Raw genomic sequence first — 121,896 nt, 5'->3', positions numbered from 1 at the left:
ATTAAACCTAGGTCAAGGAAGGTGAACATTCAACACATTTGTGACAAACTTGTCATTTCAATATTTTGCCAATTTTGTGAAAATGTAATCACACATTGTCCACATGTACTATCTAGACCTATTGGGAAAATCATGCATTATGGCGGAGGCATACCAGTCGCCAAAGCGACATTTCTAGTTTTTTAGTATTTCATATTCAGTGGAATACATTTTGGCTTTCAAAATGTTTGTTGTGCCGCTTAGACTGGAAAACCAGAAATAATTGCATGCTTTTTAATTTTTGTGAATTTTGCGGGACCTAAGATTTGCAAAATTAAAATGCATGAGAAAGTTCCTGTTGACACCATATGCATTGAATGCCAGTGGCAATTCACGAAAATTTCATGCTGTGAAAATATCCTACTTTATACTGTATACGCTGTTATTTTTGCGAGGGTTTAGGTTTTGTGAATCACGGCTGGACTGCGAATTTAACAACACGCAAAAATGTCGCTGTCCACTAGGCTAATAGTGCACTTACAATAGTCTGGGTGTCACATCGTGAAAACAACATCTCACGAAAATGTCCGTGACCTCCTCATTCGCGAAAATAACAGCTTTATAATTATTTTACACATGTAAGTGTACATGACTGTGTTAACAAAAATTACAGATTGTTGTTTACTCAGCCTTTCCAGGGGATCACAAATAATCATGAGGGCAGAGTGTGGCTCTTGCCACTTCATTTTGAAAGCAGTCAGGGCTTTGAACAGCTAGAGGAAAATCAATCTTGTAAAGATGATAACAGTCTCTGATTTACACATTTTAACCACAAGGCTTGTTCCTCTTTTAAAATACATGTAATCTTAAAGGGGTGGTCCAGTATTGGTGGAGGCGAGGATTTGGCTTTTAACTTTTGCAAGATACCAAGAAACCACTTATGAAATAGTACAGAGCATGCCATTCTAAGACAAATTCAAAGTATATTTGATGAAAATTGGTTTTGGAATGGCAGAGATATCCAAAAACAAAGTAAAATAAAGCAATCATAATAAAAGGTGAGTCCCACCTTTTATTAGGATTACACTGTGTTTGGTATCTCAGCCATTTCAATACCATTTTCATGAAATAGATGTTGAATTCCACTTTGAGTTACATGATCTTTCATATTTCATAGGAGGTTTCTCATTAATTCACCCGAAAATGTTAGAAATCTGGGGCCCATTTCATAAAACTTGTCATTAGTGACAACTGCCACATTTCTATGACAAATTTGCTCTCAGCCTATCAGATGCAAGGATTTCAGTAGCTTGTCACATCTATGACAACTTGTCACTTATGACAAGTTTTATGAAACGGGCCCCAGAAGTTAGGTCTCAACCAAAACTATGATCACTTTAAAATGAATTGGACAATTGTACTGAAAAGGAGAGGTAATTTCAGATAGACCAGTTCTATAAGTGTGTTTAGATTTTGTGCATGCTTTGTTCAAGAGTTTCCCGTAATAACCACAAAGCTTGCTGGAGGCTTGCCCTATGTAGCAACAACTTAGTGAATTCCTGCCTATGGAACTTTAATGGGAAGGAGCAGGTGAATTAAATGCTTCGTTACGAGGCTGTAGGAAAAAGAAACACCCATACATTGTTGATACAGTACATTGCAGAAACAGTCTAATGTGATATCTGAGAAGTCCAACTAATTAAAGAGTAGGCCCCTCCCCCCCCCTTTTTTTTGGGTTGATTTTTGCATTGATTTGCTGTCTGAGCAAAAGGTTTATCTGGCCTCATCAATTTTTGCCTTAACTCTGTAACGAATAAGTTTATACAAATAAGTAGAGTGATACCGTACATGTATGGAAAGGCTGAGCAAATTTAATGAAATCCATGTACAAACGACGAATACAGTTGTATGCAAATATGGTGCAGCAGTCTCCCTCTAGATTTTTTCCGTGTGCTCCTCTCACCCCTCGCTTCATATCTCTACATAGCTCTCTATGAAGGCTTGTGATGGTACTTACCCACTAAGAGTGCCCCAAACAATGCATGGTTTGTCTATGGGACAGGAGATTGTACAGTTTTGATTTTAAGTACATAAGAAAATATGATCTATTTATCCGCATGATGCGAATTTCATCTCGTTTGCCAAAGTGTCTCTGTTTGAATATCTTCTGTGTCAAAGTTTTACTGTTCAACAGAATAAAGTGTAAGTTGAAGCAGAATCGTGACATCAATATTTCATGTATGTGGTTGTATGAGTGAAGTATGCTTTAAGTGTGAAAGATGTATGCCGAAATATATCACATTTGATATTATTGCACTTGTGCACATGAAAAAGAAACACAATCTTCAAATGAAATAAAAAACAAACAAACAAGCAAAACCTCCAATTCATCCCAAAAGTGGCATTGATTAAACTTTGCCAAAAGGAACTAAGAACTTGTACATGAACATCATCAGGCAGGTAAAAGAAACACACACACACACACACACACACACACACACATATATATATATATATATAATGATAAATATATATATATATATATATATATATATATATATATATATATATGAAGAGTTTGTTTGCAAAAACCGATAAGTCCACAATTGCCGAATGGAGATATTTGCGATTAAAGGTCAAGAAAAATAAAGAGAAAAATAAGAATTTTTTTGCTTCTTTTGACCATAACTTCAAAAATGTACCTTTATATGTAGTGACCAATATATCATTTAAAAGGTATTATTTTGTACTTTCTGACAGAGACCGTACTTCAAAATCTTCAAAAATGGACTTATCGGTTTTTGCAAGCAAACTCTTCATATATATAATTATATATATATATATATATATATATATATATATATATATATATATATATATATATATATATGTATTGCAGCAAACAAACAGACACAGAAGTTTGAAATTAGGTGCTAGTACCATGCTACTCTCTTTCTAATATTACTGTGACTTGGAACCAACACGTGTGGCCAACAAAAACATGTACAGTCATTACATCATGTGAAGTTTGCTAACCTGTACACTTCCATGTATTTGCTTGATTCTGAAGATCAGACTTATGTTGTACATACATGATTTGGTGTGATTACATCTGCAAACAAGTTATAGGTTAAATGCATTTTATACAGGTAAATAATTAAACAACCTTGATGACAGTCTTCTCAACACGACTGAATGAACTGACAAAAGAACTTTACTATGCGGTACTGTACATAATTGATGTGTTATGTCGTTTTTTAGTGCAGATTCGAGAGACTAAAGGCACTTCAATGCACTGCCTGTAAGGTTTTAGTTGGGTTGTGTGATGGTGTGAGCAGAACCAGTAAACCATAAGAGGTTTATGAAAGAGTGATTCAAGACTCCTTCAAGTACAATATCGTCCCTGCTTCCTGACCCTTGAAATGGTGTTGGAATAGGAATTTTCCTGAAAGAGAAAACTAGTGTCTTATCTTCTAGACTTCAGGCAATTATGCCAAAGTATAATGATGGTTGGAAAATTGCTTATCGATATTAAAAAAAAAGGTTTTGGTAGTTATTAAACTCCATGATTAAAATGAGTGGTGGCTCAACGGATTTGACCGCAGACCCGTGCTCATAACGTGTCTGATAAGAGTCTCTCTACATACAAATGCATGTAAGCGGCAGTGCTTTTTATGTCAAGGCACCATATACTAATAGGCTAGTCACGAGGTTCCTTGCTTTATACACGTGCAGTGTATACTAGTAATGGACTAACCAAAAGTGAAGTCGATTACAAACTAAAAATGAATAAGAACTCTTTTGGAAGTGATTTGAATGACAAGTTCACCTTCATATCCATAATGAATAGGAGAATGCAGCAATATTAGTAGAACACATGACATCAGTGAAAGTGTGAGGAAAACCAAAGAATCCGTTCAAAAATTATGAATTTTTGAAGTGTCAATGCCGCGATCACTGGATGAGAAGACTACTGCAGTTTGTGGTATCACACGAATAAAACGGGATAAAGAAAAAGAAAATCTAACATATTTTCACTTTGCTCTCGCATAATAAAAGAGCACTTGACTTGCCTCTTTTAGAAGGCAGGGGGAATACTACTTTCCTTAACATACGCCAGTAACAAGTCGAGGGAATATGTACTTTTTTTTTCTCGAAAAAATGAAGTTTTGTGAAATTCTCTTTACATTTTCCTTATATCGTTGTACGCATGTGACATCATACACTCAAGTAGTCTTTTCATTCAGCAGCGTGACTGCACTTAAACTTTAAAAATTCATAACTTTTGAACGGTTTGTCCGATTTCCCTCAAACTTTCAGCAATGTGTTTTACTAATATTCCTGCATTCTCTCAATCCATATGCATCACATTCTTCTTCTTCTTCTTCTTCTTCTTCTTCTTCTTCTTCTTCTTCTTCTTCTTCTTCTTCTTCTTCTTCTTCTTCTTCTTCTTCTTCCTCTTCTTAACCAGAAGAAGAAGAAGATGAAGAAGGGGAGGGGAGAAGGATGGAGAAGCTAAATTGACTCCTCCCCTCTACACTTTGTTCTTTCATATTTCGCGCACAGAATTAAAACCCTATTTGGGAAAATCGGTTGTACGCTTGCGGAGATGTAGCACATTCGTGACTATTCAACCACAAAATTAGACGGTTTCCTATGATTTTGTGTGTACAATGTTTATGGGTTTAGAGTCAAAAGATATATATTTTTTCTGCCCCTTCCTGAGATAACATCGCTTTTGGCTCACATAAGATCTTCCGGATTAAACAATGACAGATAAAGATTAAGAGAATATATAAGAATTGGTAAACAAGGAGGAAGAAGAAATAAAACATTCACCTTTCTCGTTAGTGATAAATTTGCTTTGTTTTTATTTTGCATAAGCATTTTCGCACTTTTCAATTATGTATTGTCAAAACATTCATTTTTAACATCTCCTTTCTTCAGTTTACAAGTAGAAAAACGAAAGGATTGCTGACCTGACGTGGAAACCAAAATGCGAAATTTCGAGAAAAATAGCATATTGGCATAATCTGATTAGATAAATTCAGAATGATAAATAATGTGAGTTTGGATTCTTGTAAAATGCGGTATGTGACACCGACACGCCACAACCCGCCTGTACATTTTGCTATTTCAAAATGACCCGGAAAATATTTAGGGTTACATTGTTTGTGTATTTGTCTGCAAATTGTTCTTTTCTGCCTTAAAAAAGAATAAAAGATTAAAAAAGGCCCAGCAAAGAAGAGACAAAAAGTGACTTGCGCCCTCTGCTGTTCCATGAAGAATAGTCGTGTGAGAAAGTACATTGTATATTTTCTTGCAAAATGCAGGCTGTTTTCTCGGTTAGATGATGAAGATGTAATCCCTTATGAATGTATAACAATTATGATCCGCCGAAGTCAAACGTCACGAAATGACATGCCAGAGCTAAAAGGTCTTTACAAAGAGGACTTGACCTTGAATATAATCATAGGCGTCATTGGTTTTTATTCCTGTAATAAAAAGAAAATCACACTATTCCAAGCATGTCTATTATGTTTTCGAGCAACGCTAGTTTAGAATGCGACTCGTGTGCGTGATTAAATGTCGAGTGTGGTTTGGCAAGGCAGGAATATTGGAGGGGAGGGGCTCAAGATGGAGTTTTGTTTTCTAGAACGTCTCGTTTAATATCGTGATTCATACAAGAACGAACTGCCAGACAACAGCTGCTGCGGTGTTGTTGTTGGTTTTTTTATTTTTGTTCTACTATGTACTACAAAAGTCCCTTATGAGCTTGAACAATAATGAACACTTAAATGAAGGAATGAATTTAGAAATATTCTGAATTGTAATTAAAATAATACCATTACAATTTGAAAAACAAAATCACACCAACCCCGAAGAATTTTCGGGTTTGTTCTCAGACTCCCCCCCCCCCCCCCCACTACATCCCTTTTACCACTTGGCCTCTATAGGCCGCTCCTGAACAAAATACATTTCTCGATCCCGAGGCCTGCTTTATAATTATGATAGAATTGATACAAGAACGCGTTGCCGCAAGTGGATCCATCCTGGTGAGATCTATTAATCAAATGCTAACACTCTACATTCATGGGGAATTCAAATAAGTGCTTGCGAAAAGTGGCATATAGAAGCCGTCGACCCTTATACTGATTATTCTTAGAAGTGAATAAACGACAACTCGTGCTTCCGCTGAATTGCCTGAGCATTATTGATACTAATGATAGAGTAATCTCAAATGAACGCAATCGTGAAGCTTTAATGAAAGCCATTACACAGGATAAACTTTGATTTTATCTTACATACTGCATGTATCTAGATTTTACAGCTTCTCATAAAACATCGCTTATGTTATCACTTGATGAAAAGGTTTATTAACATAATAGATACGCAAAATTCACCGAGGATAAATCTCGTGTTCGAAAAAAAAAAAAAATTAAGGAAAAATTCGATTGCCAGTGAATGGCAGTAGAGATGACTTTGTAAAAGGGTCAAGTTGTTGCAGTTGCTTTCCTTCTGATAAAGAATAATTGTATTAGCATTTTATTGAAGAACTCGATCATGGGTAAGATAAGGCAGTGTCGTCGTCGCCATCTAGTGGGTTCAAACCAACAAAATGTGTCATGTAAACACAATATGTAGAAAACTTTGATGTACCATTTCTAGGCCTACGTAGTATCATTGTCATCTGGTCAGTGATGAAAACTGACCTGTTATCTTACTGTATACCCCTTGTAATCGATCAACTTGAAAATGGAGGGGAGTTACTCTTCTGATATAAAGGGAGGGAGACTTTCGGTGAAAGTTGAAAGTACATCGTATTGGTGGAAAACTTTGAAAAGCGTCACGTGACTATGCACGCTTCCCTTGGACGTACTTTAAGCATGAGTCATATAGAAGGCACCTTGCCATTAGCTACTGTATTAGTTTTTTTTTCAGTTTTTTTTTTCGTTTTTTTTTTTTTTTTCGGTTTTTTTTTTTTTTTTTTTTTTTTTTTTCCTGACGACAAAATACGTAGGGTATCCCTCTGTGGCGCATACCAGACGATCGACGTCTGCATTTACCAGTCAACCCGTGACGTGACCGGGAAGTCAACTCGACGTACCGTCTGCTAGCACTGTCCCTCTCCTTGCTGGCCCACGGAGTCCGCAATAGAAAATGTTCTCAGTCAATGCTCTGCTTATGTGAAATTTCTTAGATTTCGCAGGCTATTTTGGCGGGAAATTTCAGTCATGGCGAAGTGTGGACGGAGACGTGGCGATTTCGCGACATGTCGCGTTCGTGTCCTTCCGCTCGCGCTGTTTCTAGGGCTGATTGTAGGCGGCCGTTCGGCATGGGCTTCACCGCCCGGGGGAGGTGATGAGGAAGGTCTGCGGGCACGGGAGCTCGGGTCAGGCGAGGGGCATGTGTCCGAAAACTCTGCTACATCAGCATCTCAGGCGTCGAGACAATCAACGGGAGCGGAGGCGGACGGTGCAAGCTCAGGGTCAGGTGGTGCCCAGGGTGTTGCGGGGGAACGGAGCACGCTCTCCGGATTCACGTACAAAACCTCATGTTATGATGACGGAGGTAAGTCAAGGCGAATGGTAAAATTTAGTAGCAATCCAACGATGGAGATAGGTTTGAGTGTCCGTTCACAATTTCAAGATTGAGACCTCTTATAGGCCCAAGGATCGAGGTACTAGGCGCCTTCCTTATTGGTAGGCTATGATAAACGGATATCAATTTATGAATTATAATGTGAAGGAGCCCAAATACCGTGGCCAAACTTTCACTCCAGGTAAGATAGAAGTATGATAGTACTAGACAATGTTGATCTTACTCAAGTTAAATTGCTATTTGCTTATTCACTGAGAAATAACAGCAACACAACAAGTTCATTTTTTGTTTTGTTTAAGTAGAATGATTGATAGCGATCAATTTCTGTCAGCACTTGAGATCTATACCGACTTGTTCAATGCATCGTCATTGTTCTATTTTTGACAGCTATTAGCTTTTCTTCACGTGGGACCTACCAATGATTACAATAATTGTTGTCAGGTATGGAAGGTATCGTTTCAATATATTATAAGTTCAAGAAAATTATTGTCGACATGATGACTTCAACCGGATTGAAAAATCGGTATGTGACTGTTGTCAAATTCTGTGTTCCAACTAAAGCAGACCATCAATGAAAAATCTTTCATAGCACATCTTCCTCGGCCTGCTTTAATATTTTGCTTTCGTTTCATAATAATGATGCTGTACGACAATGAGATGTTTTCGCCATCTGATATCCGAAAGCAAGACATCAGATTTCGAGTTGGGGGAACAGAATCTGTCGGTGTCAAGATCGCGAGCTGTTTGATGATTATTGTGTATAGGAGTGGAAAGCTTGGGACTGGTGTTGAGAATAACAGCGCATGTGGCACATTTTATTAACCCTCCTGGGACCTCTTACTTTCGATCACCGTTGAGACGGGATGCAAGATAACAGCCGGTGGTAGTGACAGGGAAAGAAACCCGGGGAAAGAAATGTCCAGCGATAGCAGGCAACGGACCAGAGTGCATTATCATATATCATGGATGGCTCAAAATATTCAGAGTCAAGACCGGTTGCTATAGACAAGAGTGTAACAGGTTGATGACTGGATTCCAGCTGTTTAGTCAACGACAACGGCGACAACAACAACAAAAGACGAAAAACCTATATACAGTACGAAAAACAGTAGAGGGCTTTGTGGTGCATTTTAAAACTTAATCACAAAAGAACAAAACCAACTTCATATACACATGTGCATTGAGAGAATGCAGCAATATTAATAGAACACCTAAGTGAAAGTTTTAGGAAAATCCGATGATACCTTCAAAAGTTGTGAATTTTTGAAGTTTCAGTGCCACCATCGCTAGATGAAAAGACTACAACAGCTTGTGATGTCACATGACTGTGTAGAACGATATAGGCCCCCTAAAGAATATAAAGAAAATTAAACGTATTATTTTCACTTTTCTCGAGTAACAAAAGAGCCTTGACTTGACTCTTTCAGAAGGCAGGGGAATGGTATAATGTCAGTGACAAGTCAAAGGAATGTGTAGGTCCTATTTTATCAAAAAATGGAGATTTTGTGAAATTCCCTTTTTATTTTCGTTATCTTTCTACGTATCTTTCTACGTGCATGATATCATAAGCTGTAGTAGTCTTCTTATCCAGCTTGATTGCACAGAAACTTTAAAAATCAATAACTTTTGAACAGATTGTCTGATTTTGCAGGTGTGAAATCCCGTAAATAACCATCAGGTGGAGACCGTATAACTTGTCATGTGCTATCTAATCATGTTACCCTCAAAATCAGGCCAAGGCTAAGCTCGGGAAACGCGTATTTTATAGCTCTTATAGGGAATGGCGGAAATTAAGTCTTTCATCACTATTGATGATATATAAAGTGCTGAAGATGTCATTAGTAGTTTAAGATCGTGGTATTGAGGAGGTTAATGACTGGCAGTGGACTCCATGATGTTTATTATCTATAGAAATGCCTGTTTGAGAAAGTTATGAATCATTGTATAATCATATGCAATAAAGCAAACGCAAGGTTTTCAAGGCACAGGGTTGTGATGTTAGTGTTTTTCCATAAAGTGAACAGTACAAAATTGAGGACTGACCCTTTACCGTAACTTTCCGTGCGACAAAAAGAAAGTGTTTTTTTTTTCCCACAATGTCTTCTCTAGATCAAAGCTTTCGCTTCTCTGAAGCTATTATTATTTTAGCCCTTGGTATATTTAGTACTTTGCACTTTACCTCTAAGTGCGAAGACGTGCATTATTATGTAGGCCTACTTTTAAGTTCACAGATATTCGCTCACGCTTTGTTTATGTCTAACAGATTCAGTAGATGACATTTCTGCATTTAATAAGTGTTTGTATAACACTTAAACTGAACTTTATTGCGACGACTTAACTCAGACTAAGTTAACCACCAGAGGTAACAGAGAGGACACGAACCCTCGTGAAAGTTCAGGCAAAGCTGCGGTTCAAGCATGAAAACTTGAATAGCTAAATGGTTCAACCTGCCCCATTAGCATCTTTTCATGGCGCGATGATGGTCGGGCTAGTTTACTTTCAGTCGGTCAATATTTATAATTTTCTGTTTATTTATTATTCTGTGCGCCAGTCTACTTATACTACTAGAGTAGGGTGTGCAAGTCATGGAATGTTTGCATGTTTACGCGCAATGCTATGTTTGTCACGGTTTGAATAGGCCTAATACTCATACTTATAATCGAGTTCAGAAACGACGTGAAGAAGAATGCATGTAGGGCCTACCTTCAATGTAAAGGATTTATTAAAGTGAAGCTTAACTCAAATCTTCTGAGAACTTCAGTGCCTCATAAGAAATGCAATTACTTAAGGGTAATGTCGCGTTTTCTATCAAAAAAAAAGTTAAAGGGAAGGTAAACCCAAAAAGCAATGTGGATTGAGTGAAAGCAGCAACATTAGTAGAACACATCAGTGAAAGTTTGAGGAAAATCGGACAATCGATGCAAAAGTTATGAATTTTTAAAGTTTTGGTGTTGAAACCGCTGGATGAGGAGACTACTAGAGGTTATGACGTATGAGTGGACAACAATACAAAGAAAATATAAAGGAAATTCAAGAAAAATTCACTTTTCTAGAATTATGAAAGAGCAATGGACCAACCTCTTTCAGAAAGCAGGGGGAATAATTGCTACCCCTAACATATGTCAATATCAAGTTGATGGAATTTGTAATTTTCATGAAAAATGGATTTTTGTAGAATTTTCTTTATATTTTCTTGGTATTGTTGTCCACTCATACGTCATAACCTCTAGTAGTCTCCTCGTCCAGCGGTTCCAACACCAAAACTTTAAAAAATCATAACTTTTGCATCGATTGTCCGATTTTCTTCAAACTTTCACTGATGTGTTCTACTAATGTTGCTGCTTTCACTCAATCCACATTGCTCTTGGGGTTTATCTTCCCTTTAAGTCCTTTATACTTATGCCCGCACAGTTACTCATTAGGCCTATAATTATGTCCTTACTTTTTGAAGAGGAAAGCTTGAGTACTCCGAAAAATATAATGACATTACATAAGTCAATGAGAATTAATAAAAATCAATCCAGAGCAGATGGAGTAAGAAAGCTGAAAGCTTACAATACGTTAGAACAGAAATCTGTCACAAATATTTCTAATTTCAATTACATCAGAAGAACTTAGGCATATACTATTCGTATCCCTTCCAGACTTGTAGCTGATTCAGAATTATGAAGCTTTGAGAACAATAAAATCAAAATCACCTTTGATCAAAAAAAATTACTGGTATGATCTTTTATTGACAAACCAGTGGGAAACGGAGATAACGTTATATTCTCAGCTAAGATGTACCACAATGATAGTAATGACCGATTTTATGCTGCTTTCTTTATAAACCAGTCAAACTTGAAAGGGTTTTGAAACGTATTCTTTGTGTTTATTCAACTTTCCTCGATTTATTTAAGGGGATGGCTAGTAACTGATCAGTGGGAATCAGTGGGAATGCTGGGGATGATTGTTCCAATCCCTGTGGGATTCATTTAAGAGTACATCATATCTATTATCTATTGTTGTGTGAAAATTATTTGCTTCAGAATGGTCTCATATTCAAGTAATGTGCAGTTCAATGTTTCCAGGTTAGCATGCCTGTACAGTGTATTACGATCGCCCCGACACTGTAATACAGGCATGCTAACCTGGAAACATTGAACTGCATATTACTTGAATATGAGACCATTCTGAAGCAAATAATTTTCACACAACAATAGACATATAATGTACTCTTAAATGAATCCCACAAGGATTGGAACGATCATCCCCCAGCATTCCCACTGATCAGTTACTAGCCATCCCCCTTTTAACAACGTTTAATGTCAAGCGAAACGTAGAGAAACATTTTTCTTCATGATGTGTATTTTCGTAGAACATGAAACCGCGAAGTGAGCGTGCTTACAATATTCGCACTCACAATATTCTGGAGTTCATTTTGTCTTGTTGTAAGGTGACAAGACATGCAATGGAATGTAAGGTAGCCTGATATAGTTTAAAATCTTACGATCGTACGTGGTTAGACGTCGGTAATCAAAATTCGAAAAGCCACCTGGAAAATACATCGACTCGCACTAGACCTCTGATCCTCTACTATTACCTTGGAGGTAGAAACTCCATGGTATTACCAGGGAGGTGAGACTCACCTCCCTGGTAATACCACCTCTCCTCTGTTTTATTTTCTAGCGTCATGAAGAAAAGATAGATGTTCCCGTTGAGATAATCAGATAAAAGTGCATTGTATAATTACCTTAGTTTTCTCCTCTTCACTTTCTTGCTGCCATGAAAGACCCGCTATCTTTCATTTTTCTTGTATAATTTCTAGAAATTTCCTGTCCAATTGTGACGGACATATTAGATTTCGTCAACATTTTAGATGAAAAAGAGTAACACGTAAAGTTGATACGGCAAGAGAACAATAATATACAAATGGCATGGGAACTAAGAGAAGAATAGAATGAAACGGAAAGAATAAAACGGAGTGCACTACATCCAAACACAGAAGATGAAATAGAGCTAGGCCAACATGGAAACGAGGTGATATGATTCGATATGGTCAAATATGTTTACATCCCTTGGTTTCACCAAAGGAGGTTGTATCAGTCCTTGCATGGTTTCAGTCAGAATCTATCTGCCATGCCAAATCTGATCGAAACTGGTCCGCGGAAAAGCTGATGAAATAGTCTCCGTGCATCGGTGCATATCTTCCTATACTCTCACATATAGGATTTGACAGCTTTATGGAGTTTTTGACCGCAATTTGTATCCTCGTGAATATTTTCTCGACCATGCAGGCGCTGACAAGTGAGTTCGTGAGTCAAAATAGAGAATGAATGAGGGAAGGGGGACGGTGGGGGGGGGGGGGGGGGGGCGAGGGATACTGGTAGTTGCTATGAGGGTAAAGGTCAATCTCATCGGCGTTCCGCGCCGAGTGGATGAAACTTATTACCGCCTCGCACTATTTCATGGGTCACGAACACTTCCTCGGCCGTGAGAGGAGGGGAGATAATTAGTTGCCATGACGGCGTCAGAAATTGAAACGGCTCCAATGACACACAAACTTTGGGAATCCGTATACAAATTTTTTCTTTCCACCAAAGGAATGAGGTGGTAGCACAATCACTAGAAATCGATGAAAAGTTATGTATTAATCCTCTCGTTAACACAAGCTTAAAATCTAATTGACTTAAAAATGCGAACTGAAAGATTTCAGCGTTGATGCGCTTTGGATAGCGTTCTTTAAATACGCCGTAGTATTTTGAGTTATGAAACTATAATAATTATCGATGACCTTGACAAAAATACTGGGATGAACTGTAGACTACTCCAGCCTACGTTGTAATGAGTATATAGGCCTACATGTCACCAGGAAAAGTGCTATGACTAAGTATGAGTAAAAAGACCAATATATATGTATAAGTATGTATGTGTGTACATGTATATAGTATGTATGTATACAATATATGTATATATATATATATATATATATATATATATATATATATATTTTATTTTTTATTTTTTATTTATTTATTTTTTTTAATTCCGTAGTCCTTCTTGACCTCGGTGTAGGTCCTACTTGGCAATACTCAGGCAATCCCAATTACAAAGCCATTCAAAAGCAGCAAACAATAACAACGACCACAGCAAGAAAATCAGTGCTATACACTAACAAGGCTATACCCCGAGTAAAGGACATTATCTTTTATAAGACTTTGGGCGATTTTCAATACATTGATTTGGAAGCATTGCAAAGGAATATGGATTTTTAAAACCTCCTATTGAAATATAAAAAAAAAACAAACTGACGTATTTCAATAGTTTCTGGCCATCCGCATGATAATAGGTCTGCGGTTAGTCAAGGGGCTCCTTGGTTTAGTTGATTCTGTTCGCCTTTATACTGACGGTGGACATTTAAACATCACTAAAAACAAATTGAATAAGAAGTGACGTACCTAGTCAGAAAATTGTGTCAAGATTACCATCTGCGAGAGCACTGAGGACTGGAATAGATTGTGATGTGTCTAGACGAAAGTAGTCAGCAGTCGAATGATAATAGAGCGCAGGAGGGAGAATGGCCCTGTGGTTTCCTCCATGTGGTCTTGTCTTCCATCCAACCACGCCCATCTCGCGATGCTTTTGGAGGTACATGTATAGCGGTTTGACGGGGTCTCTGTGGGGTCATGTAACTCTCCAAGCCGCAAAACCTTCCCCCAGAACCAAGTACTCTTTGTTGTGTTTCCTTTTCCCATGTCTGTCTGCACTAGGTCTCTCACATAATCCATGCGTGGTTATGTCTGTTTGTCTGTCTGCGTGTCTGTCTACTTCAACGCTCTGATTACCTCCACTTATTCTTTCACCTTGACTTTCTACTTCTATACTTCTTCTTCTCCTCCTCTTCCTTCTCCAATTTCTTCTTGTTTTTCTGTTTTCTTATTCTGATCCGCCCTCCCTTCCTCTGTATTTTCTCTTGACTCATCTTTGTTTCTCTTGTTCACTTTACCAAAAGAATAATGCTAGTGTCATATATAGTTACTGTAGAATTACTTATATAATATCACTGTGTTTAGTGTTCGTTATTTTAACCAATGCTATACTAGTCTTATAATCACCAGAGTTAATTGAATAACATTACTGTGCTGCTTGTTCGATAATTACCAATGCTACAATTTGGATATGACTGTCCTTGAACTGTATTTCGTAAGTAAATTTCATAAATTACTTTAAGACAGACACAAAACCCATCTACATATAAAATGTGTAATGTTATTGAATATATATGTTTGTTTATCTATTCATATGTCTATTTATTCCATTTTCAAAACGAAGGAAAGGCTTTCAGTGCAGACTACCTGCTTAGGGGCAATTCCGCGGTTAGTAACGTTACATTTGAACAAATTTTGATATTTATTTTTACTACTAAATCACCATTTATTCATTTCAAGTCAAAATCATGTTAAAAACATGTTCATCCTTCCCAGGTTTATGACATAGAAAAGAATGAATACAATCCAATAAATATTAGAATTGCTATGGCAACCAAAAGGGCTGGTTCGTAACGTTACGGAAAAAGGACATGACAAAAAAATCAATGTCTCGCAACAAAAAGTGTGCAAAAATTCAAGTTACATCAAACAAAGTGTTGCATCAATTTCAACTATTGCATCATGACAAATGTTCACACAAATACTTTTAGCAGTTCAACCGATTTTATTAGCTAGACCCCCAAAAGCATTGTTAGTAACGTTACGGTTAGTAACGTTACATTTGTCCGGAGTAATTCCGCAGGTCATTTCACCCTTTTGTAATTGACAAAATGTCACAAGACTTCTGAAGTATTTAAATGTATTCATCTTTTGCCCTTTAGCAAAACTTTGAGGAAAAATTTTCAAAAGGAACCCACTGTAATTTGCGTTTTAGTGAATTTCAGCGTCCCCAGTCCCACATGTACATTTTAAATGATGGTTTTAGATCTCGCAAAACCAACAAATACGAAAAATAAAATCTACTGAATTTGAGAGACCTTAATGATTGGTGAACATCCATGGTATTAGTTGATACCTAAATTAAAGAATAAGATAAAGAGGCACATTTCTTTAATCCATGTCATGTCCACCTAACTGCGCAATTGCCCTTAGGCAAACTTTAAACCAGACAATGATTCGGTTCTTCTAGAATATGGAGACAGTAAACATCCACAGCGCTCGAGGGACATTTGTGATGATCGATGGTAAATAGCCGTGTCAAGAAACGTCCCGGGACATTGATAATGATGGAAGTGATGACTTACGTCTCTCAAGGAAGAAAAACAAAATGCGATAATAATACCATGATACTGTAGTAGTCATGTCTGTGCAGTAACTGTCATCTTCCATATAGGAAACAGATCTCTGAAAATCCATCCGTTTGAAAATCAGCAGTATGAAGGCCAAAGTCGTCGCAAATATTATTAAAAAAAAAGAGAAAAATCTCTGCGTTGGCGTCGGTATATTTGTCGCTCAATTTGACAGCACATGAACTGCATGCTCCGACCTGTTAGGTGGACAGGTTATCCCTTCCACCTCTCGGCTCTCACACTCTTCGAGAGACTTTAAGTCTAGCATGATGATTATGTGGAGGATGTTTGAAAAGTTTCGTCATGTGAATGGATGTCATGTTGCTTGTTGCAGGTCAAGGGTCATTCTTACAAAAGGGGTCCTGCACTCAGTCTGACCATTTTTGAATGGACTTCCAAAGTTTAATTTCCCATCACCGTCAAATTGACCTTGATTGACGGAGTAGAATCAGACGAACAGAATGGTAATGAAGTTACATCAGAATCGAACGTAAGCTGAGAAAGTTTTGAAATGTAGAAGTTTCACATGTTGTGAACGAATAGTGAAAACGGAGGAAATTGCAACTACACAAGCACAAATTAGAAGAGGAGATGAGATAATGTCACGACCTCATAACCCTCCCATTGAATGATTTATGCAGAGAAATATTTTGAAAATCAATCAATTTCTTTATGTACTTAGTAGCACCTGCAGCCCATTATGTGCGAGATTTTATCACAAGACTACAATATTGACGATGGCAATGAATTCTAATTCTTGTACGACCCTCTTGGGATTATGCAAAGGATGTAACTTATTCTTGTGTCTTATTTCATATCACAAAAGGACATGTAATGAAGATTCTGATTTAAAAATGTATTCATGAAAGACACCAAAGGCGCGGTGGAATTGCACTTTGATGGAAATTGACAAATTCCTGTCATGCCAGGCAGGCTGATATCAATGCAGACTATAGGTATAGACGTCAAGGTCACCCATCAAGGTTACTTTATGGGCAGGGGTTAGTGCTGTCACAATAATTTCATGTAAGAATGTAGATAATGGATGAGACGTGCGCTGAAAAAAAAATGAATAAGTATGATTAACATTAAACCCGAAATTCTGTGGGTCAGGGTCAACATTACCTTCTAATGTTACCTTGTCACATGCGGTGTATTAATCTTGTTAGATTATTTGATGGCTTTGGACAGGCTGGCTGAGAATTTGATTGATAAGCCATATGCATGATTTAAATGTTGAACATGCAGAGTATCTGATTCGTCACAGCATGACGGAAAACCTACTTGGCTATTATGCTTTGAGCTAAACCAAACTTTGGGGCTTCCTAGCTAACACTATCTAGTTTAGGTATAAATAAGAAGCATTGGCCACATGAATGGTGGTCGTAAATCTGACAATGTAGTGTGATGTGGTACGTTTTGTTTTGTTTTGGTTTTATTTTGGTTGTATGACCACTATAGTGTGATTTGGCTCTTCAAGAACAATGCACTCAAATTTACAATGAGAAGAATAGCATAATATTAACATACAAGTGCGCACGATCTCATTTGCACGGTCTGCCTGGGTAGTTATTCTCGAGTCGATGTATAAGTAAGAAATTCCATTATGCAGTACATGTAGAAAAAAAAGAATAAAATGATTATTCTAATAACTTTAAGAAAGAGAACAAAGGACTTGAATTTTATGACAAATATATGAGATCAAACAGAATTGGCAACTCATCGTCACAACTTTACCTCCCTGATATGACTATAATATTATATATCCATCTCCGGAATCCTTGTTTCAATGCACCCGTCATGTTGTAAAATTTGATAAGAGCCTCGCAGTGTTTACGGGAGCAAGCAAGCATGTTGATCTCTTACCACCCACGTATGGAACACTGAGAATAAAATAATGTAGGAAAATCATGCACGAGGAATTTGTTACCAGCAGTACCAACTCTAAACCGCCTCTAGTACCGTCACAGTCTGTGATCAAGCCTCCTTCCAAAATTTTACAGAGCCACTTTTTTATGCCGTATACAGCAACAACAACGACATGCCATCAATCAGCACTTTGAAATAGGGCCTACGGCGACTTTGGCAATCACGAACTCCTTCTGTGTCATTGACAACTATACAGTTTACAATGTCCGTGGTATTCCTGATTTAAAAAAAAAATGAAATGTCCGTGGTATACTCTAACGAATCGGTCCAGAGAGGTTTAACGAATGCCCTTTGATAGATCATTCCAAAGTAGAATAAACTAGAGTGGACAGAATTTCACCGAGAATTATGTCTTGGGCATAATTCTAGAGATTCCTCGAGGCTGGTGACGGAAAAACGCTTACCGGAATATTCTGCGCTCGGGATAGGACTCGCTTGCTTCTGAATCTGCACTCTTGGTGGAAAGACGTAAATGAAGTTTTTGTGGATTTGGAATTATAGCATTTGCCTCCCGGCGTGTAATCTTTGAAAATGATTTCAGTCGCCAGGGAAGATTATGGATTGACAGTGTAAACGAAAATGTGTTTTGAAATTCCGATTGAGTTCAGGTAGGAAACAGAAAAGAAGCTTATGATGTAAAAGTGGTTGTTGAAAAGCCGTGAGGAGTCGGGCGTAGAAAGAATGTTATAAAGAAGCTAGACGTCTTTTCACTGGTTAAGTTACTTTACAGACAAAACAGCTCCTGGAAAACTGGTACACAGTGCTGCTAGTTCATAACAAATTACTGGTATACTCTTTTGTCGAAGATGACATTACAATTCGGAGGACCTGTCTGTTACTTGCACAGAGTTTCAAGTCCAATATCATTTTTTCTGATTGGCGTAGACGGTAAGCCCATGGGGAACTCCACTTAATGTTGAGTAATGTATTGAGAAATGTATTTTATTTTCAAATTAATGAAAACATTTTAATGAAGATGTGTTGGCAAGCCAGCTGCAGATAATTTTGTCATCGAGATCATGATTTAATTTGCTTCCAATTGTGATTGTTCTTTATATCACTATTCCGAAGAAGCATATAAATCTCAAAATATTTCTATGACGTATACGTTTGTCAGGCTTTAATGAAACCTTTAATGTTCTATTTGTATGACCCCTCTCTGTAGGCTCCTATAGGTGAACTTGAAAATGGAGCCGAGTTTCACTCTTTGCCATGCTATATACAGAACATTGTGACGAACATGCAAAACACTTGCTACACACACACACACACACACATATATATATATATATATATATATATATATATATATATATATATATATATAAACACACACATACGCACAAACAGACACAAAATAACAAGAACATTCCTTTAAAATGAAACAGTTCCTCTGAGCAGAATCTCGATTTTGTTCTGTATATAAGACGGGATAAGATGTGATAATGCGAAGTATAATAGGCTATTTTACAAATGGTATATACGCTGCACGCTATTATACAGGATGACCTACTTATTGCAGTGTACTGGGTTTATCAGCTATAGCAACTCTTATGGACGTAAAATGAAACATCTGTTCTGATATCCAGTAAAAATTATTTTATCGAAATATAGAAGTAAAGCTGGCTCCACATCGAATGGACTTGTTGACGGAAAATTTGCATTTTGTTTCGTATGTCGTAAACGTCGTATTCGCTACACGTGAATGTTCGAAGTTAAGACACGCACGGACATCATGAAATTTGTTATTTTTTGTCAAGTCTTATGATGATGTTATTTCCACAGTCCTTTCCATAGGTGTGATAGAGCCACGCGTTTTTATCGACGCTGAATGCTCACTCATACATCCTAGTTCATTCATGATCTCAGTGCATGTCGCCAATTGAGTCCCGGTGCTTCGGTCACAGAAATTAGATTTCACAGCTGTCGTTTTGTGTAGGTAACATGCGTGAACGCCAGAGCGAGGGCGCGAAAACTTGGTTAAGAGCAAAGGAGAGGGGAGCGATTGTGTTTTTTTTTTTATTAGTGTAAATCTACAGTTATTTTGGGTGCTGCTCCCGTTGCTGCATACTTGTCAGATTGCTTGTTGTCAGGATTAATATAATTGCCATCATTATCGTCATGTCGTCATCATCATCATCATCACATCATCACATCATCATCACATCATCATCACATCATCGTCACATCATCGTCATCATCATCATATTATCATCATCATCATCATATCATTATCATCATCACATCATCACATCATCATCACATCATCATCACATCATCATCATCATTATCATCATCATCATCTTCATCATCATCATCATCATCATCATCATCATCATCATCATCATTACCATCATCATTCCCCTACAGTACTGAGTATCCCCATGAAGAACATTGTTTTTAACCAACATTTTGCAACTTACTCAGTCAACCTTCATCCGCTTTCCTTTTCGTCAAAATAACATCAACAACATACACAGCAGCAGTTACATAAACGTTTGTTTAATCTCAATTTTCTGGTCAAGCACCATTTTGAGGTGACAGTGATCGCAAATGATGATGAATCTTTTGCTGTAATATACATCCGAGCTTATTTTCTATGAAGATACCAATTGTTTGACCAAGGACACCTTGTTTAGGTCAGAATCAGTTGAACGTGATGCTCCAATAAAACTCGCCGATAGCCACACATGTGATTCTTCTGAAGTGATGTCCTAGCTTTCCTAACTGCGGGGTTGATGTTACAGATTCTCACTGTCAGAGTGAGGACCACTTTCATCTCCTGCCGTTCTGGTTTCGACAGGTGTGTATCAGCTGGACATAATGCTGCCGGACGATGGCGAAAGCCCTGCTGGACTGTGGTCATCCCCTCAGTCGTCTCGTACTGACCCAGATCACGGCCGTTCCCGCCGCGACACTCAACAGGCAGGCCAGCTCCAGCAACCCGCTTACAGGTCACTACGCAATCTTGCTGTTTCTTTCGTTTTCTGTAATTTCAATAACATCGAATCCCTGCATCACTTTCCTTTTCTGTCGTTCTTTACTGTTCTCACTCTCCACACCATTTTGTTCGATTCTGATGTTTTTCCTTGCATCCGCAGAAATACGCACTTTCGCAGACACGAACAAGAATACAGACACGCAGACGCAAGCATACATACATACATACATACATACATACATACACACAGGCCTACATACATACACACACACACACACACACACACACACACACACACACACACACACACACACACACACAATGCAATTCAATTCAATTTTTATTTTCCACTCATGGGTTGGAAAACCCTCGTAAGCCAAAGGCTGGTTTTTCAGAGGGGTCCACACAAACACATACACACATGTACACACACTTTTTCCTCTCTCTTTCTATGTCTTTTACTCTCTAAATTCATATAGACTAATATTAGCGATTAGAACATACCACGTGTTTTAAAAGTTCATATGGTTTCAATATCTATATAAATGATAACAACTTGAAAGGTGATGTCTAATCTAGAGTTGTGAAAAATAATTTTCTGCTTTGATTCTTTATGGTTTCAGGTCATCAGCAACAGAAATGCTCTTCGAAGTTCAAATTTAGATCTTTTACTGATTTTTGAAAGTAATTACAATACTTCTTCTGTATAACGCGATAGCCTCCCGAAATAGCATTTCAAACCCTGAGGGTGAAACGTTTGGTACATGTTCCCGACAACAAAAGTCATCATCTGTTATATTACAGTGTATATGGGTTAGTCAAATACGTCAACGTCAACCACCAGCCCAACGAACTCGATCGCGGGCTCGCGCAGAGCCAAAATTCACTGTGTGTGCGCGGGTCCTTCTGTCATTAAGTTGTTACGTGAAAATGTTTTCCCACGGGAGAACATTACAAAAATGTTCTCCCATGGGCGAACATAACCAATGTTCCTCCATCAAGTGACTGTGTTTAGCCAATCACTAACCGGTATTTGACTAACCCATTTAATATAACAGATTGGTTGCACACGCGAGGATTTTGTAAACTAGACTTTCCTCATGTGACTGTTTGATTACGATCAATTCATTTTCATAAAGACTTAATGCAATAAATACTTCATATTTCACATGCTGTCGTGGATGGTCTGCAATAAGGGGGATACCAAAACGGCTCTGCCAACTGCTATTAAACTAGTTTTCAATTTAGTTAACTTAGCTAAATACTCAGTACATTGATATTCGTAGATCAGGGTCCAGCGAAGTTCACAGGCTAATTTGGAAAGTTTCCTTATGCTTGAGCTATCGCGTTAGACTTATAACCTCCCTCAATAGCATTTCAAACCCTTCGGGTGGAACACTCGATTGTATGTTCCCTCCCCCGCCAGTCATCATCTATTTTATAATATGTAACTCATTGACAAGGTTTGCGCACTATGTACCACGTAGTCTCAGATACGCAGGTTGATGTACTCTCGTCAATGTTAAACGCTGCTTCTCCAGACTGTTTTGTCATAAGTGTGTTATAATCATTATCCCTAAATTGACAAACATTCGTGTTCCCGGTTTTACTTCTGGATCGAGGGATGCACCTGAGAAAAACACCTTGATCAAGGACGGGCGCACTAGGAAGCAGTCAAACTCAAGAACTCGTGTTTGCAGGATAAAAAAAAAAAGCACACTCCACTCCACCATTTCCAACCACGATTATGATGACACTGGCAAGTTGTAATGTGTAATTTGACGAAATTTTCGATACTTGGTTCGATGCCAAGGTCAATTAAGTTTTCATAAGTGGGTTTCCTCCTCCTCCTCCTCCCCCCCCCCCCGACCCCCAATGATGCAGGTCAAAGAGAGTCCAGTGGCTGATGATGGAAAGGGAACATCGCAGTCGAAGGCGAAGAAAAAGGAGTGTGACGAATTACGTGTACAACGTGTGGCCCGATGCCGTGATCCCTTACGAGATCGACAAAGACTTCGAGAGTAAGGCTGACGACGTCGAACGTGGGGAAAAATGTGACCTCTTTAATATTCAGTAACTATATAATCGTAAAATAGAAGTCAGCGCTTGCTACATGCGAAGACACTCTCTGACTGGGCTGTGAAAAGCTTGTGAAATGCCACTCCAATTAACCGAAACTCTTTAGCAAAAAGCTGGACAGCGCTTGCAAAGTAAAATGTACAGAATATTGTAATCGCCAACAGAAAGAGAAATAAAAATTCTCGTCTTTTTGCTTATTTTTTTTTCTTTGTGGCCTAAGATGTCGAGATCTTATTATTTATTTATTTTTTTTTTTTGCATTTTCAGGTCCTAAAGGTCGAGAAGGCCAGATATGACTACAAGTATTGGGTCTTGTCTTTTTGACCTTCTCGAACCTGAAAAAGGTCGAGAAGGTGAGAAGTTATCTCGTATTATCGATGTCACTTATAAGCTTTAGGAGATATGAAAACATTCGAGGCTTATTAAGATTTTTTTTTTTTAATTTATAAGGCTGTCACTTTCTAATGACAATGCGAGCATGGGGGGGGGGGGGGGGGCAGGTCATAAATGCAATGATTGCCAGGTGATTTTTCAGACATAGTAAAGACTCATTCTTGCTGAGTTGTATTGTTTCTCGTAGTTTTACTTGTCAACTGAAAACATCTGAAACATCTTAATTTTTCTGGTAGTTTGTGTCAAAGATAGAATGCTCTCTTTAGGCTCTCATTCTCATTCTCGGGCACTTTCCATTTAACATCACTACCTAACAGACCTTCTAGATACAAGGTTCATAACCGAGAATTTTAAGAGGTTTATATGATTCAGGGGTACTCATTATATCTGTGGTTAAATACTGATTGCACTCAAAGCAGAGATGATGAATGTATTATGTCATAAAATGCAAGCAATATCATGGCTGTACTTTACACACTTGTATTACCATTGTGATTTCATTTCCGGTCTCTGTTAAAAGACAGCACACAGGACCTGATCGTGAAGTGTATGCGGCATTGGATGGAACACACCTGTCTCCAATTCGTACCACGGACCAACCACACAGACTACGTCCGCTTCCTGCAGGGTCGCGGGTAGGTCAGTTTCGTGTCAAAACCACGCCGTATTCCCTCACGCCTGAAAACCATCTATCATAATAATAACGTAGAGAGTTTCGGAGCTATTTCATTATTGTCGGTCCTTCAAAACCTCAATAACAAAAAAAAAACAAACAAACAAACAAAAAAACCCTCCCTTATGAATGTCTTACACATCCGAGTATAGGATTTTCGCTTCTTCTCACGGGGGCTTAGAGTAGATATCATATGCACCTCCTTAATTCCACCCGTCGACCTCTTTATGGGGAAGATATCCCCAAACATAATCAAACATGGATATAGTGAATTTTTTAATGTAGCGTCTTCCTATGCATCATAATACATGTACTGAGTATTTTATCCATGCACAGGTGCTGCTCCAGTGTAGGTCGTCAAGGAGGCCCACAGAACGTCTCGCTCGGTCACAGCTGCCTGAACTTCGGCACCATCATCCACGAGATCGGCCACGTGGTCGGATTCTGGCACGAGCAGAGTCGGCCGGACCGCGACGACCACGTCACGGTGGTCGAGGAAAACATCGTCGGCATCGAGCGCCACAACTTCCATAAGCTGAGTGAGAAGACAGTAGGTAGATAAGTAGAGGAGTCTCTTCGCAGTGTATACTATGCATGACTATGCATAAAGAACAGACTATCTCACGAAAAACGTTACCGCGATATCTTACTGTTATACATTATCTCTTAATTTGGTCCCAACGCCATCGATGGACAAATAATTGCACAAAATGAGCGAATAGATAGATTCGTTTATTGATAACGCAATAGATATGAATAAAATGAAGAAAATAATTATCGCGTGTATATTATTATGTCTTAACGTTTTGCTGGTAACGCAATTGATATGAATAAATGAAGAAAATAATCAACGCGTGTATAATATCATGTCTTAACGTTTTGCTGGTAATGTTCAAAGATTGTAAATAAATACAATCAGGCAGACTTTTCAGAATCTCACAAATGGTATTACAAGCGACACGACATAGCACCTACTCCAATGGGAGCATTCTGCATTATTGGTCTCCTGTAATCAAATGAAATGACCAACTTTTCTATACTTTAAAATTTAGGTCCTTTTCTCAGGACAATAGACATGTTATAGTGTTGATTCATTTCTACTATACAGCTTTTCTCTTTAATTCCCAACACTTAAAGGGGATGGCTAGTAACTGATCAGTGTGAATGCTGGGGGATGATTGTTCCAATTCTTGTGGGATTCATTTAAAAGTACATTATATATCTATTGTCGTGTGAAAATTATTTGCTTCAGAACGGTCTCATATTCAAGTAATGTGCAGTTTAATGCCCCGTCACTGTAGAGGCATTCTAACCTGGAAACATTAAACTGCACATTACTTGAATATGAGACCATTCTTAAGCAAATAATTTTCACACAACAATAGATATATAATGTACTGTTAAATGAATCCCACAAGGATTGGAACAATCATCCCCAGCATTCCCACTGATTCCCACTGATCAGTTACTAGCCATCACCTTTAAACATGCTCACCACGTAGTTGTAAACCGGACAACTCTATCTCTTGTCCGAACGGAGATACCTTTGTAATTATTTGATGGGAGTATTAAAAATCAAAGTGGATTGAATATAAAGTGGGAGTTGAAATCCATTAAACATGAATAATGTACCTTAAAAATCACGACGTCTGTGTCACTACTCATGTTATTTTCTATATGTCAGAGATTCGCATCACATCTCATGTACAGTGCTATCTGCCGTGACATATTTCTCCGGGAAAAAAAACCCCGAATGTTTCCAAATCAAATTCTTTGAATGTAGATGAAATGGTGTACAATGATGGCCTCCATTTATTATTTTCGACATTTCGTTGTGTTACCCAAACGGTAGCAATACGTGCAAAAAAAAAAAAAAAAAAAATCAGTGAGTATAATAATTATGTTCAATATTCTACTTTATACCAGGCAAAATAAATTAGGGGGACCTGCTGCTTATTTGGCATCAAAAACCCAACTTTGTGAGTAAACACTGTCAGTAAGTTATTCTCTCAAAACGTGCACCCTCAGCACCAAGTCAGTGAAAGTCACGTGCGAGAAAGTCTACACCAAAGGCACTGTGACCCTCATGTTTTCCTTTTTCTTTTCTTTTTTCTTCTTTTTGGGTTTGCCATATTGTAGGTAGACTCCATGCACCAGCCGTATGATTACGATTCTGTGATGCACTACGGTCCCCGCTACTTCACCCTGAACAATAAAGACACCATCATCTCGAAAGGCGGCCCCATCGGGCAGCGGCTTGGGTTGAGTGCTGGCGACATACTGCAGACGAAGCTGCTGTATAAATGTTCTGACGCAGGAGGTAATAAATAACACACTCGATACACGATGGCTTTTGTCCATATTTATTGTCACCTGTTCCTCAAGTCTAGTTTCTGTCGCGTTACGATAAGGGGTAGCCCGTTCAGTAGTAGCAGTGTTCTACCTGAGCGCCCTGCCTTCATAATACTATCTAGTACACCATTACTGCCAGATACCCGTTTATACAACTGTGTCTAGAGGGACAAGCTGAAAAAAACCCCACACATCTTGTATAAAAGGATGTAAGCCGTGAGCAGGTTTCGACACTCAAAGGATCTACTGCAGCGTCCAGTGCCTTTGTACAGTGCCTTCTTTGTGCGAGAGAGTATACTATATGGTTTATTTCATTACAGAAGCACGGAGGGGAATGAACTCTAAATGTGGATCGAATAAATGCAGAAATATGACTACAGCACATCACTTGAGTTTTAAGAAAATTTGGCGATCCAAATTTGGACTTTTGGTAGAGCCCTGAACGAACTACCTCAACCGTGTCCCATTCAGATAGTAGTTGCAGAGCCAAAAAGTGTGAAATGAAAGATTTGAGCAGTTTTTGTCATTTTTCATTAACGTTCCTTTATAATTCATAGCATTTTGTATTTTATGATAACACTCAAGTTTTGTCGTTTCCCTCCTTTCTACCTTTGCAGTCTGCGGAGGCACGTTGTTTGATCCCAAAGGGTTCATCTCGTCGCCTAGCTACCCTCAGCACGTGATTCCTAACTTCACCTGCGATTGGTCCATTGCTGTTCCCAAGGGATCTGCTTTGAAATTTGAATTTCTTGACATCGACCTTGCAGGTGACCGATGATTTCGCCAAGTTATTACGTAATGTGACAAAACTATTAAGAAAAGACTAACTGGAAACAAAGACTTTGCAATAAAGCTACTACTGGAGTTCGTTAAGTTAGTGCGTGATTTGTAAAAGAAATTAACAGAAGACCAACTGAATATACCTTGCAATAAACATACTTTTAATGCAGTGATTTCATGCTTGTTTTTGTACGTTTGTTTTTCTCTCAAACTTCGCCTTCTGCTTGGATTCTCACTTTAAACATTTATTTATTTATTTAAATATTTATTATTTCATACTGAGTATTTTGTGAAAAGTGTAACAACAAAATTCTGAGAGGGTGTCCTCAAAATCAGTGAGTCCAAATGCAGTAAACAGTAGCACTGCGTAAATACCTTTGTTTCTTTCAATTATTTTTGATAATGAAATGAAGGGGTTTCTATTGTTGCAACTCGCAATGGATGCTCATCATCGCAACGACTATCATATAATTGATGTAGAACAAGGTCTGTAGTACGTCGTCGTCCTAATAGGAACTGCTATTTGTATAGGGGAAAATAGGTCACAAGAGTTGCAACGGTACTATCATAGATTATTCAAGGTGATGGATTTTTGCTGTTGTTATTGTTGTTGTTATTTTGTTTTTGTTGTTGTTGTCGTTTTCATCAACAGCATTCTCAGATTTTGACAGATGTAAACCACTCAAGACTTATAGTGATCATAATTCATCAGTTTGATTCTGTTTCCAGAACCAGACGATGGAAAGTGCGATGACTCCTACGTGGAGCTGCGCGAAGGCCTGGGCGAACTCGCCCCTCTGATGGGTCGATTTTGCGGCAACACCAAGCCTGACACCATCTTCATCGACGGGGGCGCAATTTGGGTGCGGTTTAAGTCGGGCAGGAGGCGGTACCGCGGTGCTTCTGGCTTCGCCGCGAGATATCAGTCGGTGTGTAAGTAACGTCCGAAGTTAGCCTCGTAGGAGCCAAATATAGTTGGGTCTTACTATATTGATCAGTAAAATCTCAAAAGCATCAACTCAGTCAGTAGTCAGTTTTTCTGACCAGGTTGTTCTTCACATAAAGTCGATGCTTTAATTGTCTTTTCTATTTTGATTATGAAAGACAGTTTTGAAGACGTCCAGAGGTAATCAACATTGTGGGGCAAATTCTTTGATCTTGACTCTGCCCTGTTGAATGGCCCTCGTGCCACATATTTCTCATACACTATTAACAGAAAGCTTCGAGTTATATGAATTATCTTATCATCATTATAATATATTACCTTATGAGACTTTCATTATCATTGCTCGTATTCTTGTTCCGTGATAGTTTAGATTTGACCAGAAGGCTTTTTCTTTCATTTAATGTATTGTGTTTTCTACAAATTAGGCCTACATTCATGACAATGTATACATCTGTGGATCGCACAATAGTATAACAGTAATTAATGAAGATCCAGTGAACATGATGAATTCAGAATGAACTTATTTTATAAGTTAAGTATAGTATGTCATGTTCACATTTGGAATTAAAATAATGTGTGGGGGACCTACAGAAAAGCAGATGGGGTAGGCCACCAGAAATGAAGTCATTGAACACATCTTCCAAATGTACATCCATGTCCACTACAATTGGAAAAATGTAAATTATGATCGTCACAATTTCATGTTCCTTGTTGGGAAGTTATAATGGATAAAACAGGAAATGCTTTTACAAGAGTGAAGTTAACGATATGTTCAGATAATGTTCTGCGTGTTTTGCTAGTAACACAAACACTGAACTTTGACCCTCTCTTTTTTGTTCACTCTTTAGCCTTCCACAAATTCATAACGGATACCAGCGGTACGATTAAAAGTCTGAATTACCCACTGTCTTTCCCGCCCGATGCGGACAGCGTGTGGCAAATCACCGTGAAGTACGGCTTCATAGTCACACTGCGGATCAACGAGCTGCTCATACCCTTCATCAAGCATACGGGTTGCCATGGCGACTACCTCATTCTGTACGATGGTGCCGACAGTCAATCGAAACTCATCACCAAGCTGTGTCGGTCCCAGAAGAGGGTCGGAGTGGCCTCCAAGGGACCCGCGCTGAGGATCGAGCTCCACTCGGCCAAGAGGGAGAAAGAGTCCCCCGAAAGTTGGGCCGTAACCAGATTCTACGCGAAGTACGCGGCTCGAGGCGAGTTCAACAGATGTCTGTTATCAAATTTCACATTTTTTAAGGTCACCTCAGCAAAATTACAGATCTGACCTGTACTCTGATTCTGTCTGTCTTACACTTAGTCTACCTCATTCCTTCTCTGTCTGGTTTAGGTTCGTTTACATTTATTCGTATAATATGATTATATTCGCCATAACGTATTTCAACAAGATAATATGTATATTCGTCATTGTATGCTCAATCATCTTCCTTTCTTTCTCTCGCTGTCTATCTATCTGTCTATCTATCTATCTGTCTCTCTCTCTATCTGTCTGTCTGTCTGTCTGTCTATCTGTCTATCTATCTATCTATCTATCTATCTATCTGTCTGTCTATCTATCTATTTCTCTCGCTGTCTATCTATCTTTCTAAATCTATCTATCTATCTATCTATCTGTCTGTCTGTCTACTATATCTTTCTTCCGACCTCTTTCTCTTCCTTCTCCAATAGATGTGGACGAATGCCGGACGGATAACGGCGGTTGTCAACAGGTCTGCCTGAACCTCATAGGGAACTACGTGTGTGGCTGTCAACACGGCTATAACATAGCACCCAACTACCATAACTGTACAGGTACTGACCCAAGAACCTCAAAATCTAGGTGCATTTCCCGGGTCATATTACAGCTGTACCCATTATACAAGTTGAAGCACTGTTGTAGCGTCTCATTCGTTTCTATTTTTCTCCGTTTATAATTATATCACATCTTTGATTTGTGCATTATAGCTATCTTTATCTATCTATGCCAATGAATATCATACACAGGTATGTTGATATAGATGTGAGCCACAGGTTTTACCTTTGGCAGATTGGTGCGATATATAATGTAATTGTTAATTGATATTGTGACTATTGTTATAGTATTATGATCGTGATTATGATTTTGATGATGATGATGATGATGATGATGATGATGATGATGATGATGGTGATGATGATGATGATCGTTGTCATCGTCATCGTCATCACCGTCTTCGTCATAACTCGTTGTTGGGCCCAAATGTGTCACTTGAAAAGTTCAGAACCCTTCTGATGCAACACGTTATTATCGGCATGATATTCACACACAATCTACACACTCATGAATAGACACACGTTTGATGGGATCGGGTTTCATGACTACTCTGAGCTCGCGTTATGAAGATTAGTCTTTGTCAAAGGCTGTCACGTTATTTAGACAGTTATGAATAAAGAGAGGCGTACCCTCTCGCGCCTCTTGGTGGTGGCTGTGACTCTGTCTCGCATGACGACTCTCTGCTCGCTCCCTCTCACAATTATTACAGCGAGAGGGCCGCTTGACAAAGGCTACAGGTGCAAATGATTAGAGCATGCGCTGCACGCCAGATTAATAACTATCGGCGTGTGCCGCATTACTGTTCATGCAGGTCATTACTGTGTGCGTTAAACTTTGATATGGGGCCTTTAGAAAAATGAATTAGATTATTTTACACGGGAATCACAACTTATTGATTTGACAAACTCCTCGATTATGCAGGAGGCTCCATGCTACAAAGGAGCTTTTCTTTCATGTCCTGACTAAATGCGATGTATTATGAACATGATGAAAACCTCCCTGATTTGTGGGAAACAACATCACCTATTGAGATGCATATTGTATACGGGTACCTCCTTGAACACACGCTCCTTGCAGCCTTCATGAGATCGATGTGTCGATGTTGGCAGCCATGTGATATTATATATATATATATATATATATTTTTTTTTTTTGTTTAATCATGACTTTATTCAAGTTCAAGAAAGTGTGAGAATAACAAGTATACAAAAGAACCAGGTCCACCGTTTCATTCAAAACGAATGGCAGGTTTAGACACGTACATGGGGGTACAAAACAACAATATTAGAGTTTACATTATTGCAACCCATATCACACATAAAATATCAAATATTACCGGTGATCAATACATATACTATTTCTGTGTTACAATAACAGCAGTGATGTAGTTATCATCCACAGTATTAATACAATAATCCCCATTAAAATATAATATAATGAATTATACATATATATATATATATATATATATATATATATATATATATATATATATATATATTTATGTTGATGCACCAATAAGGACCAATTCCAATGATCTCGGTGATGTATTTCTAAACGCATTTAAAGGACAAGTCCACCTTCATATACATGTGGATTGAATGAATGCAGCAATATTTGTAGAACACATCAGTGAAAATTTGGGGAAAATCGGACAATCCGTTCAAAAGTTATGAATTTTTAAATATCTGCACAGTCTTCTGGATGTCAAGACTACTAGAGTGTATAATGGTATAATGTCACATGCGTACAACGATATGAGGAAAATATAAGGAGAATTTCACAAAATTTTACTTTTTGAAAAAAGTGCACATTTCCTCGACTCGTCGCTGACGTATGTTAAGGGTAATATTATTCCCCCTTGCCTTCGGAAAGAGGAAAGTCAAGTGTTCTTTTATTATGCGAGAAAAGTGAAAATATCTTGAATTTTCCTTATACTTTCTTTATATCGTTGTACACAAGTGACATTACAAGCTGTAGTAGTCTTCTCATCCAGCAGTGACTAAGCAGAAACTTCAAAAATTCATAACTTTTGAGCGGATTGTCCGATTTTCCTCAAACTCTTGCTGATGTGTTCTATTAATATTGCTGCATGCACTCAATCCACATGTCTATGAAGGTCAACTTGTCCTTTAAAATTCATCAGGGACAATAACTTCCGTTCAGCAGAATCACCAGCTGCAGAATATTGGTCTCCGCTGCTGTGCGTTCATGTCTGTCCATATATAGTGTTTACGCGATTATGACGACATTTTATTGCATTTTTTTTTTTACAGTAGATTTACATTTGCTCTGTAAAATTAAGAATAAAAGAAGAGAGAAGCTGCGCTCTTGTCATCCGGCTCGAGCTGGCTGAAATAGAGCAATCTCAAACAAGCTGAAGTGATTTTTTTCCCCTGTCAAATTGAACAGAAGGAAACGAAAAGTTATAGAATTCCACACTTCTAATATTATGTTGTTTGCTATAGTCTTGATGCATGAAGTCATGATTGATATAGCATCCACGGGAACGAGGAATATACAGTGTACATGTATGGACAATCTAATTGGAATATCGACTCCAATTTGCAACTTCAATATCATTCTTATTCAAATACACACGTTCAAGCTACATGTCTGGAGAATTCACTGTGTAGGAATGTGCTTCTATCTGTTTTTATTTTCAGTTGCCACATGCATGTCCCAAAAGGGTCATCTGGGCCCCGCCCATTTCATAAAAAGTTGATAAGATAGCAACTCTTGCTGGAATGGCAATTGTCATAGTAACGACAAGATTCCAGCAAGAGTTGCCATCCTAACATCTTTTATGAAATGGGGCCCAGATCTTGATAGATTTTGTACCAAAACTGGCACGACACAGGAGAGATATCAAGAGACCATCAGCATCGGCACGGAGTGGTTGGCAAAGTAGTCAATCATTACAAAAGAGCAAACTATACTACGTACAGTACATGGCTACAATACTGTACATTCAATCATAAAAATCACATTATATCTGGACAGCAGCACACGCAGACAGGTGTATACATTATGCTATGATGAACTCAATACATACGTTTAAAATATGTTCTCAATAACAAGACAAACCCCTTGAAATGTTTTAAAATTCATGAAAATAGATGATTAAACGCAAAATAACATTTATCATAGCATACATCTCTTTTCCACTTTGCAAGGGTACCTCTGTATACGGTATTATATTTGTAAACTTATATTTACTAATATGCACTTACATGAACTGTATCACTATACGCACACGTGGATATACGCACAGACGCATACACACACGAACAGACAGACGCACTTGTAAACATTTATGTACACTGACATAAAAGCAACACACTGTCAGGAGGCTTATACAATGAATATTTCATGATTGTTAAGATGAATTATGATGAAAAATTCTCATTAGCATGAAATGAACAAAAATTGAGCTCTGACCAAAAAACAAACAAACAAACAAACAACACCCCAAACTAACAAACACTAAACAAACAACTAGCTTTAATGAGTTCTACAATATTGCTCGTTTGTTGCTCTGGGAGAATTCAAAGCTTCCATATACTAGTAATAATCCTATCTCTTGTCTGTTCCCTTTTAGATGTTGATGAATGTCAACGTGACAACGGAGGATGCTCGCATATATGCGTGAACACAGTCGGTAGCTTTCACTGCGCATGCCCTATAGGCTACCATATATCGCCCGACAGTTCGACCCAGTGTGTAGGTAAGTGGAAAGAGTAGCTCGTTGAGCTTCACGAAAAAACCAAGCAGATCACAACACACCCACATATACACACACACACACACACACACGCACGCTGATAGATACCATAATAAAGATAGATAAAGAAATACGCTCGAACACCCAAAATCAGGGTCAATATATTACGATTGCTTCCTAATTAAGTTGCGTAAACGTACCCTAAATTTACAACATGGATCTACTAAACGAAAAGGGGGGAGGGGAACAAGTGTAAACAAACTGGTGAACGTTTAAAATGACGCATACTTATATGCGACTTTACAGCTCTTTCTGCCCGTAGCACATCCTCTAAGCATTGTAATCGCGAAACATTCAGCTACAAAACCAGCCAGGTAGACTTTAAAAAATCTCATGCTTGCCCATTCGCACATCAATACTGAAGATCTACTGAGGAATCCATGTCCGTGTCTTCGCTGTCCTTTGATGGGTGCAAAGTTGCGTGGACCGTCGCGACGGCAACGCGCAATGCCTCCCTCAGGCTATCTCGTAACGCCACTGCTCCATCTCTTTTAACAACACGTCGGAAGACATCAGCATCAACGGCCTGTAACCATGACAACAGACCCTTGACGTCATCGTAGGTGACATTCGCCGTGTCGAAGTTGTCTCCGAGTCCGTGACCAACGGCATCGCTGAACTCCTGGAGTTCGCTAAACATCGATTCGCTCAGGGCGAGTCTCCGCAGGATAGCTTTCCTTGCCCTCTGCCTCAAGTTGCTCAGCGACCCTGCCGCGTCGAAGTCGGAATCGCTGGGGCCGCTCTCTTTCGTCGATTCGGTCGACGAGGCGTCGTTGAGTCGTCGCCGCGTCGTCTGACACTTTCTGTTTACTCGACGATCGACGAGCCTGTCGTAAATTTGGAAAAACTGCCACGTGTACGTTGACAAGACTTCTTTATTACCAAGCCGCGATGGAAGCACAACAGACTGATGAAACGAGTCTCCGTATTGTGCCTTTGCAGTTACGCTTTTGCTTTTAGCGGCATCGGTAGATGTTCGAAGGAAGTTACTTCTTTTAGTGCATGACATTGATTGGTAAATAGTGCTGGTAGATTCATTGCTTCTGTCAGCTTCTGTAGTAAAGGTATCATTAGCAGAAAGAGATTGCACCGTGGTCACGCGTTGTTCGTCTGAAAGAGATCTAGCAGACAGCCTCTTCTCCTGCCCCGAATTACTTTGCGTTTCACATCCGTTGCCATCTGCAGAGAACTCATTTTCATGTTCTGTAGCTTCTTCCTCTCCGGCTAACGTCTGCGACTCGCGGAACTCGTAATTGTGATCCTCTGTTTCAGTGGTCATGGCTCTCCTTTCATATTTTTTCATACCTGTCCCTGAAGATGACATGACAAACTCCGTCTGATAGCCATCGACGTGCGATGATGGCAGAGATGAGCCTGCTGGGGTGTCAAGGTATTGCTGCCGCAGCCCGCACACGCTGTCGCTGAGGTGGTTGAAGTCGTCGTGGAGATTTGCCAGACGACGTTCGACGCGACAGCACTGTTCGACATGATCGTCGAGATGTGACGTCAGCTCCGATGTCCGTCGCCGAATTGCCGATAGGTCGCTCTGCATCGAGTCGAGGCGGTGTTCGAGGCGTTTGTAGTTCTTCTTTAGCTGCATCCAGTCGCTGATGATCAACATTCTCTCCTTAAGCGGGATCTCGTCCAACCCGAAGCCGCTGAAAACCGACTCCGAGTCAGATTCGGCAAGCGAATTCATCTTCAGCGACCTGCCTCATTAGATGTCGCTGTAAGTCTGCAAACAGCACGTTACATCCCCAGGAATGTAATCTCACGATGATTTTTAGAAGCAGCTGTCGCTCCATCTCGACATGCAGACTAACTTATAGTCTCTGGTTAATAGTTCATGCAAACGCAATTGGCATGCAAATGCAGTTTACTATACTACTGCCTGTTTAATTTTTCATGGCATGGCGCGCGCCTTCTTCAGCGCCTGTACGCCTCTGTGCGCAAGCAGTAAAGTGTGTGCGTCAGATGAATGCTTGCCATGGCACACAACTTCCTGTCTTGAATGGCTAGTTTTCAGTGGAACACCTGTCTCACTGAGATAATGTTTATCTCTTTTTCCATCTCGCCTCTTTCTTTTTCTTTCTCCCTCTTACTCTGTCCATCCCTCTGTCTCTTTGTTCTTTCCCCATACGTAAACACACACACACACACACACACACACACACACACACACACACACACACACACAGAGTGAGAGACAAACACGGTCTCTCTCTTTCACTCTCTCTCTCTCTCTCTTCCTTTCCTAGTCCCATTTTGTCTTTATTCTTTTCCACCTGTCTATCTCTTAATGCTTTTTTTCTTCTCTCTGCTATTACACTCCTCCTGTTTTTTTTTCCCACTTGGTTGCTTTGCTTTCTCCCCTTTTTTTTCTTTCCCGCTCTTTCTTCCTTACTTCATATTAATATATGAATATATGAAATATAAATGTGCATGTAAATATCTGTAAATAAGCTGCATCATAATGCATGCTAAATAACATTCGAATGGACGTCATAACGGTAAATACACACAGTCTGCAAGAATCTTCAGCTAACCGAAGGAGGCAGACTTAACAAGAAGAAGAAGAAGAAGAAGAAGAAGAAGAAGAAGAAGAAGAAGAAGAAGAAATAGGTACACTTGCCGGGATGCCTTAAAATCATTACCAAAGCCTTACATCATCCATGTTTGTGTTAAAGTACAGTGATATGATATAAACATAGACATTAACATTTGGAAAATGCGGGTTGGGGTCTTTCATCTCTTCACGTTGTATATAGACCGTAAAGCAACAGACAATACAGCTGCATACGGGATTTTATTCTAGTTTTTATTCTAAATGCAATGTTGGGTTCTCCTGTGAAGGATGAACATCCACATTTTTTCTAGTATTTTAAAAAGAGAAGAGCTAAAACTATTAGGAGGAACACGATCAAAGGCGAATATAGTTTTTGTTTTGTTTTCTTCGCAACCAGTTTCATGATTTCAGTATACCCGAGATCAAGAGTGTGGAGTATTGTGATGAACTGGTCATCATGTTACAAGTATAACAGATAAGATTTGATAGCTAATAAATAAAATTGACACGTTCTTTTGTTCGCATTATACAAGGCGCCATAGTAATCGACAAACAAAGTACACTTATCAGGAATTTCTTGATTTGAGTGCTTAAGGAAAAAAAACCCCGAATGCATGGATGGCGTCATTCATTCCGATTCGTAAGGTTCAAAAATGCAGAAAGGTGTGTGTGTGCGTTTGTGTGTGTGTGTGTGGGGGGGGGGGCAAACATGGGAACCCTGTCGTTTGCAAAATTGAGATTTCTGTTCCAAACCATTTTTTGCCAATTCTTTACATCACAATGAGGAAGGGCTGTAGCAAAGTCTGTCCCATCGTATTTAAATCTACCAGTCAAATTATTTTCACCTCATTTTCATCAATTCTTTATCCTGACTTATTTCCTTTAAAATCATATTCAAAATGGTAGAAAAAACGAAAAGGAAAAAATAATTCAGTTTTCGTCTATCTGTAGGTTCAGCACTTTGCTGTCACTACGTACTGTACACTGCATAGAAGCAAATAGAAGAACTATGATGAATGGCTAAGAATACATCATTTCACTGTTTCAGTGATGTTCCGCCATTAATATGAATTGCACTTTGTCATAACAACGTCACAATGAGGGTCAAGTCCATATAAGGTCAAGATGACGTATCATTGATTGGCGTTGGTACTCTGGCAAGCCGATCGTTGCCATAGCTACATGGTAATCCAGCTCTTGGGGTAGAAGAGGTCCCTCTCCAGAGGTTTGACGGGTTTCCTTGCCTCCTCCTTCAGTTCATCCAGTCTTGCCTTAATCTCTTCCGCCTTGTGCCGCATGACGTCCAGCTGGAGCTCCGTGGTAACCAACTGAATCAGGAAAAATATGGTAAAAGTGAAAAGCGGTGTAAACACTGAAGATGTTTGTCTAGATGGAAAACGAGAATTATCATTATGACAAAGATGATGTTGATAACCCCTCTAGTCATAATGATAAACAAATAAAAATATCCCAACTATAAATCCTAACCAGGCCTGGCCTTTTTTGGCTGTTCTGTGGTCGGGGGAGGGGAGGGGGGGGGGGATGGTGGGGTGATTGAATCAACCCCCCCCCCCCCCCCCGATGGGCGGTGAGTTGGCTCAGTCGGTAGCGCGTCTGCCTTACGATCACGCGGCCCGGGTTCGAACCCGAGTCTGGACTGAGCAATGTTGTGTGTAAACATACCGTCCCCTCTAGCAAGAGGCAAAACACTCTGTCCCTCGGATAGGACATAAAATGGAGGTCCCGTGTATGAGAGAGTCACAGCTCATGCACGTAAAAGATCCCGCTTCATTCATTCATCGCAAAGAGCAGGGTGTCCAACCCGGTGAAGTGGCCCCACCCCACATCCAACTGGACCCCATGGAAGACCAGCTTAGTGTAGCTGAATATGGGCTATCCAGCCATCTTCACAGATGGAACATGAACAACAACAACAACAACAACAATCTCAACCGTCGATCGAAAATTGGCAAGTATTTACGCGTGGGATAATATATACCAAACTTTAACAAAATGAAATTTGAATTTCTTGAATTCTATATTAGAGTTACCCAAGTAATAAGGCTAATATAATATGCGTGAAGTCACATGTTTTGCTCTAAACCTGAAATAAAGCTCCTATGTAGAATCCTAATATTTGGTGTAAAAATTCTTTGTAGCATTCCTAACAATGCACTTGAAGAAAAGTTATCAAAATTAATTTCCTATGTATTTTGCTGTCATATGAATTTCTTGTGTATTTCTTTGTTTTTCGACCTTTTGTTCTTGTTATTTATCGCAAAAAAAAATTATCACAGTACCTTTTTCAAGCATATTTATGCAGAAATGAATTGATTTCAGCCAATGAAAGTGAATATAATCACATCTTTTTGAATAACGTGAGAAAAAAGTCCATTTGTATTTACTTTGTACACAATATCACGTTTTGAGCTATTTTCGGTCTGGCAAGCATGTATGTGTGGTAACTGTGTGCCGATTTTCGCGAAAATGGTGTCACAAGATGTGCGAGACTTGAAAGTAAAAAGTCAGCGAGCGGCGCGGTCAAAAATTTTCGTGCGGCGGAATGGTCGTGGAACATGTTGGGGGGGGGGGTTGATTCACCTCCCCTCCCCCCCCCCCCTTTTCGGGTTAAAATAATTATAATGAATTTAACATTTTCCAGAAGCTCAAGCTCTTACTCTCAAGAGACGAGTGTTCATGTAGTTGAACTGCTCATGGATTTCATCTTGTACTTGGTCAAACTCTGCCTGGACGTTGTTGAACTTTGCCTCTCTCTCTTTAGAGCGGTCTTCCAGGTCTTTCAGTGCACGCTGAGTCAAGTCGGTGAACTTCATCATGAAATACTATTTTGAGTGAATGCGTGAAAAGCAGACAGCACATAATCAGTCATAGTGATTTTGGACGTTGTTATCAATGTAGTTGCTCACTATATTAAATCGTAGCATGATTATATTGCGTCATAACGGCAAACGGCATGTTGCCACTTTCATATCTACTGTAGATAGCCCGTTAGAGTACATAACGAAAGCCAAACACTGAGAGTCCCTATGATAACATACATAGACCTACAACTTCTACATTCTCACGAATGGGACAGTAACTGTACACAACCACAGTGTCAACTGTGACTGATGTGGTTAGCGATGACTCATATTCTATATAATTACGTTATCCATCAATCAAGTTATGAACTTCCAGCTAGGATTGTTGTCTTTTAGGCCCATCTTGTTGCCACATGAGCACACTTCTTTCAAGTTGAACATAATAATCATTACAGAAATTATCATCGACGGATTATCCAGTCTACGCCACCGTCTTTTTAAATCCCTACATCATTCCACATGCGTTGTTATTACATATGACAGTTTTCAGTGCCATTGTTTACCTCACCTATCTTTCCTTCAAATTGCTTTGGTTTGGGTTTTGATCTAAACGAGGAATATCCCTGAAATAACTTATGTAGCATTTCACTTAGCGTGATGAGTAGCGAACGACACTAATTTGAAAGGTGATTCAAGCGTATATAAGAAACTTAAATCATATATCAATATAGACTACGCATTAAATACCAAACAAAACTCACTGCCTACGCCACAGGTTGGATCCCATTGAATTCGCTTTCTTGTATATGGAAACGTCCACGTACTTAAAATGGACGTGAAATGTTACTGCAGATCAAGCTGCGCACAGGTAACACGTTTGCTGGGAGTCGATCGTCGGTAGTATACACCACTAATATTATTTTCACGTACTAGTATATAAGGTTACTAGTATTGATGAATTAGGCTTCCGGATATTATAATGCCGTTTTGGTTGCCATGCGTACGGGACGCGGCGCGCACATGCAATCAATAACATGTTCTCATTAGCCAGGAAGGGGATGACATCACAATCGCGCAAGCTTCTGCCCCACCCTACTCTTGAAATTGACTCCATTGTACGCAACCCTGACAAAAGGCAAAATCTCTCTTGACTGCATGCCAGCCTTAAATCAATCCGCTCTCTTTCTAATTTTTTTTTTCATCAGCTTAACAAAATAGTGCTCCTAAAGACGTTGTAAAAGACAATAAATATCAGAGTCTTGATTAAAATCTACGTATTCCATACCGATGTAATCCTATGTTGAGTATAAATCTCCCTTTTCTTGCCTAGTTTCTTTTTATATTGCCTTCAAGATAACACTTAGTAGGAACATGATTAATGTGACAATGATTATTATCCCATGTTTACGTTGATAGCAATCATGATTAGAGCTTTTTTTCTTTTGAGCATTAACGTTTTTTTTTTTTTTTTATTTATTGACGCTCTGTATCTGAGGGGTCCACATTCTGCAAGCTTTGTCTTTTTAGTGGGTCCCTCCATTTTTCGAAGTTTGTTATGTCATTTTCATCATTTCAGTTTCATGACAACGTAACCATGCAGACATAATTACCATAAGGTTTTACAATTATTTTGTATAGTATCACTCTTCTCATTTTACTAGTTTGGCTTCTGAAACCTTATTCTGTTACAAAAAAAGAAAAAAAAAAAGAAAAAAGGTGACCCAATGTCTTGGTTCTCGAATGTACGAATGTCTAAGAGTTTACCCGATCACTGTTGCTACGACGTCGTAATCGTTTGTTGTTTGTTTTTAAATACTCGATTATTCATAATCGATAATCGGTAAATCGGGTAATAGGAGTATTCACCGATCTTACGCGCTAGAGTGAATCTCATGGATCTTGTTGGAAAAATACGATTGCAAGGGTACAGTCGGTTGTCACGTAACGTTCTACCTATCAACCATTGTTCTGAACGGGAAGGGCTCCTCTGGAATAAAGGGCGCGTATCATACGATCGAAATTACTTTACAATTTCCATCTTAAAATGATATAAAAGCAACTGATTTTCTTGGCAAATCGCGTCAACCAGACAAGTTCTTGTCAGACCCTTTGGATATACTGCAAGCAAATTCCAAATGTTGGAAGATTAATTTCTAACCCTTCTGAGGACTATGTTTTATCTTTGATACTTCGTTGAAATTAACGGAAGGCTACCGTCCTTCTCTCCTAAAATCGCTAACTCTTTGATTAACTTGCAGACACGAACGAATGTGAGCATCGAGGCACGGACGTTTGTGAGCAACACTGTCATAACATCGTTGGGTCGTTCATGTGTTCCTGCGAACCCGGGTATGTTCTCCACGAAGACGGGCAACACTGTCAAGGTAAGAATCGTCACTCGGGTCTGTGTCACGTGGGTTATAAGGGGAGGGGCTCGTGTTCCCGCCAGCATCATGATAAGCAACATGTCTATTACACGTGTAGTTGAATATCGCTTCACATTCCTTTACCCTCATACTTTGTTTCCGCACCCCCTTATCTATTTTTAACATGTCACTTTAGATAATTTGATAGACTGTACTTGTAGATCGTATATGCCATTTTGTTCAATTAGATTTTGGTCTTAGGTAAAGTTTCTCACTGTTTCTCATTGTTTACCTTCGAAAAGTTAACTTTACCGCTCAATGAGCAACCGCACTTAATAGATTCATGGATTTTCCCTCTATCATGATGAGGACAATGTACCAATGTTCAATGATGTCTTTGTAAGATAAAATACCAGACGGAATTCAAAATTAATCAGTCTCGTCCACCTTAACCCTTTTCCTACGAAATTGGTATACTTCGTTAAAAGAATCGAGTAAGTAAAAGTGAAAGAATCGAGATTAGGCACCTCGCTATTCGTGAGAAATTTGGTTGATATTTGACTTCTGATATTGAAAATTTTACAATTATTCCTGTTTCCATCAAAACAGAGTGCAAGAGTTCGCATCACATTCTACTGACTGAAAAAGCGATGATCCAAATATATATGACTGGAAGGGGGACATATAGAGGTCAAGACTGGAAAGCACGGGCTTAATCTGCTCGCAACTCTCTGTCGTAAAGAAAACAAACATGCAGAACCAATAATGCCAATCAGCCTATATCGAAAACACCGAAATATCCAGTAGGCCCTACTTCAAACGTAATTCGTCAGAAAGGGAAGAGAGGAGGGAGAGAAAGAAAGTGAGAGAAAGAGAGGAAATGAAAGAGAAGAAAGATGCATTAACAAGCTGAACTGTGTTTTTAGATTTAATGTCTCATTGATTACTATTTGACACTTCCGTGCATTGGCAGAAATACCCGGATGTGGGGGCCACCTACACGACGAAGAGGGTGTCATTACCAGACCAGACATTCCCGCCAACAATACGCACTCTGTCGACTGCATCTGGTTCATCAACCTGCAAAGCACTTCAGGGATCACGTTCAGGTGAGTGCATGTAGTGGCCTGTTCAGAGTGTGGGATGGTGTATGTGTGTATGTGTGTGGGAAGGGGGGCGTGTGTGTATGACAGTTTTATGGTGTGATGGTGTGTATTTATGTGTATTCGTGTAATCTATAATACTGTGTTGTTATGGTGTTTATTTGTATGTTCGTGTAATATGTATGTGCGTCATATTTGGCTCCCTTCGAAAGAAGATCTCAAAGTTACTTGACTTCAGGGTCACTCGAATGAGATATTTTGACCTCTACTCCGGACCTCTGGGTAAGCTTCTGGGATCTGCTGATATCATTTGTCCGTAATCAGCATTTGCCAACTGCTAATAAGCAGTCTATTAGAACTTTACTCAAAAGCTTGAATGTTGACATTTTTTTTTTCTAAATTTGTATTGACCAGACAGTTGTTATGTTCCATTTCATATTCGGTTGATCACTTATCATGCATATAGTATGATTACTCGTTTACAGACTACAGGGTTGGGTTACGGTTAAGATGAACACCAAACCGAACGAAAAGAAAAAAGAAAGTAACAAAGACATGAACTATGCATGCAACAACCAAGCCTGCCATGGTAGTGGGTTATGTAAACATGAATCTGTGATATGGATGAGTGTATATGAAATTATCATTTTTATTATTTTGGCTCAGACTTGACATTTATGACTGGCCGGTTAACAGCGACTGTCCGGATTATCTGGCTATCCGAGGGGAGAATGCTGTATCCGGACACCTCTCTCGGATATGCGGGGAGGGCGATAATGAACGCGTCTATAACACAACGTCCAATCGCATGATGATTCACTACAACTCGGATTGGCCGCATGAGGGCGGTTTCGTCATCGAGTACCGCGCGGCGGAGACGTCACGTGGTACAGGCAGAAAGTGTGGTGGTGTCCTAAATGGTACGTAATGCTCATTTATCTCAAAATATGAGAGATATATATTCCTCTGAAGAGGAATATATATGCAAATTTGTTGGATGTGTTACATGAAAATCTATATAGCACATGCAGTTAATCCAGTTAAATATTCTTGTTTACTACAATGTATTTAAAGTCTGGATGATTGATTGTTAAATGGTGACATCCAGTAATGGGTTGTTAGTCAACTGTCTCAAAGTCAAACTTATCAATGTAATTCAAAAGTGTGATTGTATCACCTCAGAAAAGAAACTTCGCATACCATATCCACACACAACATTGCAAGAGAAGAAAGATCTGTATTTCCCTGCAAAATAAAGTTCCAAATCAGCTGAAAAAAAAATGATACTATTGATACGCAGTACAAAATTAATTGCATTTGAATGATGTACATGAACAACTTGGCATATGAGAATAAACTTAATCATTAGTTTACATAGTTTTTTTATTACATGTATGTATCCATGAGTTCCTTCGGGAAACTTAATCTGTTTTGTCAAACGCAAATTTTGTCCCATCATGAGTGCGCATGCAGCATGAACATTTCAAGACTGCATTAACCCTCCAGAAATATGCAGAATATATTAGCAAAACATGTATGTGCGAAAAGCATTACAGAAGATGAATGATAGCACTGCAACTTACTACGTCAAGCATTTTTTTTTTGCCATGAGTGGCATTATGAAAAAATAAGCACAAACCCGAAAATACACTTTGTTAATTTTGAAGACGAACTTGTGGTTTTCATTATTCCGTATTTGATACGTTATAGTATGTGTGCTTTCTTCGTTCATCCTTAAACTTACATTAGCCAGTCTTCTTCTTCTTCTTCTTCTTCTTCTTCTTCTTCTTCTTCTTCTTCCAGTGAACTAAATGTCGCTTTGAGTTGAGTTGAAAAACGTAATTCTTTCGCATAATTCTCGTATGGCATCACATCGTTGCAGGCACAGGAATAATCGAGACGCCGGATTTCCCCCACCCCTATCCGAATAGTCTGGAATGCGTGTGGCGGATTAACGGTTCGGTTATCCGCTTCCACTACCAAAAGTTCGATGTGGAGCAGGAGTCAAGCTGTCTCTTTGATTACCTCGAACTTCATGACGGACCGGAGAACGACGTAGAAAGCAAGCATATAGGAAGGTAGGTATTTAGCTAACTGGATGTCCATGTCAAAGTGCAGAAAATTGCCACCAAAAGGAGACATTTTCGTCTACTACCAAACCCATGAAAAGGACAAGATAGAATAGGCCAACTCCGACACAGATACTTTGGAAAGCGCTTACTTAGCGGTCGTCTGAGCTGTTACAACCAATCAGTGCGTTGACATGATTGATGCATTATGCAGAGTAAACAAAGGACAAAGAGTATTTAATACAATAATCAGACATGTTCCCTTCGCCCTTTGACAAAATGCCCGCCATTATCAGTAATTGTCATATTTCCTAATAATGAAGAATAATCATATCAGTGCTACATGCTCAAGTGTAGTGAATCCCTGTTCATTGAGATCACTCTATAGTCTTGATGATATTTGGACCTTCTTTTGCAAACAACAAAAACATCCAGGTTCTGCGGGTCGGCGCCTCCTCCGAGGGAGATCAAGCCCGCGACGGGAGAGCTCTGGCTGATCTTCAGGTCCGACGCCACTGTCAAGGGACAAGGTTTTCACGCGGTCTATGAAGTGGAGAATATAACTGAATGACCTGTGGCTGCGCCTCAACTGATAATTAATATCACTTTTTTTCTCTCTCTCTCTCCATCTTCTTATTAAACACTTGTTCCTTTTAGTGAAAAAAATACTTGCTGTTTAAACTCTGAAAATACAATGAGAAGATCGGTGCAAGACGCGTGTTTGTGAAAAAATCGTTTTAACAATAATACAAGGTTGCTAAACTGGTATTGATATCCAAAGTAAGTTAAGTAATGTTACGAGTCATGATATTAACCCTAAAGGGGCCGGGCTTTTTTGGCTATGCTCAGGCCGGGGGGGGGGGGGGGGGGATGGATTCCGCCCCCCCTGAGATCTCGGCCATCGGTGGCGCGATCGCAATGAAATTTTGCATGCGTGAGACCTGCGTCATAATCTACAAGATTGTGTCATAAGATTTTTTGAAACAATCAATTTCTAATTTTGATTAATTAATTATGCAAATTAAGCTCAAGATCATATTTTAGCCTAATTAAAAGCATTGAGAGTCTAATTTTTGGTCTGTAAATCTGTTGCAGCATATTCAACAATTGTACATCACAAAAACTTACAAAATTCATTTCAATTCTTATGTATTTTATTGTTTTCAGAATTTCTTATGTATTTCCTTGTTTTTCAACTTTTGTTTTTTCTTTGTTTTTTCATTGGAAATTTGTCACTGACCACTTTTCTACCATAATTAGCACAAAACTAATCAATGAAAGTGATTAATTGTAAAAATAATCAGGTTTTTATGACTTTCATGACAGAGCACTGCTTTCCATAGGAAATGTACACAAAATCACAAAATTGTGCCCGTTTTGGGGCGACAATCCGTTACAAAAATGGGCGTGGCTTCGCAAAAGTACGCGCGGACGTCGCAAATTTGGTCTCAAAAGTTGCGCGAGACTTGAACAAACAAAGTCAAGAAGCCTCACGACGAGGCCTTCTCGCGTAACAGAATTATAGTGTGAAACGTCGAGGGGGGGGGGGGGGGGGCGGATTCCGCCCCCCCCCCGGCCCTTTTAGGGTTAAACAAAATACATGTATGATCAAATGGTGATGACAATTGTGGGGGCGCTGTGACATAGTGGACAAGACTCCCGACTCCTGATCGGAGGACCCGAGTTCGAATACCGCCCAGTGCTTACGTCCTTGGACAACATGTTTTTACCCACTGTGTCCCTCTCGACCCAGGTATATAAATGGGTGCCTGGCAACTCTGGGGTAATAACAATAGCAGGCCCTCTGGTAAAGCAGTAGCAACACTGAAGACGCTACCCTGGTAAATAAGACCTTATCATTATATTCTTATCATTATTACAATTAACTACAGAATCAAAAGCAGGAGGCAAATTACCTCTTAATCTGCACTTAACGAAGAAGGTGCTAACCGAACGTTTCATATCTTCTCTAGTATTTTATTTATCAGATACTGATAGTATTTTAGTAATAAAAAAACTGCGGTCGATTGCTTGTATACAGTGTATACGATAATGTCCATGATGATAATGTTGATATTGATCACGACACGTGCTCAACCATGCGTTTTGAGAGTAGTTAAAAAGCTTTCCATATGAGTTCCTGAATGATCGAAGGAAGGATTGTGTAATGCAGAAATGTGTATGTGACCAAAACAGCCAAACTATCCACAAAATCATCAGTAGGTTTTCTGGTATTTCAGTAACTGGTGGAATAACCATCCATCACATTAATAAAATCATTACTGTAATGCTTTCATAAATTTGCTTTCAGACGATGAAAAATCTCTCTTGTGATCATTATTGCGATCTCTCTTTCAGAATCATTATTCTAATGAGGATATTTCTATAGTCTGAAAGCAAATTATTATTATTATTATTTTTTTTTTTGCTAAATCAAGGTCTGAAGATGGGTTCAAAATCATGCTTTTGCTCGAGTCTTTCCAACTGAAAGACTTGACCTCCAAAATATGATTGAGGATTCATTTACTTCCACGCCAAAACATGCAAAGATTATCAGATTTTTGTCACAATCGTGTTATTCTCTTATACATGCGGCTGGGTCGTCTTGGTATGGAGGAAAACCAAAAATCAACGTGATTCTCAGGGTATGTAATCGTACCTCAACTTAAACAAAATACCATACATAGATAGGTCTTCCATATGATGACAGTTTAATCATGTTGATTTAAGCTCTTTGAACGCGGTATGTATTTTGGGAGTCTACAGTATATGCATACTATTCTTTTGTACTTCAGCAACTCCTTTTCTATGTTTCGTTTTCTTACCACCAGAGGGTTTAATGATATTTGATATTGAATTCGTGAAGATTTCATTGGCTCCAGGATTTTGTTAGTCATCTTTTTTTCTCTCTCTTTTTGATCAATTGTTGATTATTACCTTCATAATAAAATGATTTTTTTTTTTTTTTTTTTAAGTGCCGCTAAATGTTATTTGTCTGGTACATGAATCGGAGTTGACAGTGAATGGATGTGACTGCGTGAATTTGATGATAACAAGTTTTATTCTTTTTCTCTTTTTGTGGATGTCATAAAAAAATCGGCCCTGCTGAAAAAAAAAGAGAAAGAAAGTAATAATATTATATCAACATACTACGTGTACGCAGAGGTGTGAGGGTTGCACCATACATCATTCTGTTCCACGATATTCTGATTCTGATAGGCCTGCATGTTTTAAGCCTAGTATAAGTTGACTCTGTATACATTATTCTAAGAACGAAGTTCGTGTAGGATTCAAGAGGTTGACAGGACAGAACACATTCACACGGACTGGCTGTGGGTTACTACCTGAAACCCACGGGGTTTTATTATTCAAGTACAACATACATTAACATAATGAAAGGAACTGGACACATAGACCCTTCTAGTATTAACACGATTAATACTGAGCATGATGCGCGACTATTTGTGAATATGTGTTCGTTCATTGTGTGTGTGTGTGTGTGTGTGTGTGTGTGTGTGTGCGTGTGTGTGTGCATAATAATCAACCATAATACACCTATGAATATCATTCGAAGATGAATAAAATACTATAGTAGAGGCCCCAAGTATAACACCTCACAGTCCGATTTAGGGATTGCAGGATATTTTACCTCGTTTGGCACAAGGGGAAAAAGACCTGGATGAATCACTGATATCATTATTATGTTTATTCACGACACATTAATCATTGCCTTGACGAAAGATGACACTGATGTCGATAAAATAGTTTCAATTCTCCCAAAAAGCTTAAATTTTGATTTTGCGGCAATGGTTACAGCGCCCTCAACATCTAACATGCCTAAAAGAAAAATTTGATATAACTTCAAGATAAACTGTGTTCCAGCGTGATGTCACGTAGTGTGGATTCGTCCAGATAGATTTTCCATCTCAGTGTTGCCCTGAATAACTGTCCTCATTTGTTAAACAGCGTCAGATAAGCTTCTTGGCGCCATAAACTGGTTGATGGATTGTGGATCCCACATGCTATAATTTCGGTTTGTCGAGTCGGCCATTCGGATGCTTTTCGGCTGCCCATCGGAAAGCGTCGATAAAGATCTCGGGCTCCTGCGCGCCGGAAAAGGCGAATCTTCCATTCATATAGAAAGTTGGCACGCCTGTGGAACAGGTGAAATTACTTGGATATACACATGGTAACTCAGAATCATGGTCTTCATAATGCTATCATCAACCGTCTATTTCATTTATTTGTTTTGTTTTGTTTTGTTTTTTGAGAAATGGGCCTTGAGGCACCCAATATGTTTTAAAAGCTCGTAAGTACATTGTATTAAAAATAAAGGTCTTTGCTTTGTTAAGAAAACATGCTCTCATCGGTCATTTGTTTATCTATTTATTTTTTTTTTGCATTTCTTCCCAATTATTAGTCTGAGGATTGTAAATACTGTACACCGCAGCCCCTACAGCCCAAACCCTGACGAAAGTATTCTGTGTCTTAGTTTTTTTTCTTCTTATAAAATACTCGAGTGATGAGGCCGCAATATTTACACTGCCTATTTCTGTGAGGCCCCAGAGCTGCTCAATTGATAAAAGTTTATTCGCCCGTTCATCGCACAAAATAATGTGTTTTTTGTCAAGTTTGAATTATATATATATATATATATATATATCGTCGGTTGAGAATGATAAGGGCGTTAAGAGTTGTCACTACACCCATAGGCCCGAATTCACGAAGGTGGTACAAATGAAACCATGATTTAAACCATGGACAAAAAGTCATGTATGGAACGCCAAGTGTCGCACGGAATATTTCGTTACGAAATTGGTCATTTCGTCGACAAAATGACCGTTTCATTAACGAAATTATCATTTCGTGGACGAAATGTTCATTTAGTTACAAAATGTTGTCATTTCGTTACAAAATAATCATTTCATCGACGAAATGACTGATTTCGTAACGAAATATTCCATGCGACACTTGGCGCTCCTTGGTTCTTGTCCACGGTTTAAACCATGGTTTCATTAATTTTGTACCACCTTCGTGAATTCGGGCCATAGTACTAGTACATTAATTGTATTCGAGACAACTTAAAGCCCTTCTCATTCTCAACAGACAATATATAATAGATTCTATCTTCACGGCAGCAGTATTAAAATCACTGTCACACTATTCGTATGCATCTTATTTTATTCACCTGTTACCCCGGTCTGGGTCCACTTTTTGGCGATGACTTTGGTTTTCTCGATATTTGTGGAGTCCTGGATGAAGGCACGGGCTGCCTCCCCGTCAAGACCAACGTCTGTTGCTATGGCAACAACCTCATCTAGACTTAGCGAGAGGCCATCGACGAATAGAGCCTGTTCACGAACGTGGGGAGAATGATCGAGACAGACAAACACGTCAAGGATGGATTCTTCGCCTGGCATAGTTTGCAAACTCTTCAGCTAGGTTTTCTAAACGTAGGCCTACATACTAATACACACACACACACACACACACACACCACTGAACTTGTCTCGGAAATGTATCGTGGCATGTTTTAGTTAAGGGTCAGATCGCGAAGATTTGTTAGTGTTTTCAACAAGACTGGTTTGTAATAGGTATAGACAGGAAATGATTTACATTATTTTCTTCTTTCCCTCTCCCTCTCTACCTACCTAAAACTGGCGTAAGACTCATTTGACTGGCAATTCAGTAAACAGTGGTGATAATCGAGTAATCGAAATCAATTTTGTCACACCTAATCAGATTCCTGTATCAAGAGCAGTGCGCTGCGGATCCTCTCCATGCAGCAGTGCCGATAGGCACGCAGGACTATGGGCAACCGTTTTATTCTCTACTTCCATGGCGTAAGACACGTTTGTAAGAGGAAATCGAACGCGTTTCCACCTAAGTTCCTTGTCGGTTTTAGAGGCAACCATTAAACACGTCTTCCACCTCCGGATCTCTTTCCACACGCGTCCCTCCATCTTCCTAATCATGCTGGTACCATATTAGGGTCAATGGAACCAGGGGGATATAATGTTACTATATATGCATTCATCACAGGGTGACAACATGAACGGTAGTAAATGAAGTGAAAAAAACACGATGTACCAACGGTACTCACGTGGAACAATCTCTCCTGGATTTCGCTCTGCACATCATCTCCAGGAGGTGTCTCCATACTCTTAGCGTACTCTAGGAGGGTATGTGCCTTGACAGTGTTCGGAATGACCGACGCAACTCTTCGGCCTCTTCCAACGTCAATCCCCACTGACTTCGCGGCCTCCACGATGTGCGGGGGTAAACTGCACGAGAAACTTGCAAATTTTAATCTCCATTTTTTTTCCTTTTTTTGTGGATACAATCTGACATGCATATTAAAATGCTTTTATGATTGGAGGAACATTTCGCACGTCAGCACTTACCTGACATTAAAGATATTATTATCTTATCTATATACATCCTGCTATATACACACTTGATATTGTTTAAATCAGAAAAAAAAAACCCCAGGAAAGAGTATTTTGGTATATAACACATGTAAGTTGTGACATTCCTCCCATAGGATATTTTGGTAACTTAGAGTGATTCTTTTTATAATCCGTCCTTGTTCATAGCGAAAGTGACTCCATCGCAGTGTACTACCAACGAGACCAAGTGGACCCTGGACGGGACGCGGGAACACTGTCTTGCCTGCCATCCTCATAAAATACATTCATTAAGACACCGTCGCTCCACCATCGAAGCTGCAGCTTGAAACTCTAATCACCATCTAAAGTGGGAAGGTGCTTACATGATTTTACCAGCTTCGACCGGTAGAGGTGTTCCGTCTTCCGGGGTGTTTGGGCGAAGGAGAAAGGGCTCCCACCGTACGGCAAACGAGTATTTTTCTGTAAGAAATAATGACATGCATGCGTATATAATATTTCTCGCAACAGGATAAATGTTCTCGCAGTATATAGCAAGCAATATCATCAGAGTAGTGTAAGTCGTCATCAAGTTATTATAACGTTTGCTCTGTAACATGACGTTTTTGTCCATAGAATTTTCGCAAATCATTTTTCCCCTTTGGTATACTATTCCAAATCATATTCTGACATTTATTTCTAAAGTGAAATTGCTAATGGTCTTTGAATTAATCGAGTGTTGTTCAAATTAGAGATGACCTTTTACCTGGGAGATGTAGATAAAATCAAGCAAGGCGCAAGACAAAACTCGACATACTTCCTTCTTAATTTTGTCGTCTATACTGACTAACCAATTCTACATTATTACATTATACCACCCTGCTTATGTAATGTAATGTAGGCTAGAGTTGTACAGGGAGAAGTTGAGCCTAAGGAAAAATCTCATTATCTGATACTGTGACATTATAGAGACCTTACGAATAGGCTTAAACTTGAATCTTGGGATCATAAACGTATCTACCACCTTCCGTGACCTTCTTACCGCCCAAGTTACGCGTTATACGCTACTCCCACAAATCCCAGCACATGAAGCAAACAAAATAATCATTAGATTTTACAAAAGGATATCAGTTCTTGCGTATAATGAAGCGTCATAAAATAACGTGGAACAATTTTGTAAATCACATTCTGAATCGGAAATGAAATATTGCTAGGACGCTTTTAAATTTAGATCACTTTTGTATTAAGATCAAAATCATGATATCTTATAGAAATTGTTTGACAGTGTTTGAGGTGTGGAACCCCAAGTACACCAGGAACTCTTGAAGTATTTCTATTCTACGCTTTAAGAACATAACACCGTTACTGCTATTATCGTATTTCGAAATCATCCACTTCTTTACCTGACATACTCCTCATCGCTTCTTCAAGTTTACGCTTCCCGATGTAGCAGAACGGACAGATGATGTCACTGATTACGTCAATGTTGATAAGTTGTTTCCCTGACATTTTGAAATCCTACACTGCAGACGACCAATGAGATTACATGATGTAAAAAGAAGACAAGACTGAAAGTGGAAATAAGTGAAATCGAAATATAAAAAAGGCAAAATCATTATTCTGTAAGTCTGATAAATACATGTATATTCAGCATAATTATTCGAATTTCGTGCTCATGCCTCAATAACATGCGGGGTTGTGTCTAAGAGCTACCAATGAGTGGTGTGGTTGCAACACAACAGCAGGACTGTGTGATCATTACAAGAATCCTACTAATTACTGTCCTGGGAAAAATACATTTCAGATGCCGCAACTCCTATTAAACAGTATGAGCGCATATTACTAGATTGTAAACAGCGATGACGTTGCAACCTTCAGACGTGCAAAACATTTTGCCATTGTCATGATTGTCATTACTGTAACTATCCTCTCCCCTTCTCTCTCTCTCTCTCTCTCTCTCAGAGGTGGTTTCTTAATTGTATCTGCATGAATTATCATATCAATGTATTGCATTTTTGTTTGTGAGTTGTGTAAGTCTACCCGTATAGCCACATATTCCATTATATACTTCTCTTACCTCCTAATTATGTACCTAACTGTTTCTATCCGGATATCTCACGTAGGTATGTCAAGTTTCCTATATAGATACGAAATTTTGTAGTAATAATAATAATGATAATAATAATGATAATAACTACAATAATGTTATCATTCGAGAAACATCGTTGCCCAAGAGCAAGCACTGTCAACGAATGCTCTGAAAGCCAAGATACAAAAGAGAGATGTGGATGCCGCATGCAGGATATGCCGAGAAAGAGACGAGACAGTGCAACATATTGTATGTGGCTGTAGTAAACTGGCGCAAAAAGAGTACAAAAGACGACATGACAAACTGGCACAAGTCATTCACTGGGATCTTTGCAGAAAACAAGAAATACCATGTGAGAGCAAATGGTATATGCACGAACCACAGAAAGTTTTTGAAAATGATCAAGTTAAAATCCTGTGGGATTTCGATGTTCAAACTGACAATGTCATCAGGGGCCGCGGAAGCGGGGGGGGCTGGGGGGCTGCAGCCCCCCACACTTTTGGTTCGTCCGGACGCCTGTGCTGGATGACCAGGGGCCGCGGAACGTTTTTCAGTGTGTGTGTGTGTGGGGGGGGGGGGGGGGTCTTGACCTTGCCACCCCCCCCCCCCCGTCCCCGGTCCCGCAGCCCCCCCCCCCCCCCCCCCCACACACACACTGAAAAACGTTCCGCGGCCCCTGGTCATCCAGCACAGGCGTCCGGATATCATCGTCGTAGAAAGGGCTCGACAGTTGTGCACGATCGTCGATGTCGCGGTACCGGGAGACAGCAGAGTAGCCGAGAAGGAGAAGGAAAAGATAGAAAAGTACCAAGACCTTGCCAGAGAACTTCGCCGCCTGTGGAATATGAGAACGAAGGTGATCCCTTTTGTCGTTGGAGGACTCGGAACAACGCCAAAGTAGCTGCGACGGCACTTGGGCGACGTTGGTGTGCCCGATCGAGTGCAAACGCTCCAAAAAGCAGCATTGCTGGGGACGGCGCGAATCCTGAGAAAAGTACTGGAAGTCTAAGGTTCCAGGATGGAACTTGACGTGATATTGGTCTCTAAGAGATATCTTATGAAGATAGAGATAACAATGATACATTTATAAAGCGCACTTTCCACAAACATACAAGTTCAACATGCGCTTTACCAGTGGATTATCAATATCAATGGAACAGGTGAGTTTGTAGAATTGTATATCAGAATTGCAGAAGTGGAACAAGAGCAATAAAATATTCCTAAATCTTATACACACAGTGCATTGTCCATATCTTGTTTTTTAGTTACCCGGACCTCATGAGTGTATAAATGGGATGAATAGGTGAATTCACACGTATATAAGGTATAGGCCTACTAATCAGACTTACCACCGGTTTCCATTACTATACGAACGGTTTCCGATAGTGTTTTTACTAACGGTTTTGTCAGTTAGGAATGACAGTCAACGCTATAGAGGCCCACAAAGCCTCCCCAGTATGTCCCTCTAAAATGTCGCACTCGGGTCCGTATAGCTGAAAATGAAGCCAAAAGCTAGGCGATGTGTGCAATTTCAGTTTGGGAACAAAGCTTGCTGAAACAAGGCTGCAAACGTATGGCTAGTGCACGCATAATACCAGCTCCAATATGCAAAGTAACGTGCTCAGCTGCTATCAAACAGAGGTTCGTTTTGCTCTGATCTTGTACTTTGGAAAGGCCGACCCCCAATAGTAAACAATAAATTCTGTGTGTAGATACATGGATGCACCACACACACACACACAAAAAAAAAAAAAAAAAACGCACGTTGTACGCATGATACACACATCATAGGGGTGCACTTCACAAATACTAGAATCATGTTATTCATCAGCACGGTTGCACATTCCAAAGTCCGCGTTGGGTTTTGTTATGGTTTATTTCCGGGCACTGGCAATTATATTCATAACTACAGCTGTTTTCAACCAGTTCGAAATGTCGAGGCTTCTCTTGCACACCCCTTTGCGCTTGTCGTTGTAGTTTAGACTCATTTAGGTTATTGTTCTGCAAATTTCGCTTTCACTCTCAATCGCGTCTCTCATGCTTTACTTGCGTTCTTCATGTTCTTATCCCCTGGCTATCTACAGTATTTGTACTACTCACTATCATGTATTGTTTGTCCATTTCTGCTTATTTTTTCTAACATCCTACATTTCTTATTAAATTTTATTTATTTATTTATTTATGTATTTATTTGCTTTTTATTTATTTATTTGTTTATTTATTTATTTATTTATTCATTCATTTATTTATTCATGTGTAATCTTTTGTCAAGGTAGCCAATTCACCTGTAAATAAAATCATTGATGAGCATAAATATGTACATTAAATAGCAAAACGTATATACAGAAGATAACATAGACACTTAGGCCCGAATTCACGAAGGTGGTACAAATGAAACCATGGTTTAAACCATGGACAAAAACCATGGAGCGCCAAGTGTCGCATGGAATATTTCGTCACGAAATCAGTCATTTCGTCGATGAAATTATTATCTTGTAACAAAATGACAACATTTTGTAACTAAATGAACATTTCGTCCACGGAATGATAATTTCGTTAACGAAACCTGTCATTTTATCGACGAAATGACCAATTTCGTAACAAAATATTCCATGCGACACTTGGCGCTCCATGGTTTTTGTCCATGGTTTAAACCATGGTTTTGTTTGTACCACCTTCGTGAATTCGGGTCATACTGTACATTGCAAAGTAACATAAAAAATACAGTGTATATGATTATGCCACAACAAGAGTTCACCAGAATGCCGATTTAACAATTAAAACGCTATTATGCAGGAATTAAATTGAATAACTGAAACTGCACTGGTCTTGCACTCGAGACACAGTGAACAGTTCCAGCACGTTTATTTTCATATTTCACTTGACATCAAAATACATCCCCCCCCCCAAAAAAAAAAGAATACAAACCAAGCAAAATACACAATATTTATAAGTCGGGTCATGAACAGAAAGTGTGTCAGCATACATAATGTACATAAGACAATTCTCTATAACTTGTGAAATATGATGGAACCGGAAAAGCAAAGCTTGTAAACGCAGGTTCCATGAAAAAATACCGGTGTAAATTTACTATGCAATCAATGGAGATAGGACACAAAGTAATAATGACGAAACTTATGAAAGCTAAAATATCAAGGTACAAAGGGAAAAGGAAATAAAAGAGAAGAAAAAGAAAAAGAACAAGTGAAAAAAAAAGAATCCAAAGAATAAGAATTGAGTGGAAATATGGGATATAGATACACAAGTATATGTGTGCACATTATCTATAATCAACTTCATAATGAGTTCGAAATGTTAATACATGTACGGATGCAGTGATTATATAATGGAAGCATAAACCAGAAATATACATTGAACGAGGATACTGCGCATATAACACATTAAAAAATTCTAATCAGGCTGGTTATATTCATTTATTAACATTAATTTCAATTTTTGCTTAAATGTAAACATACTAGAACAATTCATTAAATCGGCGGGAAGATCATTCCAAAATTTAGGTCCGATAAAAACAATTGTTTTTTGAGCAAGGAGTGTGCGAGTACGTGGAAGGTGAAATGAGTCTCTTTGTCTTGTGGGGTAAACATGGACGGCATAGTTTTTCTGAAACATGTGAGTAAATACATCAGGCAAGCCGTTGGCTGATAATTGAAACATAAATGTTCCTAAGTTGTAAAAACAAATCAGCAACCTTAAGGAGTCTGTTTTCAAAGAAGAAATAATTCGTGTGACAATAATAGTCGGCTAGATTAACTGAACGGATAGCCCGTTTTTGTAATTTGAAAATTTTATCAATATATGATTTGGCACAGTTTCCCCAGGCAAGTATTCCGTAACAGAGATAAGGTAAGATAAGCGTTGAATATGAATTTTTCAAAATATGCTTGGGAAAAAAATGTTTTAGCTTATTTAAAATCCCAGTATTTCTCGAAAGCATCTTAAGATAAATAATCTAAATGATATTTCCATGTTAATTCATGGTCAATATAAAGACCTAAAAATTTAAACGATTCAACTTGAATCAAACAATCATTGTTCATCTTTATATCGCCAGGCAAATGGATAGCAGAATTACTAAATAACATATAAACAGTTTTGTTTACATTAAGAGACAACTTGTTTGCTTGAATCCACATTTGAACCGACTTTAATTCGGGGGCATCCCACGAGACCGACACCCAGGAGTCATACGGTCCACGAGACCGACATCAATAATAGGTCCATGAGTCATACAGCCCACGAGTTATACAGCTCAGGAGTCATACAGCCCATGAGTTCGACACTGCGCACAAAAGGCTCATGAGACCGACACTAAGCAAACATAGCCCACGAGACCGACACTAAGCAATAAAGGCTCATGAGACCGACACTAAGCATAGAAAGCCCACGAGACCGACAGTAGGCAAAAAAGGCCCACGAGACCGACACTAAGCTAAAAAGGCTCACGAGACCGACACTAAGCAAAGAAAGCCCACGAGACCGACAGTACGCAAAGAAGGCCCACGAGACCGACAGGATAAACAGCGCCATCTACATGTCAATCACCTGTACAGGGTGTTCCATGAACGGAAAAATAACATACTGGCGGGTGTAATTTCGTAACGCTATCAATTGAAAGATGGTGACCATCTACATAATTATGAACGTCATCAAATATGTATTTCTACATACTTCGGGGGGGGGGGGGGAGGGGCAAGTGTGTCAGGGAGCGACATTGTAATTAAGTAGAAAAATTGAATTGTATTCTTCATGCCCCCGCCCCCCCCCCCAAAAAAAAAAAAAAAAAAAATAGAAGAATTAGTATTCTTCATCTCCCCCCCCCAAAAAAAGAGACAAAAAACACAAATGAATTTAAAAGAGGACAATAACGATGTATGGATTAATTTTAGAGCTTTGATAATGCCATTGTGCTATTCTAATAGGCTTTCCCAGTTTTTGGCTAGAAGATGGACAAGATGTGAATTTTACCTCTTCTCTTTCCCGATGCACTAGTTACTTATTCTATTTTAGATATTCTACCCTCCTGCTTTGACGTTTTGCAGTAAGATCTATCTGTAATTTTCTCTGTAACTATAAATGTAATTCTACTGATTAAAACGTTTTATATCGCAGGGATTCACCTCAATTTTGTGGCTTGTGTTATTCTCCTCCGAACAGTACATTTTATCGTGAAATACAATAGCTGTTTTCATGGATGCATCTGTTTTTTTTCCGAATCCCTAACGCTACCTTTATAGACGATTATGTCATTTTTTATTTTTTATTGATACTAAATCAACACCCTCGCAGGTTTATTGTGGAAAGATCTGTTACACACTTTTACTGTACTTTGTTCATTTTTTTTTTCACAAACACACACCCATGCAAACACAATTAAAGATGGGGTAACACCCTGCCGGAGATGGCAACTCTTCTTTTCTATCTCTCATATCTTCCTATGCTATTATCAGGACACCCTATACAATTTCATGGTCTATAGGTGGCGCTGTTCATCCTGTCGGTCTCGTGGGCCTTCTTTGCTTAGTGTCGGTCTCGTGAACCTCTTTTGCGTAATGTCGGTCTCGTGAGCCTTGTATGCGTAGCGTCGGTCTCGTGGACCTTTTAAGTGTAGTGTCGGTCTCGTGGGCTTTGTTTGCTTACTGTCGGTCTCATGAGCCTCTTGTGCGTAGTGTCGGTCTCGTGAGCCGTATAACTCCTGGGCTTATCTTGCTTGATGTCGAACTCGTGGGCTTTATTCACTCAGTGTCGAACTCGTGGGCTGTATAACTGGTGGGCTGTATGACTTGTGAGCTGTATGACTCGTGGGCTGTATGACTTGTGAGCTGTATAACTTGTGGGCTGTATGACTCGTGGGTGTCGGTCTCGTGACGTGCACCCCTTTAATTCTCTGTTCACTACATCTAAAAGGGTTGTTGGGTTTCGATGTGATAAGAAGATATTAGAGTCATCGGCAAAAAGAAGAAAAGATAAGACATTAGATGAATTTTTGAAGTCATTTATGTAAAGAATAAACAAAAGTGGGCCTAAAAGGGATCCTTGAGGGACTCCACAAGATAGTGTTTTTAAACTGGAACTGAAGCCGTTAATATTTACAAACTGTTTCCTGTTAGTTAGATAGCTCCTGAACCAGTCCAAGGCGTTTCCACGTATCCCATAATGCGAGAGTTTGTATAACAAAATACCGTGATCGATAGTGTCAAAGGCCTTGGACAGGTCCAGGAACAGTATGTGATGAGTCGTCAATAGCGTGGGCTACTTTATCGATAAAAGCAAACACAGCGTGAGTAGTAGAGTGTTTTTTCCTAAATCCAAACTGACACTCACAAAAAATATTACATTCGTTTAAGAACTTAATTACACGAGAATATATCAACTGTTCGAGAATCTTAGACATCGCCGTCAAAAGAGAAATTGGACGATAGTTACTTACATCTTGTTTATTACCTTTTTTGTAAATCGGAACAACTTTAGCAATTTTCATTTGACTAGGCACTACGCCAGTAACAAGGGACAAATTAAATATATACGTTAAAGGAGACAATATTGCGGATATGATATTTTTCAGTAAAAAATTTGTAATACCATCATGTCCAGCACTCTTTTTTGCTTTCAACTTAAGAACTACATCCCTCGCCTCGTATTCTTGGATGGGAGTAAAAAACACAGATTGAGGATTTGGATCAGTAAGAAAATAATGAAATTCTTTATCTGTTACTGGGATATTACTAGCAAGTCTAGGGCCTAAATCTACAAAAAAATCATTAAACGCATTAGCAACATGTACCGGATTTTGGATCGAGATACCATGCTGAAATATTTCCTTCACTTGTTCCGATTTATCTTAAACTCTGAGAACTTCATTAATCACCTTCCACGTACTCTTGGTATCATTTTTGTAAAGGTCAAACTGCCTCGTGAAATAACTCCTCTTAGCAAGTCTCAAAGTTGTTGTAACAATGTTACGATAACGAACATATTTACCTTTCGTATTTTCATTCGGATTCCTCTTGTATTTACAAAATAGATTATTCTTATGATTGATAGACTTAAGGAGGGATTTGGTGATCCAAGGCATTCTTGGTGCTTTTTTATAGGTAGAACGGATGGATTGTCGTAATGGAATAATTTCATCATAAAACCTAGAAAATTTATCCAAAAAAATATGAAATGCAGTTTCTACATCGTTGTCAATACCAAAAACTTCTTCCCAATTAGCAGCCAACAATCTCTCCTGAGTCTATCGATGTTGCTATCAGAAAAATCACGAAAAGTAAGTCTTTGAGTCTTAAAACAACAGCTTTTCGCAAGAGGAATGGTTAGCTAGCCCAGAGTAAATTTGGTGTGTTACTTACAAATAACAACTTTGTTTAAACAATCTCTTAAATGAATATATGGAAGAAGCTGATCTAATTGAATAATCTAGCTTGTTCCATTCAAGTAAAGAAGATACGATTGGGCTACACACTGTCTTGTGACAACCAGAGCAAAATCTAGGCACACGTACAGAACTAACGCGTCCACACTGGTATAGGCGATGAACATGCCTTAGTAAAGTGTCCATGTGTAAATGCTTTATAAAGATTACTACCTTTTGTGTCTGATGGATGCTGCATCTACTATTTCCACAAGAGGCAATCGTGGTTAATTTCTCTCATGAGATTATTTTCGGCCTAGTATAGGGCAATTTGCGATTGTACAGTACAAAACTGTCGTGTAATGATAGATATGACCTGCGTCACTGATGAAATGGATCTTCTTCACTTATGAGAATGAGATCAAATCTGCCCGTGAAATAAAGATTAGCAAACAAAGCATTCGAAGGGATACAAGCAATTTTTTTTCTTTTTAAAGAGAAAGAAACATCGAGGATTGTGCTGGTTTAAATATTGATAGGAATCCCGACCCCGACGTAAATTAAAAAAAAAAAAATCTCCCGAACAAAATCAAATGCGCTCCTTGACAGATTAATGATGCAAGAAAAAGTTAAACATTTCACTCATGTGACAAAATTACGAGCTACCGCAACGTTCTTGAAGAGATGAAATTGGAACTGTGCAGGTGAGTGTAAAAGCAAGAAAGTATACAAGAGTCGAGAGTAAGACATTGCAAAAGTGGTATATAATAATCCATACAGTTGTAATAGTAGTAGTATAGAAGTAATAGTAGTAGCAGTATAGTATTATTTAGGAATATTATGTTTACTTAAGTACTACTACTATTACTATTACTATTACTACTACTATGCTACAACTACAACTGCTACTACTATACTACTACTACTACTACTTATACACTACTACTACTACTACTACTACTACTACTCTGAATACTACTACTACTATTACTACTACTACAACTATGGGTTATATATTATAGAACTGTTGCAACGTCTTACTCTCGACTATAGCATCTATATAGTATACTTGATGCATGGTTATTGTATACTATAGCATTAATGGTCTAGAATAGTGATGTGCAGTAGATGAGTGTAAAGAGTCTAGTAACTGGTAACTGTTCGCATGAAAAAAAGAGGGTTAGTGTTACATTATGACAATTAAAGGAAATGCAGTGGTCGTGCATTGGTAGCATTATATTGTAAAGCATATATTACCAGCCCCTACTTCGATAGTGAATATAGCAGTACTTTTTTTGCAGGGATGAATACAATATTTTTGTGCATCAGTATGCGCGGGTCTGAGTGTGTCAGTAGGAATTGTGTGCATAAGGTGAATATGGAATGCTTAACCCACCCGTGGGAGGCGAAGCCGAGTGGGTTTAGGCTAAATTCCATAGTTACCATATTTCATAACAATGTTATTGTTGGGATGGCAAATAGGTGTACCTGGTAAATCAGCACGTATAAATAACCACGCAATGAGTCATAACTTATTCGCATTCTCTTTTATGAAGTTTTTATTCCAGTTTCAATTGGCATAATCGTCACTTTCCCTGATTGAGGGTTCTATTTCAGTTGTTATTCATAACTGCATAAGGTGTTTGTTTAACATGATTGCACTCAATTGTCTATCAAACCACATTATTCATTACACGATTAACAGCTGATTAAAATACATAGTCAGCTTTCAATAAAATCAGTATCATGATTAACATTTCCTATAGGAAGGGGGCGGAATGTTTCCGCAGACGAAATGTCCCTACATCCATGCAGTGCAAACTATACTATGATTGAACTATGAGTGTGTTAATACAATGTATCCGAAAACTTGTCTTATGAACTACTTTATGGTGATTTCTACCTTCTATTTCGACTTGGGCTCTAAGGGTTCTAATAATCATTGCAAGTTCAGATTTTATTTCACGTTTCGAGACAAAAGTTCTGCGATGTATTGATAATTACCTCGGCACACCGTACATGACAACGGCAACTGTCCGGTTTTTTGCTATGGTACGCCAAAAGAAACCATGTCCATGGTTCTGTTTAAAAGAATTAATAATTCGGTATAAAACCACACAAACTTCAATTCTTATGTCAAAATCAAGAGCAACATAATCAACAGTTGAACATTTATTTTGTAACAAAATTATTAGCGGGGAAGTGATATTGCAATAGGACCAGAACCAGACATTTTTGGCGCACCATAGCAAAAAACCGGACCGTTCCCGTTACGGTGCTCAGTGTGCCGAGGCCTTAACCCTCGAAGTCCGGGGGAAATTTTGCTGCAGGTATTATAATCATGTCAGTTAACTTTACTGCGGACTCTGTATTACAGAGAAAGATTGGGATATGATTAATTACATCAAATGCACAAAATTAGGGGAAAATCCATCTTCTGAGATTGTGTTGCCATTGTGAAATAAGTTATAGATTACCAGTTTAGAGGCTTTGATGATTTTGCAACCGACATAGAAATGGTATGACATAGACAAAATTACAGAGCCAGATACAGATCATCATCTCTTCTGAGAATCGCAAGTTTCACCTTCCACGCATTCTTACAGAATTCTGCCTAAGGAGAACAGAGCGCACTTGGAAGCTCGGGGAGGGGGAGATTAGGGTAGGGGGGGGGGGGTGGTGTCCATTTGCCTTGTTTGCATTTTCTACCACAATAGCCATAGTACCTGCAAAGTTTGTTTTTAGAAAAAACAGTGACCATGCTTTTTTCAAAATAAAATAAAGAAAAATGTGTAAACTGGCCGTATACTGGCCTCCAATTTAGTCTCGCCCCTGGATGGGAGGGCACCCTGGATCTGCCAGAAACAAACGTGAAAGTTAAATCACAAATATGATTTACTGTGAACGCTTCTGCTTTCATTGAAGATTTCTTTTTCTTTTTCTCTTTTTTTTTTTTTGGGGGGGGGGGGGGGGGGGCTCTGAGGTCCTACGGGGACTACCAGAGGGGTGCATGGTAGGCCTATGTTATGACGGTAGCGATAATGCGTGCGACGTTTGATGACAAATTTGATCATGCGTTATCAGGTGAAGATGTAAAATGAATATTGCCCCACCCCGCATGGGATGCCCCTAGATCTGACATTCAACACAAATGAAACTGCACTCACAAACGTTTTATACTTATACAATTTAATTCTATGATGATTTCGACTTTTATAGTACAAGATTTCTTTTTAAAGATTTTTTCATACTTGGGTTCTTGACAATCTATTGGTGTCCCCGAGTAAGGTATAGGGTGTCCATTGTACAATACATTTTATCATCCTATGGCAATCATACCTCCCATTGCAAATTGAAAAAAAAAAAAAATATCAAGAAGCTGAAATGTTGAAATTGGTCCTGGCTGTGATCCGCCGCCCCCTCCCCCTTTAACAAACTCGAAACTGCACTCACCAATGAACTTACTCATGGCACTAACCATGCTAACTTCTGTGTCTAAAAAAGAAGATTTTTAAAGGCTTTGGGAAGCTCCTTGCTCCACCCCCTCCCTCAGGAGAGGGATTCAGTTCCTATCACCCTGGGATTGACATTTGATAAGATTGGTGAGAATCAGCCATGGGCTGATGAGATTTTCAAATAAAAAAAAAGAAGCTGAAAATGTAGAAATGTTTACGCACTACGAGCAACGTACGACACACGACGCGCGACGCGTGACGGACGGCGGACGCCGAACAATGAATGATTTCAATAGCTTACTTGAGCTCTTGGCTCAGGTGAGCTGAATTTCTCTGATTTTCCCGTATAGCTGCTTCTGTCAAAAATTGGGAAATAATCACATTTCATGATATGAATTGGATGTGCACGCAACCCAGGGTATAGCAGGAGCCAGCCTGCACAGGGCTCGAAAGGCAGGGATGTCTCATTTCACACTTGCTGAACACATTTCGGTACTACAGGATGTAGTTTTTTTTTCCGTTTCATGGAAGCTGGCTGAGATTCCTTCTTCGCGAATGTCCTTACATGACATTGTTTAATCTGATTGTTTTTCCGCAAAATGCAATTGATGAAACAATCCTCTCCTGTAATTAACGTTGATACTTCACAGAGTGTCTTGCAGTCGTTTCCACTCGTCGATAATCGCTTTGATGCGATCGTTGGCCTTCTCAGTTTTGACATGATTTTCTCGTACTTCACAAATTGTGTTCTTGCTGGCTTTTGGCGAATGTGATTTCGTGACATCTTCGGTCGACTTCGTGTAGGAATACTTAGGCGGGAATGTGCCATTTGGGATGACACCAGCTGGCTTACTGACAGCACATGGACTGCCGATCGAAGTCCGAACGCACTTCTTTATGGGCGTTGTCGTTGGGGTCATGCTACGGTAGACAGCAAGCGCTTTTTGATTGCTCTGTATGTCCATGGGCACACGGATGGCGCCCTCAGCGTCCTGGTATGCGAACATTGTCGGAGATCCAGGAAGAGTCGCCGGTTGGACCTCGACAAGTGAATCGCCATCGGCATACGAGCTTCGACGATGAGTTCGTATTACTTCCAGATTTTTGAAGATATTCGCTGGTAGATTGCTCAAATCCGGTTTACCACGAGGTGTCTGAACGATGTATCCTACTTTCGAGGGTGTTGTAGAATTTGTTTGTTGCCACGAACTCGGCTTGTCCGGAGGAAAGAGTTGCCTAGGAGTCAGACCTCCGCTTCGCTGGTTCATCTTTCTTTTTGGAGATTGTTGTACAGACGAGGATGAGGTATTTGAGGGAGCACAGGTGCCAATATTGCAGGGTAGTTTCCTGCTAGAAGATGGCTCTCGAGGTGGCTGAAGAGTCGTGGAATCATCCCCGACTGACTGATGCTCGTTCAAATCCTCCGGCCCTGGCGACATGTAGAGATTCCCATCCGGCAGCTTGATGATCGTTATGACCTTTGAACTGGAATTTCCCGGCAGGTGGTTTTGTAGAGAGGGTTCTTTCTGATGCGGCGTGAACCTCGAGGAGATGCAACTACTGTCATCATTGGATGGCGTGCTGTCACACCATCCTCTGGTTGGAGAAGGATGCGGATGTTGTGGTGGCCGCAAAAGGTCTCCCAGAGACGAAGCAGAGACTGTGTCCCCACTGGACAGGAACAAGTTTGGATTTATCTGGGTCATGTTGTTACCATCCTCCCCGTGGTATCCTGGTGTAAATCAATGTTTGAAAGGATAAACAAACACAATAGCTAGCATACTCTCTTCAAGAAATTTTGACCGAATGGAACTGGGTATGCGTGTTCGACGTTCACAGAACTTGACTGATCACCACAATAGGCCTAATTCTTCTACCCATAAAGAAGGATGCGACACCTTTTACACGTTTTTGGCAAACTTCTTCTATATTGTTAAATCTGGGAACTTTTTTTTTTTTGGCTGCAATCATAAAAAGTCAAAAAAACTGTATGTTCGAAGAATTCAAAATCTAAACTTGTCAACATTTTCCCTGAAACATGTTAATTTTGACAAAATAAACTGCAATTTTCCCCAAAGCTCATCTTAACCACGAATAATGGATGGGCAATGCTGTACTTATGGGTGATTGTCTCAGTATACGACAATCACCTGATCTACCTAATCATTTGGTAGAGCGACTTCAAGCAAAAGTCAAATTTGGAAAAGGGATAAGTATTTTGTCTAAAAATTCAAGTGCATTTTGTTTCCTACTCACTTACCAGCCATGTCACAGGTGAAAATGTTTGCAAAAGAGTTGCTTTCATTTCGGCCGCTTGGATGAGCGATGTCTATCGAGAGGTTTGGTTGTTGTTTCCCCTGCTGACGAAATAACACAATAACTATCACAATAACCAAAGAATGACCATGAAGACCTCCACTTGAAATAAAAAGAAAAGCAATTGAAATGGTGATGGATGCGAGAAGCAGGTCGTTGACTTCTACATGAACTTTGCCTCGTCTCCTCCCCCCCCCCCCAAAGAAAAATTAATGTATGGGAAAATACTGAATAAAACATTATATTTTACAAGCAATTCAGGCCTCCATGATAGATGCGGGGGTCAAAGATTAATGGGAAACCTTATTCTGGGTAACTTAATTCAATAATACGAATCTAATTTTATTCAATAATTTTATTCCCTCCCTTTCCCCAGCGCTTTGACGGGCAGAATTTCCGTGCGTTGTTCTCGATCTAGAGGTCTATTTTTTTGTGTGTCCAAAGCCTTCCCACCCCCCCCCCCCCCTCCTCCTTCCCGGCCACTGCCTCTGAATTGTCATGACATTCAAATTAATGTTTTAAGATAGCTTTTGATAACATTATCTTTCCAATAAATAACTTATCGATCTTTACCCATATACGACGTGTATTCTTTCGATCACTCGCATATATATACAAACACACTTCCACGCACACAAGAGCCCTGTATCCAATCTTGTGCTTCATGTTCTTCCATGACTAGGGATCACGTGGACGGTATATAATGGTAAATCATACTAAATTTGTTTAAAGTGTTATGTCAGATGCTCATATACGTGTATGACACGTATGAGTTTGGGATGTTCTTGAAGGGGATTCGATGCACCAGCATCATCAAAAACAAAAATACAATAATTCCAAACACAAACGACAAACTGAACGAAGTCACTGTGTAAGAGATACACAACTGTCGGCATGCCAAACTGTCAACATTAGCAAACTGAAGTGAAATATCAATACTTACAAACATTTCATCGAACTCTCGAATCAGCATGGTTCTTTCCGATGAATCATCGAACAGAAGAGGATCCTCTTCCCACAGAGTCGGGAAATGATACATTGGAATCTCTTCAAATTGTGCTTGAAGGGATTATGATGGCCTACTGATGGCTTATTGTTTTGAAGCAATCTTGAGAAATCCCTCTCTGTTTTACGTTTATTACCATCCCCCAAGTGCCAAAGATGAGCAAGTGCGCGTTCTAGTAACTTTGGTTACCACGCAAAATTTCTTGCATGAGGCGCGCAGCTCATGTTTTTAGATGCGCTTTGATTATGACGTCAAATTTTTATTTCTGGAGTAGAACGAGACCAATTAATCTCTTTGAACGAGACTCAAAGTAGAGGTGACGAGTGCAACAATGTGGATGGTCTTCTTCTTCTTCTTTTTCTTCTTCTTCTGGTTAAGTCTGCCTTCTCCAACAAGCTGAAGTTTCTTACATACTATGTCATTTACATTATAATACAGTTTATTTACAGATATTTACAAAGACATAACAAATAATTATGAAGAACAAAGACTGGCCACTGTGATCAACCGTTAGTCGGTTACAGAATGCTCACACAGATGGCGCTGCAACAATTTCCGAGGACAGGGAATTTATTGTCCTCAGAAAGAACGAATGGCGATGTGATTCTTTCGCCAGTTATCCAAGACATTGTGGAAAGGAAAGCGAACTGTTTTTGGCTGCGCACTGTTCATTTGCAGTTTACAAATTCAGTCAGGACTATATATCCCGTTTGCCTCATCCGCGTGACCTGACCCCATCAAGCCTGCATCTGTTGTTTCCTGACTGTTGAGAGCAGCTCACGTTACCATCTCTAGCTATAATAATAATAGTGAGACTCTTATAAAGCGCACATTTCTACCTAAAAAAGATACTCAAGGCTATCACTACTTCTAATAATGGAGGGTTAACCTACTCTAATTTTCCTGTGAACTCATTCGAGCCCCGAAAAATTAATTCGTTATTCTCTGTACAAGACGGTTTTCCAGTATGTTCTCAGGTGACTCGGGGTTAGGTTTTTATTTCTTTTTTTTTTAAACTCTGCATGATACGAGGTGTATTACGGTAAGATTTCATAGACAACGTGGGGAGACGTTATTCTTCAACCATGCAAAATTTCGTGACCGTTGCTAAAAAGAATGAAACCTCATTCACATAATCGCATATACGTGGACTGAGTGAATGCAGCAATTTTCGGTAAGAAAATAAATAAACAAGAAAAACTGAAGAAACCCCTATTTGAGTGGTGTGGTTGAAAGTTTGATTATCAGTGTGCTTAAAGGGATGGTACAGTACTGGTGGAGATGAGAATTGGGCATAATTTAACTTTTTGCGAGATACCAAGAAAACACTTATGAAATAATACAGAGCACCATTTTCAGAGGAATTAAAAGTTTATTTGATGAAAATCGGGTTGGGAATGACTGAAATATCCAAAAACAAAGGAAAACAAAGCGATCGTAATAAAGTGTGGGTCCCACACTTAGAATCGCTCTAGCTGTTTTGGATATCTCAGCCATTTAAAAAGCAATTTTCATCAAATAAACGTTGAATTCCTCATGGAATTACATGCTCTTTCATATTTCATAAGAGGTTTCTCATTATCTTACCCGAAAATGTTAGAAAGCTGAAATTAGTTCTCAACCAAAACTATACGATCCCTTTAATTCGTCAGATCATCTCACTTGGACTGAGACCGTGCACGATGTCTATTGTTCCGAATTTCGAGACCAGGTGCTGAAAATCAAAACAAATGCATGGGCTCAATGACGTACAGATCATGTGACTTCGAGCTCACCTGACTGCACACGTGACTGCTCACACCTCCATACCATACCTTAGTACTTACCAGTGTAACGTTACAATGAAGCAGTTAGCACTGTTATTCTTCCTTTGCCTACAAACTGACGGCAGTACTTACTACAAACTCGATCCACAGTGGCCAGTAGATTCTGATGCATTCCAGGGACCAGTTTACAGCGCTGCTGTAGATGACAGAAATGGCGAAGTCTTCGTCTCTCAGGTAGGGTTAAGTTTTCGTTTTAAGTCACCGTCCCACCTATTGTGTTTTGTGTATGTTATTATACGTTTCTTGTTAGCTACACGCAGCCGCTGTAGAGACAGCGGCTGCACCTCTAATATTCCTTCGCAGACGTTGTCATTAGGTGATACGCTATCAGCGTATCACCTATTGTGATTGTCAAAATCTCTCTTTATTTTTTTTTATTCTTCTTTCTTTCTGGACAATTTTGTGTCGTCAATATCTCAAGAATGACATTACGAAATAACATGACATTTTCAGTCAACATGTCTCATGACAAAATCTAGCCACAATAAGGTTTTCATGACAGTAACATATCTATGACGTCATCTAGGCGCCATTTTGTGATTTTCGGACCTTGTCACATGATCGATCATAACTTCATAACTAGATGTCATTTCTGTATCATTTTCGGTGGACATGAAGTTCAGGTCACGCTCTATCTTACTTTTTAACGCTAGTTACACAGGTCATCATTACGCGCGCGTAAGCGCGCATCAAAAATTTAAAAGGCTCAAAATGACTTCCCAATGGGAAATCTCGAAGTTTCAGACAATTTTAAGCGTTTCAAACATTTTCTCGCGTGCGCGTCCGTCCGCGCAATTTCGCGCGCAGAGCCCGTAAGCAACATGAAAATGCAATTTTTTTGACTGATTTGGATTCCTGATACTTTGAGTAATAATATCCATTGATTTCCGATCGATTTCGACCTATAACAAAGGAATGCACTGGCGTCAAAGTTGAAATTCCGCGTGCGCGTCTTTCTGCAAATATAGTGAAAAAACATGTCTTTGTTTATTTCGCCATAGCTCTTTAAATCGTCCGTTGATCCTATATTTCTATTGCATATTACAAAAGTATATGAATTGTAAATAACATTCCAAGTATCAGTATTGCCAGGAAAACGCGATGACATCATCATATCGTCATTTTAAATAAAAAAAGTGGAATTGATTTTTTTGAGGTACTGTTTCTGACATTCATTTGCTCGTATCTCTGTTGTTTAAGCTCAATATTACCCCAAATTCATATATGTTGCACTTTGAACATTTGCCTTTCAAGTCCATGTGATGGTTTTGAAATATGATGACGTCATCATATTAGAAATTGTGATTAAAGGTAAAGACTCAAAATCAGACAAGTTTACGTGTTATGTCTATGGGAGGTGATTTTTTTTTTAAACCATGCATTGACTTGACAACGTTTAAGCACCTTTACCTCATCTGATTTTACTCCATTTCCTCCGAAACATAAATATGTTGTAGCTGAGACAATAAGCTTTAGTAATCATGCATTTTATGTTTTCAAATCTCCTCATCAGGTTGACAATTTTGCAATTTAAAACTGAAAATGAGAATGCAATCTGTACGGAACGATTCCGAAATTTTCTTTGCAACTATATATTGATCGAATCCACGCTGCCACTTGTGGGAAGTTGAATAGCGCCATCACAAGTCAACACTGTCACGATAGTATTTAGATTTAAGTTTCGCACTCGATCTTCAGGACAGCCATGTGGCATAATCGGTTAGCGCGCTGGTTGTTCATAACACCATACCGGAGGGCGAGAGGTTCGACTCCCGCAGGAGTTTTATCCGTTCTTTCTTTTTTTCTCTTTTTTTTTCGGCAGTTCAGCTTTACTCCGATGTTATTTATCGTATTATTTTATCAAGTGTACGTAACCCGTGAACACGGCTGCTCTATTTCCCTTGTTTTGTATTGGAGTTTGGAGATTGGGTTTGCTTCATTAATTTTGTCACACTTAATGTTGTAAATTGCCCCTTGTTACAGTGTCCCGCTTGCCACCTTTCGTTTGCTCTTTCCTTTTCTCTTCATTGGTTATTGTTATACTGTAACAGGATAGGTAGGAACATGTACGTTTAAATAACTTGCAGGAATGGGAGCTGAATTGATTAACTCTAGTCCAGGTGTATGGCATCTCGCTCATCTCTTTGAAATTCCAGGTTGTTATTGTTTGACCCAATAAAAAAAAAAACTAAAACGGAGTTGTAGACAGGTTATATCTTGCTATAGAGGTATCTTGTGCCACATGAATGGAAAGCATCACTGTTTAGTAGTAGTAATGAACTTTTTCATGTTGTATATGGTATAAATATTTAAGATAAATATATATATGTATATATATATATATATATATATATATATATAAGATTAAAGATAAATTTCACATCCAATCTTCGGTACAGCCGTGTGGCTTTATAGTCACTTAGCGCGCTGCATGGTCATTATGCACTACCTTAGGACGAGATGTTCGAGACCCGCAGGACGCTTTCATTTTTTTCTCTCTCTCTTTCTTTGTGTTTCTTTTGGCAGTTCAGCTTTATTCCGATCGATGTCATTTATCGTATTATCTTATCAATTATACTACCCCACGACACACAGTCGCTCAAGTTCCTTTTTGTTTGTCGGAGGCTGGAGGTTGGATTTGCTTCATTTATCATACGTATTGTTTAAATTGCCCTTGGTACAGTACCCCGCTTGCCACCTTTCCTTTTCTCTTTATTTTTCTCTACGTTTGTTCCTGTTACACTGTCACAAGACAGGTCGGAAAATAATTTGCATAACTCAACTGGAGCAGGAATGGCAACTGAATGAATTAACTCTAGGCCAGGTGTATGGCGTCTCGCTCATCTCTTTGAAATTCCAGGATGTTATTGTTTGACGCAATAACGGAGTTGTAGACAGGTTTTATGTTGCTATAGAGGTATCTTGTGCCACATGAGTAGAAGGCATCACTGTTTAGTAGTAGTAATGAACTTTTTCATGTCCCTCCATGTCAATTTTAGTGTGGTTTAAAGGGGTTGTGTGTCTATCTGCCAAAGAAAAGGAAAAACTTATTTTCGTCATGGCTGTTTCTCTATACGTAGCCGTAGGTAATGAGTGTTGTTGGTATCTGAGCAGTGAAGAACAGAGCATCAGGCTAAAATCCCCCTTAGTTATACGCGCTAAGCATTCAATTTGATATATCTTTCTTTATGAAGTCCATCCCTGCTAATGGAGTTACAGAATTATGTTATGACACGTTTCACTGAAAGTTTGTAAAGCAAAGTTTATGGACAAGGCAAGCAATTGTACATGAATATACCTACCATTGATTTCAGAGGGAAATTATGGTATGCATAAATGTAAGGGTATCATTGCTTTGGAATTGCTGAGACAATATGATTGGCACGAGGGCTTCCACTTCTAATAACTGATCCCTTTGAAGATGTGTCGGTCACGGGTGATCGTCATGATTCATCTTTCACGTAGAAGCTTACGTTCCACACTCTTGGTTCGAGAAGACCTACCATCATACTTCAAATTGTTATTAAAGGTAAAGACTCAAAATCAGACAAGTTTACGTGTTATCTCTATGGGAGGTGATTTTTTTTTTTTAATGTGCATTGACTTGACAACGTTTAAGCACCTTTATCTCAGATGATTTTGCTCCATTTCCTCTGTAACTTAAGTGTGTGGTAACTGAGACAATAAGCTGCAGTAATCATGCATGTTATTCTTTGAAATCTCCTCATTAGTTTGACAATTTTGCAGTTTAGAACTGAAAATGAGAATGGAATGTGGACAAAACGATTCCTGATTCATCTTTCACATACATAAGTTTACGTTCCTCTTTTTTTCTCGTCGAGACGTATGGCCGAGTGGTTAAAGGCGACGTCTCAGAGACGTGAGGTTGCACACGTGCGGGTTCGAACCCCACAAGATCACGAAACAAAATGCTCAGCTATTTTACTTTTTTTTTCTTCAATTTTGTATTACATATCCGTCCATGTAGAAATCACATTCGTATATAAACGCACCTATACACACACACAGACACACACACACACACCATATCCCTCTTTTTTGTGTTGGAGACCATATTGCTTCGACTGCTGCAAAATTTTGCAGGCTGACTTTGTCAAACTGATCATAATATGTAATGACGACGACGAAGGTGTTGTATTTTGAACAATTGTCTTTCAAGACCACATCATTGTTTTGTACTTTGATGACGTCATCACACTGAAAATTGTGATTAAAGGCAAGGTATCAAAACCAGCCGATTATAGGTTTTATGTTTACGGCACATATTTTTCCCAAGTTGCCAGAAATGGCATAGCGACATCAGTAGTTACAAGGCCGCATTTCCGTCTAGCAATGCAATACATGTTCACGCGGCCACGTTGGTTGAGTGGGCATTGACTTTTTTCCCTGTAATATCTATACATTTCTTTTTTGCCTTATTTCCGTGGATGTCCCGTGGCCGAGAGGTTAGGGAAACGGTTTTGCATGCAAACTCAATTATAACTTCAAGGTGTCTTTTCTTTGTCGATCACAGATGACCGACATCTGATAACCCCAAGCGTATCACCTAACTCGTCAGTCTGACGAGTTTCATATCTCGTTTTTCAGTGTGGTTGTGCGACTCCTTCATGAATATCTTTATTAATCGTGGAAAACTAAAATACAAGGAATTATCGTAATCTATAATGATAATCATTCAATAATCGGTATGCGATTTTTTTTTTTAATTACGTCAAAAACTCACCGAAATCTGTGGCTGAAATCAGGTCTGTAAACGTCCTTATTGCTTCACTCCTCATCTGCGTGTTATTTGAATGGCATTCACTCTCGTATACATATACTACAACGTACAACGTAGGTAGTCGGAGAGCTAGAGGGCGCCTCTCCGACTACCTACGTTGTACGTTGTAGTATACGAGAGTGAATGCCATTCATAATAACACGCAGATGAGGAGTGAAGCAATAAGGACGTTTACAGACCTGATTTCAGCCACAGATTTCGGTGAGTTTTTGACGTAATTAAACAAAAAATCGCATACCGATTATTGAATGATTATCATAGATTACGATAATTCCTTACAAGTATTAGTTTTCCATGATTAATAAAGATATTCATGAAGTAGTCGCACAACCACACTGAAAAATGACAACGTCTGCGAAGGAATACAGGTGCAGCCGCGTCGCTTCGCGACAGCGGCTGCGTGTAGTTAGTTTCTTGTATCTATCTGCTAGTGCTAGCTGCTTTACTAACTAGATTTACTGTGACCAGCCCAAACGCGAAGCTACGTGGACAACAGAGTGCCCAGGTATTAGTATCTACTGAACTTCTGAAGAGCGCATCGTGCAATTCTGTGACCAGTGGTGACGTATGAGATCTGGATCTGAAAAACTCTTAAAAGAGTAAATTTAAACTTGTCATCCGGCACGAGTCAGTGATCACTGCACTGGTGATGGTGATGTGTAGCTAATCACAATTACAACGCCACGGAGAGGTGACGCTGGCTGGAGCGCTTCTTTAAATGTATCAAATTTATTAATCTGTTTGATATTGCTCGGCAGAGCATTCAAATCCTTCACTGGTCTGTGAAAGAAGGAGCTGTTGAAGAGCTAGAGCCGTGTGAAATAGAATAGTTATCGCACTTATCAGGGTGATACACGTAGTGTAGGGTTGTCATACCTCTTGGTGCGTGAGCTTGGGCTGATATAATCCTCTAGCTCTAGCTTTAAATCAATGTTGCCATGAGATGACATTGTGTTTATTATCGCACGATCCACTATCATGTCTATGTGTGTGATGTAGCATTTACTTTGATAAATCTGTGTTTTTGGAATTGCATTTAGATGCCATTCTGCTGGCATTCATTTGATGCTCTTTGGAATGGTGAGAGACAGGAGATGAATGAAGTGAAACTTCAAAAATGAATGAATGAATAAATGGAAGTCTTAATTATTGACTAGTAGAAAAGCACTCTGAGTGTGCAGACCTCCGCCAAGCAGCTGATTTCCGCCCATACTCACATTTTGAAAATCATCCAATTTCCTAATAAAGAAACCTTTTGTTAACATCATCAGCTTTCTGCTGCGCGGCGGCACCTTGCCCCAAGCTGAGTGTGTATGCGAGCTTCAAATGCGCACAGCTTGAATTCCCAAGTTCATTGAGCTTTCCTGCAAAAAGATTAAAAAATCCTTCAAAAGTCCATATAAATTGCCAGATCACTACCAAAATCTAACCATCTGTTCCTTGTGTCATTATCAACTTTTCCCACAAGTTTCATTCAAATCCGTCCACAACATTTTGAGATTTTGCACACAGACAGACCGACAAACAAACGAATGAACAAACAAACAAACAAAACAAACAAACAAACCAATGCCAATGAAACCATAGCCTCCTTCCTGTGCAGAGGAAATGCCTTCAATGCGTCTTGAATTTTATTCACATTTGTCATTTTTGCTTTGATTGATAAAGTGTAAATAATATCTAACATTACACTTACGGTAAAGTCTGTTCTATTCTTCCATTTTCATGAAGTTTGACCTTTTGAAATGTGAGTGACTTGAATGCATTATACTGAATTGGGGAAATGGATTGTAGTTAAAAATGCAGTGTCTTTTTTTTTCTTTACAGAGTACTGAAAATTTGTTTTGAACATTATTTCTACACAGAGAGGAGATGGAATTCCACACATATTGGTATTTGCAGAGGAGACTGGCAAACTCCTCAGAAACTTCACGTACAGTAACAGCAGTGTTCTACAGGACCTTCACGGCATGAGATACCAATACAACCAAACAAACCAGATAGGATACGTGTGGGTGACAGATGTTGGTGATGGTAAGGATTACAATTAGGGCTGAGCTGTTAAAAGGTAGTGTGATAACTTCACACAAATCCATACTTTTTGTGTTCACTGCATGTTTATGAAAGTTACAATTACATATCGTCACTGGGGTGACAAGACCTTGTATCTGCAAATTAGGTGAAAATGACTTTTTTTTTTTGGATTAATGGTCAAATAATTAGTTAAAGGGGATGAATCCCACAATGATTGGAACAACCATCCCCCAGCATTCCCACTGATTTCCACTGATCAGTTACTAGCCATCGCCTTTAAGTGATGTCCTGTCCAACTCCCAACTGTCTTTCCCCCAAAATGGAGCCACCATGGTATGTCAAAGGAAAGGCTATCCCATTCGCCATAGTGCTTTGGCCGCCATGTTTTTTGGCTTTCCTGAACATTTGACATATAGATACGAGGTCTTGTCGCCCCAGCGACGATATCCTTTATGATTACATAAGAACCATTTTACCACAAAAGTGGTCATCAAGCCAAGGTGATTGTGTGTGTTTACTAAACTAAAGTCTCAAGGTGTGTCATAGTAGGTGGTCTATGTGACAAATAACATATTTTGTGGATACTTTTTATTTTCATACTGGAGATATTTTAGCACAGAAGATTGAAAATGTCATCTTTTGATTGTTTCATAACAGGGATGTGGTATTATTTTCACGAAGTCTTTCATATGTGGAATGGAAAGTATACATAAAATTGGGCTTAAACTTATCCTGTTTTCTTCGTTGTCATCCAAGTACAAATTGCCTAGATTTCTTTGGACATCAAGTTTCACATGTGCTTACATCACATTTCAGCTTATTTTTTTATTAGTAGTTTTGCCTTTATCATAGGTATTTAACTGCATCCTTAAATTTTGCACCAAAAATCATCTCATGGAGATGCATCCATCATGTAAAGTGAAATATCAAAATTTAAATCCTGTAGATATTGTTGCAATATTCAGTTTGATGTCCACCCTGTATCCCTCGTGCATTAGGACATATCAATGCCATTATGATATATGATCAGAAATTATCCTTAAAACAAAACAAAGACATTGCTTCTAGAAAGAAACATGACTAGTTCCTAACAATTTTTTTTATTTGTTTTGTTTTGTTTAGTTAATCGTTTTGTTTTGTTTTGTTTTGTTTGTTTGTTTGTTTGTTTGTTTGTTTTTTTTTTTGGGGGGGGGCACATGTATGTTCTGTGTGTTTGTGCTATTTTGTGGTACTTACACTATCAGTAACAATTGTTCTTGCCAATATATGCTGTATGTAGCATATTGGCTCTTCAAAGTGCTGTGATGCAGTAAGGATGGATTTTTCTTTTTATAATTGTGCTGTTTAGTTTCATACCCTGTTTAGATTTGTTTGATAAGAAAAGTACATTGTAAAGTTTGCACAAATTCATGCCTTATAAATCATTAAATGTTAACATAGAGCAGTTTGGGATGAGACATTTACCATAAACCTGGGGAACATGTCTCTGTCAGAAAATTACTACACCACGATAACCAAACATTAAGAAATTATTATTTTTGTTGTTTACTTGTCAGGTCCCTATGGCTACACTGTGAAGCGTCTGCGCACAGACGGTGCCCTGGACATGATGCTTGGTGTGGCAGGGAAGGCAGGGACGTCCCTTCAACCACTCCAGTTTGGCAATGTTGCTGACCTAGCATTCAATGAGGAAGGCACACTGTACATCGCTGATGGGGATGGCGGAGTCAACAACAGAGTGGTCAAAGTGGCGCTGAGTATGTTTCAGGAGGCAGCCACCATTGCTTTTGATGCATTGCTGTAAAACCAGAAATATTGGTGTCATGAGGCTTTTGAAGCTGACAACCTTTTTCATTTCATGAAAGTCTCGCAAGTTGCTTCAGGCATTCAATGAGTTTTATAGACAAAAACTTTCATTTGTATTTTATTTTTGTGAATCTTGGCTCCTTGAAAAATTGGCACTCGGTTGTAAGTTTCACAAATATAAATATTTCTGGTTTTTTTTTTCAGTATTTGAATATGCTTGGGGCTTTTGCACTCCCACCTTCTCCACCCCCACATCTGATAAGTGTTGCATCGTAAATTGATAATAACTATAGAGGACATTGATGCATACCTACCAACTTCTCTTACTTGATAGGAATTTTCTTGATTTTTCAACAAGAATGAAACTTTTGTTCAAAGGTATGTTTGTTTGTTTTTTTTTTGTGTGTGTGTGTGTCAAAAACTTGCTAATAGTGATGTATGAGAAATTGCAATTCATTTTCTCATGTGTCCCTATTATTTGTGGATTTCGGGATTGGCAATTATGTGAATTGCCCATGATGTGGAGGATAAACCTTATGCGCAGTGTTTTTTGTTATTGATATGGTCATAGGCACAAAGAAGCAATGCATACAGGCGATGTGAAATATATGTTTTGTTTTTCCATCTATGCAATTATTAGTTACTGGTAGACTGATTGGGGGTGGGGGTCTCATTCAGTGCTTAGAGAGTGAAATAATGGAAGTGCCAAAACCTGTCTGGAAAAGAAATTCACCCTTTATACACTGATTCCTCACTTCTGATGTGATGGCCTACAAGTGTTCATTTGCATGGTTCAGTATCATAATGTTACAATAAACTGTATTCATAGTATGATTTTGAAATGAGCAACATGTAATATTCTTTGCTTTCATTTCATTACACGGTCATGTGCTTAAACGACAAATTCATGAAAGTGGAATTAATGTTATTTATGAACACCCTTTACATATATCCCAGAAGGTGTATGTTCTGTGATGATTAGGGCTGTATGCTCTAATTGAGTATTAAACCCACATGCAGTATGTTGGCTAAGGTAAACTAAAACTTTGCTTAAACAAACAAAATAATGATCAATATGTCATGCATATTCACTACTTGGAAGATGCATTCAAGTTTGTATACATTTGTATTGTATAGGCCTATATCTTATTGACATGACTACTCAGAGTGAACACCTTTTCATAACAAAGTGTGACATCTGATGATAGGGAATTCTGGTGGCATGGCGATCTGGAGTGTTGGCAGAAACGGAACAAACCCCGGCCAGTTCCGCATCCCACACAGTGTGGAGCTTGATGAAGGAGGACGCATGTGGGTGGCTGACCGCATGAACGGCCGGCTGCAGGCATTTGACTCGAAGACGGGGGAACTTCTGGGGGAATGGTCTTCCTGTTTCAAAGATGGTCAACCCTACTCAGTCAGGTGAGACTACACAAGTGACCCTCAAACAATACAAAGTATGAGGCTTTGAAATCCTTATGTTATACCTGTTTAATACTCGTAATACCATTGGTTCATTTTTTTTTTCTGCCCACCTTTTACCAGGATGATAAGTGTCTTTTTTTTTTGTTATCTTCCAAGTTTTCATTTGGGTTTTCTTCTGCTTTTTTTAATATATATATATATATATATATATATATATATAGAGAGAGAGAGAGAGAGAAAGCGAGAGAAGGGGTCTCGACCATTTACAGCACCAGTGTAGCTCCTTCATTATTTATATTCAGTGCTCTGAAGGGCAATCTAGCTACGTCCACGATTGCTCTACTTATATATATATATATATATATATATATATATATATATATATGTGTATATATATATATTTTTTTTTTTTTGGGGGGGGGCGACTGGGGGCAACACTGCAGAATATTACAAAGAAGTCCTCAAGTGTTGGCCCAGAAATCTGGTACCTTCCAGTCCATTGTTCTGCTGGACACTGGAGGTATTATGTTTTCTGTATTTTAAATCAATAACGACACATAGCAGAGCTGATATCTGTTATGCTTTAAATGTTTCTTCTTTATGAAAATGTGAAGAAAATAATTTTTGAATGAAAAGTGTTCTTTTTTAATTTTTTTTATTTGATATATTAGACTTTATTGTTTGCAATATTTCTATTCTTATACCAGAATGTGATCTGTACCTTGAAGATATGTTGTTGTTCTATTTTTTGTTTTTGTTTTGCTTGTTTTGTTTTTTATTGTGCATCAGTATGTTTTTTGATCTGCAGAGTTTGACAGCCCTTAGGCAAGTGAATAATGTTACATACACATAGAGTAAAACATGCGGGTGCAGATGCTTACAATGACTGAGACTTCTCTGCACTGATTGTTGTGTTCTCACTGTCTCTACAGGCTTAGTAAGGACAAGGGTCATTTCATCGTGGCCCAGCTACAGTCCAATCAGATCGCCCTGGTCAAGGCCCCACCCAAGGCAGGCCCCATCGGTGAATGCCTGAGACTGGACACCATCCCCACGGGGAACGACACCAAACCTCACCTTGTGGCAGTCAGCCAGCAGAGTGGGGCTTTCTACGTCGGCGAGCTGGGCTCCCAAACGTGTCAGAAATTTGTGCCGGTCTAGCTGTTGTGTGGTGTGTTCCTCACCCTGACGTTTAACCTCAAAGATAAAGGTGCAATTTTCAAAGGAAATCTTTCTGAATCCAGGGCTCAAGGAATGCCCATTTTAGAGATGAATAGACAAGTCTTATGTGCATTCTCTGAAGCTGTATATGTGTTTTAAACAAGGAGCAACATTAAATTCTTTATGTGGTGGCCCAAATTGGGCATCAAAATCATCAAATTTAATTTTTGGGCAGCCTGACGATGAATTCAGTAACCAGAAAAGGTAACGACAAACATGAAAATAAATAATTTGATGAGATGTTGAAAAGATAAATTAAACCACTATAGTGATTATGTGAGAATTGGCAGGTATAATAAAGTGGTTCAAATACAACACACTGTAACCAAGGAGTAAGAAAGGAAATCATGTGACAATGAAATAATTTTGATAAAACACTAAATTAATCTTAAACTATTAGGATAACTGTATGAAATTGACAGGAATGATGAAGGGCTGCTAAAACCACGGACTGTTCTTAGTCCATCATGTCTAACATATGTGATGATGAATTAGGTCATGAACATTATTCTTTACCTGACACCAAAATGTGGTGTCAGGTAATAATATATTAGAATCATGCTATATTCATATAAGTATGTCTTACAGTAGGGTGTATCTACGTACTTCTATATTTAGATTGATAAAATTTGGACGTGAAATTCCGCAGAGAGATAAAATTTTCTCGGCAGATTTAAAGTTTGGCTGGAATGACGGGTGACAATTTGAAACCCTCGTCTTGTCAGTCAGCTGAAATCTATGCAGTCATCAAGCACTGAGCCACAAGTTATTCTTCCCTATTTAAGGATGAGAAGAACAAATAAGATAATACAATGTACACATTCAAACATTGTTTGGTAGCCCTGTCTGGGCCACCAATACATTATTTGTTGAAAAAGCCACTTAAGTCGAAATCTTGCTGTATATACATACATATATCATAAATATTGAACCATGTCTGCTCCACATTAGCTTCTTTATGACATAGTTAAACAAAATCATCCAAGACCTAAATAATCCAGTGATAATTGGGCATTGATAGTGCCATTTTTTGCCAAGTGCTTTCTGCAATCATAAATGAGCAATAGTTGTGTCAAGGAGTAATGATACCTCCTTGGTTGTAAATAGTAATAGTAATAATCTTAAGAATAATGTGAAATACTGCAAAATTTGCTCTGCAAAATTGCAATTTGAATAAGATTAACAAAAGATTGTTTTGACTGTACAGTACATTTACAGGTAGAGCTATGCATGTGTTTACCATTTACGTGCTTTGTTCTATTTTTATTTTGACCTGCAAATATTGACTTGTATAAACTTGAAGACATTAAATGTAAATAGTGTGGAATTCATGAAAGGCAAAAGCATCTTACTAACATAAAAAAGCACAGTCAACCTTTCTTAAGTCAACCTCAAATAAGTCAAATGATTGCCAAGTTGAAGGTCTTTGCAAGGTCTCTTCTCTTTTATTCTATTGATTTTAATTCCTCGTAAGTCAAATTTTCTCTCTAAGTCAAAGCCATTTCTTCAGTTCAGATAAATTCAACTTAGGCAAGGTTGACTGGATAATACATGTATTGTTGACTGTTCAGAAAGTACTCCTTTCAGAATGAGGAGTTGCTACATCTCCTGTGAACTATCCGTGTAGCTTGCAACTTCTCTCAACAAAAAAAAAGAAGAAAACAAACCTGCAAAAAAGCTATAGTTCTCAGAGATTGTGAAGGCAAGCTTTCAATTTAGAGTCAAGTGTTTCTGTTAATGAAAGTTAGGGAAGTGAATACTGATATGTAGTTGCCAGAAGTTTGTGCAATCAGCTAGTTGCATTTTGTTTTTCTTTCTTTGGCTATTGTTCATTATAAAATGTTGATAGAGGTATAATCTTAAATCCCATTTTTTGTTTCACAGTTCTTCAAATGTCCCATCCCCCATATTTCATGTATCAAGATCTGTCATAATGCTGTCATGAACACAGCATTCTCTGACACGCCCTGTGCTTGTAATTTGTGTTCGAAAAGTTTAGGGATCTCTTTTACAGCAAAGGCATCGTTTCCTTAGATCTCAAAAGGAAGATCTTAAATGTAATTTGAGCAAGAAAATACCACAAACTATTCAGTGTTAGTACAGCTGTATAGGCGAATCTAACTTTAGAGCACTGTAACTTATGGGGGCCATAACTGGGGGACTTCCAAAGAACAGTCACTTTCAATGGGTTATACAATGAGCTAGGTGTATTGCTATGTCAGTGCATAGATCATCTTTTGTTAGGTATAATTGAAGTCCCTAGGTAGAAATTGAAAAAAAAAATAAAAACAAAACAAACACAACAACGACAACAACAACCCAAAAACAGTACCCAAACCCATGGACCTAATTTAACATGGTTTCTTTGATGTAATGATCGTCACCGACACATGATTATGTGCATCTTAATGAGTACATTCAGGTGTATTGACAATAACGATTGTGTAATCATGTATTGTCACTAACAAAAGAATCGTTTCCCTCATTTCAGTCTTGTTTCACTGATGTGCCTTTTTCAGACGGAAATGTCTTTGAATAAATACAGATGATGAGGAGCGGCAAAACCTGAGATCATGACAAATTTTGTGTCAAAAGATGGGCAATTGCTGATTCGCACGTTTTCGCACACGCATAAGACCTTGCCTGATGGCAAGATATACCTGTTCTCCACCATTACCATCCCTTTTTGCTCTGGAATAAGCTGCGGAAAAGTGAAATATTGAGATCACAAATGACAATCATTCTGCCAAAATGTTAGCTTTCTTTTAAAAACTGCCTGCTTCTCCCAAGCGAAATTGTTTGAGGCATGATTTCCTAACATACACCACAACTGCACATCCATTTTACTTGATTTTTGTGAGTTATTTTCTTCTGCGCATATAGTTTAAGATTTCTTGAATCTGTCTTGTTGTTCTCCCGGCTTGCTGGCGGTGAAGATCATGGGATCAAAGGAGTGAAGCATGCTAAAAATGTCTTTGTGGGGCTTTTGAGATGTACAGGTGCATGAATTAATTAACGATACGATGAATATCCTTGTATATTAGGTCCATGCCAAACCGAATTGGTCTTTAACAAGTAGTGTGCCAGGTCGTGAGTCCTGCGTAAGTTGGTATCGGTTACTGCATATTATGCCAAATAGTTTGCAAGTTTGAAAATTTGTGGCAAGTCAGGTGCTATTCACTAATTTAAAGACAAACAAAAATATAATGTGCAAGCATGCATTTCTCTGTTCCATACTGTAATTGCAAATTTAACATCTCCTGAAATTGATGGGAAATCCGGAATTGTAAATAGTTTGACTCGGTGAATGTATGGCATTGTATAGTACATATTCACATTGAAAGTAAGACCTTAGATTGTAAAGTCCGAGTTTATTAACCAATTAGGTGCACATTAAAAGGCCCAAAATTGTTACAAAATGTTTATTCCTAAGCATTGAGGAGATATTTGTAAACATTTTCATGACATCATATGTAGTAATTACAATGCTGTAACTATGATCCTTGTAACTTTTTTGATGTGATACTTAGCAGGAATCATTGAAATACAGTGTATAGATATTATAGTGTCATTTTTAAAGCAAGAGATTATTAAGTAGAGGAGTGAAAGCTGAGGTGTGAATTTTTTCAGTTTGTTTCCCTCTAACAAATGAAATTTGTAAGATCACAGCTGCTGATTTGTAATGTAACAAATATGTCAGAAAAAGGAAGAAAAATTGAAGAAAATGTGTCATTTTTAACTCACCTGAGCCGAAGGCCAAAGGATTATACACCCAGCATTTGTATGCCTCTGCCGACGAAGTGGCCGGAGGCATTATGTTTTTGGGTCGTCCGTCCGTCCGTCCCGTTTTGTTTTTGTCGATATCTCAAGAACCGTGAGGTGGTTTTGCATCAAACTTGGTATGAGGGTATGTCCTGGGGGGATTATACTTTGTTTGGATTTTAGGGTCACGGGGTCAAAGGTCAAAGGTCACAATTTATTTTGTAAAAAAAAGGTTGAAATTTCATGTTTTTATGCCTCCGCCAACGAAGTGGCCGGAGGCATTATGTTTTCGGGTCGTCCGTCTGTCCGTCCGTCCGTCCGTACGTCCGTCCGTACGTCTGTACGTCTGTCCGTCCCGTTTTGTTTTTGTCGATATCTCAAGAACCGTGTGGTGGTTTTGCATCAAACTTGGTATGAGGGTATATCCTTGGGGGATGATACTTTGTGTGGATTTTAGGGTCACAGGGTCAAAGGTCAAAGGTCACAGGTTATTTTGTGAAAAAAAAATTGAAATTTCATGTTTTTCTCCATATCTCGCAAATGGTTCAAGGTATCTTCATGGAACTTAGTATATATGCTTGTACCGATGGGCAGTGATTATCTAGGGAAGTTGGGGGTCATGGGTCAAAGGTCAGGGGTCAAAGGTCAAGGTCAACTCCTCAAAATATAACTACTTTCCTTATATTTATGCAGTGCCTGAAGGATTTTTTTAAAACTTGATGTATGCATGTATAACCCAATATATATTCTGTGGGAAGTTTCTTGCCAAAAGGTCAAAGGTCAAAAGGTCAAAGGTCAAGTGAAGGTGCTAAATTGCACTTTTTCCTCCATATCTCAAAAATAACTCAAGGTATTGTCATGAAACTTACATATTTATGCATGTTCTACCTAACAGTGATTCTCTTTGGAACTGTGGGGTCAAAGGTCAAAGGCCAGGTTTCGATAATACTATTTTACCATTTGATACTGAAATTATACTTTTTCTCAATACCTTGAAAATTACTCAATGCATAAACTTGTAAAAGGGTCAAAAGTCAAGTGAAAATCATCAGTTCCCCCAAATACCTGCACTCTGACGTTTTAATCATTCATCCAATTGAACCTAGTTCTAGGAAAGTGAACATTCAGCACATTTGTGGCAAACCTGTCATTTTAATATTTTGCCAATTGTGTGAAACTGTCATCACACAATGTCAAGACATTGTACTATAGACCTATTAGGAGAACCATGTATTATGGCGGAGGCATACACCAGTCGCCGTAGCGACATTTCTAGTTCTCCATATCTCGCAAATGGTTCAAGGTATCGTCATGGAACTTAGTATATATACATGTACCAATGGGCAGTGATTATCTAGGGAAGTTGGGGGTCATGGGTCAAAGGTCAGGGGTCAAAGTTCAAGGTCAACTCCTCAAAATATCACTACTTTCCTTATATTTATGCAATGCCTGAAGGATTTTTTTAACCTTGATGTATGCATGTATAACCCAATATATATTCTGTGGGAAGTTTCTTTCCAAAAGGTCAAAGGTCAAAAGGTCAAAGGTCAAGTGAAAGTGCTAAATTGCACTTCTTCCTCCATATCTCAAAAGTAACTCAAGGTATTATCATGAAATTGAAAATTACTCAATGCATAAACTTATAAAAGGGTCAAAAGTCAAGTAAAAATCATAAATTCCCCCAAATACCTGCACTCTGACGTTTTAATCATTCATCCAATTGAACCTAGTTCTAGGAAAGTGAACATTCAGCACATTTGTGGCAAACCTGTCATTTTAATATTTTGCCAATTGTGTGAAACTGTCATCACACAATGTCAAGACATTGTACTATAGACCTATTAGGAGAACCATGCATTATGGCGGAGGTATACACCAGTCGCCGTAGCGACATTTCTAGTTAATAATGCTGCTATCACATCAAGTTAGCAGTCATTTTGTGTTTAGATGTTTAGATGTTTAGTGACTTACTAAGCTAAACTCCATGTAAACTTATCATTTCATCAGTACTAGTGTTTGAATATTTTACACAAATGTTTCTGTACAGTGACATCTATAAAAAAAAAAATCTATATTTTTCTTACATGAACAAAATATGAATAAATTGCTAGATTGCAAAGTTGGTGATTGCATATGTGTTTGCTCGTGTAATGTTTGTATGCTATACTTAAAATGATTTGAAGATACGTGTAGTTATGGACATGTCATCTCACTTTTCCGCTCACAACATATTTTATAAAATGAGAACAGATGGAGATTATTGATTCACTCACAAATTTCTGTCACTGAAGGAAATTTTTCTGGTTTCCAGGCAGTGCCAAGCAGCATCATTCATTTTTATCCTTTACAGGTATCATCTTTTCCTTTTTCATTGTTCAGTAGTTTAGAACTTTCCAGATATTTTTGCATGGCACAATGTATGATATGATCATGTAAATAACGTGCGTGTGTGTGTGTGTGTGTGTGTGTTGTGCGTGTTTGTGTGTACACGTTTCTATCTCTTTTCATTTGAGGCTTTCTGCTGTTGTCCCCGTAGGCAGAGGTCTAATAGCTGCATTGCTACGAAGGTGGAAGTAAGCATTCCGGCATACCTGCGAAACTTGCCTATCTATTTTCATAGCCTGGTCAAAGTAGACCCCAAGGTTAAGGACGCTAATGTCTGCAGGAGAGACAGACACATCACAGACCTGAAACTCCATGGAGACAATCTTGTTCCTCATTTGTGGAGAAGAAATAATGAGGCATTCAGTCTTGTCATTGAGTTTCATGAAGTACTTCACAATGCATTGTCGGATATTTAGCAGGCACAGGTCATCCTCGTAGCTGCTGCTGTTTCTTCAGTTGTCACTGAAGAAATATGAGGCATTCAGTCTTGTCATTGAGTTTCATGAAGTACTTCCACCATGCATTGTCGGATCTTTAGCAGGCACAGGGTCATCCTCTAGCTGCTGCTGTTTCTTCAGTTGTCACTCTTGGATCAAATTCCACATAATTATTGCCGAGAGTCATGGGCGTTGACTGCGTAGAAGTAGAGTTCCAAACCATGTTGACGTGCTACATTCTCATGAGGGGAAGTGTAGAGTGTAAAGAGTATAGGTCCGATGACCGAATCTTGTGGAATGCCACAGGTCATCAGGAAGGCCTCCTCGACCTTACACACTTCCATCGATGTTCACAGACTGTCTTCTGCAATGGAGATAAGAACTGAACCAATTAAAGGACAGTGGCGCCAACTTAGATTATACACGTATTGTACAAGACGACTGAAAAAGTTGCAATCTGATTTCATTTATCTCTGGATTTTTTTTTTTCTGTACGAAACAAATTCAGGCTGACTAGCATTCTAATGATTATTGTGGTTCAGATTTCTCTTGCCTCTAGGTTGTCATGCGCTCCAGAAGTGGATGCCAATCCTTTATCTGCTGTTACAAGAAGGCAGGATCTCCTTGAATTGCACGTGAGGTGTTGAAATAATTATTGTACCTACGTTTCGTAACCATTCCAAATGTTACTCATCAGGAGATCCCGATACAAAAGCAGATTAATAAAAGAAAAGAATTATCAGTCCAAAGAAGGAACTCAAAATTAACTCAAATTATGAATTTGCTTGGTACATGAATTCTTATCCATGAGTCTCTTGAGTTCCACATTGAAAGTATATCTTCGAGAATATCAAAATGTGTTGGAGTGTTATCCAAATTATTATAGTAAACTTCATACACTTGTACCTAGAAAAAAAAAAGTTATTTATATACAATGCAAAACAGTTTGTAATACATTGTACTATCATACCTTAATCATTGGATTGTATGGGGCAAGACATACAAAACTCATGTTGAGAAATCGCTATTAATGCATGCGATAAGATTGATTTCTGAGAGTGATTCTCGCAGTATAAAATTCAGGTTTACCCATTTTCGTTAAGAAGTATTCGTCCCATTTATGAACTTGTTCGATTTAATGTATTATTATTCTTTTTATTTTTATTATTATTATTGTTCTTCTTCTTCTTATTATTATTAGTAGTAGTAGTATTGTTATTAGTATTATTATTATTATCATCATCATCATTATCCTCTTTATTAGAAGGGTTTATTTGTTAAAAACTCGCAAACTCGTGGCCGGAAGGTTAAAATGCACCCAGCGGAAAAAAAAACCAAAAAAACAAAACAAAACAAAACAAAACAAAAAAACAAAAAAACAAAAAACAAAACAAAACAAAACCTATAAAAACACTTTTTCCAGTTCATATATTTTTCTTTAAGATACTAGATTAAGATAAATATTATCGTGTCATATAGCATTTTCATAATGATTAAAGGTTATTTATATGGCTATCAACATGGTAGGTTTGTACAAAGGGAAACTTTACGCATGATTAAACACATTCGCTTTTGTCCTCCAAAGAAGAAACGTAAAAGTTGCAGAAATTGACAAGTTGAAATTCGTTTGCAAATGCCCCTCAAGATAACAATGATTAAAAAAAAAAAACCAATTTAACGCAAAGAGAGACATGAATGAAATAGCAGAAGTAAGTTAACGTTCTCTTGTTTCTCTTTCTATTCTCAAACAAAACCGTAGTGGGGAAATGAAGGGGGAACATATAATTTTCTGTCAACTCAAACTTTGAATGACATGGGGAGTAAGCCGCAAAGGAGATAAAATGGACATATATATATATATATATATATATATATATATATATATATATATAATCTAAGAACGCATGGAACAAATTCAAGGAAAAACTTACTTCGAATTTTATTAGCTTGGACTAGCATTTTAAAATTATGCAGACATAATCACGCATACACACAAACGTACACCCCCAACACCGACACGCACGCATCTGTATGCACAGCCCAGCACATGCAATGACCCATACGAACACACACACACACACACACACACACACACACACACACACACACACACACGAGTCACACTCGTTTTCATCTCTATTTATTGACATTCAATTCAATACAATATTATATTATCAGTAATGATGCCGCTCAATGGACAGCGCCATCTCAACGACAAGGATGATCTGCATTTGAACAGGTGTGGCATTAGGGAGGCAGTTCTGTCACTCCAGCGGAGTGATATTGTTACCAATCATTTTTGGCTTTTTTTAATGATAACATTAGACAATTCATGGATTCCCCCCCCCCCCCCAAAAAAAAAGGAGGGGTCATGAACGATAAACGACTTCAAGATAACTTCTTTGATAATGACATCGTGCTAACTTTAAAGCTGGTATCTCACTGAGCGGCGAACGTTTGCGAACGTAGCGAATATGAGATTCGCCAACTTTTCTGACGAATGTTTGCGAAAAATCAAAGTTCGCTTCTGCCATTAGCGACAGTTAGCGACTTTTAGCGATGTTTAGCGACAATTAGCAACACTTCAGCGAATGTTTGCGAAAGTGTTTGCGAAACACAGGTGGCGACTATTATCGAATGTTAGCTATATAAATGTTAGCGACAATTTTGCAAATGTTAGCGACAATTTTGCAAATATTAGCAACTGTTTGCAAATTCTTTGCGACAATTTGCGAATGTTCTTGGACCTAGATAATTACCAGGCGATTATGTATAGTCAGACCCATAAAACGAACGTAAAACTTTCCCCTGAATTCAGATCTCTTGTGACAACCGTTCAAGATGGATTTCCAGTATATGGAAATAAATTTCTGCCAAGAAGAGGCTCAACGTGTTGCTATCCTTGAAGAGCTGCTTTGTCAGGCTGCTGCTACAGCTATTGTGCAGATTAAGAGAAAGAAAATAAAGAAAAACAAGAAAGGAAGAAGAAAAGAAACACTGTTTGGGTCAGAGAGTGGTTGTTGGAGAGGACAGACTTTGGTCAATATGAAAAGCCTTTGCAGCAATTACAATCATGATGGAGATGTCAAGAGCTTCGAGAACTTTCTTAGAGTGGAACCTTGTCTGTTTCAGAAGCTTTTATATATAAACCTTATCATATGGTTACTTGTTCGCTAGCAGTGGCGAATCAAACAAAAATGTTAGCGACACCGTGTTACGACCGTTTGCAAATTCTTACGAGTGTTTTGCGAATGTTTGCAACTGTTAGCGAAAATACAAATTCGCAAAGGTGCGCAAAGAAATTTTGAACATGTTCAAAATTTCTTTGCGACAAGAAAAACTGTTTGCGACAATTAAAACCGTTTCCGAACTTTCTTGCGACTGTTAACGAACCTTTTGCAACCCTTTACGAACCCTGGCGAAATCCCAAATTCGCTACGTTCGCAAACGTTCGCCGCTCAGTGAGATACCCCCTTTAAAGACTTTCTACATTTCCAGCTAGAATATAAATGAGCAGGATGTAAAATTTTTTCCTATTGTCTCTCTCGCTTCACAAATATTTGACATCCTACCTGACTGCTAAGAAGTTCTAGCGAACCAATTCGTAATAATTCGTGGAAGTATGATATTCAATGAAAACTTTTTATGTCGCACCGATACATCCTCGATCTTTGACTTGTGTTTGCTATATTATCCTCGGTGTTTTTTTTTTTTTTCAGTAATGCATCTCTTTCCTGAATAGTTACAAATTACAAATTCCTTGATATACATTTACGTCATTTGCTGTGAATTCATACAAAATTAACCCCTTTGCTTATGACTACACCCCTCCATTTGTAGAGCAGGTGCACGTGCACTGCGACATTGACTATTTGTAAATATTTCCTTGTATACTTCATTCACAATTGTGCCAAATACGGATTTTTTTTTTGTGTGTATGTTTGTTTGTTTGTTTGTTTGTTTGTTGTTCGTTTTTTTTTTTTTGGGGGGGGGGGACCAAGAATATCTTCAAAGGTTACTTCAAAGGTTCAAGAGTTGCATTTTTTTTTTGAATTTAAGTGGAAAGATCTTGCGTGCACTTATAATAAATTTTATCAATTCTTGCACCCTCTATATGTACAATTTGAACTTGTTAAGATAATCAGCAGGTGGCAGATCTCGGACATAACGGTGTTGGGCTTCGGTGAAAGTACATTTTTTCGTAGGTCCATAACGCAAACAACACCAGTTTTGAATTATGCGTCCGTTCACAAATCTATAGAAATGTTTTAGCTTCTACTCATTTTCCATACAACAATCTATTCCTCGCATGGGACCACTCCAAGAGTTGTTGTAGTGGTTTTTATACCCCCACCCACACAATAAGTGTGTAGGGGGGTATATAGGAATCACTCTGAGGTCGGGTGGCCGGTCGGTTGGTTGGTCGATTGGGTGGTCGGTCCGTTGCAAAATCTTGTGGGTCGAACTCCTCTCTCATTTTTTGAGCAATTGACCCCAAATTTGGCATTTGTGACCGCTATCAAAGGTAGATGTGCAAGACACCTTTTTCGTTAGTATTGCATAATGCGTTGCCATGGCAACGGCATATTTTCGTAAAAACTTGTGGGTCAAACTACTCTCTATTTTTTTGAGCAATTAACCCCCAATTTAACATGTGTAACCGCTATCAAAGGTGGATGTGCAAGACACCTTTTTCGTTAGTATTGCAAAATGAGTTGCCATGGCTACAGCAAATTTTTAAAAAATCTTAGAAAATGTTGTGGATCAAACTCCTCTCTCATTTTTTGAGCAATTGACCCCAAATTTGGTATGTGTGACCGCTATCAAAGGTAGATGTGCAAGACACCTTTTTCGTTAGTATTGCATAATGCGTTGCCATGGCAACGGGAGATTTTCATAAAAATCTTACAAAATGTTGTGAATTGCACTGCTCTCTCAGTTTTGTAGAAATTCAGTTTGAATTTGGGATATGCAATCAATGTAATGTATATTTGTGCAAAACACCTTTGATGTATGTGTTAGTAAATATGTTGCCATGGCAACAGTAGTTTTTTTTTTTACCAATCATACACAAATGTGTGGATTAGCCTAACTCCTCCAGTTTTCAAGCATTTGGCTTGAAAATTGGCACATGTGACCACTATGGTAGGGAGATGTGCATACTGGCTCTTTCATCATTGTTGATCAATGTGTTGCCATGGTAACAGCATAGTTTAAATGAAAATCATACGAAAATATTGTGGATTCAGTTAACTCCCTCAGTCTTAATGCATTTGACTTGAAATTTGGCACACATGACCACTATAGTATATAGATGTGCAAACTTAATCTTTCGTTAGTGGTGAGCAATGCGTTGCCATGGTAACAGATTTTTTTAAACGAAAAAACATGCAAAAATATTGTGGATTCAGCTAACTTCAATAGTCTTCAAGCATTTAACCAGAAATTTGGCACACAGGACCACTGTGGTACTTAGATGTGTAAACGTAATATTTCGTCAGTGATGATCGATATGTTGCCATGGTAACGGCATATTTTGAATGAAAATCATACAAAAATATTGTGGATTCAGTTGACTCCCTCACTTTTTGAGCATTTGGCTTGAAATTTGGCACATGCAACCACTGTAGCATATAGATGTGCAAACTTAATCTTTCGTCAGTGATGAACAATGCGTTGCCTTGGTAACAGCATCTTTTCACCTAAATGCATACAAAAATATTGTGGATGAGGTAACTACCTCAGTCTTTGAGCATTAAGCTTGAAATTTGGCACATGTGACCACTATAGTACGTAGATAAGCATACATAGTCTTTTGTCATTGTTGATCAATGTGTTGCCATGGTAACAGTATATTTTGAATGAAAATCGTGCAGAAATATTGTAGATTCAGTTAAATCCCTCAGTCTTTGAGCATTTGGCTTGAAATTTTGCACATGTGAGCACTATAGCATATAGATGTTCAAACTTAATCTGTCATTATTGTTGCACAATACGTTGCCATGGTAACATTTTTTCACCAAAAAGCATGTGAATTCAGCCATCTCCCTCAGTCTTTGAGCATTTCGCTTGAAATTTGGCACACCTGACCACTATGGTACGTAGATGTGCAAAAGTGACCTTTCGTCATTGTTTATCATTGTGTTGCCATGGTAACAGCATAGTTTGAATGAAAATCATACAAAAATATTGTGGATACAGGTAACTCCCTCAGTCTTTGAGCATTTGGCTTGAAATTTGGCACATGCAACCATTATAGTACAAAAATATGGAAACTTCATATTTCATCATTGTTGAACAATGTGTTGCCATGGTAACAGTGCATTTTGAATGAAAATCATGCAAACATTTTGATTCTCCTAACTCTCTCTGTTTACAGCGTTTTGGCTTCAAATTTGACACATCTTACCTCTACATTACCTAGATGTGCAAAAAATCTTTTGTCAGTGTGGAAAATGTGTTGTCATGGTAACAGTATATTTTTAATGAAAATGATATACTAATATTGTGAATTCAACTAAGCCCCTCATCCTTTTAGCATTTGGCTTGAAATTTGGCACATGTGACGGCTATGATATAAAGTTGTGCAAACTTGAATTTTTTCTTAATGTCCAACATTGTGTTGCCATGGTTACACAATTTTTGATAAAAACCATAGAAACCTCAGTTTATTTATCTTGCTCACTCAGTTTTTTAGCACTTGACTTGAGATGTTGGACATGTGACTAACAGTGAGCAATACATATATTCACTGTTGAACAGTGCATTGCCATGGTAATTTTTTTCATTAAAAAGTAAAAAAAAAATGTATACCTGGTTGAGCTAATTCCCTCGGTTGTGGGTGGGGGTATATTAATCACAATGAGTGATAGTTCTAGTTGTTTTTGTTTTGTTTTTGTTTTGTTTTGTTTTTTTTCGGCTGTACGGTATGGGGCCGACACCCACGAGTATTCCAACCCAGGAGTGGTGCCCCTACAATCGAAATTAAAGGGGTGAGGCGCCACCGCCCCTTTCATTTCCTATTTTTGGGGGGTCTTAAGAAAAATTAAAGGGGGGGGGGGGCGTATGGTGCCCGTCCCCTACCCTAGTTTAGTTCTGGACCCTTTTTATCGATTCTTTTTTTCGTCGACTATACACGTTTTTTTTTTTTTTTTTTTTTTTTTTTTTTTTTTTAATGCCTCCGCCTCGAAGCGTCGCCGGATGCATTATGTTTTCGGGTTGTCCGTCCTTCCGTCCGCCCGTTCACAATGAATTTTGTGGACAACGTAACTAAAGAATTGTTTAAGGTATCCTAATGAGACTTGGTATGTATATGCACGAGTGGACGAAGTTGTGCCTATCAACTTTTTGTGGCACATGCTTAAGGTCAAAGGTCAAAAGGTCAAGGTCAAATGCTCAAAATGTCACTATTTCCCCTATATCTACTGTATGCAATGCATGGAGGTTTTTTTCTTGAAAGTTTGTGTACACATGTAATACCAAAGATAAAGATTTTCCAGAGAGAGTTTCGAGTAATGAGGTTAAAGGTCAAAGGCCAGAAGTCAAGTGAAATGTTAAAATTTCACTTTTTTCTATCTCCATGAAACTTCGTACATATGCATGTACTGACTAGCGGTGATTATCTAGGAAATGTGTGGGTCATGGGTCAAAGGTCATGGGTCAAAGGTCAAGGCCATCCCATCATAATTTCTCTGGTGGCTTTTTCTCCCTCATATTCATATACAATACCTGTCCGATTTTTCTTGAAACTTGATACATACATGTATAGCTTAATAGAGATTCTCTTGGAAGTTTCTTGCCAAAAGGTCAAAGGTCAAGTGAAAGTGCTAAATTTCATTTCCTGGGTCATATCTCGAAGGTGACTCAAGGTGTCATTATGAAACTTAGTACATATCTACAGTTCTGCATGCATGCCCTGGCAGGGATTCTCTTGGGAATTTTAGGGTTATAGGGCGAAAGGTCAAGTTAAAGTGGAAAAAGTTTGATAGTGAAATTACACTTTTTCTCCAGACCTTGAAAGTTCAACCCTATTTCAACGGGGGGGGGGGGGGGGAGGGGGTCAAATTGACCCCCTCGACATTTCGCACCACGATTCCGCAACGCGCAAAGATTTTGCCACTTCGTTTCATGATCTTTTTTTATATTTCATTGAAGTCTCCCGCATATTTTGAGACCAAATTTGCGACGTCCGGGTACACTGTTCTGGAGTTACGCAATGTTTTGCATATGTATGTCATCCCGAAAACGGCTCAAATTCATGATTTCGTGTGCAAATCCAATGCAAATTGTGTTATTCTGTTTAATTGATATAAATTATATTATTTCAACCTTTGAACATTGAAATTAATAAATTCTAATGAAGATAATCTTGAAAAAGTGCCTGCAATAAATATTGACAAAAAACAATAGAAAACAAAAGGTCGAAAAAACTAAAAATACATAAGAAATTCACAAAATAAAAAACAAAAGAAACGGATTTTGATTGCGCTATTTTTTTTTACAAGAAAATTGTTTGATGTGTCTTGAGGAGCTCTGACACAAAAATTTAGCAAACCTTTATTCTTTTTGATGGAGTTATAGGTGAAGATCTGATTTCATGCGTAAATTTTGCATTATTTATTTCATTTTCATTAAAAAATATAAAATCAACATTTTTCTATTGTATGTGACCATGGAATCTTGTAGCTGACATCCGGCTCTATGTTCAGGCAAAATTTTGCGGCGATCGCGCTATTGGCGGCTGAGATCTGAAGGGGGGGGGGGGGAGGGTCAAATTGCCCCCCCCCCCAGTAAAAAACTTCGTCTCAAATAGCCTAGTTGAAATTATTATTATTATTTATTCGACCAGGTAACGAATATAGGATACATATCATAAACATTACAAACATTGAAAAAACACCAGAATGAACATTACAAAGGATACACTGTACTGTACACGTTACACAAAATGAAAATGAAATGAATGGAGACTACATGAGGGTCAGGGCACACAAAAGTAAATATAATTTGCCCACACGCATGTGAACCCACACATGTTGCCCCTAAGAAACATTTAACAATCATTAAAAGATTATCCCTCAACCCCCGCTCCCCACCCCTTAACACCATATAGCCCATATCAAACTTCAAAACATAAAAACACAATACAATTCCAATATAAGCATCCAAACATTGACTTTATTTATAAACATATTCATACACTAATTTCAAAAACTGAAAAAATACAACTTCAACATAAATGTAGGAGATTCCTGGATTTCCGCCCGACCCCCAACCCTAAACCTTTAACCTCTTAAAACAGTCATCCTTGTAGTCAGCATAAAAGTGAAAATGAAGCACATGCGTACAAATCAAAACAAAAACTATCACTCAATGTAATTAATACCCATCAAACACCGAGAAAGTAAACTCAGCTAACAATTACTTAATTTGTATACTGTTACCATAACAACTCAATGTTCAACATGAACAAGGATGAAATTTGCACGCCCACATATATCAGTCACATATACCGAATTTCAAATCAATTGCCCAAAATCTGAGAAAATTAACTGAAATCACATTATATGATTATCATTCAAAATATGGAGTTACCATGGAACACATTTCACAACAGTAACCAAAAAAAAAAAAAAAAAAAGAAAATGAATCTTTCACATCTAGGTAATATAATGGTCACACATATCAAGTCCGAAACCAATACTCAAAAAACTGAGAGAGTTAGCCAAACCAAAATTTTTGTGTGATCCTCATCCAAAACATACTGATACCATGGCAACACTTTGTTCAACAATGACGAAAAAAAAAAATAAATTTGCGCATGTGCGTATGTACTACAGCGGTCACATGTGCCAAATCTCAAACCAACACTCAAAAACGCTCAAAAGCTCAGTGAGCTAGCTAAATCCACAATACTCTTATACGAGTTCTTTGTTCAAAATATGCAGTTATCATGGCAACACACTATTCAACAATACCAAAAGATCAATTAAGTTTGCACATCTTTGTACTGTAAGAGTCGTATGTACCATAGTAGCACATTGTTAAACAATAAAACAATCAATCAATTACACATCTGTGCACCACAGCGGTTCCATGCGCCAAATTTCAAGCTAAATGCTCAAAGACTAAAGAAAGGATTTATGTAAAATGTAGAGAGAAATTGGTGAAGAAATAGATTTCAATGAACGGAAAAAATGGCTGATTTCAGTGCGTTGAGAAAAGAAGATAAATGTGAAAGCACAGCAGCGTCCTTGACGGCTGCTGGCAGTGTATTCCATATTCTAAGAAGAAAACGGGAGGGGGAGTAGAAGAAAGCTTGAGGTCTAGAAGGAAGGTGACGTAAAGTTAAGGTTTCTGGGCTTCTGAGAAAATTGCGATTTGGAGAGTTGGCGTTGACAGACATGTCGACATTGAAATCACCAAGAAGCAAACATCCATCATAACCACTCACATTCAGGAAGTCTAGCTGACTCTGTAAATTATTCCAGAAAGAAGATGAGCTGTTTGGAGGTCTGTACAGCACCCCTATCAACCAAGAAGAGCTGTTGGCGCTAAACGATGCCCATACAGTTTCGATGCTGTTATCAGTAAGGGGGACAGGAGCAGGGTTAAATCTCTGGTGAATTGCTATCAGGACGCCACCACCTCGCTGACCTAGCCGATCATGGCGTAAAATCAAGTAGTCATCTGGGATTCCAAGTGTAGAGTCCACAACATCACTATCCAGCCATGTTTCCGTAATACAGAAAATGTCAGGTCTAGATGTGTACCTCCAGTTCAGGAATTTTATTTCGCAAAACTTCTCGCATTTAGAAGGCAACATGACATACCTTTGGCACGATGGTCGGATGCGCACTATTTTCCTGTCCATCTGGAGCAGGGTTGATCTCTACATCCCCACATAAAAGTGGGGATTTATTTTATTTATTTATTTATTCAGTCTTCTTTAAAAACAGGGTAGTCTTTTCATGGTCAAAAGGCCTGCTTTTAAAAAGAGCCCTGTTAACATATTGTATAACAATTACACATCGAAGCATATTTGCATAAGTGTAATAAAAAAGTAATTACATAAAAGCCAAAATATACCAAGCCAAAACACAATAACAACTAAACAGAAAAAAACAAACAAACAAACAAACGAAACAGAAACCATTAAACTAAGCTCATAACAGAACAATATGCTTCAATAACAAGACAGGGTATCCAACGTGCCACATAACAGTTGTGGCTACAGTTGGTGTGCAAAACTAAGAATAAATAAACCAGAACTTGCGTTAAATCTGCACTTACAAGTTGATCGATTGTATTTGGGTCTTAAAAGAGATGAGTGTTGTTGCCGTTCGAATGTGGGTTGGAAATTTGTTATAAATACTGGGTGCTATGAAAGAAAAGGATCGCTTTTTAAATTCGGTGTTGGGCTTTGGAATGAACAGTGGATTTAGAGTAGAATGACGGGTGACATAATATAGGACTTTTTGTGGCAAGATCATTCAGGTAATACGGTGCTAAGTCAGGGATAAGGGACTTGAAACACAGTGATGTCCAGGCAGGAGTGGTGGCCTTTCGGTCCTGATGGAACAAAGCTGGAAGGTGGCACTGGAGTTTGTATAATATTGTACTCTGTGGCCAAAATGTCTGCCATATTGGTAATGCAGCGCATTGGCACTATGTGCAGTATTGTAGAAGCACTGTGCACAGGCAAGGGCTGTTGAGTGGCATGTCAACACAAAGACTACAAAAGCAACCAACTTGAGGAAACACATCATGACAGGCAGGTCACTATTGTGATGAACAATGAACCTCGCAGTTCAGTGAAGTTGACAGGGCAGTGTAGAATGAATGATGCATGGCTACACTTGCTGGTCATGTCGGTCAGTATGAAATGTTGAACAGACAAATTTTCTGCAACCATGAGTTTCTCAGCACAAAATTTCCCAAGATTTGTCCAGCAGAATCCAGGAACTTTATTTAGAAGGCTGATAACGTTGAATGTAGAGATGATGATGATATCACCACTAAATTACCAAAGAATATGAGGAGCTCATCTGAGTACCTGTGCCTGTGCCTGTGCCTGGTGATTGAATAGGGTTAATCAATACGTAAACTTATAAAAAAGGGTCAAAGGTGAAGTGAAAATCCTAAAATCCCCTAATACCTGCGCTCTTAGCAGTATAGCCATCCATCCAATTAAACTTAGTTGAAGGAAAGTGAACATTCAACACATTTGTGACAAATCTGTCATTTCAATATTTTGCCAATTGTTTGAAACTCATCACACATTGTCACCACATTGTGCTATAGACCTATTAGGAGAACCATGCAGTAAGGCGGAGGCATACCAGTCGCCATAGCGACATTTCTAGTTCTTTTTTTGTTTTTGGTTTTTGGTTTCTTTGTTGTTTGTTTGGTGTTTTTTGTTTTTTGTGGTTTTTTCTTTGTAGGCCGAGTGAGGCGCGATCCCGAGAACTGCCCAACCGAGTGCAGTTCTCGGGAGAGCTTCCTCACTCGGCCTAACGCTTATAGTCGGCGATAAAAAGAATCGATAAAAAGGGTCCAGAACTAGGCTACCCCTACCCCGGATCAGCTACTGGTCGAGATCGACACACTAGCCAAACAAAGCCCACGAGACCAACACATTAAGCCCCACGTTGTTCAGTCGAACTCGAGAGCTGTTTTTAACACAGGGTCGAACTCATGGGCTGTATGACTCGCGGGTTGTACGGCTCGTGGACCCTTTTTTTTTCAGTGTCGAACTCGGGAGCTGTAAGACTCATGGGTGTCGGTCTATCATTTTTTGGGATGACCCCGGTGGTTTCGTTTTTTTTTTTTCCGTTTGTTATCAATGTTTTATGTGATTGGAATTTAATTTTGATTAAGTTATTATATGAAAGAAAAAGACAAGGAATTAAAACAAATGAAATAATTTGAAATGAAAACGCGTTCAAGCACATACACCATCCAGGAAAGTCACTCTTTATTCTTTGACAGTGTGGTAAAACGAGTTAAGCATCTGAAAATGACAATCATTCTGTTGATGCGCATGAAAATATTTACATAAAATCAGAATATGCATTGCATAATCGCAATGACAGCGGCATTTCATTGACGACATATTTTCAAGTAAAATTCTGAAGTACACTGACATACCTGACACATCACTTGGCATATTAAAAACTCCTCACCTCCGCCCTTATGTGACCCAGTTGAATTCTTAGCAAACCGCCTAAATGTAATGCACATGTACAAACAAGAAGTATAACACTTTCAACGTAACGGAGCACGTTTTTTTTTTATTCTTGATAATTCTCAAAACCTTACCTAACATACTGTACGCAAGCAATTTTGTGAAACTGAATTGTTTCGCAATTTACGCAAAGATCTCTAGAACACCACATTATTGAAATATCTCAGTCAAAACAAAGCCAAACTACAAAAGGAACAAACAAAAAACGATGACACGTAACAAGAGACCCAGAGTTGCAAAGCTCACTTGAAAATCGCGAGTTAAACCTTCCATACGTAACGTATACATTCTTGCAGACTATTACATATTAAGAAGAGCGATTCAAACTGTAGGGGGGGGGGGCATGGTGTCTATTTGTGTATTTCTGTTTCCACTGGAATTAAATGTCAAAGTTGGAGAGATTCAAAATTTTCAGAACATAGATCATAATGTACAAACCAGTCCCAAATCCGGTCCCAAACGCCAAAATGATTGATAATAATAAACCGTATTATAGCGCATATTAATGTCTCTATGCACATTGAAGGACGGAACTAGCAGATATTAAGGAAATAGACATGAGAGAGGGAGAGAGAGAGAGAGAGAGAGAGGAGGCAAAACAAGATGAAAAGTGACAGAGCTGTGACAAACATTGTATAGTATTAAACCTAATCCACGAACATATTAAATAGATATGTTTTCAACAAACGCTTAAAATCATCTACTGTGTTGTTTGCTTGAGATACGTGGGTAAATTTTTCCATAACTCTGCTGCTGCCAGTTGAAAAGATCTTGCGCCATAAAACGAAGATTTCTTACTGGACGATATTTTGTTATGAGCTGTTGTAGATATAAGCAGGGCCTAGTTCTTGCAAACACATAAATACCATGATTAAGATCTTGAAGTCGATCCGTTGCTTTGCTGGCAGCCAGTGCAGTTGTATGTTCATTGAGTCGAGCACGTGTTTAACTAACCTAGCAGCAGAGTTTTATATTCTCTGCAACTTTTGGATTTCATTGTTCGGTAAACCATACAAAATGCCGTTGCAGAAATCAAGGCGACACATTATGTGAGCATGAACAAGTTTCTCTGTCGACTTTTTAGAGAGGAAAGAACGAATTGCTCCAATCTTGCGCAAGGCAAACGAGGCTGTCTTACAAATTTGATTTACATGGGCTGACAATGTCATATATGTTTATCCAGTCTTACACCAAGGTTCCTGGCGGAGTCAACTGTCTGTATACAAGTGCTATCGAATGAGATACTATCAATCCTACCGTATTGCCTGAATTTGCTTGTAAAATGCAGAACATCATTCTTACTTTCATTGAGTTTAAGACCATTGTGAACCGACAATTTTTTTTTAATGTCGACCATACAGGCTTGGAGTTGCAAAACTACTTCTGACTGATTACCCCTCTTTACCAGAATATATACTTGTGTGTCATCAGCGTAAATTACACTATTCAGCTCGTGCGCACAGATAATGTCCAGTGGGACAATATAGAGGCTGAAAGCAACTGGACCAAAAACTGATCCTTGCGGAACCCCGACAGAGGAGAAATCAACATCTGATTTACAGTTGTCAGTTATAACCACCCTATGCGTCCTGTTCTCAAAATATGACGTAATGAGCTCAAGAGCCATACCACCAATACCATATCTATCATGCAAACGAGATAACAATGTTTCATGTACAATCGTGTCAAATGCTGCCTTATAATCAAGTAAGAGTAAGATTGCCTCTTCGCCTTTGTCGAGGCACTGAAGGATATCATTGACAACTCTAATCAATGCAGTTTCACAACTATGGTACTGTCTATACGCAGATTGAGTCGTAACATATAAATTGTTTTTCTCAAGATAACAACTCATAATGATGGACCATGATTCTTTCAATCGTCTTACCTGCGAAAGATTTTTAGATGAGCAATCGGCCTGTAGTTCTTCAAGTCATCCGGATTCAATCCAGCTCCCTTGGTGATAGGTGAGATATGAGCCTTCTTCAAAGAATCCGAGAAACGGTCACTTGTCAGAACCAAATTAACTATCGAAACTTGTTATTATAGGAGCTAGCTCATCGATGCACCTCTTAAGCAAATCCGTTGGGATTGGATCCAATTCCAAATGACTTTTCACCTGCAACGGAGATACAGGTTAGTTGTAAGAAACGTAACATCGCACCAACTTCAGGACAAGATGAAGGATCGAGGGATGAAACGATGTCATCCGTTTTGTCAGCAAAGAAGATACAAAACCGGTCCGCCAGAGATAGGCCATTAACACTATCCTTTGGCAGTGTCTTATCTGATCTCTCCCACATGTTACTGACTCTACGAAAGAAGTCTCTTGGACCACAGCCTTCTAAATGCATTGAATAAAAAACTCTTCTCGCCCGGATTAAGGCTGCATTTTAGGATGACGCCTCCTTAAGAAATATCCGGTGATCAATTTCAACCATGGATTTTCCGCCAACGTCTCTCAAGCCTTCGGAGTCTTCTTTTTGCATCCCGACAGTCATCAGTGAACCAAGGTGAACATGGTCTGGCAGTAATTGTCCTGATGGTAAGAGGAGCGTGATGATCAAGTAAACCTTGCAGGGTTGACTCATACTGTTCAATCAGGTCATTGCAATCAAGTTCTGTAAAACATGACCGTTGTATAAATTTGAGGTAAGGATATCCAGCTTAAAAGTGTCAGGATTGATATCCTTTACCTTCCTATACCTTATCTTTGTGCTCACAGGATCAGGTTTGCTGACAGAGAGGTTACAGAAAACTGCTGCATGATCCGAGGGCAAGTAACTAGTGTGTGAGATCTGGGAGATGACGTCATCTGAAGCTCGATTTATTATCAAATCCAGTGTGTGTCCTTCGATATGAGTTGCAAAATCAATGTCCTGAAACAAATTGGCTGATGATATCAGATCAGAAAAGACCGCCGCATCACCGTCATTGGGGTCGTTGACATGGAAATTGAAGTCTCCTGAAATAACAAGCCTATTGGGCTCTATCATAAATTTCTCAAGGAGAGTGGCAAACTCTTCGAAGAACTTTTTGGATAGTTGATGTAACATCTCTTTTCCTTTGAGGCCGATATACAACAACCAAGCGGAATGGATTCTGATCCTTGCTTGAAATAAGGATGTCCATATACTCGAAGGAGTCAGGTTCACACTGTTTTCGTTGTCTTGATACTGTGAAGTTCTTGTGAAGACAAACGGCGATGCCGCCAACAGCTCTATCCTTCCGAGGTGGGTGGATGAACTGGTTACTTGGTACAGATGAGCTCAGGTCCGCTAAACAACGGTTATCCCTAGCATCCCCATTCAGCCAGGTTTCCGTTAGAGATTGTATGTCGATGCGTCTAGTGTTGACAAGATCAGATAGCATGTGGATCTTATTTTTGACTGATCTTGCATTCCATAGCGCAAAATGATGAAAAAGAGTGCATCTTTTGGTCGGTTTCATCCTGCTCGAGCTTTGGAAGACTGCGCTGAAACCAGTTCCCGTCGTTTGTGGATTCGACGTCCACTTTTAACTCCTCAATGGGTTCGTCGTTTAGATGATATCTACAGAGAGTTGATTGTATGCCAGGCTTTTGCATTGATTCTGGTGATCGAATTGAGGGCACGTAGTTCCGCACTGGTATACACTTTAGCCAGTAGTAACCTCGGAATGCTGTTCTCTGCATTTCCTTTCAGTATAAGGCAAGGGTTTAAATGGATGTCGCCATGTTGCACTAGCTCTATACGGAAAGTACATGCACTATTTGGGTAGTACACTATCCTCCCACCAGTGTAATCACTGCTGCAGCTCTTGGAAGGTCTATTATGATCATGAATAGGCCTAATTTGGATGAGTCCTGTTGAGGGAGATGGAGCAGCATATAAGAAAGATTGCAAGTGTTGTAATCCTCCAGATTAGCATTGTGCGAGTTCAGGTTTAGAGCGAACATCAATAGGGCAAGGAACTGGCTGCAGTAGAAGAATGGCTTCCTTTTCAAGATTTACAGCAGATCATGGAAAAGTTGATGCTCGAAATATGTGGTTTGCAGATCAAAAATCCTCCTAAAAATAGTCCAGGTAGTTCACAAGATAGTAACAAACAAACTGGCAAACAATTTATGTGGAAATATATGTTTGTCAAGGCAGATGTAGTAGATAAGTGGGAGAGAGAGAGAAAAGGGAGTGTGGCAGCTGTCAGGCGCACACACAGAGACATTAATGGCTCGACCATCCACGTAGATCACTCTCGTCTAAGACTGCATATAGTAGACGGCGAGTTGTAATGTTCTTAAAATTTTCTGTAGATTTTGATTTTTTTTGGGTGCTATTTCCCCTATTTTTGGGTGCTGAACACGAATCCACTTGTTGCCATTTTTCCAACCGACATCTTCACCCGTTGTGTATTCTTTATTAAACATCATATTAACAAGCAGTAAACACCAAAATAAGTCATTATAAACATCTCTTTAATGAAATTGAAAATCACAATTCTTATTATGCCATGGTTATCTTATAACAAAGATGGTTGCCATGGTAACAACTATTTTTTTAAAGCAAAATATATCCCTAATAGTGATATTTCATGAAAAAGCAAGAAAATATGACAAGATCGAGTGGAATATTGATTAATAATTACTATTATGATAAGCAGTCTTTTCCCACTTTGTTCATGTCACTTCCTGTTCGTTGACATAGCAACAGCATTAAAAAAACTGCCTTTTAAAGAAAAAATAGGTATTTCAATTAAAAGAAAAGGAAGAATGAAAGAAATCGTAGATAGATTTCTGTAGAGTTAAATTTTTTGTACTCTTTCCCTTATTTTGGGGGTACGGTACATAAATCCACCTGTTGCCATATTTCTAAATGACATCTTTAGCCGTTGCCATGGTAACAGCTATATCTAAAAGAATTTTTTTTTTTTATCAAAAAGCATGAAAGCATGAAAAGATTGAGTAGTTATTCATTACCAGTTAGAAGTCTATTTTGATTATCAGCTTTTTTTTCACTATGCTCATCGCACATTATTGTCGTTGCTATGGCAACAACATGAGCAAAACTTTCTTTTACACAAAAAGAACTGTTTCATTGAAAAGGAAAAAAGAATAAACTAAACAAATGATCAACTTCTGAAAAGTTTAAATCTTTTGTGCTTTTTCCTCTATTTTGGGGATGTTGAACAGGAATGCACCTGCGGTCATTCTTATAAATTATCTTAAGACTCTCTCAATTATCAGCTTATTTTTCAAATATGTTCATTTTACATCATTTTCGTTGCTATAGCAACAACACGACAAAAGCTGCCTTTTAAAGAAAAATATGCATTGAGATTTAAAGAAAAGCAAGAATGAGATACGTCGTTAGAAAATAAATTTCTGTAAAGTGAGGTTTTTTGTGTTATTTTCTTTATTTTACGGTCGCCAAACACGAACCTACCTGTTGCCATATTTCTAAATTACATCTTAAGCCGTTGCCATGGCAACAAGTTATTTTCTTTGAAAGAACATGTATTCTTCATTAAACATCATAAAAACACCAAAATATGTCAATATGAACATATCGCTTCAATGAAATTAAAAATCATAATTTCCGACTGTCACGGCAACCTCATAGCAATGACGGTTGCCATGGCAACAGCTACTTTCTAAAAGAAAATTATTTTCTCATCAATTAAAGCATGAAAAAATTAAAAGTTTGAGTAGCATAACCATTACCAATTACTATGATAATTATCAGCTTCTTTTTCTTACTATGTTCATGCCACATTGTTATCGTTGCTATGGCAACAACATGATTTTTTTCCCCAGAAAGAAGAAGTATTTCATTAAAGAAAAAAAAATGATCAATTTTTGTAGGGTTTATTTTTTTTCGGCTCTTCTTTTTTTTATTTTAGGAATGCTGAAAAGGAATCCCCGAGGCTTTTTTTTTTCTAAATTATGTCTCCGGCCGTTGCCATGGCAACAAACTATTCTGTTTAAAAGAACATGTGTTCTTCATTGAACAAATAAAAACATGTTAAGACAAAAATATGTCAATATATACATTTCTCTTCAACTAATTAAAAGATTCCCTTTTTTTCAATTACTCTGTCAACTCATAGGAATGACAATTGCCATATCGGTAGTAACATTTCTTAAAAAGAGAAAATACTGATATTTTGATTTAAAAAAAGGGGGAAAATACGAAATTGAGAAGCATACTAATTACAAATTACTTTCTGCTTTTCTTTTCACAGCGTTCATTCCGCATAATTCTGTTGCTATAGCAATAACACGAGGATATTTGTTTTTTGTTTTCAAGGATAAAAGTTCTATAGCAATCTGTTGGAAATTGCTATAGAGGAGGTATCATAGTCGTATTCAATTGTCTTGGAGACATTAATGCTGAAACAGAGCACATCATGTCGAGAACATTGAAACTCTTTTGGGGAGGTTTTTACTCATTTGCATTGTTTGTTATTTGTATTTTATTTTCCCTAGGTATTTCTATGGTTCAATGAACAGAATTATGTATTGCTAATAGTCTTGCTTATTTGTAATACTTACAAATTTAAGCCATAATTTCAACAATTTTTTCTTTAAGATTTTTTTTTTCTGAAAAATTGATGCATTTCCATGGCAACCCTATTAAGCCCCAGCTATTTTGACCCCTCGCAGGCCCAAAGGGGGGGGGGGGGGGGCACATTCTTTGATGTATCATCGTCATATTTGGCACGTGGGTAAAGTAACTCATACTCTACATGACCGTATATTTGAATTTTCACAAGGTCACCCAAGGAGGGCGCTATTTACCAAAATGTAAAGAAATACATAGGAAATATGCCAAAAACATGATTTTTCTGTATAATTACTTTATCCCACTTATATATGTCTTATTATGGAACAATCATTTTCATTTTTGCCACAAATGATAAGCAAGTGGAATTTTATTATTTGTTATGGTTGAAATTTCTCAAGGTCACCAAATGGGGGCGCTATTCATATCAACATAGTGATTAATTATGAGACCTGAGATGAAATGTTTGGGATGGGTACACTGTATGGTTATGACGTTTCATATTTGCATAATAGTGGAATTTTGAGATTGCAAATTGATAATAATAGATTTATGATAAACTAATGATAATAGAGGCATAGCTTGGGTGAAGGAATCAAAATAACTCAAAATACAAGGGCAATCTTTAGAAAATACTATTGTTTTCAATTATCTCTATTATATCTATTGTTTTGTGCCTTTGTCACATAAAAACAAAGGAAACTAGAAAAGCACTCTGAGAGCGCAGACCTCCGCCAAGCATGCAAATCATTTTCACCACTGATCTTGTTTCCAACCTTACGTACTTATAGCATTGTGTGCTGAAAGTTGCCAGATTTCCCAATATAGAAGCCTTTGTTACGTCATAAACACTCAGCTGCACGGCGCGCCTCACCCCAGCAGAAACTAGAGCACGCACTTTAGTGCGCGCAGGCAAACCTCAAATACGCGCAGCCCCGAAATCCCAAGTTCATGTGTCATTGACCCTACCTGCCAAAATGTCAAAAATCCTTCATAAATTCCCCCAAAATTCTTGGATCACTACCAAAAGTTAATCGTTTGGTACTTGTGTCATTCTCAAACTTTCCTGCAAGTTTCATCCCAATCTGTTCACTACTTTTTTAGTTATTTTGCACACGGACAAACTAACTAACTAATGAACTATCGAACAAACCAACGGTAGCGAAAACATAACCTCCTCCCTTGCCGGAGGTAATAATTAGAAAAACTTCCCAGGACCATAATTACTTTGAATTTTGCTCCTTCAACAAATTTCAGCCAAGCAACAACCATTTTATACACTGTAATGCTGTTAAATAAAATGGGAACAGAAAAAAGATGCAAAATCTGACTGACATGGTTGTCAGTTTATGGTTGCCATGGCAACCAGCAGCATCAAATATAGCTAGATTATACATCAAAATGTTCGCAATGAGATTTTAGGAAAAGTCACCAAATTTGGTTGAAATTGGATTGAGGGCGAAGGAGTGGCAAACGAAAATCTGGTAGGGGGGCACAATGCCCCCCCCCCCCGGGCTTTATGGGTTAAAGGTGCATGGTCCCGGTGTTTTAGTCCAATGCGTACACGGGCGCACTGCGCAAGTTTCCTATAGAGACCTACGCTATCGACTCCTCTTTAGCGCTTACGCTTCGGCCCACTTCCCCGAGTCCGAAGAAGTCCGATCCACTGTAGTCAGTAGTCCGATCACAGTTCGGCTCATGATTCGGCTGAGGGGGATGACAGCTTTATCAAACTTCTTTTGTGATGTCATAATAACAAGCACATATGCACGCACCATGGCATTACTACAGACTGCGCGATGCGCAGAGAAGACAACGTCGTACAACGAAGGCAACGTTACTTAGCAACACCTACGCACTTTACTCTTGATGACAGCTCAACTTCGGTAATCTTCGTATCAATGCTAACGGTGATCGGCAGTATCATCAACAGCGCCCTCTACACTCCCGGGACTATGCCCCTTTAAATGAAAAAAAAAAATATTACGGATATTCAAGGTTTTGAAGATGCAATGTGATCAGAAATTCAGGAAGTTGATTAATCTTTTGTGTTTTTGCTTACTTGTTTTTTTTTGTCTAGTATATTCCTTCCTTCCTTATCTAATGATTAATGTTATTTTTTTTTTCTCGAAAAAGCAATTTTTCTCATGTTACTGCTATAGTAACAAAGACGATGTGGGATGAATATAATGGAAAAAAATGATAGTAATTTGTTATACATATGTTACTCAATCTTGCATTTTTTCATGTTTGTTTTTTGAAAAATATTATTTTCTGTAATAAATTGTTGTTACCATGGTAAATTGTGATGTCTTACTAAATAAAAAGACATGTTCATCTTGACACATTTTGATGTTAACAGCATGTAATAAATTATTACATGCTGTTAACATCAAAATGTGATGTGAATTGTGATGCGCTCCGTCAGAATGAGTCAAAAGTCGCAAAAAATGAAATCGTAGTTATGCCTATATGTGAATTCTACAGACTCTAAGCTTTACACTGATACATAATACAACTCATTTCGACATCCCTATAGATCATAAAAACGAATATTAACTACGCTTATGATGTCAGTCCATTTTCTAAATAACGGAGAAAATCGCTCTCAAAGTTCAGGCTATGTTCAAGCTCACGACCTGTTTCTTTCACGGGACGAAACAATACAACAGTCCTGCTTAGCGACGGCGTTTACGCTCCATCGCACGCACTACCATATAAGGCGTTAGCTTGGGTGTGTAAGATAATTAACCAATCGCAGGACAGGTCTATCATTAACGATTCTGACCAATACGGCAGCCCGAATGTAAACTTCGGTGCGTTTGTGTCCGTGCCGCTGCCGCCGCATAAATGAGTCGGTACGCGTTGTGTGTCGGCTGCGATGTAGTTTGCCGCAAGTTTTTAACTCACAAACAATAGGAAACAGTAGAAAGAAAAAAAAAAAACACGCAATGCGTATTACGAGAAGCGTCTTTTAGTGAGGGCGTTGATCGCTTCCATTCTCCTCCCATGTTGTTGTCAATGGAAACGGTTAGCAAGTACCAATAGCTAAATAGAACCTGTGAACCCATTGTAGGCGGGAGTTCAAAAGACAGCATCGGTAGAGAAAATCAATGAAGTTAATTAACGATAGTCGTCTTTTGAGATCGTGTTCTTTGCATGTATTAAAAACCCTCAAATTATGCACATGGTCGTAATGTTGCAAAGCATCAAAGACTGCTTTCGCGTCTGTTCTGCTGCAGCTGTATACAGTCGTAACATTCTGAATTCCCGCCATATTAGGCACATTCCTTTATAGACGTTGCGTCCACAGTAATTATCGCTTATCACACTTGCCAATGCTGCACACACTATACGTATCAGAAGCAAAGGTTGATGTAGACCTGACAGCTTCACGTTGGGTTTATATGATTGTATCATAAATATACTTCTTATTCTCGGTCACCTTTGTAATATCATAGCATATAAAGAACCATTATATTAACTTGTGGCTTAAGCTTAACGTTTTTTTTTTTTTACATCACATTTACAGTTACAATCTTTCTGCATTTGAGAAAGATAATTATAGTGACAAATATTCGGAATTAATACTTAGGCCTTCCTCATTTCGTTTTGTATTCACAAACCTTACTAAAATAAAAATGATTGCTTGATTACTTTCGGGTAAAGGAACCGCCGGAAAAGGAACCGCATTTGATTTTCTTGTTAACGAACCTAAGCTAATAGCGAACCATATGTCATTGTGTGATTAACGAACCTTCAGAACAATCAATTGTATTACCCCCCCCCCCAAAAAAAAAGCATTTCAATGTCATGCGTTGTCAATAGTGATAAAAAGCCCTTTTTATTTCGTAGTGTGTCTCAGTACTCTTGTGTTTATTTTTAAGGATGTGTCTCTCTTTATGATTGCGATTGATGTTCAACTATTTCTTTCCCGCAAGCTTGAAAAGGAAGAAGCTAAAATTGAGGCAAGGAGACGAGTTTTCTTCCATGAGATACAATCATTAAGACATACATTTATTCCCGAAAGTTGTGTGATTGCTTATGCGCTAAAGAATTATGTCCATTACATGTATCAGGCACTATACAAAACGGTTGAAATGTGCTGAAAGTCGAACTTCGTTTTTTTTTCTATTTCCATTTCAAGCGGGGATAGACTAGAAATTAGTTTGTCTATACTGGCAGGAGACATTAGTTTTCCAGTACATACTCCGCATTTAAACAGTCGCCATATTTTCGTGGTCAGAATCAGATAATGGACACGTGATATATTATAAAAATGAAAATACAAAACAACGAACATGTCATATGTACAAACATTATGAATTTATACTTACCTGTAATATTCTGCATAAAAAAAAAACAAGCACGCCAATTAAATAAGTTAAAAGAATTAATAGAGCACACTGTCCACAGCGATATCATGCATAGCAGATCAAATCAAGTTCATTTGGTGAGAAAGCTAAATGCAGTTAAAAAGTTGACTTTTTAACGTTTCTCCTTCAATTTATGAAAACAGAATTACATTGTATATCTATTGAAGCGGATTGTCTCTGTTGCGAACGATCGTCATACATGTATATAGCATTGTTAGTCTTCTGAGCAAATCCGAAACCCTAAATACTTTAATTTTTGCTTGATAATATAATAACCCATATAACTTTATAAAGGACTCGCAAATTCAAAGTTTCAAACCGTATACTAAAACATTACATTGTATACACGATGTATTTTAATGCGTTGTGCGTTAGCATGTTAACATCATCAATCTGCCTTTTATTTTCCGTATGCACAGAAACGTAACCAAACGTTACCAAATACAGTGGAATGCATTGTACGGCGTGGTATTATCATTAGAAGTATATCCCATTCCTTTTTACTTTTATTTGCTTGAAGCAGTAGACAAACCATGTGACATTTTCGTAGCGACATCACTTAGAATTAGAATGTATGAAGATAATCGTTACTTAATTATTTTGCGCTATAGCATTTACATTTTCCAACTGTTATTGACAGGACTATGTTACTGTGATGCTTACGATTACGAATGTTGGTTATGAATTCAAAAGACTGGTTCATTAATCGAACTATAAAGGTAATAGCCGTTTTGAAAGTAGTTCGGTACAAGTTCAAAACGCAATCGAATTCATCGTCATAGGGGGAACTGATAGCTCTAGGAAACTTGTTTAGGCCAGTAAAGATTGCCGTATGCAATCTTTGTAGAAAGTTTGGACTTAGGCCATCTTTTGAGCATTTTGAGAAATTATATAAAGAACTATTTGTTTTGATTATGTCAAGAGTTAGTCTGAACTATGAGAATAAAAAGGCGCGGTTACCTCAACAATGTCGTAGTGCAATTAGACATGATGGGTTAAGTGAATTCATGACTTGTTGACGTATCCTTACTGAATTGTTGATCACTTCAGTAAACCATCAGTTAAGTCTTGTAGATGATACCTCTGTAATCGTAGTCAAAATTCTTTTGAGCGATGAGACGAAAACCAACAAACAAAATGCCATGTATCATCGCTCAAGTTTCCAACATTTGGCGGCACCCGACCAACAATAAGTGCCGAATCAAATGGAACATTATATTGTGGGATAGCAGACTGTGTTACGATTTTTAAATATTGCGAGCAATTGTTAAAAAAAAAAAGAGGAAATGAGGCAAAGTTCAAGAAATTCGAAAAAGCATGTAAATGCAGGCGATCATGTTTAATAGTCAAAGTAAGAGATTACAATCGGTTATGCGGATGTATAATATGATTGCCTTATTTACATGTCTGATTTTTGTAAACTATATTTTATTCAAATTTAAGTTCCCTTCCCTCCTTGATAAAAGTTGTGTTGGGTCTTCGCTAAAGGCATTTATTAGGAAACGCTATAAAAAACGACAACAAATGCCTACTATACATCAAGAGATGACCTATACATACATGAAACACAAAAATTCTGTACGTTCTGATATAATGCAACTGCTTGTTTGTTTGTTTGTTTGTTTTGAATTACCATCGTCTTTGTCGGGGTAAAGATGTAGAAAAATAGTAGAGTGTATCACTCTCAAATCCGGATTATTGCGATAAGTGTGTATGCCCGCCCTTTCTATACAGGTAAACGATTTAAGCTTGGTACGCTTTTATAAAAGCCTGGTGTCACGCAGAAGAACTGATTCCGCGATCGCTTTTAACCTTTCATAAAATTCACGTTTTAAGATAGTAACGATAGCTTGTAAGAGATGAAGTAAGTTAGCGTCCCTGACTGTGGTTCTGAACACAAAAGGGGACGGAAAAAATCTTTTACAAATTAGCAGACATAACGCCGATCCTCCAACACTGTTGCTCCATTACAGTATGTCACCGATTCTGCTATCAATGGCGAAGAAATAATACTGGTTGCGTGATTATCCACCCCTTGATAGCAGGAAATTTACCTTCCATTGTTCAAGGCTTCGTTGATGCGGGGTTTACTCGGATAAAAGGCATGAACAGTGTCGCCCGCGTTCTTTCATTCGAATTCCTCACAATACACAATTCAATAGGCAATTAGCGCTGCTACTTCGCAAAGCTGTTAGCCAAATTCTTTGCAGACTTGACCTCTCACATGTCAGCTACACATAATACACGACAAACAACTACCATTACAAACATTCTGATAAAAAAATGAAGAAGCACACTTTTGAGTAGCGACACAGCTTTCTGTCACTTTCTCAAATAGGTCTTACTTCTGAAAAATATACAGATGACAAGAGTCAGAATATCCTCCAAAGGGAACACGAGCTATTTGGGCATAATAATAATGTTTGTCTTCCGATTTCTCTCCATGCCGTCACGGCCAAAACCATCATAAGTAAATAGGGCAATAATTTTTATTAACCAGGGAAATAATATTACGCATTACATACATTTGGCTAATTATCACACGAATTGTCGACTTTATAAAAACGAGAATAATTGACAACTTAGGCCCTACTATATCTCCAAAGATGAACTTTAAACAGCAAGTCACATACTAGGGAACGAAAGTTATAATCATTTGAATGAATTCATTAATGAGGCCAATAACCGTTGTAAAAGTACACACACGCATCACTAGAGAAGTTTCAAGTTCGATATGTGATCATTTTAGCTCATTGATAAAGTATCATAAATTTTGCGTGATCGTCGTTGGAATAAAATTTTTCAGCGCCATTTGTGCGTCACATCAATCACCACTTCATGAATGTGGTGCATGTATCAAACGCAACTCGCTGGTCATGCAATTGATAGCCTTGGTCAGCTCACTGTTATTGCGTAATTCTAAAGCCCTCGCCGCCGCCGCCGCACGCGCCATGCTTTGTTTTGTCGTCAATGGGGTCAAGAGCAATGCTTCATTAGCATACGCCCTAGCAACGGAGGCGGAGTCTCGATCGGGCGAGAACAATAGGTGCAAAACGCAACGCAAAGGCGAGCGTTCGAAAAAATTGTAACCGAAAAAATGGTCTCAGAAAAACTGTGATTTGGGACACTTGTACTCATTTTTACACGCTGAAATTTTCTGTACAAATAGATAAAACATCAAGGAATCAAAATCCGTCATAAAAAAATTTCGACCCGAGCAGTGCTTCCCCTTCATTTTCGGCTCATTACGGGAAAACTCCCCGTGCGACTTATGACTCATTTTGTTGGAGCGTCACACTGTTTTCATGATGTTTAAAGAAGAACACATGTTCTTTTAAAGAAAAAAAATTGTTGCCTTAACAACGGCTGAAGACGTCTTTAAAAAAAAGAATGACCACAGGTGCATTCCTGCTCAGCATCCCCAAAATAGAGGGAAAACCACAAAAGATCTAAACTTTTCAGAAGTTGATCATTTTTTCAATTTATTTCTTTCCTTTTTAATGAAACAGTTCTTTTTTGTGTGAAAGAAAGCTTTCCTCACGTTGTTGCCATAGCAACGATAATAATGTGGGATGAATATAGTAAAAAAAAGCTGATAATCAAAATAGACCGCTAACTCGTAATGAATAACTACTCAATCTTTTCATGTTTTCATGCTTTTTGATGAAAAAACTCATTAGTTTCTTTTAAATATAGCTGTTTCCATGGCAACCGTAATCACTATAAGGTAGCTGTGACATTCGGAAATTGTGATTTTTAATTTAATCTAAGAAATATAATTATACTGACATCTGTTGGAAATGACAGTATGTTTTATAATGTTTAATGAGGAATACGTGTTCTCTTACAGAAAATAAGTTGTTGCCATGGCAACGACTAAAGATGTCATTTAGAAATAATTTTGGCAACAGGTGTATTCATGTACGGCACTCCCAAAATAAGGGAAAGAGCAAAAAAAATTTAAATCTACAGAAATCTATTATCTACCGATTTCTTGCATTCTTACTTTCCTTTTAATTGTGACCGTGCACCTCAAAACGAACATAAAGTCGCACACACTGATTTTGCGTGAGGACTGAAAATAAGTGAAATGGGTCAACCTAGCCGAACTTAACTTTTTCATATTTTCTGAAAGAGCGGGTCTTCTTTTACATTATGCTAAAATTTGGTATCTTAAAACAGGCAGGAAAGTGTGTTTTTTTAGTAGTTTATCTTGAATATATTTGGTAGAATAGTGTGATTAGGTGTGTCTTTAGAATCCCTTTTTCATTTCTGAAAAACCTTGTCCACACTCTTCACTTTCAACTCTAATAACTTTTGAAAGGATAGTGCTACTGCTTTGAAATGGTTGGCATTAATTGTGGACAGAATGTGTTAATGAGGCATGCTTAATTTCAGTTTAATCTAATAATCCTTTCATTGTTGTTACTCTGGTGGTTTACTTCCTGTTTTTGTCCCATTTATCGCACTGCCAGCACGGTTTGCTAAAGATTAAGCGCTTGAATAGACACTATACTTCAGAGCCTCTTTTCTCAATTCACACCTTTCCTGAGTCTGTGCTTTCTTTCCAATATTTAGATAGGTTAGGAGAGTCCATTTGATTTGAGTTATACATCATTTTAAAGCTTAAAGTCTGCTCTTTCAGAATATAGTCTTAGCTAAAAATTCATGTCTGGCGACTTTTTGTTTGTTTTGAGGTGCAGGGTCACAATTGAAATACCTTTTTCTTCTTTAAAAGGCATGTTTTCTTATGCTGTTGCTATAGCAACGAAAAGGAAGTGAAGTGAATATAGTGGGAAAAAGCTGATAATCATGATAATAGTTAGCAATCAATATTCCACTGGATCTTGTCATATTTTCTTGCTTTTTCATGGAAGTATCACTATTTGCTCAAAAAGTAGTTGTTACCATGGGAACCATCTTTCCTATAAGGTAACCATGGCATTATTAGAATTTTGATTTTTGATGTCATTAAAGAGATGTTTAAAATGGACTTATTTTGGTGTTTACTGCTTGTTTATAATTTATTATGATGTTTAATAAAGAATACTCATTCTTTTAAAGAAAATAATGCGTTGCCATGGCAACGGGTAAGGACGTCGGTAAGGAAAATGGCAACAAGCGGATCCGTGTTAGACATCCCCAAAATAGGGGAAGTAGCACATAAAATCAAAATCTACAGAAACCATTAAGAACACCCCAATAGCCCCAATTTCAACTCTTGCGCTTTTCCATAAAGGAGGAACAGTAAGAGGAATAACGATGTCAAAGCTACGCACCGATTTCTCCTCCCTTTCTCATATCTCACATATGCAAAATTATTCAGGAGAAGCCAAAAAGCTGTTGTAGCGGTGATCTCTTTCGCAAAAACATTATCCCAATTCACCGCTACGTGAATCTCATTGCAGATCCAGCTGAGGCACGCGGCTGGTCGTTATTCATAACTCTCTGCCCCAAAAAGGAACGTATGCTAAAGAGTTGAAAGGTTGGTCCGTCGGGTATTCGAGCTTGGGTCTGCCTGAATCGCTATGACGTCTCCGTGGCCGAGCGGTTAAGGCGTTGGCGTTCCATGCCAAAGACCCGGGTTCGATTCCCGGCGGAGACCAATTTTTCAACTCTTGCGCTTTTCCAAAAAGGAGGAACAGTAAGAGGAATAACGATGTCAAAGCTACGCACCGATTTCTCCTCCCTTTCTCATATCTCATATATATATATATATATATATATATATATATAACATATATATACATACATAAGTGTGTGTGCGTGTTTTAACGGCGCTTATTGTGAATTTAAATGGATATATTATGACCATGTAATTCAAGCAAAATTATTCACTACCTACGCATTTAAAAGTTGCACAAGGGTGTACATTATGTTAACCCGGGTATACATATCAAAGAAAGCAAGTACAAATTGTATAAACAAAAAAGAGAAAAATGAGAACTTCTGTCGAGAACGTTACGGTCAACAACCTCCATATACGGATTTACTTGTTTTTATGCAGCAAGTCAAAGTCCAAAATGTAGTCTTTAATTAACTTTGACATAGTTTCTTATGAAACAACAATATTTAATTTTTACTGCTTTACTCAACGTATCTCATTTTCTCAGATCATTATCCATATATGGATTTATTTGTTTTTATGCAGCAAGTCAATGTCCACAATGTAGTCTTTAATTAACTTTGCCATAGTTTCTTATGAAACAACAATATTTCATTTTTAGTGCTTTACTCAATGTATCTCATTTTATCAGATTATTTGGTTCTATCTCAGCTTTGGCTTGAATGTAGCATAGCAAATATGCTATAGTCTTGAAAGCTCTTTACAGCCCGTTAGCCCCTCTTATGCTTTTAAGTTTCGAGACTAATGACACAGGACTGTCATGGATGGATGCTAGAAGGATTCAACTGCAATGTCTCCCTCATACGACGACAAATAATTTTTATTTTTTTTTTCATTCGTCATCCAACTCTGGCAGAGGAGAAATAGACCGGTTCTGTAATGCATTCAGAGTGTATGCTTGCTTTGTTCACACACGTCGCTCCTAACAACCACAAAGCTTGTCGACCTAGCAAGAACTAAGCGAAGTCCTACATATGGAACTTTACGGGGGAGAGCGCTCTGCAGCCGAAAGAAATGCTCTGCTACTAAGATGCTGGAAAAGAAATATCTATGAATTGTTATGGAATACAGAAACGTCTGTTCATTTAAATTGTGATTAACTTTTAGGAAATTTCGCATAGTATTAATGACAAGAACTTGGGACCATTTGCAAAATCAATTTTGCTGAAAGATTTAAAAAAATCATGCCTTGGCATTTGCTGGTTTTGGGCTAAACCGATAGGCCCCATCCTTCTGCAAACCTTTTCTCAGTGCAAAGGTTCAAGTTTGCGACTCCAAAGCAAGAGTCGACAGTGATATTCATTTCATCATAAGAATATCACCGACACGAACCCAGTTTTATCATCGATAAACAAGCGTTTGAATAGATCTAGAATCAAAGCAAAGCATGTTACCATATAATATCGAAATGGCTGCCTACGGTACAAAGAAATGAAGACCTAACAAAATGTTCATCATGTTGGACAGAAGAACGAGACATAAACACCTTTAAGGGGCGTAAACTAACGATGACATAATTTTCCTAATTAATTTGTGAACAGTCTGCTCATGCGTCATAGAGCAGAACAGTCCATTAACCAAAAGGTGATATACTTTCCTGACACACACACACAAATGACACCAACATGCATGTAGGTACACATTTCTTGCAATTTTCATTTATCTTTCAGACAAAAATGTTATGGAGACAAAACTTTGTAATAATTCTACAGGATTTCCACGATGGCATTGATTCTCTATCTTATGCTTTATCTCAACAAACTTCAGCAACTCAGCCATACCCCCACAAGAGTGTGACGATTTGATTTGAAATGAAAATAAGCTCGTATATAAGGCCGGACATCCATTTCGAGCAGTCTTTATATCTGCGCATTGTAGTTGAATAGTGTGTTTTGATTTCTAAACGTGCATCAAAGTTAAACCCCTTATATTCACTATGAGTACTGAGACGTCAGAGTCGGATGATTTTTCTAGTGAAACTTATTCACCGCCGTCTGCTTCGGTAGAAGTCAGTGAGCGTAAGTTTTCCATCTTGATTTTAGATATTGTCCTGATACTCCTCTGCAAGCAAAGCCTAAGCTTTAAGTTACGGGTTCGATAAACACATTAATTTGACACGCCGGGGTATAAATATACGGATGTATTATTGGATGTCATGAAAACATGATTCTGATGTGCATGCACGGCTGTCGATTTTTTTTTTCCTCTGAAGTCTACACGTAATTTCTGCATAAAAATGTGTGATTAACACAATTTGAATTTTGTAACGACAAAAATGAGACATTATCAAAAATTGTTCGCCTTTAGGACGATCTCAGAGCTTTCACAATCATGGTTGCTACATATTTGTCATTTGATAAATTGATTATCGCTGATCGACATATCAGGCCACAGAAATATCAATCGATCATCATCATGATCATTTTTGTTTTGTTGTTTGTTTCATTTTCCACCTCGCGGCGTTAGCTGGTTTCATCATGTTCACAGGTTTATGGACCCGCTCTTTACGATGAATGAATGAGGCGGGACCTTTTAGGTGAATGCAGGCGTTTATTTCATATTTACGTCAAAACTAATGATGAAAAATTCTTATTTGAAATCCAACAAAAGGTTGTGTAATGACACTGTTTATGTTTGGCAAGTGATAGACAAAATTTTGAATTCAACAGGGGTTTACAAGTAGAGTTTAGGGGTAAAGGATTGCTTTCGGATTTATAAATGTACAATTTGGAATTTATATTTTGCTCAAAATGCATTGAATCAATAAACATTGTAAGTATAGTAACGAGGAAAGAGGAAAATTTGAGAGAGAGAGAGAGAGAGAGAGAGAGAGAGGTTGTAAGAACTGAAAGAAAAGCTAAAAGATTAGCCGGATGAAGAGATATGTAAGATACGTGCAGAAAAAGGCCATATTTACAAATTGCTTGTAATTTGCGAGAATGAAAGAGTTGGGATTCGTGCCAGGACTTCTAGGTATGAATTAGGAGAAAGAAATGTAAAAAGCAAAAATCTTATGCAATTAATTTAATCAAAGAAATATAAGAGTATTTCACAAAACTTATCAAAAAAGAGTGACGCAATATTTTTAATAAAATAGTTTATAGTAAGTAAATTATGGATTTTACAGTAAGTTGTATGTACGTCGGAAGTAATTACAAATTCAGATTTTTTTTTTTTTTTACCCTAGATTTATGTTCTTTCTCTCATGAGCGGGAGTGTAAAGAAATTTGTGAAGAATTGATATGGAAGAGAAAATGTTTACAGGTTTGGTAAGTAAATCTATAGGTTATTTTACGGTTGAAGATGAAATCCTACAACGTGACCCATTGTTACCGTACCTTTTTTCATGTTATGCATAGACATTTAGATAGTGTTGAATTACTCAGAAGAACAAAAAAAAAAAAAGATATGTTAACATGTTGGGCTACGGTCAAAACTCAGAGCGGCGAACGAGCGATTTGTAGCCTGCTTGGTCGCTGCTGAAGTTTTGGCAGCGCCCAGCAGTTTTTGGAAATGTCGAGCAGGCTATAAAATCCCAGCGACGCCCGAGCGGTGCCCTGTTAGGCCTAGTTGGGGGCCTAAGGGCTCAAAATGGGCTGTTTGGTTCAAATTCTTCCAAAAGCACCAAATTTGTCTCATAGCTCCCTTGTACCATACTCTTTCGATTTTTGATGGGCGCCAAGACTAAAAACCCTTGGGGCCGCCATATTGGTGAAATCCAATATGGCCGCCATCCGGGTTAAAGGTCAACTGCAGTTACAAATTGAAAAGGTTGATCAAAGTAATGAATCCTATGTGGAAGGGTTTACGGGGTTAGAGAATGTGATTCTAAATGTCACTTCTGCAATTCAAGGTCACTAATCACCTCTCAAGGTCACTTTCAAGGTCAAATAAGGTCAAGTCAGGCATTTCGGGCATTTTTGGAAATGGCGTCTGTAAGCATTCAACTGGAATCTACTGGTACACCTATTTTGTCCCATTTGTCATTTCTTCCATACTTCTTCAGTGGTCAATTAGGGCAAAGAGCGGTTCCATCCCCCTACATATCAATAATTATTATGACAAATAAATGAAAAATTATATATATAATATATATATATGTATATGTATATATATAATGAAAACTTTGAGCACAAAAAATGGGTTTCCATCGGTTTCGTTTTCTTTTCTTATTTTCTTTGCTCAAAGTTTCGCTATTTATCATTTGTTTCTGGCCAGTTTTCCCTTTCTTTGTTTCAATATATATATATATATATATATATATATATATATTATATATATATATATATATATATGTATATATATATATATATATATATATATATACATATGCTTAAATACGGCCACCATCCTATTCCAAGTTGCTGAATCAGGGTGCAATGGCAAAGAGGGTAGTAAATACACCTAATCTTATTTTGTCTTCATTTTTCCTTCTGACGAGATAGTTGGATAGCCCGTATGCAACTAGATGGTCTGTTTGTTTGTAAAGCTGGCCAGTTGTATGTGTACTTGGGGTGGACCACTTTACCGGTTTATGCATCTTGAGTTTTCCGATAACGGAATGCCGATTCGGGATCTTTTCATGTGTCTGGGTTTGTGATTCTTTCACACAAGGGACTTCCACTTTTTATATCCAAGTGATGAGGTGCAAAGTGATGTGCCTCTACTAGAGGGGACGGTATGACAACACACACCATTGCTCAGTGGCTAGACTTGAGATAAGTGGGATTCGAACACAAGTCCCTAGACCGCAAGCCATATGCTACCGACTGAGCCACCTCGTCACCTTTCATGGTCAATTATATAACTTTCCAGCTGACAAGCGATATGGTTCTCCTCCTGCTGAAATTGGTGTATGCCTGCTCTCCCTTGGCAGGACAGTGTCTGCTTCTTCAGTGAAGGAAGCAATGGCCGAAGCTTCCAGGGAATCAAGTTCCTCAATCCAGGTCAGACCAGTTTTCTAGGGGCAGTAAACTAAATTTGATCATTAAAGTCCTTTAATGGCAGTATCTTATCAGAGTAGGTGAAGACAATTCAGCTGAAGGTTTTTTTCTTATCTTTTTTTATTCTCTTTTTATCAAACGAAACCGTTTCTTTACTGAAAGCGCAAATGACTAGGGAAACTAAACACCTATTGATGTTGTATGGGATACTGATCCTGAAGAAAATAATCTTAACATTTTTGCGCAGCAACACTGTGCAGTCCTCTGACAAGAGATGGTGATGGCACCACTCAAATCTCAAATTATGATTGGAAGAGCGTAGCGGCTT

At 38.4% G+C, this 121,896-nt stretch overlaps 5 protein-coding genes, 1 long non-coding RNA gene and 1 other non-coding gene across 9 annotated transcripts in view; 4 read left to right on the top strand and 3 right to left on the bottom strand.

Moving 5' to 3' along the window:
• Positions 1–7,214: 7,214 nt before the first annotated feature.
• LOC140244352 (bone morphogenetic protein 1-like) lies at positions 7,215–45,085 on the top strand. Its single transcript, XM_072323995.1, has 16 exons — positions 7,215–7,551; positions 20,631–20,781; positions 22,653–22,789; positions 23,761–23,875; positions 24,250–24,463; positions 26,053–26,233; positions 26,883–27,032; positions 27,775–27,978; positions 28,840–29,208; positions 29,681–29,803; positions 33,406–33,531; positions 41,235–41,360; positions 42,316–42,451; positions 43,112–43,365; positions 44,328–44,523; positions 44,950–45,085. The coding sequence occupies exons 1-16, from the start codon at positions 7,215–7,217 to the stop codon at positions 45,083–45,085; spliced, it is 2,955 nt and encodes a 984-aa protein (XP_072180096.1).
• On the bottom strand, positions 36,394–39,888 carry LOC140244552 (uncharacterized). Its single transcript, XM_072324177.1, has 3 exons — positions 39,738–39,888; positions 38,833–38,997; positions 36,394–37,482 (listed from the first exon to the last, which is right to left on the bottom strand). The coding sequence occupies exons 2-3, from the start codon at positions 38,989–38,991 to the stop codon at positions 37,333–37,335; spliced, it is 309 nt and encodes a 102-aa protein (XP_072180278.1). The 5' UTR covers positions 38,992–38,997; positions 39,738–39,888; the 3' UTR covers positions 36,394–37,332.
• A 3,406-nt stretch (positions 45,086–48,491) lies between the features above and the next one.
• On the bottom strand, positions 48,492–54,518 carry LOC140244755 (uncharacterized protein YwbO-like). 2 transcript variants are annotated; one of them, XM_072324374.1, is made up of 6 exons: positions 54,339–54,518; positions 52,304–52,423; positions 51,287–51,383; positions 50,618–50,798; positions 49,703–49,865; positions 48,492–48,667 (listed from the first exon to the last, which is right to left on the bottom strand). In XM_072324374.1, the coding sequence occupies exons 2-6, from the start codon at positions 52,407–52,409 to the stop codon at positions 48,537–48,539; spliced, it is 678 nt and encodes a 225-aa protein (XP_072180475.1). In that variant the 5' UTR covers positions 52,410–52,423; positions 54,339–54,518; the 3' UTR covers positions 48,492–48,536. The 2 variants fall into 2 exon arrangements, with proteins under 2 accessions (XP_072180475.1, XP_072180474.1); XM_072324373.1 differs by having other exon boundaries at positions 52,304–52,418.
• Positions 54,519–61,906: 7,388 nt separating this feature from the next.
• Positions 61,907–67,247, bottom strand: LOC140244503 (uncharacterized). 2 transcript variants are annotated; one of them, XM_072324131.1, is made up of 3 exons: positions 67,079–67,247; positions 66,080–66,179; positions 61,907–65,551 (listed from the first exon to the last, which is right to left on the bottom strand). In XM_072324131.1, the coding sequence occupies exons 1-3, from the start codon at positions 67,172–67,174 to the stop codon at positions 64,464–64,466; spliced, it is 1,284 nt and encodes a 427-aa protein (XP_072180232.1). In that variant the 5' UTR covers positions 67,175–67,247; the 3' UTR covers positions 61,907–64,463. The 2 variants fall into 2 exon arrangements, with proteins under 2 accessions (XP_072180232.1, XP_072180233.1); XM_072324132.1 differs by having other exon boundaries at positions 66,080–66,176.
• Positions 67,248–68,978: 1,731 nt separating this feature from the next.
• LOC140244731 (NHL repeat-containing protein 3-like) lies at positions 68,979–80,318 on the top strand. Its single transcript, XM_072324344.1, has 5 exons — positions 68,979–69,141; positions 75,634–75,802; positions 77,359–77,559; positions 78,817–79,030; positions 79,966–80,318. Exons 1-5 carry the CDS (start codon positions 68,983–68,985, stop codon positions 80,192–80,194), a joined length of 972 nt encoding a protein of 323 aa, XP_072180445.1. The 5' UTR covers positions 68,979–68,982; the 3' UTR covers positions 80,195–80,318.
• A 36,214-nt stretch (positions 80,319–116,532) lies between these two features.
• On the top strand, positions 116,533–116,604 carry Trnag-ucc (transfer RNA glycine (anticodon UCC)). The gene has a single exon. It is a non-coding gene; the product is annotated as a tRNA-Gly (tRNA).
• A 1,900-nt stretch (positions 116,605–118,504) lies between these two features.
• Positions 118,505–121,896, top strand: part of LOC140244717 (uncharacterized) — a 26,767-nt gene continuing 23,375 nt past the window's right edge. Inside the window, exon 1 of the long non-coding RNA XR_011902305.1 lies at positions 118,505–118,643. This is a non-coding gene — a long non-coding RNA (uncharacterized lncRNA). The remainder of the gene's footprint in view (positions 118,644–121,896) is intronic.

Source organism: Diadema setosum, chromosome 21, assembly GCF_964275005.1.
Source record: "Diadema setosum chromosome 21, eeDiaSeto1, whole genome shotgun sequence".
Classification (NCBI taxonomy): Eukaryota; Metazoa; Echinodermata; class Echinoidea; order Diadematoida; family Diadematidae; genus Diadema; species Diadema setosum.
This window is presented reverse-complemented; position numbering and strand designations above follow the sequence as displayed.

Bases quoted from the DNA above. Each gene is read 5' to 3' on its own strand.
- LOC140244503 (XM_072324131.1), bottom strand. From the start codon at position 67,174: ATGTATCATTTCCCGACTCTGTGGGAAGAGGATCCTCTTCTGTTCGAT. The intron at 66,180-67,078 runs GTAAGTATTGAT...TTATTTCGTCAG, and splicing joins GAGAGTTCGATGAAATGTTT to CAGGGGAAACAACAACCAAA. The intron at 65,552-66,079 runs GTAAGTGAGTAG...GATTTACACCAG, and splicing joins TTTCACCTGTGACATGGCTG to GATACCACGGGGAGGATGGT.
- LOC140244731 (XM_072324344.1), top strand. From the start codon at position 68,983: ATGAAGCAGTTAGCACTGTTATTCTTCCTTTGCCTACAAACTGACGGC. The intron at 75,803-77,358 runs GTAAGGATTACA...TTTACTTGTCAG, and splicing joins GGTGACAGATGTTGGTGATG to GTCCCTATGGCTACACTGTG. The intron at 79,031-79,965 runs GTGAGACTACAC...CTGTCTCTACAG, and splicing joins GGTCAACCCTACTCAGTCAG to GCTTAGTAAGGACAAGGGTC.
- LOC140244552 (XM_072324177.1), bottom strand. From the start codon at position 38,991: ATGATGAAGTTCACCGACTTGACTCAGCGTGCACTGAAAGACCTGGAA. The intron at 37,483-38,832 runs GTAAGAGCTTGA...TTCCTGATTCAG, and splicing joins TGAACACTCGTCTCTTGAGA to TTGGTTACCACGGAGCTCCA.
- LOC140244755 (XM_072324374.1), bottom strand. From the start codon at position 52,409: ATGTCAGGGAAACAACTTATCAACATTGACGTAATCAGTGACATCATC. The intron at 51,384-52,303 runs GTAAAGAAGTGG...TATTTCTTACAG, and splicing joins AGCGATGAGGAGTATGTCAG to AAAAATACTCGTTTGCCGTA. The intron at 48,668-49,702 runs GTGAATAAAATA...CCTGTTCCACAG, and splicing joins GACCCAGACCGGGGTAACAG to GCGTGCCAACTTTCTATATG.
- LOC140244352 (XM_072323995.1), top strand. From the start codon at position 7,215: ATGGCGAAGTGTGGACGGAGACGTGGCGATTTCGCGACATGTCGCGTT. The intron at 27,979-28,839 runs GTAAGTAACGTC...TTCACTCTTTAG, and splicing joins CGCGAGATATCAGTCGGTGT to CCTTCCACAAATTCATAACG. The intron at 42,452-43,111 runs GTGAGTGCATGT...ATTTTGGCTCAG, and splicing joins ACTTCAGGGATCACGTTCAG to ACTTGACATTTATGACTGGC.